This window comes from Anopheles funestus, chromosome 3RL (genome assembly GCF_943734845.2).
Source record: "Anopheles funestus chromosome 3RL, idAnoFuneDA-416_04, whole genome shotgun sequence".
Taxonomy (NCBI): domain Eukaryota; kingdom Metazoa; phylum Arthropoda; class Insecta; order Diptera; family Culicidae; genus Anopheles; species Anopheles funestus.
Genome location: NC_064599.1, coordinates 78,379,636 through 78,523,814, shown reverse-complemented (window position 1 = coordinate 78,523,814; position 144,179 = coordinate 78,379,636). Strand labels below are relative to the sequence as shown.

Sequence of the window (144,179 nt, the reverse complement as noted above, 5' to 3'; positions counted from 1 at the left end):
TAACACACGCTCGCGCTACTCCATTACGCAAAAGCAAACAAAAGAAACAAAAAGGGTTCCGCTGCCACCCTAAAAAGGTTTTTTTCTTCTTTTTGTTCGGTTTGTTTGTTCTGCTGCTCAGCAACACTGTGCGCATCATATGATGCTGGGTTATTTATATTTTTTTTTCTATTGATGCTTTTTTTATGCTCCAATCGACGATATTCAAATGAGCGGCTGTGTTGCGCGTGTAACCCAAAATAAAAAGGGGTGAACTAAAACGGGGCGGAGTTGCCCACCCCAAACAAAAAAGGGTTTTTTTCGGGAGATGAAGCGGCGTAGTGCCGTTGTGTGATTTTAGAGCGCATCGAAAGGGTTCCTCTTTCGGGTGGGAAACGAACGCCATTGAAGCGTTGAAGAATGTTCCGTGCGTGCGTGTTTGTGTACGCTTTTAATGCGCGAATGGAAAAGGGGTTGAATTTTTTTTTGACGACATGATGTGTGGTTCATTCACCAATGGGATGGCGTGCTTGATTGAATGACGGAACATGGGTTGGGGAAGTGTTTGATTCGATAAAATGGCTTCTCTTATGATGGAGAGATGTAAAGAGAAAAGATATATACTCATAAGAAAGAACAGTGAAAAGTTTCTATACTTGGTTAAAGATTGTGCGTCTAGTAAAATGTTTTACTATCATGAAATAAAAATATATAAAATTAGAGCAAAAAAGAAATACTACCAAAATGGTCAAAAAATAGATTTTTTTCCTTCAGATGTTCTTAGTATAATGCATTAGTTCTTGTTGAGAATTTTTTGTTTCTTATTTTCCGTTTTTTGTCAAAAATCACTCTACCAAAAAACAAACCACCGCCATTTTACAATCAATTGAAATACACGAAAATCATGATCCAGAGCGAGATCCGGATGTATTTTGTTGGTCTTTGAGAATTCGCTTATGGATACTACAAACCCTTTTTTTTATAAAGCAGCTCTCTGAAGAAAGGCCTGAAAAATAATAATAATAATTTTGAGTATGACAAAAATTACGTACAACATAACAAATTAATGTAAAATATTTGTAACCTATTTAGAAAATACCCATTTCGGTACGAGAAACTTCAGGCTGCGGTCTTTTATTTCTGAAAGAGTATTAGTTTGATTGCCCTTATGATACTTTTAGCTCAACAACGAACTCCGTGAATATCCGACATTAATTAGAATACAATCAATGGATCACCCAAACCAGAATGCCAATATCAATTCCCAACCTCACACCCAACAATGGACAATGTGTTTAGTTAAATTGCTTGTAACACACGATTGCAAACAAACCAACGCAAACGCAATGCGCAAGATGCTGGTGCGCTCTCTAACAAACCACAACGAATTCGAACCGCAACGACACCGGAAATGCTTCCCGACAGGCAGGAACCGCTCTGGAGGCTGCTGGCTGATTAACACCCGGTTCCGGTGAATTATTTCCAGATGGACCGCGATTATCGTGGCCACCCCCTTAATCATCCCGGCACCCGTAAAACGCTTGACCGCTTGTAACGAGATGTATAAGTGGTTTGTTCACAAATTAAAACACAAATGCCCTCCCATGGGAGGCCGTTGGTGGTTGTAGCCATTTTTATTAATATCATAAAGCAAACGTCGCTTGTAGTGGCGGGTGTACATATAAATTTTGCCTTCGATTGGAGGACCAAGTGCATAGTGCGAGGGAAGCGTAACCTTACCAGTTCCAGCATATGGGAGCATTATCAAATTAAGCACTACACGGTGTCGTAAATAATGATCTCGTTTGTTTTTCTCTCGCGTGCTGCGGGTTTGCTCGATCATCATCGACATTCCGGAATTCTGGCGGTGAGGGGTGATGAAAACGAATTAAAATCAGCAAACCACAGCCGTTGATGCTTTATGCGAATGTGACAAGGCACACGGTGCCGTACACTGGCCATACCTGTCGGGTGGTTTTGGCTGATGGAAGAACGATGTTTCTATTTCCAGCCGCGACGTAATCCGGCCACCGTTTGCGATGGCACGTTGGGGACGGCCTATTTTTGGGACGGTCCGTTGCATGCACACGTTGTGCGGAAAGCTTCTTTTCTCACCAGCTGACACCGATCCGATTATTTCCGTTTTGTGTTGCGCGCCGTTACGCACCCCCGGGTGTGGGTGTCTTTGCAGTTTGCAACTATTTTGCGCTCGTCCGGGAAGGCGGCAAGGTAGGCTAAAAATAGAGCACGTGCTCTTGGCACTCGGTATTTCTCCCTGCTAGGACTCACATTCATGTTTTACATCATAATTAGCGCACTCTGATACCGGACCACCTTGAGGATCTCCTCTTTGAGCTTTTCATCGCAATGGGAAAGGTGTGAGAAGGTGAAACCATTTATCATGGGATTATGTAAGTGGGACACCACAGACAAAACCAAACCAAAAGTTTGTTGCGAAAAACTAGAATTCGTCCAGTGCTTGTGTGTTCGAATCATATCCAATTGATAATGATGTTAAGCGTGAGGTAACCTATCCGTGCCACTGCATAAGTTTTTGTAGTTAAAATGGAAAAAAGGGTATGAAGAAAAGTATCACATTTAGCTCACAATGAAGGTGCTGAAGACTAAAACGTGGTAATTCTGCCATTCTGTCCAATTCTGGAGTTCTGAATTGAGTTCGTGAAAAGGAGGATTTACACTGCGATCTCCAACAAGAATATTGTGACAAAAGTGAGCAGTTCTGGTAACTATTACGAGGTCCTTCAGAAATCCTAGGAGAATTGAGTACAGGGCTACAGTACTGCTATTACAAATTTACAACTCCAACTATGAATTCTGAAGCAATCTTTTATTCCAAGGATTTTGCCCTAGTATTATTGGAAAGTTAGTGGAAGATTGGTTAGTAATCAGTAATTCAGAGTTCTATTCTTCAAGAAAACTTCATGCTTCTATTGCCGAGGATTAGTAATTTCAGTAGAATTTCCCAACCAAATTGTGTAAATCTAATTCTTTACTTCTAGAGCTAAACTACAACTAGAACTAAGAAACAGAAACGCACCGAATGTCCTAATCCTTCTCCAGAAATCCTAAAGACCGTCCACCTCTGGACGTAACCTGAAAGATTGCCTCAAAATTTAAGATATAAAACTTCGTTTAAAGCAAAAATTACACAACCTTTAGCCCATTTCACGAATCCCCGAAAACCTGATCACCACAAACCGCTTTTCCAATAAATAACATGCCCTTCACACTCCATAAAGTGTTACACCATCGATTGAGTGGTCCACAGCAAGGCGACAGAGAATTTCGCCAAAATGTGAGGCGTTTCGAAGTCAATAAAAATGATTTACCATCCGTACAGTGATGCCGGCGCAAAAAGGACACCGGCGTTGGTGGGTGACTGGTCGCTATCGGGTATATTTATCAAACATCCGCCAAAGGTGATAAAGGCGTAACCCGTGGGCTATTCCCATTTCGGTTTCGATGGCCCAAAAGTATCGATTGTTGGGTTTGGTGTTGGCTTGGCGTTGGCTTTCTTTCGCATCGGTAATCGACACGCTGTGGTACCTTTGCTAAAGCGAAACGTTCCAACCTCTTGTACAGACGATCGAATCGAGCTACAGGTCGTTTTATTTATCGTGTCTCGAAGGTAGGAAGAAAGGATAATCATAAATCGGCAACAACAGCTTCAAAACGGTGACTTCAAAGCGGTTTCAAAGGCGAAGAAACACAAATGCTTCGCTAAAAAGGACACAATCAAACACCTTCCACACCGAATGACGTAGCCTTTCGATCGTGTAACCTTCGTGGATTTACAATCAATTTCTTTCGGTACACAATCCCAATCGAGCAGATCCCACCATTGATACACAAAGGGAAAGAAACGATCAAAATTCTCCAAATCATCTCCTCATCCGGATAAGGAACACCTCCGCCGTCGTTTCTTTTGTCGTCATTGCAAAAGGGCAATAAAAAATTGCGTGTTGCCACTTTCGCACCATCCGACTACCCTTCCACGATCGCAAACTTATGAGAGCGCAATACGAACCAGTTCGCTCGGGAAGGATGAAAGGACCAAAAAGGAAAGGGATAGTAATCCTTTCCTGTGGGATATGGAAACCTGCGCAAAATGGATTGGGTAAGCACCTTGCACAACATACGTACATCATCGACCCATAATCGACCGCACTAGCTAGCGTCCCAAACCGTCGTAGCCCCGAGCTTCTAAAAATGGCAACTTGATTTACGTTTTTTCACACGCATCCCTTCGCTACCTGCCTGTGTGCATCCTTTTTTTGTACTTCTGAAGGGAGATTTACCCTTTTAAAATCATTCCCTTTTAGTATCCTTTTTAAACCTTCTCTTCTTTTTTTTTTTGGCACAATGAAGCAAACATTCCTAAAGCCATTTTGGCTCCAGCATCTTCCATCAGTGAGTCTCTTTTTTTTCATCATTATAAAACCGAGAATTGATGGGTTAAAAATCTTACCCTATCCGAGCAATTTATCTTCCCGTCGCTGCTGCAAAAAAGGACCTTTTGCGATCGGTTTTGCTCTGTTTGCTTCTTAGCGATCATCGATTGATTTCCTGGGGAACGTTTTTTGGGATGTGCCTTTGTGTGCCTTTGATTGCCGAACCTGTGGAATGTGTGTGTGTCGCAGGTTACGAAGGTGTTACATTCACGTGTCCGCTTATTTGCTCGTGTGAAACGAGCCTCGAAACGAAGGTGTTCCTCGTAGATAAAGAGACTGTTTGCGAGGAATGGGTAAAGAAAAAAGGCATAACGTAAAGTGAATTGAATGTGTGAGATAAATTGTGATCAGGTTTTGTTCATGTTTGGCAAGATATGGATTGTCATCATGAAAGCGAAAAAGCCCCGAGATCTCGTTTGCAGGTATGTCACAACAAATAATAGTGTCAGGAAAACAAACTGTTTGAGTTGTTTTGTTCGTTTTGGAAGAGCAAATATCTTTAGAACTGACTGATTTTTTAAAATTATTTCATTCCGTTTTGATTTTAAGAACTTCTTTGTGTTATTATACTTCAACCATGTAGTTGGATAAATATTCCTTTAGTTATATAAATTCTATTTCATTTATTATTTAGTTTTGTTAAAAAAAATCCCTAATTCAATCATGCTAAATCACAGTCCATCTTTACACGCCACGTTCTTCCGGTTTTGTGTCCCGCAAACCGTTTAGGGTGGGTTGTAAAACAAACTACACGAACCCGATATGTTTTCACTGCACTCTTCCCCGCATTTTATACCATAAACCACCTAACCCGAGATACGACATTCTTAAATTTCAACAAAAACCCCGTGATTGCCTACACTTTACCCAGCGAGGAGATCTCGCTTTTATGCTTCACTTTCTGCGTTCTGTGGTTTCACTTTCGCGTCACCGATGGTCTGTAATGGACTGTGCAGCAGTGCTACCGTTTTGGCCCGATTCGGCCCAATTTCCGGTCGAGTGCATAGATGCATTTCCTGCCCGGCCCCTCGTCCCACACGGTGAGCTTGATGCAAAAAAGGGAAGGAAATCGCCATCAAATAACACTACACACAAAACAAAAAAGCCCCCTGAATGGAGATACTCAAACATGCACTTCGATTGCGGTGTTGCATTCTAAAGTGCATAGCACAGCACGAGGTCCCTCTGGTATCGGCCAAACCCGGAAGGAATTTGGTCGCTTTGCGATATGTTGCATTCCAAAATGTGAGTAACATTATGAAGTTTCCCTTTCATGAAGCTGCGGCGTTTGGTGCGGGCAAACGCTCCCGTTTGACTCATACAATGTTTTGAGTTATTTCGTACCGATAATGTTATATTTGTAACCGTTTTAGAAGCTGTGTGTGTGTGTGTTTTTTATGGTTCCTTTATCGCCACTTAATGTCTCGGCGACCACAAAATGAAACCAAAAAACTCTCTCCGATCAATGGTAGGACGGACAACATGCTGAGTAACTTGAATGAGTCTAGCGATTGAACACCTTTTCGTGGATGGATTGGGAATAGTTTGAGTGTAGCTCAAAAGCAAAAGCTTTTATTGTAAAGAGAAGCTGGACTGCCAAAATAAAAAAGCAGAAATTTTAAAATATAAAACAATTTGAAAATCGAAATGACACAAATTTCTGAAAATAAATTTAATTTATAGTAATTTAATTAAACCTGGGATGCTTTATTTATTTTTGTTTTAAATTTTATCTTCAAATTTGTTCTCCTTCTCTAAAGCTATCACAGAAAACTATCGTGAGAAAATTATTTATTATTGATCTTTTCATCTCATTACAACCCTGAAATTGAACAAGAGCCTTTTCAACACTGTTGCACTACGTCCTGGGATCGAACTTCCATCTTTGAACGCTTATCCGATCATTTAGATTTAATTATCGTTCGTATTACATCGCCAAAGCCTTTCTCACTGAAGGTTTTTCCTAGAACCAGCAAGGATCTAATACATCTCATTGATGAAAACAGCACTCGTAAAACGATCCAAACTTCATTCATCCGACCGTTGCCCACGTGAAAATTTTGTAATCGAACACGCAAAATAAAACCACACGTAATACGACCCGGCCAGTCCGGTTTGTCGTTGCCCAGAATGAAAGGACACGGTGTGTCCTGTGCGAGTGAGTTGCATCCGCTCCTTTATGGTACCTTTCCCTTTCCTTTCCCAGCCTTTCCCACTGGATCGTTGCTTCGGGAGCGTGGGTGATCGAAACCGAACATTGTCCATTTGTTGATTGTTTTTTTTTTAGTATTTGTCCTAAGCAACAAAAAAATCAAGTTCAAATATCCTTTTTTGCAAAAGGCTGGTCGAACGAGGATCACGATCACAAAAAAGGACACCCTACCGAAGACCGAATGGTTTGATTCCGTTTAAATAAAAACCACAATCGACGGGCACGGGAGCGGGGTTGTAAATTGAGTTCCAATTTCCTGCAGCATCGCACTGCAACTCGGTTTCACTTTTGTTTGGGAATAAAGTTTTGTCGTGTCCTGTAAAACGCCTCTACGGCCGGAAACGAAATCTGAAGGTTGGGCATTCGATTTCACTTTCGTTCGAGATGGAAAGTTTCAACTACACGCCCCGGCTGTGGTTTGCATGATGCAGTCCTTTCCGGGTTGTGATACGATTTGTTTTTTGCTTCTTTGTCAAACAATAAAAAAAAGTACAGAAAAATATGAGAAGCATTAAAAACGCGCCAAAATATGCGTTGAACAAGTTTCAGCATCCAAAAAAAATTAAAATAAATGTTTCCATTTTATTTCACAAGAAGCTGTAGAAGTTTCGGATAGGAAACAACAAAAGCAGATAAATTTTATCCCATTTTCATTTACTTATTTATTTTAAACAACTCGCGATTATTTCCTTTCTAATATGCATTGATGTCTATTAATTATCTCAAAGACTTTAAAAAATTCTTTCAAACATGAACTTATGCTCTGAACTAAAATGATGGCCTTATTTTCCTTCTCTTTTGTAAAAAAATACTCCAACACTCACCATAACTTAACAGGAAGGCAAATCGTTGGAAGGCGCTAATACTCAGCATCATTTTTCAACCATTCGATCTGGTCCGAAAACTTCCTCACGATCACGCTTATCATCACCAGGGATCGTCGATCGAGAACAGGATGAAAAATTGTGTGAAAAAAATGAAAATCCCATTTGGCGGCGCTTTCCCTGTTCGCGAAACGGTAGCCAGTGGAAGGAATCGCCCGTGAAAGGGCTCCCGGAGTGTGAGAGAATCACCCAATCGATGTTCGTACTCCGACTCGGCCTGGTCATGGAAGAATATTAATGATGCTAACCATCCAAAGATCCATAGTGAGGGCTATCTGTTTTTTTATTTGCCCCTATCCTTAGAACCTTATGGCCAGTTGGGTCAGTTTGAGAAAGTTTTTTTGTTCTGTAATTTAATTTACAAACTGCAGGTCATAACCGAATGTTGAATAACCTTGCAACTGGCGTCTGATAGGAGGTATGCGTTCCGGGAATTCATTCGCACCATCTTGCCCTAGCTTGGTGCTATCCCAAAAAAAGCACCGATGTACCTGCCAAACCCCGGGCTTAGGACAAAAGGTTGCGGATATATTGGCTTCCGCCTCCTGCCGACTAGCCAAAAAACTCTCGATGCGTTACTTCTAATGATCTTGGGCCAGGTTAATTAATCGAGATCAGAATAGCGCCGCAATGTAGCATACATTTTCCTAACCAAAAACCGTGTCGGAAGGATCCTCAACACCTCGACACTGAAGACCGGCTTCCTTTGAACACCTTCCGAAACCTGCCAATCAAACTCGCCAGTGGCTTATTGGAGGATACGCTTTTGGAGGATTTTTTAGACCAAAAAAACGGGTTTTCGCATTAATCTCACAATCCCCTGTAGAGGAACTCCTTCAACCCAATAATGAGAGCGGTTACAATGGAAATCGTAACAAAACATACGCAACAGCACAGCGGAAGCAAATTCCCAGCAAAGCTATGGAACTTGTAAACCTTTCAACTTCAAGTCTTTGCAACTTAGCAGGTACTGGACATAACATTCGCTGCTCCTGATCTTGCTTCGGCCATTTTTTTCTCACAAAATGCAACCAGTCAAGCGTGCCGTTGACCATGGGAACCGACCATACACGCAATAGTAGTCTTACCGATCCTCACTCCATCCGACCGAAGAGTCAAGCTGAACGGTCGGTGCACCATCGTTGACCAAGTGTTTTCCGGCCATCCTGGGATTTTGGAGTGTTTATTATTACTGAGACACTTTTCACAGGCCGGCCCAGAGAAATGCTTCCGATGAAATTTGAAGCGAAGGGATAACGTTTTTTTTTATTTTATTTTCGAGAGGCTAAAGGATCGCGAACCAACCAGTTTTGTCCAAACATCCTTTGGATCGCCTTCCCGAGGCCGGGATGCAAACAACTCTGGCAACTTGCCGTTTCTTGTTTTTTCATCCCATCCTAAAAGATGGTAAACGAGACACGAGATCGAGTGGTGCTTCAGATTTAACGAGTTTAGCAAACTGTCATCCTACTACACTCTCCGTTTTTCAATACACTGACAAGTAATGCGAGAACAGTGCGAACCCAACGTCCGCCAAGTTGGAAGGAATGTGTGTTTGTCGGGTTAAATGTTTCCGGTTCAATCGATTCACTTTCGGGTAACATTGCACCACTCTGCATCTGCATATGAATATTTTGTGTGAAAGGAGCAACAGTTTGACAGCTTAAAGCACTTATTTAAGTCACTGTCACTTGGATCGGGTTACTGTAAATAGACATGTTCAGGATATCAAATAATCTATTGGAGTCAGTGAGCAGCAAGTGTTCCAGTTTAAATTTAAATTAATTTATCAAATAACTGTCAAAGTAATGATAAAAATGAGCCTAGTTAATACGAATCCACAAAACGTGGCAAGAAGACAAATGAACCCGTGAAGTTCAACTGCACGATCAAATGACACCTGGATCAATCCATACACCACGATTTTTCACGTTTTTATACCTAACAACTAACACATTTTAAAAAAAGATCAAATGCTCAAACACGTTCCATTCCTTTCGTCCAGTTCCAAGAGAAATTGTCCTTATCTTCTACCAAAAGTGTTCCAGTTACACAGCACGGCACCGGTACAGTGTTGCGAAAGTGCACCTTTTTCCAATGCCTCAAAACCTTCACCGAAAGGGGATATCTAAGCCTGAACAGCACCAGGGTTCCTATTCTTCAGTACTCATGTTATGCATGTCAGATTCTACATAATTGCAAAACTCACTAGCAATCTGCCAAAAACTGTCTTTGTCTCAATCCGATCCGATCCAGGTCTAGGTTCTTAGGTAGGCAAAGCACACTTCGGTAAGGTTATGCACGCCGCCTTTCGCCGATGACATCCGATGACGGGTGTCTTGCATCTGCAAACTATCCTTCGCTCTAAAGAAAACACAGAAAAAGGTTTCAACTTTCTTGCCTTTGACCAAAAACGGCAATCAAAGAAAACCCGTACCGTTACCTGTTCCGGAAAAGCTCGAATCGGTGGCTTCCGTCTCGTTCCGTACTCGTTGCAAGATCGTTTGTTTGGTAGATGGCGTAAATTGCAAACTTAAATTACTCCTTTTCGACCATCGACACCGACCGTAAAGGGAAGCGATTTCAATCAACCTTTACTGCAAGCGAAGAAAATGAAAACCAAACCCGTATCTTGGCCGATGCAGATGGAAAGGTGTTCCGGTAGGTGTACTCGTTTGAATACCAAAGCGAAGTCGGCAAGGCGATTAAGTTCGCACCCGGCGCAAAATCTTCGTCCTTTTACAGGGGTTTTTGGGTTTTTGGAAAGTGAATGATGCTTCTTTTTGGCAAACGAACGATACAATCTACCAAGATGTTCTGCCGGCACGCTCAGTTCCAATGGGTTTTTGGAAGCAATTAAGTCCTACACATTTGGTTTCGTGCACGCACACAATCGGTCGGTACGGAGCTGAACGGGCGTATAGAAGGTACACCTTCATTAGACGTTCGTTTGTGGCAACGGCTGCATCATTGTTTGAAAGGCTTGTCTTAAGAGGATTAGGCAAATGGAACCTTTGGAAACGGGGAAAGGATGTGTGTCTGGCGAAGGATCTTCACGATCGCCACGATCCCGAGCTTATGGAGTCATGTTTGCGAAAGAAATTGCTTTTTTGCTCTTCTTTTCGAACGTTTCGAAATATTCTGAGACGTTTCAGCAAGATCGATTCCTACAGGATGATGCTGAAAATTTTTGTTTAAAGACTAATTTATTTATCTCCACAATTAAACTCAACTCTGCATCACAAACTGCACATCCGTTCCGTTGACTGATGACTACCGATTCTGGAGTGTCGATTCTGGAAGAGCTCTTCAGATGCTTTCACTCTCCAGTCCAGACAGCATCACTTCACTTACGTCTTCATGTAAACGGCCAAATGGCCCCCATCTCAAGCGAACCGAATATCTTCCAGGAAACCAGCTTCCAGTCCAATCCATAAAAGATCAAATCATCATCACCACGTTGCAAAACAACTCGATTGCGTTTCGTACGAACTAGTGTGGAAGCTGCAACCGGTGTAATACGAACCGCCCGGATCGTACTGTCCATTTTTCATCCCACACCGGGTTCAGGAAATTGCATCCCACAAGTGGTATCGAACCCCGACGACGACGACGACGACCGTACGGGACGGGAGGATTGCTGTTTCTTTTGTTTCGCTGCACTCCTTTCCATTGTTCCAGCATCTTCCATTACGGGGACGAGGCTGAGAAATCCTTTTGTTGTGCCTTAGTTTTGTTTGGTCTTATTTTTTTTTTGCTTAGTTTAGTTTTCCCTTTTTTTGCGCCATTGTAAAACTGCATCTCAGCATCCCTTCAACCCGCTCGTGTAGCTGTGTTTGTGAAACGCTTCCATTCGCACGCTAGTGTTGGTGATCGACTACACACTTTATTGCATGGTCAGCTTACGATCGATCTCCTTTCGCCACAGGTTTCAGGTTGCGTTTCTAATCTATAATTTGTCGAGAGTGAAACGAAAACCAACCGAAAGAAAGAAAAAAAACACACTGACCCAACTCGTCAACGTAAAACTAGTTGTCTCCGATCGCATCCTTTCCGTCCGGACGGTTGTCTGCTTGGAAGCCTCTTCAGGGCGACGGCGAGTGTGCACAGTGCAAAAGCAGGCTCGGAGAAGGACCTTTGTCCGCCTCAGGATGATTTATATTTTGCCTGTACATCCGTCGTTTACGTCGTTGATTATCTCGGTTCTTTGGTACTGGTGCCGTAAATGAAGGATCGTTTCGTCTTTTTCTGCAATTCCCGTCGTTGCAGCTCTGTGTCAGGTAATCTCAAGAAAAGCGCATCCCGATTATTAACACTGCGTTACGTCCACCCTTTTTGTCCAAGAAATGATCGTACACTGTTTTGTTGAAAGTGTTTGCGTTTCCCATAGGATCGTAATGCGTAAGCAAAAATGTTATGGGAATGTACAGGGAAAGGATAATCGATCGACAAAAGGTTCAATAAGAATAGTGTCGATCATCCACCATGGGAATTGAGCAGCTATTGCAGGGTCTCCGGATGCAATCAGGTAATGAGCGAAAGAGTTATTAATCATCTTGGACCAACTTGAACCCTCAACTGGCTTGTCTAGACTTCAAGTTGAAAAAATATCATTTGAAGTTCTAGATGTCGTTGAGTAATGGTTTGGAAAGAATGTCAAAATATTACAAAAGTTATTAGGTCTTCAAATACATAAAAAAAACCTTTTGCAATTTTTATGTTTGCAAATATTTTGAATGATGTACAGAGTCACACTGTGTGGATTAAATATTTTTGTTGTTGGTATATTAGCTTTAAACATATTTTAAATTGATTTATTTACTTGTGTTCCAATATTTCTTCTATGATGAAGCTGCGTCAGATGTGAACTATTTGACCAGTTCTTTTGTTTCGAAATTGTTGATGCCTCTCCCTTACAATAGCTGATGATTTATATGGAACTTTTCCTACTATTCAGCACACACCAAACGCTTGTTGGCCATGGTCACCCGTGCTATCCTTTCGTTTAAATCCACCATATCACTCCATTGAACCTATCCCTTCCTTGGATGGGCATATATCGTGATGTTGTCGTTGCTTTTGCTTCGATCAAAACGACCGTTTCGTAAGGTTTTATTGTGCTGGTCGAAGGACACCCTACTAGCACATTTGCTTGTCGTTTACCCAGGCCACGCCGTCGACATTTGCAACACGCAACATGGCTGCTGCAATACCGATTCACTTTCAAAAACCCATGTGGCCAGTCAGCGAAACGCGAAAGAAAGTGAACCGTGCCCGCTTTTAAAGCCATCGTTCCGGCTGGCGCTGACCATTTTCCCCTTTTTTTCGTCTTTCGACCAAAACTCGCTTCAAGTGATGGTCCAGGTAGGGTAGAGGGACCCTTGTTAAACATATGTTTCGGCTCGATTCTGCGCGCGCTTTTTTTTGTTTTGTTTCATCTCTCCCTTCTCGTTATTTCACTCGATCCCTTTCAATTATCCTTTTTCGATCCCTTCAGCCCTCGGTCAGCTTGGTCCAGCTAGTACTAGAGGAAGCCAAAAAAAAACTTGGCTCGAGTTTAGGAAAATAGAGGAAAATGAACGCATCATACAAACAAAAAAAAATACGAAACACAACGCAGCCGTCATAAGGATTCGTTTTGCGCAAAAGGATGCAAAGGAAAAATGGACACAAAAATACAGAAAAAAACTCAAACCAAACGGAATGGGCGAAAGCAACTGACCACCGGGTGTCATTCTGGGTTTTCTTCTTTCTATCTCTCTCTTGCTTTACTGCCAAACTGACCACCGAGAATTTTTGTTCGGTTGTTCGGCATCGATCAGTCGGCGCGCTCTGTTTCGTACATCGGCTTCTTCGAAATTAGGATCGAAGCTAATTTATCGCTGCCAGCAAACAACATCGGAAAGGGTCGCGCAGATCCGGACGCCAAGATAAGGTTGGCAATCACCGCCATAGCTGGCTATGCGCCACGTTCCACGGTACCGAGCGACAACACCTTGCGTCTGACATGTGGCCATGCCGAACCTGATTACGTCCAAGCGGTACAACGCGTCGTGAAGGATCGTTCATATGATGCCGTTTTCTAAGCGTTCCTTTAAGATTGAACGAACAAGGTACAGGTGAAGGTTTAAGGCAAGAAGGAGATTGTAGGTGGAAAGTGTTTTGTTTCTGATGGAAGATTGAAAAAACTCCTCACCATTGCTATCAGAAAACGACGGACAGACAGCTGGCTGTAAAGGTCCTTGTTTTCTAAAGTTGATAATGATTTACAAATTTGTCAAAGCTTAATAGGGCGCAATTACCTGGTTATGTTATCTAATGTCAGAATCGGTGTCGGGAGCTGTTTAATTTAGTTAGAATTAATTTACTTATTGAGTTATACGTCAAATAACAATATTTTCTCTTTGAAACATCGAACTTTAATACCATTTTTTCAAGTTTAAAGTTGAATTCTTCAAGCTTTAGCATGCTATTATCTGTTACAATAATATTCTTTAGTAAAAGCCGGAAGACTTGTTTGAGAAATGAAAAGCATCAGAGTGATATAACTTAAATTTTAAAAACTTAAAGAACTTTACTTTATAAAAAGGTTTAAATGGTGTTTATTTCCTGAAGATCCAATACATTGCAGTGCTATCTAGAGTACCTTAGAACCGTCATTCAACTTTAATCCTGTTCTAACCCTCAATTGTTGCAGACTTTAACCAAGGGAAATGTTCGAATAATAGCTGGAAAGGTTGTTGCACATCCTCCACTTCACATGCGATAGCATAGATCCAAAGACCATTCTCCTGTGCTATAATTCATCTGCCTCAAAACTAGCACATCGATGACTTTGCGGAATTCCACCTACCCAAAATCCCTAGCCAAAAACAGATCTTGATCCAAACCGATAGTAATACACAATTTTTCATATCCAATCGAAACATCGAGAGGAAATGTTTTTTTATTTATCCTTAGCTACAAAATCATACCATAGTGCGTATGTGTTTGCAGCTAAAGCACAAAAAAACGAACCCTCAAACCACCCCCGAAGAAAGACCTCATCATCATCATCGTCACACCATCACCATTTCGACCGGTTGCGATTGATGGAATCATCTTCAATCACACATATTCGCTTCTGGGCCACTTGAAACCATTCCTCCCGTTTTTGCACATCCCACATTGCCACATTAAGGGAAACCGAAAATCGATCCGCCACGCCACCACGGTAATGGTGACAATTTCTTTGAAAGATTTCTTCCTCCGAAACGGAAAACGATGAGAAGCCGTGTCGGAGGATGTTTTGGGTGTCTCTGTAGTGAAAATATACAAAAAAAGGAACCATCACCAAGTAAACCAACATACTCCACTGTCCGATGGAAAGTGAAAATGTGGTTTTGTCGCAGAAGGTGCAAAAAAATGCAAAAAACGATTGTCATCAGTTCAGGTTCAGGAGTACAAGTTCGTCCTAGTCGGTCCTTTCCCGGTGGATAACAGGCAGGAGCGTGGGATGTTGAATGGTGGACGGTGGACAAAAAGACGACAGTCAAACAGCGACCCGGTAGATGATTTATTGCTTATGCTGCACAGCATGTGCCCGAACTGTTAGAGTGTATGAGTATGTGCGTGTGTGTGGTCAGCTCGCAAATCGATCATTTTGCACTGTAGTTTTTGGGGGTTTTTCCTTTCTTTTTGTGCTCAGAAAGCGAAATCTCAAGTGCTCAAGTCTAATTTGTTTGTCACCAAATTGAGCCGTTCGAGGCTTCGTGTGCAGGCTAGGTGAAAGTATTGTCACCGGGAAGGGGGTTACCAATGATCTTTTGCTTTTCATTCAACCTCAAGCAACTCCTTAAAAGGTTGTCAGTCGACAGTGCTCAATGAATTCGTCGCGATTCGGTACGCTGCTCGAGATCATTCAAAGTTCCAAAGAAGCACTCCATAGCGCTCGAACAACTTGAATGGACGTCCTGGTAGATATTCGCACACGGGACGTTGCGTTGCGAATTGCTGATTTACTTCACCCACTGATTAAGCCATCATCGATCATTTCGGAACACACGCGAAGGATGCATCCATTGAGAGATTGCATTGGGACAAGGGATCACCAAGACACGGTACACCACCGTCACTGGCAACCTCGTGCCATACATCGCAAACAAGGTACCGATTACCGCCGAGAACACCCCAACGCCTAGACCTAGAGCTGATAAGCAAAAACTTCAAAATTTGGACATCGAAGTCTTTATCGCGCGTGAGTGCGCTGTTTGCCAACCGAAATACGAAACCACGATCGAGATGGCCAAGCACGTTGGGTACATTGTAAACGTGGCGTAACGATAATCAAAACGGACGACGCAACCAAAACCGTTTACGGTGCCGAGTTCGCTGAGACATGACATTACTGACCAACTTAACATTTGACCGACGTGGTAAAAGGGAGCCCTTTATGGGCGCTTATCAGAACGCCAGCTGATAGTTGGCACCTTATTGAACGGTTATTGGCAGATTGCTTTGTCCGTTTTGATTGTTTTAATTGGAAGCGATTGGAGCTGACGCCCTTCGGTGGTGGAAGTGAGCTGATCCCATTACGGGAAAGGCTATCAGTGGCGCTACTGGAGTGCGGGAAAATGTTTGAAGGTGTAGTAACGATTGGCCCAAAAGGTCCTTCATTCATCTGTGTCTTTCCATATGGTTGTGGATGATATAATTCAATCTCAGTGAAATCTATTATGAACATTTGGTAAAGGTAACGTTGCCTGTAGTCTATTCCGGTTGTAGTTCTCGGAGGAATAGGTACCAATTAGTCATTGATGCTCATGGAATTAATAAAAAAGTTATGGAGTTTTATCAACTGCCTCCATTTATTACATCTTATTCAATTTCAGTTTTGAGTTCGTTTAAATCTCTCTTAGTTCTTGTGTTTAGAATTGGAGTTTCTTCTAACAAAGAGATATCTTTCGCTTACTTAAATTGTATACGAGATTCTAAATCATCCTATCTTTTTATAAAAAAAATTGCCCTTAACATCTTCCAAGAGCCTCCAAACTTTTCGGATGGCGGGCCGCTTTGAGTGGAATAGCCACACCTGTGGGCCAATCTCTGGATATCTCGGGAGGGCCTAGCTTGGAGACCTCTGGTCTAGTCGGAAAAGACTCTTCACACAAACTCCTGACAAGACTCTTCACATAGACTCCTAACATGTAACATTAACATTGTCCATGCGATCTCTTCATACTGAACATCCGTCCAAGTCGTGGTCAAAACCTTTCACGTCTTTAAAATTAAGTACATCCGCTTACATTTCGTCACGTTAATCAGTTCGCGTCTTTGGAAAGAACTGCCCGTAAAGGGAGAAGTGCACCGGAATCGATTATCGACCCAGCCGTCAAAAACTCGTCAACAGCCAAACTGCGAAGGCAAAACAAAACACTTTTTTCCATCTTCAAACGAAAAAAAAAAAAATAAAACCAACCACCGTCTGCAAAAGGCGAAAGTGCATTGTCCGACCCCACTGATAGCAAAGCAAGGAGCAGATCATCTTGTAAAATTGTGGTGCACTTGCGCAAACACCATACCGAGAGGATTGCAAAATTCGTTGCCCAAAAACCGTGCCCAAAATGGACGAGTTGTGCCCCCTTTACGAGACGATTATGAGCATACAGCGCATAAATCGCATCGCGCCGTTTTGCAAACACACACACAATCCGCCACAAGTGATAAGGTACGGATGCAGCAATGCATTGACCCTGTTTTTTTGAGTTGCTAATTTCGTCTAAATAAGCCGCGATAAGTGAGTCCGGTGGGGTTTCGACCTTTTTTTGCCGATCTTCCTCCCAAATGGGTTTGGACGGACAAGACATCTTGCGATGGGTTTGTTTGTGCTGCAAAAATAAGCAGCTCCATGCTGCATGCGGTTGGGTAAAGTTGGTGCCTGATGGGGTTTTCTTTTCTTTTTGGGAAATCATCGTGGATGGGGATTGTTGGAATCATTTTGGTGGATGCTCTAATCAGATGATCGTGAAAGTGTTACCAACCACCATGAATTGTGTTGCATCATGGGATGGGTTTTTGAGTTGGTAATTAAAAGCAAGGTCAAATGGGGGCAGGTTAAAGGCACTTTAGACAATAAATTTTCAGAAATGAATGATGCAAACAAGCTCCTATCAGTTCAGCTTGTTTTATTTCATTCGTTGCGAAGTTTTTTTTACCGATTAGACGCAGTAACAAAACAACGTCGTAACCCTTTGTATATGCTGGACGTTTTTTTCCAAAGCAAATACTTCAAAGTATAGTCCTGTATCAGTGGCTGAACAATAAGTCTTCAGACTTACACTATCTGTTAGTTCCATCACTACTGCTTCCTCTTCAACCACATCCCAAGAACATGAATTTGCGCATTGGAGTTGCTTTTGGAGAGATCTTACAGGCATCTATAACTAGAGGACATATCTTGATGGGTTAAGAACTTCCTACTGAGATATTTTTTTACCTTCTCACTATCCGTCATAAAAAGACTCTGCTCTATCTTCAGCCAAAAGAACTCTTGGGTCGATTAAAAATCGATAGCTCTTCCTCAGCATAGACCTCAACCAGCCCACAATGATATCGATTTGATGTAGCCATTCGATAGACTCCCGTGTCTCTTACCACCTCCCTTGGTCCATATTAGTTCCATATTGTTTCTTTTGGGTCTCCCTGTACATTTTGTTGTTCCCTTCCAAACACACAGCATGCAATGGGAGATAAAAATAAAACGGAAAATAAACGCTACCCACCACTTTCGGTTGGCGTACGCCAAATTTTCGAGGTGTTACGCGAAACCCTTCGCTCTCGAGGACTTTTCATCCCGGAAACTGGGGTCTCTCCCTAACGGGGTAGCACAAAAAAAACCGACCCCGAAAATGAAAACATTCGACAGCGAAGCGAGGTGATTTGTCGTTAATCCGTTGGTCCAATTGTCCACGGTTGTGAGCCATCAGATCTTTTTTTTTGGTATTGTGTCTATGTGTATTTATTTGGCAAACGAAGGGATTGAGTTAACAAACGTGCCCAGTGGTAAATATGCAACCCTTCGATTTCGTGTTTCGTGTTGTGTCAATTTTTCCTCAACGCAATCATTCGTCGATTGCGCCATTATGTATTGGCTGTTAATTCTGTTTTAGAACATTTTGCCACTTTTTTTTTCAAGTACACACACAAGAGAAAAAAATATCATTATAGGAAGAGGAAGAGTTGAGAGTAAGGGGTATTGGGCATATTTCCCCCTTTTTTTGTCACGGGGATGTTCGCTTAAGGGGTTGTCAATACTTTTTTTTCGGAAGGGGTGTTTCCCTTTTTTTCTAGTCCGTCCACAACAATAGTGATGGTTCTTTGTATTTTGTTGTAGAAATAAAAAAAAATGTACAAAACTGGTGATTTTATCCCAAAAACGTACGAATTTCGAAATACACGTTGGGATAATTAGTTCAGGGCACGCGCCACATTTACCCGTCCATCTGGTACCATGGTGAGATTGTGGAAAAATAAAACGCAAAAAAGGGGAAAAAAACTTAAAATTGCAACGAAAAAAAAACCCAATCCGTTCGGTAGCATAATTCGCATCTTGTGCGCCGGCGATCTGATCTGATGTGATCCGGTTTAGTTATTTTTTTATTTTCTATTTTAGGGTGTTTTTTACAATTTTTTAAAACATTTTTTGTTGCGTTTGCTATGTGTCTGTGTGTATGAACAAATGATGGCGTGGGGTATAGTGTGGAAAATTGATGAAAAATTGACACCATGCACGGGGTAACGACATTACATTACGGTTGCCGCATAGACTGAAGGGAACGGACAATGAAACAAGAACAAAAAAACAACTGGAACATTGTCAAATCCATTCGCAAGTAACGGTTTTCTACTAATGTTATCCATTCTTAACACACAGAAAAGGTTTCAACGGAAATATTACGAAACATCAAAAGAATTCAGTGTTTTTTCATTTCTTTTCTTTCGTTTAAATCACTTTAATTAATCAGTTTTGCACTGAGTGTTTTCGTTTTATTTTGTCTATCATTGTTTTTATATTTTTATACTATTTCTTTATTAGAACTCGTTCTTATTTTGTTTCCTTTTAGTTGATTTCTTTATTAATTCTCTTTTGTAAAAATGTCAACAATTCACTTTTCTACTTCATTTTCTATTTTGTAAATTTACATTGATTTCTCAGCACATATATCTTCTTCTAGATGAACAAGATGTTTTACATACACTTTCTGATGCATGTTTGCAAACATTATTGTTCGCTCGATTGCATTTTCGAGTGTATTCCTTGTTAAGTACGGGTCAAATCGATCTAAATGCTTCTCCAAAAGCTTTACTTTCTTTGCCTCGGTCACATCAAAACAGCTGCTACAGATAAGAAGGAACGGAACGGAATGCTTTGTTCGTGTATGAAAAGAGTCGTTGGTAAGATTGTTTTTTTGGAACGTGCTACAACCAACAACAAAAAACCCCAACCTTCAAGAAGCTCAGAACCATCTTAACGAGTGCTCGCTTGAAAGCTTTTTAACACACACGGGAATTAAAACATCACGGACCTTTGTTCCGGTAGGTCAATCCGAGCAAATGGACAGGGACCGGTATCGGACCGTGCACTTTTTTCAATGCGTTTAATCTTTCCAACATGCTTCCGGGAACGGTGCAGCAAAAGGGAAACGCAACCGAAACCCACATCTTAAGCAGATCGAACCACTCGTTACGCAAGATGTCCGAGTCATTCGGAACCTCAAAGAATTCCGTCCAGCTGGCCGACTGCTGAAGGATCGGTCGTTCTATCGACAGGAACGTTCGGCACCCAAATCAGTGGACAATGATCGGGATTAACCACCGTACGGATACCTTTCTCGCGAGCTAGGAAATTCGTTTGGCCCCCTTGGCCAAGGTAACCTTTCAACATTCTGGTTTACGCAGATTTGGCTCGTCGTCATATTTTTGGCGCGTACTTTAATGCCCGTTGTTAACAAGCACTCGATGTCTACTGCATTACCGTAACAAGAGAAAAATCGAGAAATAGACCACCGTTGAAATAGACGCCGTAACGGGGAAAGGTTAGTTCATTTTTTTTCCTTCTCATTTCATACGCAAAACCGGTACCATGTTCTCACGCGACTGTCAACGGTTTTGATTAGGGGCCGAACGGGGCTCGTTCGCTAAATTTCGTCGTTCGATTTTAATTGCATACGGGTGCCCTTGCATACATTTTTTTCTCTTTCCTTTCTTTCCGCAAACATCTCACTTCAAATGGCAAAAACCGGAAACCGGACAGAAATGCTGTGCTGTAAAATGATACCGCACCGAGGTGACCAGCGAAAGTCCGAACAACGTTCGATGACGTGTGAACGCATCAGTTTAATCATCGCCTGGGAAAATGATTAACATGACGACATTGTGTGACAGTTTTTGATTCGTGGGCAAAAAGGGCGCAAGAGTGAAAGGGATTTTTTTCTTCCTAATTAAAAAGTTCCAAAAATGAGTTGAATTGTGCTGAGCATTTCCCAAAAATGCCCATCATCGACGGATTAGTGTCGCGCAAAGGTGAGACATGTTTTTTTCTATGAGCATCGAATATGATTGCCTATGTTCGACTAACGGAAATTTACATGAAAGTGTGTGACTTAAAGTTCATAAATTGAAAAGCATTTAAATTCCCATTAAAAGGGCTTTACTGACGAAACCCTCAGAAATTCAGATTGTTCATCACAATTAAATAAAATTACCGGTTTACACTTGGATTTATTTATTTATTTTGTAAGTAACATAACATCAGATATTGAATAGTATATAGTTTTATACAACCTATATAGTTCCAGTACTCACCAAAGGCTCTGAGACATGGACTTTGTCCAAAACCGACGAAACCTTCTTAGCTTCTTTCGAGAGGAAGATCCTCAGAAGAATATTTAGTCTCACAAGTGTGGAGAGAAAGGCGGATTAGACTCGTCAGGCTTTCGGTAAGTGGATGGGCATGTCATAAAAATAACACCTGACGACCTAGACCTTTAAGTATTTTAAGTCAATTTTAAGACTTAGGCGATTGCTGAATTTGTAGACGTCGGAGCTCAGAAACTGTGAAAGATTCGGAGGACTACTACAGCGGGTCAAGACCGCGAAGCCCTCTAGTATCATTCTTCGTAAAAGTTCCAATAAAAAAGAGCATTAGTAGCAACTCTTCATACAATTTCTATAGAATTCGCAAATAGTTTAATAACTTTCTCGTCTATTCTCACATCCATCACACATCCTTACAACTATCAAACTATCTTCATATCAATACACCTCCTCTACCATTCCAAATACATTCACCAACCGTCCAAATCAGACGACTTTCTGCAGCTCTTCCTACGCAACGGTAGCTCATCATGAACGGTAGCGGAAACATGACGTGCGTATGACGGGTTTGAAATTAATACACATCCGATCAACCACGCACCAACTTCCTTTTCCATCAAGGAGGAAAAAAGCCTTTCCTCCACGGGGTGCGTGAAAAGTGTATGTGGGCAAACATTTTTTCCAGGAAGTAGTAATACAAGGCACAAGCGCACGATTAAACTTTTTCCTCAACGCAAAAGAAAGAAAAACCCCCCACAAACGATGAAAGGGGCTGATGGATGAACGGATGAACACGGACAAACGAGTTCCATTTCCGGTTACAGTTTGCTTCCCTTTTGTCAACCCGGCCCAAAAACCGGACCGCTGGCCACGTTCGTAGAAATACGGTAAAGCCTCTTCACAGGAGTGCCGGACAGTACTCCGGATCAAAACGGTAGAAAAAAAGTCCATTTCACTTCCACCAAAGGCGAAGCTCCTTGGCGGAGAAAGTGTAGTAACCTTTTATTTTTTCTTTTTCGGTTAAACGAAAATATCAAAATCAATTGAGCAAAATGTCAACAACACTTTCTGCCGGGTTGCGTCGAGGTAAAAAAAAAGGGCGGACGGGGTATAACTTTTTGGGCAGAAACCCTTGACCCCTTGATCGTTTGCTCATCAAAATCAAGGAGAAAAAATGGAATCCTATCCGGTCCTCTAGCCGTTCCATAGCTCATATTTTCGGTGACATTTGAAATAATATTATCATTCACTTCCTATCGAGGAGTAAGAAAAACGCAAGAAAAAAGGTTGAGTTTTAAGTTGAACTGTATAGAAATGGCAAAAAAAAACTTTGAAGAAAAGATATCGATGTAGGAAGGTGCTCCCGATAAACGGGCACCTTGGAATGAGTATGAAAAGCCTTTTCCTTCCTTTATGCTCTTTGTGCACCGGAACTTGCTACGGACAGTAAAATTGTGTTCGTTTGTGTCGTAAGCTAAATTCCGGTCAGCTCACAATCCTTCGGGATATTCACTTCTTTCTCTCTCTCTCACTCTGTCTCTTTTGTCCGCATAAAGAAAACGGGAAGCTATTGGGAAAATTATCCGGTTTTGTCCTGCGAGAAGCGAAGAAGTAATATGAAGGTGTTGTGCAAAAATAAAGAAAGGGAAAAAACGCATAACTTGAAATCAATCAACAATAACAGGCACCCGGACACGGTGGATAGGTGGATGAGTTCCGAAGGTTAAAACCTTCCGGTTTTTCTTTCCTTAATCCCTCTTACACAATACCGTTTTTTTTTTTGCTTCGGTCAAATTTCGGAAATATCACAACATCTTTTTACTTCTATCGCACCTTCTGACCTGCTGGTGGATGTAATAATTGGTAAACGAGTTTCTCGGGGTGCATGTCCGCCAAGTCTTGCCAGGATAAAGAATCTGTCACCTTAGACCAAAGCATCGCTAGCTAGCCGTGTTTCGCTAGTGGTGGTGGAAGTAATCTAAGTTGGCACTGACGCACATGCTGCTGCCGTTGTCAGCTCCGTTGCTATGCGTTTCCTTTCAGGGTTTTTGACACTTGTCCACCAGCAAGTTTGAAGCTGAAAGGACATCATCGCGGCAGGCAGGGAAGGATGGACGGGACGAAAGGCCTACTGTCAACTGCAACAGCTTCAGTATGATAAGATGTTGAATGGTTCCAACGAGGAAGGAGAACCGTAGCATTGTGTTCAGATTTCGGAACTGAATCATCGTCCAAGCATTCTAGCGTCCGCGTTCGAGGTTTTACCATTCCCGCAGCTTGAGGATGTTTATGTACACGCCCGCGAACGCACTTCTATAAATGGTAAGTATTTGTAATCTCTTCCGCAAGTGTCTCATCTAAAAGAAAGATCATTCCAGGGAAAGCGTTTTTTGGGGGTGGAATGGGGAAAAAATGGGCGAAAGAACGATTATTCCACTAGAATTGTGACAAGTCCAACGTTATTTTTTAGGTAAAAATAGCTACACTAAACATAGCAGAAGGTGCTTTCTTTAGCAATGTTATTCAAGAATGGTTTGTCAACTCCAACCCATCTCACCCCTTGCACCACCCCTCCCAAAGAGACAATCAATGTGAGCCTTTGGACATCAGCACCAGCTTATGATCACCCTTTCTGAATGTCATCTTCATGCAATCTTCAAACCGTCTAACTTTCAAAAACCACCAACCTGATAAGGCTCTAGTCCGAAACATTCCGAAACGCCCTTTGCCCCCTTGGCCGCTGGCACTGTGCGAGCATCGGTAAACGACTGCAAATATTGCGCCCACCAAAGTAAAAGACCCACCCGGCAGTCAAACAGGGAACTCCACTATCAACCGGTTTTCGGACCTGTGTTCAAGTTCACGAGTGTATTCGCTTATCAGTGCGCCAGTTCCGAAATGCATCGGCAAAAATCCACTCCACAAGCAGTACGGTTGAGCAGAACGACTTTCAGCGCCCCCGGGTTGTACCATTATCATCGTGCCTGTATGTGTGTATACTCCGGCCGGAACACACAGCCGAGCAGGTTCTATGCGTTACGGTTATGTAAATGCACCATCGCACAGCATGCACAAAACGCTTTTATCACTGTGACACTGTGGCAGGCGAAGACACAGCGAAGGGCGGAAAATTGGTTTTACGTTTGCTGTGTCGGGAACAATACGTCTTTTGTAGCGCACCTTGTATAGATGATTAAGAGCAATTTGGATGCTATAAGGGTGGGGAAATCAAAACTTCTAGCCATTGACATTGACCTGTTGGCATTTAGAGGAGTTCAAGCAACTTGTGGAATTTGCTACTCTCTTTAGTGTGGTCTAAATTTTGTTTAATTATTTACGATATTTAAATTTAAAATTACTTAAAAATTTATTCCACTCAGTTAACAATCTTTCAGTAACGTACAGCAATTTTCATGCCATTCTATGATCATCCGTTCGCTACAAACAACCAAAAAAATCCCCGAACCATCTGCCACTCCGGTACGGCTCGTGTTCGAACTCTGTGAGCACCCGACAATCATTAAAAGCTGTCGATCGTTTTCCTGCCACATCGAGTGCTAACCGCTGACAAAAACCGTTCCTCTCCGGAATTGTCATTTTAAAAACTGCATTTTTTTACATCATTTTTCCCCGTTTTTCGCTACGTAATCAAATGGAAACAACTCGTAGGTCCGAAAGGGAAGGAACCGCACCGTAACCGTGTAATGTTACGGGGAGTTTTGTGCGTGTGGTAGAGTTACAAGTAGAACACCAGCAACATAAAACTACAGAAAGAGATGTTTCTATAGGGAAAACCCCCTGCAAAGTGATGCAACCAGAAACATGCACTTCAATCTAGCGAGAGAGGTGGCGATTGTTTGTCGATTGAAGATGAACTGAATGATTGCAAGATAAAAATGCAATTTTGTTAATGAGAAGTTTAAAACAAGCAATTTATGTTTTTCATGAAATGAGTGCTATTTCTTTAACTCTTACTTAATTTATTTGGACTAAAAGTAACTTTAGGCATCAATAATTTCTTTCTCGAAAATATACAAACAATCAATCTTTTTAATGATTTAAATCAACTCTATAAATAATATAAAATTAATACATAATTCAATTCATTTTGTAAACCATATCGAATATAACCTCCCTCAAATTTTACCCCCGAAAATAAGCCCACAAAACGCAAGGCCGATTAAACTTCAAACGACACACATGGAAAAGCTTAAAACGAAAAATAAAACACAAAATCAGCGTCGAGTTACAATTTCCGTGTTTTTTTTTTTTTGGTTCTCTCTGCTGTCTTCAAAACTGCATCACTCGGTTGCCATTGCACTGTGCATCATGGGCACAACAACACCCAACAGCAGTAGCACGGATGGATATTTGGCTCTTCCGTCATTCATTCTGTTTTTTTGCTTTTCGTTATTTTTTTTTGTTTTGAATAGTTCATCCCTATTTTTTAATACGCACGGGAGCACATTTTTTTATCTCCCTTCTGGTGATATCTTTTCTTTTTTTTTTTTGACCTACCAAAGAGTGATCCCACCTGCTCGCTATTTGTCGTCTGCAACGTTTCACCGGTGCATCGAGGAGGACACGCGCTCGTGTACACGTTTGTTGCATATATTCACCAACAACACGGCGAACGGTGATTCGAAGATCTTCGTCCTCAAGCCATCGGGCGCAAAGGATCAACAAAGATAAACAGACACAAGACACAGTCAATCAATGCGAAGAAACACTGCTGCCGTAGGCCGCATGGATCCCGTTGCTTGTGTCGAAACAGAATCGGAAGGAAAAAAACAGGGCGACATTCAAAGGTTGCATTTAAAAACGATCTCCCGTTCTTCGTCCGTTGCTTTGGGCTTTTGGGAAGGGCACGAGGACAACCCGGCAGACACCTCGAAATAATTCGAGAAGATGAACATACACACACACAAACCAGCACGATTAAAAAATAAAGAAGGGGAACCTAGTCGATCGAAAGAGGACGATCAAAGCGTATCTTCAGCGTGTGCGCGCGCGCGATGATCGCGTGCGCGTGTTCCTTTTTTTTATGATCAGCTTCTTCTCTTAATAGGGGTATGTTTTTTTTTTTGCTTTTATTTTTAAGACATCCGCGCATTGTCCCGTCTTTGCTTTCGGGTGTCTTCTCACCAGGAAAAGAAAAGAACGCTGCTGCTGCGCACGTGTTCGAACATGATTTTTGTGTTTTTTCTTCTGTTCTGCTCTCTAATTCGGTTCCCTCTTTCTTTTATGGTGCGTTTTTTTTTAAAGAAGGATCTTTTTGATACTCTTCTTTACATCACTTCTAGATCGCGATGGCGCGAGCCACCTTGATTGGAAAAGATCGGGGAACGGTTTAATTTTGGATTTGGTTTGGTTTGTTTGCCTTCTGCGGTGACAAATGCCGATCAATAATAGTTTGACACCTTGGCAGAGTGGAGTGCACTTTAAGGTTGGAATCTGATCGCATTATTACCCTTCCTAATGAGCGAGATTTTAATCTCATAAATTAAAGGTGAGGTGTGGCTTTACAACCCATTTTAGTTATAGCCTGTCATGTTAGAATAATTCACCTATTGAAGTAGCTGAGAAATCATTAATAAATTAGTGAAATTCTTTTAACATTTTCAATCTCAATCTTAAGATATTAAGACCCTTCCAATAAGAATAATTAAGATATTTCTAATAATTCAGATAACAACCTCACGAAATCGAACCTCAAATGAGTTTCACTTTCTGGAACGTCCGGTTGTACTCTATGGCCAGGAATCTTGGACATTGCTGGCGGAAGACGCCAACGATCTCGCTATTTTCGAGAGGCGAGTACTATGGACTATTTTTGGCAATTTTCGTAAGGAAGGCCGTATGGAGCAGGAGAACGTATAACTACGAACAGAATCCGTTCGATAGAGCAGACATCCTGACGGTGGCCAATAGCCGAAAGGACACGATAATTGAGGCACATATTGAGAGTGCTGGACTTATGTCCTACAGAGAAGGTGCTCGTCAGCGACTTGTTCGCATCGTAGCTTAACATGTCGGAGATTGGAAGTAGTCGCGGAAGGAACTCCATCCGAATCCAAGTTTCCATGAAACGGATTAGTGACCTGGTAATGCTAGCACGACGAGCTCAACCGTGAGTAGACCAAAGTAGACTAGGCAATTAGAACCTTAACCACTTCATTCAACATCCTTTCAAATTTCAACTTATTATTCCATTTATCTCTTTCCACATTAGTACCATGACTCTGCAATTAGAACACTACACAATCCTTTTAAAATTACATTCTTGCTGGTCCAATTTAAAGTTTTCCTTTGTGAGTCTTCACGCCCTCAATGTGTTAGTTGCACGCTGTATAAGGAAATCCTGTTTCTCTGCTACAGCTGTCCATCGAAGTCAAGACACCGGGGTGTTCCAAATGAAGAACACATTGTCCAACGAGCAAACATTCTTCCAATAAAAAAACCAACGGAACAAACAAACCTGTCCCGAGGACAACAGCTAGAGATCTCCTGTCCCGGGAAACACAGCTAGAGATGTCGCTTCCTGGACGTTAGTTGTTGTTGTATTTTTTATACCAACAAATAAAACACAAGATGGAAATTGCTTTGAAAACTATTACGTTTTACGATATTTGTTTAAATTACCGCACCGTTACGTACCATTCTCTGCCTCTCGCACATACGCTTGAAAAAAACTGCCGACCTCTGTTTGCATGTCGGCGGTCTGTTTGCAATGCTAAAACGACCCACCACCGTTCACCATTTGTGGCAGGACGTGCGTGCGTGGGGAAAATATTCCACCGAGAAAGGACACCGAGCGCCCCGGTACGGGCGCGCTGTTTGCAACCGGAATCGTAGGGTACGGCAATCGGCCATCGGTACGAGGAGCTTAAAAACCGAAAATCACCGGATTGGACCTGGTCGTAAAAGCGCGTTTGCCATTTTTGGGTGATTTTCGGTTTATTGTTTGTTGACCCATGGTCGCATTGTTTCCAAATTTTAATCCTAATTGTAGGCCCTTTGTGAAACACCCGTGCGTACCGGCCCCTGTTCCGATGCTGATGGAGACGGTCCAATTATGGACCGTTCACATCCCAATAGCTGGGTGTTGTTCTGTGTATGGGACATTTCGAATTGCCGAAATGTTTTCTACCTTCTACCTCAAAAAGCAACACCACTGTTTGTTTTTATCTTGTATTATTGGACGGGTCCTCCTACGTCACCTCCCTGTATTAGAAGTTTGCCGGCTAGGCTTGTACCTTGCCGCCTCTCAAGGGGTTGTTGTCGGACGTCTCTGTCTGGGTGTGAGTGTGTGTGTTTGTGTATGCGTAAATGGCCGTAATTCACTGACCAAATTGCTCCCATTTGCCTACCCAACAATCTCGCTTCTTCTGGCGATCAACGGCGATCGCTACCTTCCTTCCGTACCCAAAAGACCCGTTCAGAAAATAATCATAAAAAGTTTTCCACCCACCCACAAAGGTACGACGGGGAAGGTGTTTTGGGTAAGGACTTCACCTAGATTTTATCCATAAAGCAAGGAAAAAAAGAAGGAAAGCAAACCATCCGAATGCCGAAATGTCCGTAACAGCCTACGAGACCCCATTAAAAATCAAACGTCAAATTTGCAAACGTCAAAAAAGCATTAGAGCATTTAGAGGAACCGGTGGAATGGTGTCGCCGAGAGGGGAAAGGGCGATGGCCAATTCGTACCAAGAGCTGGAGGGAGTGCTATATGGATTAGGGTTTTCCACCATAAAGCACTACGACTGGGATCATAAAAAAAGAGCGCACAATTTTGTCACTACAGTTTAAGACCAATAAAAAAAATGACCAACTGGAAACGCTATTGGCGAAAACCTTCCAGTCACTGAGAGCTCAGCAAAGGTAAACTATTTTCACAAAGCAATTCCTTTGCAAAACTGTCCAATGTAGCTTGTCAAAGACACTCACTTTTAGCAGCTTTTGACTTCGTTTGGCCTGCCAATAGCTCGGAAAACAAACAAATGCACTCAATTAATAGAATGTACGCAGTATATGCTTGCCTAACTTTAAATGACGTGTGCAAACATTCATGTAATGGACGTTGGTAGTAATAATGATACATATACCTGCCATCAGACTGAGCCCTTAATATTCAGCGACTGCTCAGGTGATAGATCGCCGCCATTGCTACCTTGCCTGTCTCTTCCCGGGGGGCGTACACCAGGTCAACTCCTTCACACAACGTACGGGCAAAACATCATTACGAACTTTGCAAACAAACTCCTCTCCGTGTCGCGATTCAGCGCCATAAAATTAAATTAGCAAGAAAGGCAAACATACAGAGCAAAATGAAGAAAAAAAAATTGCCAAATCTAGATGACCGAAATCGAAACCTCGTAAAAGGGTCAACGGGTACCAAGAGGAACGGTACGTCGGGGTAAGCAATCCTCGCCGTTTTGCATGCCGATTCCCAGCCATCAGCTAATGAAGGGAGGGAGGATCAAGCAATGTTCTGTCTTGAAGACGGGCAGGAAGATGAGTTCTCTGTACCATTCGGTCTTTGACCGGCGAAATAAGGCTTAATGTGTCGGACCTGGGTGCTGGGAGATTATGTTTGTTTTGCCAAAACAAAACACCCTTTCGTTTCAATCCGGGCCACAAAAACCATCCCCGAAGGAACGGTGCTAAGGGGCTTTGCTTAAAGATCGCGGGTATCGTTGTCGGTGGTTTTGTCACAGCAGGGAAGTGTACCATTACGGTGATCCTTTCCCAGGAGGGTAGAAGTTTTGAAGATTTAAGTAGTTTAAGTCTCTCCAAAGGGTTAGACGAATCCAAAAAAAAACGGCATCATCTTAAGGTGAGAGATATCTCCATGGTTACGTATCCGACGATCACTTCCTCAATGTGAACTTGGTATTGCGAAAATAGAAACCTGATCGATGTGTAAAGTTCCAGAACGTTTTTCCGAAAGTTCGCCCAAAAATCTGGTTGGTGAGGTTACGAGACAAACTGACCCGCTCCGGTGCCTGCAAGGGGCTTTGCAGTTTAATTACCAAACCTCGAACCAGTTTCGACCATGATTTCCCTTTGTTCGTTTGAGGGCCATCTGATGCCGCTGGGTACGGGGAGTAGGGTCTTTGTATCGGCAAAAGGTAACTTGCATAAACCCACCATCCGTTATCGAACGCGGCCAAACCTAAGGCGATCTTTACCGATGTTGGGTAAACACCGTCCAGTTCCAGATGTATGGTGACAATTAAAACGCCCAAAAGTACGCACTGTTACGATACGTCCAAGATCGGTTTTTGATAGCGAGTTATTGTGACCTCTGCGACCGTATGCATTATACAAGGCGCGGCAAAGCAAACATGATTGATCGGGAACTTCGGTCATTCCGGTTTTCGAAATTGATTGCTTACGCTTCTTCCCTCGGGTACAGTTTGACCGTTGACGTAACATTTCTAACCTGCCGATGCGTTATCGTTTCTTTCTTGCTTCTGCAAGAAGTAGCTCAATCGTCAAAAAGGCACAAATCTTGCCCAAAAACCCCCGGTAAAGCGTCTCAAAAACGATGCGATGAGATGCGGTACGTGTCCAGGTAACTGGTCAGTATTTCAGGTTCCCTTTTTTGCTCTGCCTATGTGTGTGTGCTCTAGTGAAGCGATTTGGAAGGATGTCCTTCTCCCGCCAGATGATTTGCAAGGATGAACGTGAGCAATTAAAAATTTGAATACCAGCGATTAGGAACGAGGTGATCCATTCCCTGTCTCCTTCGGACAACTTGAAGATTTCCCACCAAGCAAGAGCGAAGATCCTTACCAGCCAAGGACTTTTGAAATCGGGTGAAAGTGAAGCGAAAATTAAAATATGATTTTTTCCTCTTTTTTCCCACCTTGTTAAAGAGAGTGGGGATAAAGTGCGTGAATGCTTACGCATCCTAACCAGGCACCGTTCGAAACAGTACGCCGAAACGAGACAACCGGTCTCGTTGGAATCGCTTTTTTTATGCAACCTTTTTTCCACCCTGCTGCAGGATATCCAATATTATATGTTGCCTTTATTTTTCCTTTCATGTTTGCAAGGGGGTATTTCAAAGTGTTAGTGAACCGTCGTTATAGGGGAAGAAAAGATTTTTCGGGGAAAAAAACCCGATTTTCCGAAAGGATCACCCTACCAGTAGAAGGATACCTTAAGAGAAACTTACCTCGCTAAAAGGGAAAGATGAAGCGATAAAAAAAATGGAAAAGCCTCTCTTCGTTTTTCACCGAGCAAGCAGGCTCTCTCCGAACGCACACCACCACACGAAGGGTCCCGCATTGTTGTGCTAGGTCAGCAAAACACAAAAAAGGGGAAAATGATCAAGCAAACAAACAATTCCCGAAATTGACAGTAAAGGAGAGTGAGAGAGAACGAGCAAATAAATTACGTAAAAAAACACCCTTAGTTAGGGGAAAGAGAGCATTGTAAACACGCACACATTGAAAGGTATACCTTGTTTGGAAAAACGCAAGAAAGGGAAAGCAAGAAACAAAGGGAAGAGAGTACGCATTACTGTTCGCCGAAGAAAAGAAAGAGATCAATGCTTACTTCGGTGCGGTTGAAGCTGTTGCACTCCCAAGGGTGGAAACGAGAGAGAATGATGCGAACTGTCAAATTCGGTGCGTGCTACGGATGTGTGCGTATGCTGTTGCTGCTGCTGCTGCTAGCACGGTACACTTTTCTAACGAACTGATTTCTATTATTTTTCAAAGATCACTCGCGTGCCGCCACTCAAAGCCGACGGTTGCTGTGTGCCGTTTGTGCTTCGATCTTCGTCAGGAAAAACAAGGCGCCTTTCGCTACCTTCGCATCCTTTTTTTAATACATCCGCGGCGTAGCCTTTTTCCATTACCCTCTCGCGGTGGACAATTGTGTCACATTCCGGCGTGCTCCCAGAGCGTGCAACTCCAGCAGCGTCGTCAGTCGTTCGGTGTCCATTCACGAATTCGGTCGCAAACCAGCGGCAGCCGCCAACAATCCAGGAAGTTTCTACCAAAACAGCCAAGCAAGTGTGCAAAGTGCATTCGAAAGTGTGACATCGCTTTTCTTTAGTGGCTGATTTAGTGAATAAGGGTAGTGAATTATGCGAACAAATCCAGATTTATGTGAAAAGCAAAGAGCACCCGTCAACATTTGCTGAATTCAAGCATTGAAGTTTAAGCTTTTATCTGTATTTTCCTGCCGAATGTGTCAATACTACTGCAAACATTTCTAACCTCGATTCCTGCCGAAAGTGACTCAGTGACAGCGGGTGTGTGCAGTGCATTAACGTGGAAGGATACTTTTTAAAAAATAGTGTGAAATTGATTACGACCCTTCCGCTCAAAAAAGCAGTGGCGTGTGTTAGGGCTTCGTGAGAAGTTTTATGTGCGGGAAGAAGTGAAAATTATAAACCATCCAACACATCTTGTGGTACAGTTCATCAGGAAACCAGCAGTATTCGACCACGGATCATTCACCGGCAACGGTAAACTACGGAACCAGCAAGTGACAAGGCAGTTATGGCTTTGTCGCTTCTGCAGGACGCTCAAACAGCAAGAGGTAAGGATCACCGAACGCACCCCTTACTACTACTTCCAGCACTCCACATCATCACGTGTCCATCTCGAGTTGGATGGAACCAAGTTAATGTTTGAAGCACAAAAGCACGCGAAGGGTTAGATTGCTTTAATTGATTCAATTTAAACACTAACGACGGACTGCGTCTTTGAGATCAACGCCGAACAGTGAATGAAAGTGAAACTTCACCGCCCTGGCGCAGAAGGCTATAACACTCGCTGCCACACATCCACACAGCTGATGCCCCAAACGAATCCCGTTTTCCGTCCTTTGGCGTCCTTATCGTAACACAAACACCGTGTCGCCGTGTCTGCATGCGCAGTACAAGGTCTCTTTCGTATTACTCTTATGTACTACATAAAGGACACGGTTAAGGCCAGACCAGATCCTTTCACTTTCCATTCACACTCCGGGCGGGCTTCACTTTTTTTCGGGCGAGTTAAATTACACGCCATGAGGAGATCGCTTTCATGTTTTAATTTTTCATCGGCCGAACAAAAACATTCTGCTTCGGAGAATGAAATTTAGTTTAATAAAAAGTTTCTTTAGAGAATAACTTTTAAAACAATATGTCCTTCAATAAATATTGGGCGAAAGAGATATTTAAAATTATTTTGACTAAATGTAAGAATAGTTCTTATATTGTAATAATCATTGTAAAAAAAACGTTTACAAGAACTATTTTTCTTACCCTTTCCCATATGCGGACAAGAGGATATTCTTCTTGGTTTTATATATTTTTAAATTTATTATTACAATTTCGATAATTTCTGACGAAATTCCCTTCGAAATCTCTTGCCAAAAACTACCGACGGCATTTTCGACAAGAGCAAAATTTAATCAAGCACACAGCATTCACCCCCGAAATGAAAAGACAAATAAATAAAACCACCCCCAACACTCTTGCTCACGTGTGTTAGAACAGGCGTAATGTAAACAAGAATTAATTTCACTTCCTGATCCAGGATAAACGAACAACAAAAAAAAACAAACGGCAGGAAACTCAATCAACCTCCGGCTCACGTGAATACGGTCGAGAAAAAGCGGAAAGTAAAGAAATAAATATGTAATATAAAGAACAGTCACAGCCATCCAATGAAAGGGGTTTTGCTGGGAGAACTCTTTCACCTTTTGCTTTACTAAACACCCTAAACATGCTCATTTGGCCACCCTTCCTTACAGCGGGGCCGGGGGAAGGAATGGGCAAATGGGGAGTTCTAATTTTGACGAATGCGAGCGAAACAAAACAAACAAAAAAAACGAACGTAAACAATCAATAGGAGTTTCCATTGATAAGCGATGGAGGAAAAGAGAGAGAAGGAGAGAGAAGAAAAAAGAAAAAAAAACGAGAGTAGAGTAAGAGAGTGACGTTAAATAAAGGATTAAGTTCACCACGGATGAAAAACGTGTGGCACAAACGAGCGCGCCAAAAACGCCCCAAAATACACACGCACACATACGTGGTGAAAAATAACGGTAATAATAATAATCAAAACCTCCAACGCCTACTGTAAGGATATCGCTTTCCCGACCGTACGTTCGCGTGTGTGTATGTATATGTGAGCTGAAGCTTGTTGTTGCCGGAGCAACAGCCACATACTCGTGCCACCCTTTACTTGGGTCGAGTACGGGTGTGGAAAAATGGGTCGTGTTGGGTGGGAAAACCCATTCAATCCGTCTCGCCGCGAGCTCGACGGTAGACGATAACGGCAGGGACACGGGAAACACGGGCTGTGGGTTCGTACCGGCGGGGCTTTGTTTTGTTGCTCGGCTGCTCAGCTTGCCGTACACACATGAGACGGTGTTATCCTGTTTCCGTTTTTTCCCCCCATCGACTACGATGTGTGCAGATTTTCCGACATTCGCGCGTTAGTGTGTGCGTTTGATACGTTTCGTTCGGTTCGCAAAGAGAGCGAGAGCCGAAGGGTTTGTTTGCACGACGAAAGGATACGTGACATGGTTTTTGTTGCTCACATGGAGCCGGCTTTCGCTTTCATTTGCCGGCATTTGTTGAACGTCGTACATACGTAGCATTGCCTGGCACCGAGAAATAGTACTATGTACAGCGTAGGAAAGCAGCTATAAAATCTAATTTTAGAACATTTTCCAATTTTGGACGTCCAAAAATACACTTTTTCGTTATATCCTTAGAGCGATTGTTTTGTTTCGTTTTATTTATGGAATTCTTTTTCCTTTTCCCTTCTCTCCTGTAGGATTAGCCGCCGTCCGTACGTTGCAAGGTATGAACCGTGACGAAGAGCGTAGCCTGTCGGTTTCGCCACCCCTTACTGGCCAGCGCCAGCAGCACCATCTCGGCATGAGCTTCCAGCACACGCCTTCCCTTTACGGTGGATTCCATCCGGCCACTGCTTCCGCCATGGGTATGCTTGCCCCACAACTGTTGGCCGCCAATCAGACGGCCGCAGCCGCCCTGATGGCCGCCGGACTTCCAATGTCGCTGAGGGCATCGCTCGCTACCGGTCTCTTCCCGCCGCATGCTGCCCTGTTCGGGGCTTGGGCACCTCCAACACCCACCAGCAATAACAGCAGTCCTCCACCGCCCCAAAGTCCGATCTCACCCGCCCTCAGCCATAAGAGCTCCAAGTCGCTTAAGATGAGTGCCGCTGCCGCCAACAACAACAACAACAGCAGTAGCACGAACAACAATCACATCGTGTCCACCACGTCCGAGATACTGCCACAGACGAAGAAGCTAACCAAGCGGAAGCATCAGGCAGCGTCCCGTAAGGAATCGGCCGCCTCACACCATCACCATCATCTGCATCATCTGATGCGTTCGCCGAGCCATTCGCATCCGCACCATCTGACGATCCCGGTCGACATACCGGTAAGTCCGGGACCAATCTCACCGCCGACCTCCGGTTCATCGCCCCAATCGAACGGTAGCGTCGAACTGCCAACCACGATCACTACCACGACCACCTCGAACAACAACAACACCTCCTCCTCGACGTCCTGCTCGTCGGTGACGTCGCGCGATCCTTCCCGCGACAAGGTGTTCACGTGCAAGATCTGTAGCCGCTCGTTCGGGTACAAGCACGTCCTGCAGAACCACGAGCGGACGCACACGGGCGAGAAACCGTTCGAGTGTCCCGAGTGTCACAAGCGATTTACGCGCGATCATCACCTCAAGACGCACATGCGACTGCACACGGGCGAGAAGCCGTACTCCTGCACGCACTGCGATCGTCAGTTCGTGCAGGTGGCTAACCTGCGTCGGCATCTGCGGGTGCACACGGGCGAAAAGCCGTACGAGTGTGAGATGTGCGACCAGAAGTTTAGCGACTCGAATCAGCTGAAGGCCCACATGCTCAGCCACAGCGGTCAGAAACCGTTCCACTGTGATAGGTGCAACTCGAGCTATCGGCGACGGCACCATCTACTGCACCACAAATGTGGTCTGTCGAGTCCGCCAACACCTGCTGTAAGTCCCGCCGCCAGTGGTGATCATCTCTCCGACCATGCCAAATCCGTATGCGGTGGTTCCGAATCGAGTGATCTATCGCTGGACGGACTGTCCAAGATTCCGACCACTCCGGGCATGCTGTTGCACCAGAAGTTCCCCGGTTTGACACTACCGCTTAACTTTGGTCCACTGCCAGAGGTGAAGACGGAATCGAGTACCGCCGCGATGGATCTGCGTGCTTCTAGTCGGTCTCGTACACCGCAACAGATTGCGCACATCAAAAGTGAACTGCCGGAGCAGACGGAACCGGAAGATCTTAGTATGCATTCGCCCCGATCGCCGGTCTCCATGGAGGAGCTGGACGAGCTGGACGATGCGGCCACACTCTACCTCAAGCAGCGTCAACAGCTGCTCCAACAGCAGCACGGAATGGAGCTGTAAGCGAACAGGGAAGATGAACAAGAAAACACAAACCAAAAAGAAACTCCTCGACACACAGACAAACACACACACACGAACTCACCTCAAGATGCCAATCTATTAATTAACTAAAGAATTACTGTTAAGAGTCACTCCTGCTGCTAGAGCGTATTGATGGTGACGTCCTCTATACAACAAGGTTAATATAGGAGAATTTATATACACCTGCACAGTGTAGTGTGTACTTCCCGATTCGGGGAAGAAGACCTGTACGTGTGTATGTGAACCATAAGCGAAGAGAGAAGAGAAAGAGGGATAGAGGGACAGAGATAAGAGGACCTCTTCCTGGATCCTGCATCCTCTTGCCCGTGTATATATAAATGTATGAGCCTTTAAAATCTCGATGTACAAAGTAATTTTAAAACGTTATCCTTTTGCCGATCAACCCCCAAAAAGGTGATCTTCTCTTTCTTCTATCTCTCTCCCTCTCTCCTTCTTGCTCTCTCTCTCTCTCTCTCTCGTGTTCGTATGGAAAAGTTTTACGAGGAGCATCACCTTTTCAAGTCACAATGGTTCAGGGAGCTTAAATTAGATCTGCTCTTTTTAAGCGAATGTTTTTTTATGTTAATGTTTGATGAGGCGTACAACACACATTGAACCATTCACTGTCGCACAACGCGTACATACACACGAAAAAAAAACAAACACATTTGCTCATTAGTTTCGTTTCTCGTCAAGCTGAACCTCATTCCTTAATCGCAAGATGAGGATTGCACAGGTACGGTTTGTTTTGGTATACAAGTTCCTCCTCAATAGTCGCGCTGAAGAAAACAGAAACGCAGAAGAAGACGATACACAAATGGAAAAAATCAAACACGAATTGTAAAGGATCAACAACGGCAACCGGTCCTGTCCTGCGTATGTCCCAACCGTTACCTCACTTTTCTTGCCCCTGTTTCCTTTCCACGTCTTCCCATCATTTCCACTCGTTTTAAAATCATCATTCCCTTCCTTTCCATTTTTGCATACCATCTTCATGGTGAGGGTGAGATCGCGAGGATCGATCTGGGATCGTTTCGTTTTTGGGTGATTTGAACAAGCAAACAAGGAAACAAACAAGGTGCTTCTGCGTCCCCGTAGGCAAAACGTTAGCAAGTAGTGCCAAAAACCTGTTCGCCTTTATCCGCAAGGAAAGGAGACATCTTTTTATGTTTATGTGGGTAATTGTAAAGCATAAGTCAAACCGTTTACAAGGCAGCAAAATCAAAATTCGTTTTTTTAGTTGAAATATTTTAGTTATACAATTTCGGGAGCGAAGGTCTGTTTAGGTTTTAGGTAAGCAATGCGTTTTTATTTTAAGGTGGGTTTATCGGTCTCCAAAGGTGGAAACTCCAGCAAAATGGTGCGGTTATCTATTAATATTATTTTTCTTTATTTTGAAAATAAAAAACATATTTAAACGTTTTTTTTTCTAAACCAAGAAAGCGCAAAATGAACATCAAAATTATCTTGTGTTGTTTTAGTTTATTTGTAGGAAAAAAAAACTTTCATATTATATTATCATTTATTTTTCGTAAGTATGAAGAGATTTGGGAAGCATCAACAGTTGTCTTCGATATGGCTAGACCTAATATTTTTCACCCCTTGAGTCCGTTTCATTGTTTATCCCTACGGTTAAGAACGCTTCTGCTTTTCCTCCAGCCGGAAGTTCTTTCCCGGAACGGTGACTTAATCGTTACATGGTTGAACTTCCGCTGCCGAGCCAAAAAAAAAAGAATTTCACTTTCTCTATCTGCCGGACATTATAAACAAACCCACCTCCAACTCGATACCGAACCCTTTCCGAAAAAAGGGGTTGTTTTTTTGTGTCAAGGAGTCATGCAAAAAAAAGAGCCCATAAATTCCTTTCACCCACCCATCATGGGTCAGGGGTCGATTAGGGACATGTTTTACATACATGCTTGACCTAAACCGATCCTTGCCTCGGGGGATTTTTTTTTCTTGTTCCTTCCTCTCTCTCTCTCTCCAAGTGGTAGATTTTCAACTTATAAGACAGCACAATAAATCCCACACACTGAGCTGGACTTTGTGCAGCGAAAAGGGATAGCTGTGATTTTCATTCAATAAAATAACAATTTGCAATGGATTGGGGGGTGGATTTTGGGATGTCCAAAAGCGTAGCAAACGGGTTGTTCCCGTTTGGTGCAAATATTTCGGCAATCTTGCACCGAATGAAAAGGGTTTTTTGATGATTTCTTGATAAGGGTGTGAATTAGGGACCGAATGCGCCGTAATTTACACCCTTTTGAATACTTTTTTCTTTGTTTTGCTGAACGACGGACACTGACACATGCTACAGCATGCTTTTGAACCGATTGAATGCAATTAAGGAATGGCAGCGGAATGTTTACTCACTTGAGGAAATTTATCATAAAAAGGTTTCTACAGCCTCTCTAGTACGAGGTTGATAAAGGTTAATAATCGTTCGATAGAAGATAACTTCCCCTTCTGGGACGATAAGACACAGGAACACATCTGAACGCTCGTTTCAGGGACAAGGCAGTTCTCTCTGTAACAAGGAAACATTTGCAAATATTCTATTGTAAAGCAAAAAAAAATGTAAAAACCTCCACAAAAACTGTACCTCTGTCCTTGCAAAATTATTGCAAACCAAGGCCATTGTTGCCGCCAGCAGCCGGACCTTCCACCCCGTACAATCGGGATCGACCAAACTGAACTTTTATTTGCAACAACTGGAACTGTCTCACCCGAACCTTCGAACAACGTATGCTTACGATCCAATTGTGGCCATAAATATCGACAAAATAAACCATAAACCAATCCGTCTCGTTTCACGCCGGGGGAAATCTGGTATTCATTTACCGACCCGGTAAGGTCTTTTGCCAATTTTTCTTTTTTTTTTACAATCCCACCTCAGTATCCCATGGTGGTGGCCATGTCCTTGAATATGGTTCCGTTTTGCTTGTTCATGTGGTGTCCTTTTCGGTGTGTAAATAATTACAAGCATTTAAACTGGACCAGAAGATCGCACAACTGGTTGACATTATGTTGGTTGGGTGCTCTTTAAGGGCTGTTGTGTCATCCCACACAAGGGTTGCTGTTGGCAGGTAAACCACTAGCCGTAGAGAGAGCAGTTGCAGAAAACAAAAAGGCAAATTTCTACTTCGCAAACGTTCACCCATCGAAACCCAAATCCCATCGATCGATTTGTGCGGTTCAAAACACCAAACCGAATGGTTGCGACAATTCCTGTAACGCGCTGTAAATAGTCACGACGCCAAAGAAATTTCAACTCCTCATATACGTGTCACGTGGTATTTTAGTCAAAGAAAAATATAACTCAGAAGTATGAAAAAAACACACAGAACGGTGGTACAATTTAAGCTAGATGTTTTGTCAGTTTCAGTGATTGGAACGGATTATAATTGTTAATGTTAATATGTACGCTCTAATACAGTGGTCCCCAACCTATGGTCCGCGGACCACTTGTGGTCCGTGGGTTAAGTAGAAGTGGTCCGCGGAAGAAATTTTCGGTCGTTGGACCAATCATTTTAACACTTTTCGTTTACCATTTCACGCGTTTTTTTACGTGACGAAATCATTCTACGCTTCTCGATGTGTCAAATTGGGGACAATTACAATTTTTGCTAATGTTTTATTTAAAAATTCGCCTTAACAGCGGTAAACATGCATTACGAGTCCGTTCATAGACGACACATGTGGGCCGCGACATACTTATGTCGAACAAAAAGTGGTCCGCCGTACTAAAAAGGTTGGGGAGCACTGCTCTAATACACCTAGACCACAGCTAGATAATGTAATGGACTAATGCCAAAAGAAAAACCGAGAGAAAACAAACAAAACTGTGTCCCTCCTGATAAGAATACACTTAAGCAACATTAAAAGAAACGGTGAAGAATTTGTGAAGCAAGGTCCTTACAAGGAATAGGATAATAATGTGCAATGTGGAACGGACGCATTTTTCGGTAAGTGTTCATTTTTTACAACCCCTTTTTTACTAAACAATCAAAAGATCAAAAGTGCTTTGTTTTAATTTATCTTAGTTGTTGTTGACGATTAAAATAATATTTAGTCAAAATTAATTTATTAAAAAGTGGGATAACTTCGATTTTTATGAACTGTATTGTTCCGGAACATAAACAGCTTATCAAGATCTCTCTTAAAGCACAAACACAAAATAAAAAAGGGAAGAAAACAGGAGTAAACAAATTAAAATCATATATAAATGTGTATCGTCTTGTATGATTAGGTGTTGGTTAGCAATGTTCAATATGGATGAGTCAAAACTGTTACATACACACACACAAATGAACGAACTTGTCCTCGGTAACGATAAAAAAAGGAACAGAACATAAAATTATGAGATATGCAAAAACACTCCTACGACCATAGTACAAATTTTTGCTCTAGAACAAAAAGGAAGAAAAAAAACGAGATAAACCAATAAATCTCACCGTCTCATTGTATTATCTCATAAGCCAATTAAATACCTTTATGCACTTGATGCTGCAAAACTGATGAAGAAATTGTAACTACCTCAAAAAACCTGCTGAAACCAGATGAAAATGGGGCGGCAGAAAGCAAGTGAAGAAAGAACAAAAAAACACTCAAACCCACGTGTAAAACTATGCAACCAAAATGTTGAGATATGCGAACAATATGCGAAATTAAATGAATTTTAAAACGTGAAGAACAAAATAAAACTGTACTCTATAACATACGCGCAATGGTTAGAAGAAAATTATTACATTATTTAAGGAAAGAAGAACAAACACATGAAAAGTGCTCGAAAATTGGTTTATTTTATTTTTTTGAGAAGCAAAAGGAAGTAGTAAAAGCAGCAGATAAATTTAAAATATTTTAAATTACCTTTTCACTCACTTTCTTTGCGATACTTTACCAGCTCAGCTCGTGCTTCGTTAACAATCAAAGACTCCTTCATCATTATCTAAGACACGCTGCTTCACGCTGCTGAAACGCTGGAAAGGAAAAGTGTATGTAAATGCGCTCGAAAGGATAAAGGCGAACGGGAAACCCTATCACAAGCTCACCGTAAGTGAAGAAGAACCAACCCGGATCGTAAAATGAGCATGATTAAATGAAGGAAAAAAAACAAAGAGCGAGAAAGGATGTGACGCAATAAGAAGAACGCCAGCAGAAAAGAAGAAAACAAAACAAACAAAAATGCGCGAGCGCGCATTCCATCCGAGTGGCAGCCATTTAATTTTAATGACTGCTCACGCACACCACTGCGCCACCGCGCGCTTACCTGCGCTGTGTATGTGTGTGGGTGTGTATGTATGTTGAAATAAAAGAAAAGGGTCCTTCTTTGCATTATCCTTTTTTCCGCGTGGGGGAGCCAAACGCTTCTTTTTTTTATGTGGCTTTGTATACTTTACTTTTCAAATTTCCCTTTGTTTGCCTCGGTTCATTCTTGTCGTCGACTCTCTTCATTAGTGTGGTTGGCTAGGACGACCAAAAACACTCACACAATCGCATGAGTGCGAAAAAAATAAAACACGATCCAAGCAGGCATTTGCGTGAGCAAGTGAAAGTGAAACGAAGAGCAGCGGGCCCGTTAATGAGATTAATGTTAAGGGGTTTCTGCCTTCTTGCAAGTTCTTGCTCAACCTTTCCTGTTCACACTCGCACGTGGGATGTATCGGTCGCTATCGTTCCCTCCCATTACGTTCATGTTTATCATCACTCTTTGATTATCCTTACCGGGGTAGCGCGAGATTCTTCGCGCCTTTGCCAAGTGTCATCCGAGAGGAAGGCAGAGGAAGGCAACAGAATGTGGCGGGGGTGGGTTTCTCCCTTTTTTCCCCATTTCCATTTCCCCGGCAACCGGTTGTTGTACATAAAGGGAAAAAACAAGCCACCAACGACCACTGGTCGGCATAAAACTGGTTAGCACAACAAGTACACAAACACAGCGAGGGAAATTTATCAATTTTGCACACACACCCGCACACAGTACACAACGAACGCACTTAAGTGAAGGAATTAAAATTGGGCAATCTGTTACGTCTTGTTTTTAACTTCTCTCGTTACGTGCTTCCACAATGTGCGCCTTTATCGTGATTGTGTTGGTATTTTATTCTCGTCTTTTTATGCTTTTAAATAAAAAGCCTCTTTCTTTTTTCACTCGTCTTATATTCATTTTGCCATTTCCCCTTTTTTCATAATATTTCATAACATGATAAAATGGTCCCCTCCGACAAGAAAAAACGGCACAGTATTTCGTGGCTAATGAAAAGTAAATACACCCCTTTTCAGCTATCACTCTTGTGGCACAATAAGCGGTACGAGCGGCTTGTTGGTATGGCTCAATTTCCGCGAATATTTGCCGCCATAAAAAAACCCTTCCCCACCAACAACCCCCAGCACACAAACGCACGCTTTTTTGTTTCGTACGTACATAAAAAGCATTTTTGTGCAAAGAGACAACAACAGACAACAAAAGGACGAAAACACCGACGCAAAGTGTTACTACTACTCGCGCAATTACGTCGACGTGCTACTTCGCGCGCTACTTTTGCTATTGCGGCCCGCGAAGATGTAAATGAGATGAAAACTCTTTCCCGCATCCCTTACCCCTTGCCTCGTTCGATCACAGAAACATTCCACCCGCCCTCCAAGGAAACGATGATTCTCAGTCGACCATCTTTCTTTCTTCATTCCGAGGTTTTTCCTGTTTTTCTTTCATCCTCCTTTTTGCGTGAGTGTGTTGCCAACGGTATCCTTTTGATTTTCCAACCACTTTTTTTCGCCAACTCGCTGGATGCTGCCCAAGGCCCAAGTTTTAAGTCGTTCGTCTTTCGTCTCCACTTTCGGGTAGCGTTCGGGAATGGAATTAAGAAAACGGTTTTGCTTCTCTACGCTTGCTTTTTAGCCCGCGCTTTCAGTTTTTATGCTATTTCGTGTTCCGCGATACAGACGAGCACACCTTTCCTCATTACGCTGTGCGAACCTTGGTTTCCTCGCCTACTGTTCTTTCGCTATCGTTGGAACACTAACTCCCTTCATCCTTGCGATGGTGTGTCTGTGCGTGTGTTTGTGTGTGTGTGTCATTGAAACAGCCGGCCGTTTTTTTTCTGCTTGAGTCTGCTGCATACTGTTCAAGCTGGATAGCGCTGAAAATGAACCAAAAGCAAACGACAAGAGATAGCAGGCAGGATATTCAAATTTTTTCATCCCCTTTCTTTACTTTGTGCAACCCCCAACCCACCCCCTTCTTATCCTTTCCCACCCAATGGGATTCCTCGTTCTAGCTTTTTCGGCGGCTCATTTATACTCCTTTTCTTCGTTGCACGTTTGTAACGGTGCGTTTCTTCGGTACCGTGAGAGGCTTTCACTGGGGAATCACTAGAAATTACACTCATTAAAACCTACGCTGCACATTGGCCGTAGCACCCACAGACCGTCGACCAAGATGAGCCTTTGCTACAAACCCCCGTCCCTTCGCGCCACAGCACTCGGCTATGTACAAAGTAACGGATTCCCTCCATTTCTCCAGTATCGTTTTGTTTGCGGATCGGCCTCCCCGTGTTTGAAGCGTCTGGGAAATCGATTGCCTTGGAAACGCAGCCACACAGCGCGTGTAAAAACGGGTAAAGCCGCCATTAAATGAAGAAAGCTGCGCCCCGGCAGGAAGGATAATCCCCGGTCGGAACGGGGGATATTCAATCGTAATGCGAAACGTGCAAATGGAACGGTTCAGGTGGAATGGTGGAAATTAATCAAACACGAACGTTGTGTGGTTGAATCCGTGCACGAAAAATCGAGATTAAAGTGAATCAACCAGGTAAAAGATGCAAAAATAATTATAATTTTAGTAAAACAAACTGCATTTCGACATAAAAATCGATTAATGTCTTATGCGTTGCATACATTTAGGCGTTTAGAGTAGTTATCTTTAAATCCACAATTAGACTTAAAGAATCATTTCGGTTCTTCTGCGCATCTTAAAAACTCATTCAATGTAAACATTTTTCCTTTTTGTTTTCACACCGTCGCCGGATACGGCACTCATTCCCCCTTTGATACTAAAATCCCTCGACACAAACGACAACGTCGGTGCAGGCAGCCCGAAGGCACCGAAATCTAATCACGCATTCACGTGGAAGCATTAAAAATTTAAATTAAACAAGTGTGGGAGCCGTTCGGTACTGAAAACAGGAGAGAGAGGAAAAAAAATCTTCCCGAAAAATTACCGCCCCTACGGCATATCATTTCGCTATGTCTGTATTAGTGTACGGGGGGTGGCCACCACCCGTACATACAGGCGCCGCATAATTGGATGCTGTCAAAGTGTTGCGGGCTACCAAAAGGAACAGGAAGCTACCGAAAGGGATGAACGACGTTTGATGTGCGACGAGCACGGTTCTACAACCCATTCCCGTGTTTTATAGCTCCGTGTGTTCCGTGCAGGAAGACGCACCCAGTGCCGTTCCCTTTTCCCGGGGAATACGGGTTTTTGGCCATCACGTGCGGGTTTCCCCGGTTTCTCGCATTCGATTCCCTATTCCATTAGCATCCTTCCAGTGCCTGCTTGAGGCGGATATCTACCGAGGGAAGGTTTGGTAAAGCGCAAATGGGGAACCCACTCAGAACTCTTTGTGGCTCTCCTTTCTCTTTCTTTTAATTCGTCTTATCGCGTTTCATTTTTATTAGAATTTTTAATGTATCCCAACATAAATTAAGGATAACAAAACCGAACCAACGCGGATGCGTCATTCCCGGGTGCGCTCCTGAAGTGTGTCCTTCTTCTTTATTTTTTTTTTGTTCTTTGGTTCGTTCATCTCCCAACTACGAAGCGATTATGTACTTGCACGTTTTTTAAACCTTCTACTGGTGCCCTTTTTCCCGCCACAACACAAGACTGCACATAAAGTAGCTAGCGAAGAGGAAAAGCGAGAGAGAGAGAGCAAGAGAGTAAAAAGCAGAATGAGAGAAAAACGCGCGAACATCTAAATTGGAGCTACGCATACCGACGCAACTCCCCTTTTTGCCGGCGAGGTGGATGGCTTTTAACTCCGGTTAAAAGCAAAGTACATAAGCCTCATCTAAAACGGTGGGTTGAAATGGTGGGGGGGGGGGTGAGGGAACCGGTACAGGAATCGTACGGAACTTAAAAATAACTGCAGAAGAGGTAAGCATCAAACGCAAGGGTGCCAGGGTGGTGAAATATAAGAAAAAAGGGGAAAAAGACAGAAAATTAAGCACCCTCAAGGACGGTAGATGTTGGCGAAGCCTTTTCGCGTGTTGCGTCCGCTCTAAGTGTATTGGTCGAACATTTTTCCCGTCTTAGTAATGGGATCTTTTCTCATTCTTTGTTGCGTTAACCGTTTGTGCGTTTGTGTGCGTTTTTTGGACGTCATATAAAAGAGCATCGTTATATTTTGCTAAAGTAATATAAACCGGATTTAATTTGAGGTTTAATTCATTAATTAATTAGAAATTCATGACACAATTTAATAAATTTAATACTTAGTATAGATTTTTTTAAAAATTGTTTTTTTTTGTTCTTGTTTAACTGCTTAATTTTCCCCTTTAATTATGTGCTATAAATTCGAATATTAAAACTTTTTTTCCCTTTTTATTTTCTTTCATGTTTTTAAGCCTTTTAAGTTGAAATAGTGTTTTTAAATAAAAAAATTGTTATATGTTTCACTTTATTATTTAAATTAGAAATACGCGGAAATTTTCAATAAAAAAGCGCCATCATCAAGAAAAGCGTCGTGTTCATCCTTTCGCCCTAGTCAAGGACTTTTGTACCACACCCCGTACCACCACCCTATCATCAGTGTCCATCTTCTGGGCAGTGCTTCACCGAACACTTCGAAAGAAAGAAACAACATTCCGTAACGTTAAAAACATAACAATTTCCACGCAAAGAAAAAAACGTCCATTCGCCATTCAGTTGTGTGCGTGCGTACTACTACTCCCGGACAGTTTAAAAAACTGCCGAAAAATAAAAGAAAAACACACTTTCAACATGGAATTACGCGAAAAACATGCCCAAAACCAAACCCAGCAAACAACCCCTTATTTGTCCGTGTTTTGCTTTCGTTCCCAACCACACAACGCCAGGCCAGCAGCTCACAGCCATCGCCGTAGGGTTGTAGACGCGAGTTGAAAGTGCGCAGCATCCGCGAAAATGAAAGCGAAGTGACTGAAATTAAAAGCAAAAACTCACCCCACCCCCCTCCCACCCAAAACCGTGGCGAAGGAAAAGATAAGTTGGGCCTTCCGTTTCATTCGCGCACTGAAAGAAGAATAAAAAAGGGATGAAAGGGGTGGTAAACCAGGGTATGCAAATGAGAGACACATAGAAAGGCTGGCCAAATTTTTTTTCCTCTCTTTTTGTACCAGAGATAGCGAACTTGGAGAAGTTGGAGAAGGTGGACCGTTTGACGTTTAGAGGACACGCCGAGCATGCCTTTAAAAATAATTTCATTAAACAAAGCTAAACGTCCACAGCCTACTAATACCACTACTCTCACTGCTACTCTTCCACACACAGATGCAAGTTGTGAGAACTTTTCAACTCACCTATTTTAGTGTTCTTTCGCTTCTTTCAAATTTTGCAGCAGCTCGCTTCGATGTCGTCCGAACGCCAAAACGCAACGCATTCGGAAGAGTGCTGGCCATTTCCGTTTCCTATTGTCTGCCTCCACCCCCATTACCCTCCACCTCCTCCCCCCAAAACTCCATTCTCAACATGTTTTCCCTATCGCCTCACGATCACGAACGAAAACAACTCTCGGAAACCAATTTCGTGTTTTCATTGCTTTTTATTGCTCTCTTAGAATTGGTGTGAATCTTTTGCCATTTTTTTTTTTTGTTTTGTTCCGTTGTTTTTTTGGTTGTCTTACGCTTACGCCAAAAGTGGACCCAAAGAAACGGAAGTGGACGAACGATACGGCAGCTTCACATGCAACAGCGTCATTAAATTGGAAGAAGACAATCGAACGCAACCGTCCGACCGGGAGTAAGGCATGCATTGTCGTTTTGATTTTGCAACTTGAAAGGAATTTTGTGTTCCTGAAGGCGCACCAAGGCGCTTAAAAAAATAGAAAAAACAAGTTACTTTTTATGATAGTTAAGCAAGAAAACAATACAATTGTACGCAAGGCAAAGAAATAAAAAACGAACATCATTACAGGAAGCATTTAATGTCGCATTTTGTTGTGCGGATTGCATACTTTCGGGATGTGTTTGACAGCAGAGTTTTAAAAAACAACTAATTTTATAGCAAAGTCGCAGTTTTAAGGGAAAGTCTAAGGCTACATATTACTTTTAAAGGCTCCCCAAAACCAAGATGTGAGCTGATTGAATTTCCAAACGTTTAGCTGGATCTTAATCTTTAAAATCTCGTCGTATCGCACCTCAATTCCTTTTCCCACTTTCCTGTCCCGCAATAAGTTTACACCAAACAACCTGTCGGTGGGGGATATTATAGCACACGGGATGGGCGATGTTTCATTTTGTCTAAATAAACATCGATTTATGCTGCCACTGTGCCATGTCACCCGTTAGCCCCAATCCTTCAATCCCTTGCCATCCTTCTTCTTGTTGTGTTACTCAGTCTGTACTGCTTCCTGCTGGGCGCCCAAAACCATGAGCCACGACTGTCTTCTCTTTGTGAGTTTTTTTGTCTTCCCTCCCTCTCTCTCTCTCTCCCTCTCTTCAAAGTATAGTATCTTCTATCGTTACAGACGTTTGTAACGGGTTTTCTTGTATCCTTAACACGAGAGTTTTTTCCGTTCGCGGCCACAGATAGGCGCAATGGCAAATAACAACTTCCCGCCACACTGTGCTGTGTGCTTGCGTGAGTGCATGGGTAAGTCTGGACGGATGTGTTTTCCTGTGTGTGTGTGTGGGTTTTTTTTTATTTAACTGGCAAAATTAATAACCATAAATCTTACTTTTGAAACATTTCAGCGTTGCTCCCATGGGGGGCAGGGTAGTAGTAGTAGTAGCGCACTCAAGTCAACCCGTCCTGTCCTCCAAGAGAAGAAAAAAAAACTCCCCACCAGAGGGAAATTGGAATGCTCGCGTGTATGCAAAGTATCACCAACGATGAACCTTCATAACATATTACAAAAAACCCCTTTTTTGCCTTACAAAGAAACGTTTTTGGTGGAGAGTAAGGATATTTTCATTTCCTTCCATTTCGCTAGTTTTCTCTCGCTCTAGCTCACTGTTGCCAAAACACTTTTGGCATCATTTAAACGTAAACGTAATCATTTCCCGGCTGGAACCATCACTCGGTACACCACGGAATTGGTAACAGCTTGGAATGCGAGTGTGTGTTTGTGTGTGTGTTAAAAATGTTTGCCTTTCTTTCTATTCCCCATCTGGTGTTCTTCATCATCATCGTTATCCTGGCCATCATTTATACCCCTTTTTTGATGTTGGTCCAATCGTGGTAACTGAGCGCCCAAGAACCCATATTTACAATAATATTATGAACAACTTATGATACTGTTGCAGATTTTTATTATCCTTTAACTATTACAAATATGCTTGAAAGAACTTAAAACAAATTTAGAAAATAAAACAAATTGTTAAAATAAATAATTTCATGTAAAAATATATGAACTTCACACAAGAAAATAACTTAAACAGAAAAAAGACCTAAATTTTGTAACACTAAACTCTGTCATTTATAATAAAAATACTTTAAAATATTTTTGCCAAAAATTGTAATTACTTAAAAACATTCTAAAGCTCTTTTTTATGACATCAAACGATCCCAACCAGTTACCGTTAGAAGCAAGGTGTTAATCTTACACTTTCTTCTACCTAACGGAATGCATTCGACCATCATTTCCAGTTTATTCATTCATATCTTACATTCAAGTTTAATTTTTTTTATAATAAAAACCCTCCTAAACCGCAAGAAAAGGAAATGTTTGTTCCAATCTTCCTTCGCTCCTTCGCTAATCCTTCATATCCTGCAACGGTGTTGAGGAATATTTTTTCTATTACCAATTGACCCGTTACATCCCGCTAGTTCGGATTGCACACAGAAGGATTAATGTTACACCGGTCGTGGATCGTTTGGCCGTGCAACAGACGTATGAATTTGTTTTAAGATGTTCATTTTTTTCTTTCTCTCTTTCGAAAGAATTCACTCAGTTTTGTTAAACCCAATCGTGCAATGTTTTTATTTGCTGGGTAACAACAGTTTCTGTTCCCTCTTCTCAAACAGTTTCTTTCGCAAAAGAGAAAAAAAAGGATCGAACAGATTCCCGTTCACTTTTGCATCATTCCTTTCAACAAAAAAAAACGGACAAGAAGAAAAGGATGTTTACAGCAACGTTTCACATTCGCCCTCGAACATGTGTTGCATTGGGTAACGGGTCCATCATGCTGCTGAAGCTTCTGAGCCCGTCCGGGAAAAAGGTGTCTGTTTGATTTGTGGTTGATTGATTGTCTATCAATAGGAGAAGGAATAAATGAAGGATGCAACCTTTCCCATTCAATGTCGTGGCGAAGGATTTGGCGAGGAATAAGGACACGAAACCTAGAAAGTGCAAAAGTATGATGGCAAAAAAAAGAAAACGGTTTCCAATGATAATATTGGGAAAAATCATTACCAAGAAAAACAACTAAAAACATGATAAAATTTTTTTATCACTGCTAATATTAATACTGCAACTACTGCTAATATTAATAAAACTATTTAAATGATTCAACCAACAATCACGTACAAGATAGTAAAGTAAATAAATTCCCAAAGTGTCGACTTGGCTCTCACATCGTAAAATGATCGTAAATCAATCATGCCAGAGGATTCCGATAAAGTTGTTAACCAACCATCAACCCTTCTTTAACCTTTTTTAAACCAAATAAACACCTTAAAACGCACCCAAAACACGCACCTTTAATTGCTTGTACAGGAAGCAGAAAAAACACATACACAATTTTAAATATTCAACAATAAACCTAATCCTGACGCGTCGATAACTCTTGGCGCGTGGCAAACTCGTTCTACTTAAAGAAGCAAAGGAAGGAACGAAAAAAAACCATCCGATGGCGCCTCAAAAATTGAAGTTCTTGAGGAAAAAAATCTATTACACACGTAAGTGAACTTTATACCGGACCCCTTTCGCTTGGAAGAAGGGTGAAAATAGGAAACATATCTTAAGATGCATCCATTCAAAGGGAAACATAAAAACGAAACCTACTCGCTTTATAGCGAACGTGTAGTTAACCCGACACGAGCATCGGGTTAAGGATACCTTCCGGGGTGAAATAAAAAAACCAACCTCCCGACTCTTAATTTATAAAAAAGGAACGCAGCAAAAGGCATCATCAAAAGCAGAAAAGGGGTCCCAATAAGGGAATCCGACATCTCCGACCCCTGGAAGCGTAAGAAAGGTAACATAATATCTGTGTAAAGTAACCGCTTAAGTGGCTTTTAAGATGTGGTTATATACGACCCGGAATAATCAACCCGGCGTGCAACGAGCAAAACAATAAACATAACTCCCGTGGCATGGTTTCGTTTGCATCATGCCACGCTAGAAGAAGAGTTGCATCCAACTCAACTCAACCCCGCTTGGTTCGGAACCAATCGGAAACGGCACGCGACAACGCCGCGAGACAACATTCTTCCGAACCGGTGCACCCTTGATCGGATGATCTTCGCATCGGGAGAACCCTTCGGTGTCGATACTGTACCCAGATGTGTGATTTGCTGTTCGGCGTCGTGTGTGAGTGATGCGGTTAATTTTACGGCTCACAAGACGCTCCGGAACTTTCCCGAGGGTTAGTTAGTACAATTTTTCATTCCGACATGCGCTATGGTTAATTAGACGTCACCGGGTTTCGCCTGAAGGGTGGCTTAGTCCATCTGGTGGTGGATTGGATCGTAACGCGATCACAACTGTTAACATTGTCAGATTGTCAGTTCTAGGGAGGGAGGTTCAAACAGTTTGTCGATGTCAAATGGTTTGTTGAGACAATGTTTGTGTCTTTCTGTCAAACGTCTAAATAGACTAACGGTTTTTCCCTTAAGTGGATGGGAACCGAAGTCGATCTTGTCGATCAATCGAAAGACGTATTGTTAGAGAATTGAGTGAAAGAATTTTTACCACTCTTTCCCTTATCTCATATCACAAATCTCCCTGCCTTAAGTCGTCACAGGTACTCCATTCCAAAACATTCTGAATATCTCTAACAAGATTTCCTTCAAGACAATTTAAACTACAAATTTTTAATAAAATATACGAACGACATGCCTAATATATTTTCCAATGAAAAGGTATTAAGATTTTGTTTAATGTTACAAACAAGACTATATTCTTCAAAATATATTAAACTTAATAACCTTACCTGTAATGTTTGTACTTCAATTTCAAACTCTCGAATGTCGGTCCAGGAAAAATCAGAGATAAAATTCCATTCACTTCTTCTCTTCGTTTTCTAGGCATATTTTCTCGACCTCATCAAAAGTTCCTCTATTTGTTGTCTCATCTTTACCGATACCACCCAGGACGGTGGTTTAGAAAGCGCTGCTGTAGCTAATTAGCAAAAGGATTAAGCCTCTTAAATCCCGGTCATGCGAAGTTAACCCTGTCCAGGATTACGTTACCTGCACACTGCCACACTGTCCGTTGTTTCTTGAGCAATGCATCAAGCAGAGAAAGAATATCCAAAAAAAGGATATGTATAACATTCTTTTGCAAAGATTTTTTGTGAAAGCTATAACGGGTTTCTTCTGTATTCATTCTTTAGCAAAAGTTTGAGGATTTTTTTTACTTTTTCAAGAAAAAAAATCCCAGCTTCTATTCTTTTCAACCAAACAGAAACACCTGAAAATGTTCTCTTTCGGAACTGTCTTCACAAGTTGAAGATGCTGTTACTTGCATCCTGTTACACGATCCCTTCCAGGTAAACGCGGTAAAGCAGTGCTGATCTCGTTTCATTTACGCCCAGAATGCACAACTTTTCTGGTGATATTTTCTACATAAGAGCGAACTTGTTACAACACCTGTCGCTATTTCAGTTAGTTCACTCATTAGACTAGTTTTGTGATTCAATAATAAATTCAAATAAATAAAAACCCCCAAGAGAATGTCTGAAAGTTTGCAATGTACGTACAATTTCGTTGTCTAACTCCCCGAAATGCACACTAATGGACTCGTAATGGACCGTCATAAACAAGACAACGATGCTACACGACCTGACGCTTTAAAATGGCGCTCTATCAACGTCACCATTTGTAAGCTCAAAGCTCAGTGACCTCACGGAAAATGTCCACCTTCCCCCAAAAAATGGACATTTAAATCGTTCACCCTCCTTAGGTACTGCAGGTTGGCGACGAAAAATCACAAATACTCATCGCTTTTACGGATGCTTAACTCAACCATACTTAGTGTCATTTCATGTCGGAAAAGCGTGTTAACAACCCCTGGTAAGACATTCATTTTTACAACCCATTTAAGCGATCGTTTGGTTCACACATTCCACAGCGCTGTAGCGGCGGTACCTTTGAGCAGTTGCGGCAAATACAAATCGTCTGGGAACGAGTTACACATTTTACCTTTAACTCTTCCGAACGACCATTCGGGGACACAGCTGATCAGGCGAAACACCTCTTCCAAATATCTATCGAATGCCTTCCACCGAATGGGCCACCAATCTATAAGTTATTGTTGCTCAATTGTGGCCAATCCCTACGGTGGTTTTGCCAAGATGCTGTGTGACATCGTGTAACCGATATGTGGGCAACATTTCAGGGTGACGACGTCGTATGTGGCTTCCATCCATCGTGTGGTCGATCATAACCGTAACGAGCGATTCCAGGACTTATATTTTGCATTCGACCTCGATCCACCTAGAGAAAATGCTTCTTTTGGCATGTTTTTCACAAAGAAAAATGTCCAACGATACCCATCAAAAGTACATACGATACTGCTTCTCGCAACCGATCACATCACTTTTCTTCAAAACCGTAACGAACCTTCATTCACATAAGCATCTTTAACACATCATTACGGCAACACACCCTCGACATCAATTCAAATAAAGCCACCGAAGGTACCGAGGACGAAACCACATTTCCACCCCCCCAAAAAAACCACTCACATCCATAGCGAGATAACGTATGGTATCGGTGGAAAAACAGAACCAACCTCACACGGTGTTAGAATGTGTTAGAAAATAACCAAATTCGTTTTCCCCTTCGACGCTTTTTTTCTTTCCTTACTCTTTTTGACTCTCCTCCTGCTCTCCATCCTTCTGGACACCTTTTTGTGTTCCAGCCACCAACAGGGCCGTACGGTAACGACGCATCCCGTATCAGCATCAAATTTTACGATATCGCTATATAATTTCATCATTCTTGTTTTCCGCCTCGTATGAAGATATGTGCGTTGTCGTTCCTTCTTTCTTTATCGCTTTGTCTCTTTACCGGTCGAACAAAACTGTTTGTGTTTTGTGTCTGTGTGTGTATGGTAAGGTAACGAAATTTGTCCACTTGAATAAACACTGGCATTGAATTGCATTGAATGACTTGAAAACAAAACAAAAAAATAACAGATTAAGTAAATAAAAAATAAAATAATATAAAATAACATTCTCTCTGCCTTAATTGTTCATTCGCCTCAACTATCCTTTTGGCTTATCCTTTCAATGGATTTGCTTCCGGGTTTTGTTTCTTTTTGCTAAAAGCTATCAATGGCTTACGCTTCTTTTCACCTAAATAGCTACCACATATGTCCTTCTTTGTAAGGCTTTAGAATGGAGCAACGTCTTCTTTCGACTTGCTTCACTAGAAATGTGGTCTATTGTATGCTATTTTACCAGCTGCTAATGATTATGATGGCCTGCTCGTGTGCTGTACGCCTGAAAGTAGGCAATTAATTACACCTGGCTGTTATTTGGCCATTTAAACGGTTTTATATGGTGTTTAGTTCAACATATTAAACCATTTTAGAAAGAACATACTATTCAAAAATATTTTTTAAAAACACTATGCTTTTCTATAACTCACAAATCACAAATAACCGGTATCATTTTCCCTTCCGTTGTTCCAAAACAAAAGCTTCCCACAATCGCTATCAGCTTACGGTTCCGGTGCTGCTAAAAATTGTCAACAGCTGCTCTGACTTAATCCAATTTAACCGTTGAACCGCCACGCTTCTATAATTTCCTCACCGGAAAAATCGTTTAATTCTCATCACATACAAAAAATACTGTTTTTATGAAGAAAAAAAAACTATCATTAAAAAATATACAAACTCGCACACACGTCGTTCCAAATCTTCACGCAGGTCATTTTCCCATCCCAAAATCAACACACAACCAAGAGAAAAAAAACCCAAAACGAGTTGAACATGACTCCGGAAGCCAAAGAAGGCAAAAAATCCCCCCTTTTTTGGGAAACTTCACCCATTTAACCGGATTCGTGAATTACACAAAAAAACCAGCATCCAAACAAAGCTAATACAATATTCAAACTGAGCTCTCGCTGCATGATTCATTTGTAAAAAAACGGTTTGGTCACAGGTCTGGGCTCAACTGCACTTAATTAAGCGAAAGCTAACCAAACTCGGATCATCTGAGCTAACAGTGAGCAGGAATGAAAACAAAAAAAAAACAAATCAAACATATAAAAAATATCTAAACAAAAAAATTATTTGCCACTCGCCTCCGTTTGCTTTATTCCGCCTAATAATTCTTATCTCACTCCTAATGGAGCGTTTGGTCGTTTTCTTGGCTGTGAATAGCTTTCAAGCTTTTCCTGTTACAACTAAAATTAAAAAAAAAAAAAAAATCAAAAATAAAATATTAAGTGAGTTTTTTTACGCAAGAGAAAACCGTTTTTTTGCGTATCACCCTTTCATTTCACCCTCCCAGAAATGGAAACGTGAGACTAACCAAAGTAGGCACCGAGAAAACGGGTTAAAAAACGTCACTAAACTACCCTCGGCATTTTTTATTCTCGCTCAACATAGCAACCGGTCGGTGTTCCACGTGCTATGAAATGAAAGAAAAAAAATCGTCACCCCTTTCGATGGTGCAAGTTGACGGTCGACAAGATGCATTAAGGACACAAACGGCAGTGAGCGGATGAAAAAAAAATCCTCACCATCCTTTACGCTAGGGGTGATTTTTTTTCATTTCATTTTCAAGGCCTACCACGTTACTCATTGTTGTGTGTACCGTTGAAACCCTGACGGTATCGTGTTTGTGTGTATTTGAATATTTGAGCAAGATGGATTAGAGTGAACGAGCAGAAGAAGCAATATACTCCAAAAAGGCTCGAAAAAAACGAACGTAAAATGCATCCAGTGGTGACACAATGCGTCAAGCGTTTTGTTTGCGAACGAGATACGCAAGCGAATGCCGGAAAGGATAAAATATGATATCGTTCTGTGTGGAAAAATATTTGTTCAAAAGATGCACTTGTTTGCTGGCTGGCCGAAGCATAAAGAAGAGAACTGTTTACTTTGCTAAAATGGTATCGAATGATTATGCAAACGTGAAATAAAGGGTCCAATGAGGATTAAGAGAATTTGTATTACAGAGAAGTATTTTGTTTCACCGAAAAAAATATCTGTAAAATTTCATTTTACGTAGCATAAAACTTTGACTCTGAAAATGACAAAACTGTATCCTGACAGCTTGTAACACCTTGCGTTAATACTGAAAGTCATTGCATACTTTCAGGCGTAAATCTTTCCGAATAGAACTTTGATCCTTATACAGTGCGTAATATAACAATAAGTCCGTTTGTTTTCTTATGCTTCTATACAATATTCTTTCTTCTTTCTATTCGTAGCTTTACAATCTTAAGAGATCTTTGCCTCAAATAAGCGATTTTTAATTTTTAAATATTTTAGTAGTTTACAAAACTTGTGATAAAAAAATAATTTGAATAAAATATAAACCAATACAAAAATCTTTTAATTTTGTTCTGAATAAGTTCGTAGAATTGTTCTATTTTGTTCTATTTTTTCAACTTTTTCATTCATATTCAAATAGTCTTATAAATATTTTGCCCACTGTATTTCTTATAGTTAAGCTCAGTATTAAAGCTTTGCAAATTTTTGACAGATTAAAGCGGTGTAAGAACACATTGTTAATTGATAATAAGATATCTCGCATGCAAAAGCTCCCCCGAAAAAGTGATATAAATATACACTAATTAAAAAGGTGCAACAAATCGCTCATCACCACCCAGTTTCACCGATCGGATAACATTCGGCGAACCAATTAAACGCAAAACGCTTGCCAATCTTCTTGTGACTTTTCCGGGGGCCAACTCTTCGCCACCTGCAAGTAGGATTTTTGCGTTTTAATTAGCCATTCGTTTCCCTGTTTGCTTTTCAGTCCGTATAAACAAAGCCAAAGCAACAACACACAAAAAAAACATCACAAGAACCATCCAATCAGTCCGAATCGTCCGAATGTGAATGGTTGAAAGCGGAAAAAACTTCTTTAGCAGCTTTGTACATTTGCTTTTCGCGCAAAAAAATCACACACTAAACGCCACTAGAAAATCGGAATCGGAGCATAGCTGAAGAAGTCGAAACAAAATAAACACCACCCGCCCCAAAAAGGTGAAATCCTCTCAAGTAGGATGTTATTATGCCGAATCGGCACTCTGTAAGGTGGGCGCAACCAACGCACACAACTGCAGCGCAAGAAACGTAACTGATGAACAACAAACAGCCAACGGAACGAACAGCACAAAAAAAGGGCAACAGATAAAATAAACCGGGCAAGCTTTTCGACGAGTGCTTGGTCGAAAAATTCCGTTTTAATTTTCCACGATTTCATTTCAACTTTGTATTAAATGGCTGGCGAAACGCATGGCCAGCGGGCAACTCGGTGTCCATGGAGGGAGGACACAGCGAAGATGGCGCAGTTTCCAAGTGATTTCGAGTTAACTCCAGGGTTGTGACCTTTACTGTCAGTGAAAAACAACTTCAATGAATTTTACCCACCCAGGCAATCGGCTTTTTCCTCCATTTACCGTCTGTAGTATCATTTGAATCAGGGGCATTATAATACTTTTCCTCTAATGTAAAATCCTGCTTAGTTGTTTTCAGTTCAGCTTACAGCTTTTGAGGCCCAGCCAGTATCGAACATTTCACCAACAAACCGGCCGACGTACACATTATCGTTCGCCAATGCGTTCGCGAATGGATGTGCACTTGCGTTTTGTAGCGGCTTTCGTACGCACCGGCACAGCTCCTGGCAACGGGTGACTTCCGGTGTCCGATTCCAATGCCGCTACACAAAACCCAAACCCCAAAAACCCCTCTCTTCCCCCGGAAACGAACTGTAAAAGCAAAACCAACACAAGCGGCTGAGACAAAGTTAAATTACAAAAGTTTTTTAATAGCCAATCAAAGCCCAGTGTGCCGGTGGTTCGATTTTCCTTTGAAATATTTTTATTTTTCCAACCCATTCCTTACGCTTGCCGCGAGGCTCTGTACGTTACCGGACACAGTAGCCTCCTTCCAGCCGGCATTTTAAACGACGCACAGTGTTTTTGTCGTCGATTCCGCTGTCAAAACACTTTGATATTTTTCGCCTCCTTACTTAGCAAATTTGTTCTTTGCTTTTCGTCGTCGCATTCGAGTCTCTTGATTTGCTTATACTGCACAGCAACCGTTTCCCCACCGGGGGGACGGGTAGCTGGGAGCGGAAGAGCTGAGATTTGCAGGACTTCTCGCTTTCCGCTTAAGGGCCGCAAGCAAAAACGGAAATCGAAACGCCAGAAAAATGAACGATTCTGCAGGCGCCTTCTTTATCCCTAGCAACAGTAGAAACAGTGCCAGGACGTAGAAGAAAACCATCCGGGTAATGTGATACGGGAAAGAATATTTTGAAAACTATCATCATGTTCGATAGCGAGCAGCATGAAACATATCATTACTCGGATCGAAGCAGTTGATTGAAATGTGACAATTTTCGCTGCGTAAATGGAGACGCCCAGTGTTTCATAAAAAAATGTACGCAGCACAACCCTTTATGGAATATTTTTGGTATTTTTACTTACTTTTTTATATTGTGATTTTTAACTCATAGATTATTTATGTAATTATGGTTTTTTTGCAGTAAGTTTCTTTTCATTCCATATTAGTTATAGTCTTTTAAAGTTGCCCGCTATGTTTTGGTTTGAGCACATGGCGCCTGAAAGTATGCAAAATGGAATTTTTGATACTATTTACAACAGACACAATATATATTTTTTAAATGTTAATAAGTGTAATATAAATGTAAAACCTTCCATATCCAACACAACACAATTGAAAGGTAAATGTTTCATTTCCCATCCAATCCACCTTTCCATGCAAAACTGCTGCAGAACTTCCATCAGACAGCAGTGCATTATAAAAGTAATAAATCACATCCTCTACCAACCGCAGTGCCGTGAATCATCCGAAGGTACCCGGAATGTATGCGATAAATTGCTAAATCCCACTCATCGCCCGGCAAAAAGCTCAACCCTTTTCATCTAGCAGAGCGCGCACTCAATCTCTTTTCCCTTCTCGGTTCAACATAATCTCATTATCTGTCACCTTACCATGGGGAGTTGAGCACGAGCAGGAGAAGAAGAAGATCAACAACAAAAAAATCTAAATTTACCATCCCGTGGCACGCATACCAAAAAAAACCACTCTTAGGGTCAGACAGATGTGCACGAAGAATCCTGACAGTCCTGACGCATTATACAGGAGCAACCAACAAAAAAAACTACCCCTTTCGTTTTTTTTGTTTCGTTGTAGACATTCATCTGCCTTACGGTCAGATGTGAAGCGTGCCGTGTTGTTTATCTGCCCGGAAACTTTCTTCCAATGTGTCCTCTTCCGATCTGTTTTTTTTTCTTCTTCATCAAATCCTTTCCCCCTCACACTACTACCCTTCCCTCTCTTGGATAGAAATTTAATTGCAATTATTGTAATTTATAACATCACAGCAGTGAAATTTCAATTCCAAACGGCTGGCTTTTTCCAAAGCTTGTGGATGACGGCGAGGAGTAACAAAGAGGAAGATGTAAAGCGGGGCAAGTGAAGCTGGAATTCGAAACCCAAGTACGCACACACACACACACCAGCACATACCCATACCAGATTCCCGAGTGGCACGGATGCAAATAAACCTTCAGGCAATCGTCGAGTACCGAAAGGCATCATGGTTTTAAATTCGTTCGAATTCATTCGAATGTTTTTACCATTCTTTTTTTTTGCCTCTCGCTCTTTACATCCTTGCCGGTTTTTTACTTCTATAATTTATTTTTTTCATCCCCATTCGCAAAACCTTTCCGTGATAACGAAACGTTCGCTTTGTAGTACTGCAAGGATGTTACACGGTGAAAAACCGAAAAAAAAAATATCGCTTCATCCGCGAGGGTAAGCACGATTTGTGTGGATGAGAGAACCGGTGAATAGGGCACAACAGCAGCAACAGCGAAAAAAAAGCCGGAATCTGCCCGACTTCACCCTGTCATTTGCATATCGTTTTTATCGAATCCTTTCCCTAACTTCCACCACCACCCTCCAACACGTCGATTCCCTTCCCATGGGGATTGCTGTAGAAAGAAGAAAAAACAGACTTTAAAACTTCCCAGTACTATAACGATATAGAAATAGAAGAATAGTCAAACGAGGGAAAAAAACCCGTACCATCAAGCATCCAGTGTCTGGGTTGCTATCGTTACCCCTATCGTTTTTTTTATTGCGTGTACGGTTAAAGGGTTGAAAAGGGGTTGAAAGAAAGAAAAAAAACCGCACCCCTCTCATTTTTTTTCTGGCGCACACCAAATGCATTGATTCAGTCAGACACACGTTGGAAAGGAAATATCTTCTTTTGGTTTTTAGAGTTCTAAATCAGACTGTTCTCCTTTAGTCAAAAAAAACATGTTTGAAAAATTCAAATTATTCTTTCAAAGAACCGATACCGGGGAAGTTTGAACGAGCATATGGTAATGCTGTTGATGCTACGGCACTTAATTCAGGAAGTAGTTATATTTTAAAGCAAGCCGAAAATATAATTTTACGTCTGCTTTGGCGAATCTACAGTACCTACAATAATTTATGTCTAATCCAAAAAGGAGGAATATAATAACAATTTTTATAAAGAGAAAGTTGAAAAATTTCTTTCCCTAAAATTTTAGGATTTCTGGTAACAAAACTCACAGTTTATTACAGTTTTTCTTCAAAAGATAGTGCATCAAGAACTACGGCTTCGAAGCCAAAACATATTCGCAATTAGAATCCAAGAACGAATCGAGCCAGTTTATGATTTGAGGGTTTTGGCATGGATCTAATTAAGTGGTCTAGGCTATCCACTATTCACCGTTTTTCATTCAATGATTGTAATGTTGGATACCGTACCAATTGCTCGTAATATATGACGTGATTTTGATCCCACCATATGATCATATGAGCCATATTTTGCTTTGGAGTTGTTTAACCTTTAACACATGTTTTTTTGCACTTAATGTTATCGTACATCGTACAGTGTAATAATAAATGAAAAAATAAATAGTAATAAGCACACTAAAGAAAAATATTTATTTACGAATGTCACAAATACATAACAAACATAAACAAAGGTAAAGAATTTTAAAATTAATTACATGTTATATACTACCCAGTAGATTCAACATAAAATGTTAAATTATCTTCCACTTTGGTACCATTTTCAAAAAACTTCTCCTCTATTGGTAACATCGCGCAACCAACGCACAGCAAAAGAGTTAATATTGATCCGCGGGCTCACGAAATTTTTCGCTCATCCCGTGAGGTTTTATTTTACATTTTAGCCTCACTTCATATCACCCACCCACTCGTGGGGGACTCCTTGTTTTTTTTTATTACACCATCTTACTTTGCATCTTGTTCGATTTTAAGAGGGTGAATTATGTACATAAGAACCAAGTCCAACCCATCCCCGATATTTGGTGCGTGGCAAGGCGAGGGAATCCGGTCGGGAAGCCGAACATACCAAACTCAAAAGCCAAAAAGACAAGAACGGCAAAACAGAGAGTGGATGAGAGCAAAAAAAACACACGACACGATGTCGGGTGCTTCCGGTTTTTGGCTCTTATTATGTACAGCTGCACACCCATTCCCGCCCATTACCATCCCTGTGTTAACCGCTCCAACAAGAAGAAAAAAAACACACACCCGTGATGATGAAGAATGTTTGCGTACACTTTTGCGCGTAGTCAAAAATACGCAAAAGAATCCCCGTGCCGTTCGCAGGATGCATGGGAAGCTGGGAGTGTGTGTGTGTGTGCGGACGGGCGCGGAGACGCAAAGGAAGCCCTGGGTAATTTATCCTTAAGAATAATGAGTTACCATGGTAACCTGGTGTAGAGCGTGCGGTGGTGGCATCGGGTGCGTTTCATTCGTTCCACCGCGTTGCGCTTAACTAGCTGTTTATTACTCACGGTTGCTTTCTTGGCTCGTGTTTTCCTTTCTTTCCTTCTTCAAGTTTTACCTTCTTTGGCAAAGAGTGTCAGGTGAAGGATTGATCCATTTCCTTCCCCCCTAAGCTTTAACTTTCGCTCCTCCCTGGTTTACCTTTACCACTGCGTTCAAACAGATTTCAAAGAATCCTTTCGGCACCGAATTTCGGAGCTCAAATTTCGACAGAAGAGTTTCTGTTTTTTTGATGCCAAAAGAGTAAATTTGAGATGTTTTTTTTTCTTGTTTTGGCCTGCATAGTAAAAACTTTAGCAAATGCTGCAAAGTAAAGTGGTGTAAAGCAGAATCATTTAAAATGTTTACGCCATCCAGCGAATATCGATCCGGTGCTGTGGTTTCGGTTTTCGTTGTGGATAACTTCTAAGCGTTTCAATTCTTTTATTGCTGATGTTGACAAGGTTTTAGTGTATCTTTTTATAAACTTCATGCTGCATGCTGCATATTATTAATAGCCTCTGAAGGTATATTAAACCAACAGCATTAGATCTATTTTAAACCTAAGCCTAAGAAGACAAATTTAAAATCATTCAATATGCAACAAAAATATTCTTCCCCAGCAAGTGTTTTATATTTGCAACTGCTTCCAACAAACTGTCCCAAATCCGATTTTACAAACGCCGTTGAAAGGATTTTCATTAATATTCAAAAATATGCACACGAACGTGTTCGATTCCTCACATCATCACCATCATTATCGTACTCCACAAGAGACACAGAAAAAATAAAGCAAGGACTCATGACTTCACAAGAATACAAAAAAAAAGAATCTCGGCAAGTATTGGGAAACATACAAAAAAACGTCTCCCGTCCGGATGCACCAACCACACACCCTACATTTCAGTTCGAAAAAAACCATTCATCTAGTAGCTTGTGCAGAAGAAGCATAGAAAAAAACAACCCAAAATACAGTCATCTCTCAAAATCAAAAAAACAAAATCTTCCACCTAGCAACCCCCGTCGTTAAACCCTTTTTTTATATTTTTGAGCTCTCGTTTTAAATATTATTCGGTCTATGCGTGATGATTTCGATTCCGAGCCAAGGTTTCGTATTTTTTTTTTTATTTTTCAACCCCTTCGTTTCAGCAAAAAAACTCCTTTTTCCTGGGTACGGTGTCGTGGTTGGAAATGAGAAAAAAATCACCCCTACAGCATGCTGCGGGACAGAATTTTGAGGCATGAAACAGGATCATAGCAAGCATTGAAAAAAACCCTTTCCATTTCGCGTGTGTGCGCGTGTGTGTGTTAGTAGGAATTTATTTCATGCATATTAAAGAACCTTCACCGACAAACGGCACGTGCTCGATCTCGGCCGATCAAGCAAAGGCGTCACGCATGAATGTACGCGTACACGACCGTACACCCGGAAGTTCGAGATCTCTCGCGCAACGTACTGCTGCGGTGAAAGCAGAGGAAGAAAGAATGTAAACATTCCAAAAGCATATCATCAGACCACGTGGTGTGCTGCGTCGGCACATACGATACGCTACATCTGCGTTGCTTCTCTCGCGCTCTCCTCTCAAGAAAGCTCATGCAACAAGCTTACACTCCTTACTACTACAAGCACATGGGAAAATCCTTTCATGCCCCAAAACGGGTACACCCGAAGTGAAAGCCTTTTCGTCATGTAACGGTGCACGTGCAGGGCGGACGAAAGCCTTCGTCACATATGGTGGCGTGTAGTAGCCAGCCAGAGACGACGAACCTTCATTTCGTCGCGAAAGCGTTGATATGAGTATGTTTTCCCACCGCGTAACCGGTGAGTGTATTGGTCTCGAAAAGAAAAGGAGAAGAAAATCGATGAAAACAAGCTCTCCGGTAAACAGCTGATCGTTTGTTTACACCACGGGACTGGTTGCCAGCTGGGAGGGTTAAATAAAAACCGGAACGCAACAACACATGTGTGCAATCCTTCCAATCCTATACGCACACACACGCGCGGGAGCGTTATGTTGCGTTCGCTCGCGTACATTCATTCAACTTCCGCGAGTAGTGCGTAGCTGGAAGATGAATATTTTACCGAAGGAGAAAACGTTGGAATTCTAATAAAAGAACTTATTAAAAAATTGATCTATATAACAATGTACAGCAATTAGTGCATTAGACAAAAATATTTAAAAATTTTATTATTTCTTAGATACTTTCTCTTCGATATTACTCTTACATTTTGGAAAGAATTTTCTCTTCTCACTACATAAAATGTGTAATTTAAGGCTTATCGTTCAATCCATTCTAGCATATTTTGGATTAATTGACCCTTGCACTAAGGGTGGTCCAACGCATGCAATAAATATCAACGCACCCCATATCGATACGGTGAGATCTGTGTCCTTCCGTACGTTCGATTCTATTCTATTTCACCCTTTTTTTCCTCACTTCCCATCCTAACAGATCAATCGAACAAACAACAGCTTTCATTCGGACACAATATTAATGGCTTTATTATTTATCGATTGGTTTTTAAGAATGGACCGAAAGTAGGAAAAAAAGAAAAAAAGGAAACAGTTAAAACCCTTTTTTGAGGTTTTTTTTTATGGCTTAGTTCCATTGGAAAAAGAAACGTATAAAAGAGTAAAAAAAAGGATCGATTTGATTGCAATTGGGCAATAGGCAGGGGTTCTGGGGCGCTGAACCGCAAAGGCGATTGTTTGATTAACGCTCGGTTTGATGGATAATTAATTGGAAAATTTATTTGCTATGGACATTTTTTTATTTATTGCTTTCATTGCAGTTTAGTAGAAAAAAGTATTTTATTTTTTTCGACACACAAACGAAGGCAACGAATGCACATGGATAAAGCATCCTTTCTTTTGTTGTTAGAAGTAGGTACATATCAATAACTTAATAAACACCTCCATTAAAAGGTTCCTTTTTTTTCACACACTTCCCAACAGTACCATATCACCTTTCAAAACATCGTGAATACAGCATGAACAGTGTGCAGTGTTGTTGCCAAATGTCACCTAACCGAAAGGATGAAACAGAACACGCAACACACGCCATAAAAGTGAAGATCAAACGGCAAACCAGCAAAATTGGTTGAATTAGGAAACCTTTTTACCCTTTATCAAACCCAAACCCCCAAGAAAGAGACCGTTGGCTGTAAGTGTGCATGAGTGTGTGTTTTTATGCGCTTTTGGCACTGGCTTCATAAACGCGTCCTGTTACACGCCCACCGCATTAAGGACAGCTACACCTTCTCGGAGCGGTTATCGACCCAAAACGCCCAAATTGATCTCCCCACACTGTGGCCCGGTGGTGGGCGGAAAACGATATTACCTCTTCTTGATGGTTTTGTATCGATATATCAAAGGATTGCCCCCTTTTTTGGCGTTGTGGCAAAGTGTGGCAAAGATTGGTTTAACTGTTGACATTGAAACAAGCGACGGGTAGGGCGCTGTTGTTTTTTTGTATCTTGCTTCAAAGAAAGGCAACTCTCTGAAAAACACATTTGTTTAGACATCAGATTATGCTGCAGAATGTATGTTCGTGGTATTAAACACGATATCGGTCTTGGAAACACGTAAACAATCATAACAATCAACCAATGTTGCTCGAACTACGCTTTTTAAAAATATTTCTTTGTAGCCATAAGGTATGCAATTCGCATAACAAATTGGTTTATTAGCTGATTTCGACGTAGTTATTTTTTTAATTATCCTTCAGAGTGTTTTTAGCTGCCTCTACACGATCCTTACTACATTTTTCACTTGCAAAAATAAAATAAATTGTAGAACTTGTAATTGAAAGTAACAAATCAAGTGTACTTGACACTTGACAAATAAATAAATACACCTTTCTCATTTTGTTGCGCCTAAATGAATGCAATTTTCGATGCAACTCCTTCCTTCTTATTGCTTCTCAACAAATCTTTTCTCTATCTCCAAAAAAACACCTTCGAATTTGTTTAAAGATTTATCATATTAAAAAAGGCCGTTTGGTACCGATTATCTTCCATCTCAGAGTTAGAAGCAATCAACCTTGAACCAGAACCATATTGCACTTGGTGCGTGTGCAAATGCCGGACAAGGTTTCAGTGAGCAATTAATTTCTGTCAATGACAAATTTCCCTTTTTTCCATTCGAATGAGCTTTCTTCATTCCAATCGGATGGTAAATGGCGCGATTGGTAAAAATGTGCTGGTTTTTTTTTCGTACGACATTTTCCTATCTTGTGCAGATACACAACAATGTATAGCTTGGCTTAAGGCATGTCACAAGAGAGAGAGAAGCAAAAAAAACGTCCCCATCCCACCCAATCCAACCGGCTAACCAATTAAAGCGAGGATGAAAGGAAAGGGAAGAGAAAAAAATATAAATCGTGTAAATAGATAGCAAAAATTCATCGTGAAGCAATCGTGGACATTGTGGGACGGCACTCTAGGTAGGCATCCCACCCGGCAATACACCCGGTGCGTGTGCTGTCATGTGCGTCGATTGAATGCCGATAGTGACAAGGACAGTGGCATGAATTCATTAATTTCCCTCATCGTAACGCGCCTCATCGTCTCATTATCAGGTTTGTCAGGAGCAGATTGTTGCGGTGACCGGACGTTTATCCTTTTTTTTCTTGTTTTTTGTTACTTGCTTCACTCCACCCGACAGACACTGACAGTTTTGCTGAAGAGTGTTTTAATTAATGTAAATTTCTCGATACATTGTTTCACTACATTCTGCTGTCCTGCTGCCAGAGGGAGAGAGAAAAAAGATTGAAATTATACTATGATTAACTCAGTTTTTTTGTTGTTGCTACACTTTTTTGTAAATGGTTCACTTTCGTAAAAGTGGTTAAAAATGATCCTCAAATATGAAGCACCGTTAGTCGCATCGCATCGACTCGGTTGTCTTCATTCGAGCGGCCACAGCCAACCTTACTTCCAATTGGTTCAACTCAGCTGCCTGCGGCCACTCATTTCATCCATTTTCGCGGAAACTTTGACGCTTATCTCTTTCGTTTTCGGTGTATATTATGTTCTTTCTCGTTTTGTTGCTTATTTTTCTTTTTTTGGTACCGCTTGTACGGTTTGCTGAAGATGTAAAAGATGAAGATTTGCTCTTCAAAAACAAAAAACATTGATAAACACCTTCGGGCTACCGATGCCAAGCGCACGAAATTACTTCATCGTCGGCTTCCTGCCAAAGTTCAGGCACTCGCTGTTTGGTTTTGGCGTTCCCCCAAACCAATCCTATCGTTCCTTTGCTTCGCCTCGTGGGTAACCACGCACCAAGTTGGGGAAATTTTAATTTTATTCATCTCTGAATTTTAAACAGCTCTCCATCCAGCAGCAACCTCTCCTCGGTCAAATGTCGACCAAATATTGAGCTTCAGTTCAGCTAACTGATAAGCTGGTTGGTTGGTTGGTTGGTTGGTTGGTGGGACAGTGTCCTCCCAGTTCCATTCCCCCCGGGATGAGTCTGATGGAATTTTTGGACAAATTTTTGGAAAGGTGTAAGAAGAACAGCAGTTGTGCTTATTTATCCAGGAGATGCATAATTCATATTCAAAAATTGACTGTTTATTTCTTTCTTAAAAATGAAACCATTTTCTTATTTATTTCTGTAAAATAAAAAATTAACTCATCATCTTACCAATACCAAACTAACCCACAATTCGTATTCCCTACTTTAACTGGTGGAAACAAAATGAAAAACTTTCACTTTAGAAGAGTAAAAATGATAAACTTCAAAAGCAAAAAAAGAAACTCCCACAAACGCATATCTACTCCCCATCCACCGAGCGATAACAGCAGTCGAAATGAATTAGAAATTTATGATTGCTGGAAGAAAAATTGTAAGATTAAATATTTCGCCCCCCACCCCAAAAAAAACCTCGGAAGCTTGGAAGCAGATAGGCTTTCCGATAAAATAATGGAACGACCCTTACGTTTCGGGAACCGTTCGGACACGCTGCTCCGTTGCGAATCCGATGAAGGATGGCCATGCGGTTGCTGATGCAAAACCAAACCGAAATGTGAATTCACTTCCATTCCTTGCGGCCTACCGTTATGATCCTGTACCGTTTCTCTCTCTCTCTCTTTGTGTACACCCGGGAAGGGAAGTTACTGAAACAAACAACGAATTTACATTTTTGCAGTTGAAATTTCTTTATGGTTTGGTTTTTTTTATTTCTTTACAGAAAAGAGCTGCCAACCAACCAACTCATTCCTTTTTGGCATGACTCTGGTCCAAAGAAAGAGAAAAAAAAGAAAGCAAAGCCTCAAACATTCTTGCTCCCAAAGCCAAAATTCCACGCGGCCAAAAGTGAACTTGAAGTTACTTTACCTTTCACCCGAGGCTTGCCAAACACTCCCAACCCCCAGTATCCAGCAGCCCAACTGACCGACCAAACGCACAGAGCACTTTACGTTCGCGTGTCCTTTCGGTTCTGATTAAAATGGATAATGTCTGTTTTTCTCCCCCGTTTTTTTTCTTTTTCTTCACCCAAAAAAACCGACCTCTCCCATCTCGTTGGGGACGGGGAAAGCAAAACCCCAAAGCAAGATGACAAAAAATCCGTTCGGTCTAAAATCCTTCGCTTTGGGTTAAGCGCAACGAAATGTCCCGGACCACCCCCCAATGGATGCCTGGGATTAAACAAAGTCCACACCGAACTGCCTAAAACAATGCTAGAACCATACGGAGAAGCCCGTTTTATGTAAAATCCCTTTTTTTAAATGTTTCTTCTACCACGTGGGGTTTTGCTTTATGGGGTTTCTATATCTGTTTCCTCTTATGTTGATCTTTTTCCACCACACACACACACATACACATCGAACCTGATACCTGATTACCAGCCTAACTAATGGGACAAGGTATGCAGAAAATGTGCCGACTGAAATGCAAATTTTTAGTACCATTCCCTTTTGCCATAAATATCTGCAAAAATCGTGGCCCTATTCGCCGGAGGGTCTTCACCTTCCGCAGGAATTATTTGTGTGGATTTATAAAAAAAACCGAAATTTCCCTAACTCAACGGATTAAACACAAATTTTATGTGACCTTGTTGGCGGGTTTATAAATCACACAATTTATCTCCAACTAGTGTATAAAATTTGCATACTTTTAAGACAAATATGGCAAAATAAAATGGGAAAACCCTAGGCATGAAGTGTGCCAAAAATGGTACGATCTGGCTAATATTAAACAAAATGTCGCTAATAAACCATCCCGCCCGGGATCGGATGTGACGTAAACCGGGGTTGATGGTTGTTAGAAGCTTGATTTTACATTCCTCCATTAAGCATTAAGCTGAAGGTGCGAAACAATGCACTCATCATTCGCCGTTTTTTTTTCTTCAGCAACGCCACATCCTTACAAGCAAAACATAAAACGGTGCTGGAATGTGATGTTTCGTAAAGGGAGTGGAAAAAAAGTTTTTCCCGTGAAAAGATATGATAAACTTTTTCTTCCAATGCATCCTTTCCCAAACCAAAAAAAACAGATAAATCCCTCACATTGTGGATCGAGCGGTGTGAAAAGCAGCAATAAAAACTTTCACTTTTACCGCACAAAGGAAAGTTTGTGCGCCTGAAACGTATGCAACCGGTCTGACATATAAAGCAAACACAGTAGGCACGTGAATCCGTTCCAATGCCTTCTGTGATACGTTTCGGTTGAACGTCATTCAAAAAGGACACATTTGAGTTCAGTGTGAGCGAAGTGAGAAGGTTCGTACTGTCTCGTTTCACTTTCCCATCTATTAAGTCATAGAAAGCACTGAACGTTGGTTTATTAGCATACAAATGTGAAAAATTTGTACGTCCTTCACCAGTGCTTGTCACCTTCTTTTACTTTTTTACACACTACTCCGACCTCACTCACAAGTCTTCACGAAACTGTTTCCGGTAGAACGTGTCCGGGTGCAAGGATTTCTCCTTCCGTCACCGTACTGCTCCTGCTATAGGCTTATCAGAAAGCGACACTATGCGTTCATGCGGCACTGATTATGACAACGCGAACGTGGGGAAATGCGGTTGCATCGATGTAAGCCACCGTCTATCGAAGGTGTCACAGTACCACGGCCCAAAAGCCCAAAACCATGTTCCTTTCGTTTCGGAGCAGCAACAAAAAAGGCAGAAAAACAAAACATGAGATCATAAAATATTTACTACTCGAATCTGGCCGCACACTGGAAAGGTACAGGGCGTTTTGTACCTTGTAGCGGCATCCCCCTCCTGCCACTGCGCTAATGTAATAATAAAGTTGAGTTCGCGCTGGATGGAGGCATTATGTTTCGCGTGCTCTCTCATGTTGTGTCTTACCGCCAAAAAGTCACCCCGTAAACGCGTAATGGTTCAACCGTTCCACTCACGCATCCCACTAGTAAGCGGACGCTCATTGGTAATTCCGTGCTCGCTAACACTTTGTCACATTTGGCTCATTTTCCATCCATTTTCAAACACACACACCGATATGGTGCTCGTGGAAAAGGGAGTTGGTTGTTCAGTTGTTTTTATGTCCTCTTTTGGGGGGAATGGGGGAGGGGGTCCTCCGTACAGTGTCATTAAATTTTTAAAAACCCACCTACCTCCCGGGCAGTGAAACAAAAACGTGACACCGTTCCGAAAGCGGCCTATGTGCATTTTGACCGGTTCTGGTGCTGTGGTATGTGGAAAAAGGCCCACAGGCTAGTCTAATGACGTGACTGCAATACTGAGTCTGGTAGTGACTCGTTACTGTGTTCGTTCCGGTACTTCATGTGAGAAGTTTAAAATGGGTCCTCCCCATTCTTGTTTTTGAACGACCCGCAACCGATAAGTGGGCCGGTTGAAGTTTTTTCTCCTTATACGCGCCTAGAAGGTAGGCTACCCGCATGACACGATTGTGGTTTTTAGCCCTATTGCGGCTGATTAGCGTCATCATTGAATTGGTTTTTCATACTTGTTCCAATCCTTATTGAACCCTTCGGCAATGATCTACATGTTTTCTACTAGATAACAGTGAAAATTTGCATCGATTTTTAATGGGAATTCATGGGTTTTGGTTTAAAATATATGATGAAAGCATTTACAGCAGCTGTCGTAGCTAAACGTGACCCATTCGCCTTTAAGTTACCGTTTCCTTTTACCTCATTTACTACTGCCGTTAGATTTTAAATCCCTCCAGGAAGGACTCAGCTACGCACCAGTGAGGAAACCAATTTTTGAGTTGAAATTAAAAAACAAAGATAAAGGTAGACGTACCTACCCAGCAGTACGGCCACTGAACGGGACTGCCCGCAGGATGTGTACCATTTCTACGCTTCATGTCCGACATTTGAATACGAAAGTTCCGCGATATCGTGAAGGAACGAACAAACCGATAGATTTACAAGCGCGACAAGAAAAGAACCTACATAGAACCTTGGTGCTTGGTTTCGCATCCTGTCCATGGTTCATGTACAATCGGTTCGGGGCATATACTTTTACTTTTGCTCCCTTTTCCGGTTCTTCCATTGAGGAAGGGTACTACTATCTTTAAATTTTAGCACCGTCCATCGTCCGTTCAGCAGAAGGGCGAAGATGGACAAAATTCATAAAGAAACCGCCCGCGCAACGGGGTTGATGTACGCGAGGACACAAGGGCTTAGAAAGTGGTATATCGGCCTATGTACGGCGCATTTTGGGAAACGATTTTCTTTACAGCAAGCTTTTCCGTGCCTCGACAAACGCAACGCGTCTCGCGGGACGCGGGTAAAGACTTTCCCTTTTTCCCTTTCTTCCGGGCCAAAGAAAAGGTGAAAAGCAACAGCAGAAAAGAATACTCCCACCCTTTTGCCATTGAGAGAAGAAAAGAAAAAAAGCAGAACTCAACAGAGAAAATGAGCGTCATCTTGTCGGTATGAAGGAAAAAGAAAAGTATCCGGGACTTTAGATCGGGTAGGGTTTGGGGTTGGGCCAGTTGGGCTCTAGCCCAGTGATTGTGAAAGGAAATAAGCGGAAAGAACAACAGTTGCTTTGCGAGAAACAGGAGAATGATTTTACCAGAAAACCGTCGTTGGTGATGATGATGAAAAGGGGTGCAGCGGGAAGTAATTTGCTTTTGAAACAGCAAAACGAAGTAAATTAAGATTTTTAAAGTAGGGTAAGAAAAATGTGAAAATTTTGCACTGTAAATTATGAAAACCGATAGACAAAATATAAAACTTACAGAAAAATATCAAAAAAGGAAAAACAACAGGACAATTAAAAAAGAAAACTTAGCAAAATATTAACATAAAACACAATAGACAAAAAACATATAAAAAAATAGCAAAAAATGAGCAAAAAAACATACTAATTATGATAAACATTTTAAAATCTCCTCCAATTCTCTTGGTGGATCGCTTTCCTTCACCGTCACTGCCACGTTAGCTCCATACCGAAAAGGGAAGCATTCATTTCTAATGGCTTCAGTTTAGAGCAACAACCCTTAGTGTATTCGCGGATTCTTTTCCTTCTTGCAAACACAGACACACACACACACACGTACACACAAGTTATCGAAGAAAGTTAAATTTTATGTACAATCAACCAACAAAAAAAAGGGTGGGCTTCGCTAATGGAATCGCTACGCACCGCTTCTCTTACACGCTGCATCCCCCCCGGCCCATCCACCCCCTCCCACGGGTCCTTCATCCCCTACTTCACACGACAACCTTTTCATTTAAACCATCGTGTCTTCGGTGTGGTACCCCCCCGGTTTTGCATAGTCCCGGCAACTCATTTACGATCAGGACAGGACGGAAGTAATCTTAGCAGTCTAACCGAATCGACTAAAATCCGATCCCCCGTACAGGATAGCCGCTTGGGGAACGGCCGACTGCTTAGTTTCCGTTTTTTTTGGGGTTTTTGTGCGTTTCGGGTTATTTCCTAAAATTCGTTTAAAAAGAAAACCCCTCTCCCTCCCCCCTCCCACCCGAATGGCCGCGTGAACTGAACAAAAGAAGCGAGCAAAAAAGCAGCCTCCGTTCCAGTAGCGAGATAAGCAAGCGCCCATTTACTGCAAGGCGAAAACAAATAGAAAGCCATCTTCCATCAACCTTACCCCGTTTTCCCTCCACCCATCCTGGGGTGGGTGGTAAAGTGGAGGAAGGAAAAAAAGGGGGAAGAGATGGAGAAAGCAACGGTGCGTATTTATACATAAAGAAGAAACGGCTTTTTTTCGAGAGCGAAAGGAAGGCTTCAAAATCTAAATAAACGCCCGATGGCCCACCTTTTGCCTTGGTTTGCTTGCTGCTGCATTGGGAGGTGGTCAGCAATGAGATGAGATCGTTTCAAACCATCCCAGCTTCCTAGCCCAGGATCCACAGCAGCAGCAGCAGCAACCGTGGTTCGGTGCGCCCGAAAGGTAGGCAACACGCACCACACCAGCCCAAAAAAAGCCACCGAAAATAAAAATCGATTACGCTGGGAATGCGCGCACCGTACCGCACACAACCCATTAATGAGAATCTTGCGTATTTAACAACGAGCAAATGAAGAAAAAAAACTAAAGGGTGGGATTGGGCGGGGAGGAGGTGGAGGAAGGTGTGGGAGGAAACAAGAGAAAAATTACCCAACGGTTTGCTCTTGCACGAGGAAGCAACGCGCTGCTGCCTATCCTTATCCTTTTTTTTTGCAATTCCAACATGCCTAACCCCTCGTTTAACCCATCCCGAAACGGTCGTTTGTTTCTTTTACTCCAAGTCCGCGGTTCCCCGCCGAACTCACCCACCAAACCCGCCCCCACCTTGCGAGGTTTTTAATGGCCAAAAAGGGAGTGAAGAAGAAGAAGAACGGAAGCTTAAACGAAAACCTCTTCTTGCCCCTTTTCTTTCTTTAACCACCCTCTCAACACCTCCCCTTCCTCCCTACAGACCAAACAAGCAAGAAATATCCACCTAGGCGGACATGCGCTCTCCGAAACCGAGAGACCAACCAGCAGCAGCAGCAGCCGGTGCGTTAATGTCGCTCCTTTTTCTCTTCTGATTAAAAAACAACGCACAAGTGAAGGGGGTACCTTTCGCTTTTAAAAACGAACATGAAATAAAATCCCCTAAAAACGCACACCAGCTCACGCACCGTTCACACAGCTACGCTGTACGCAGCTGGGGTTTTCTTGATTCATCTCATTTGCATACGCACGCGTCACCCTATCTGTTTTAGAGCCTTGTGCCATACAGAAGCGTACACGAACATTCCGTGGATGGCTGTATGTGTGTGTTAATCCTTTCGTCATTTCCAAAAACGGCAGTGAAAGGGTTAAACAGGTTTTGTTTGGAGTTTTTTTTTTGTTTGTTTCTGTCTCCAACCAATTAATGAAGCAGCAGAAGGTTTCTGACGGCCATCTTTTGAACAGGTTTTTTCTTAATAATATTCTAAGCGTTCCTATAGGTGCTCATCCCATATTAAAAAGGGTTATTCTTTTTTTTTTGCTCGATTGTCTCGTTTTAACCCTTTTCCTTCGTTTTATGACGGTCAAGCGCAGTACGGTCCTAAAGCGCCGTTTGGAAGAAAATGGCTGTTTTTAATTAATGACTTGAAACGGTTACTTCTACAAAATGGTAGCAAACTGTTCTTTCTTGCGATGAATGGGGTGGAAATATTTTATAAAAAATAATTTATTTGCTAAAATTAATAATAAAATATTCATAATATTCATTTGAGATGGGAGGAAAAATATCATTAAAATGATTCTTCAGCCCCCTAAAGTAATCCATCAGAACTCTTATTCAGATATGATTTTTCTACTCTATTTGCTTCTCTTTTTAGCAATTTAATAATAACAAAAAACAAGAAAATACTAGAAACTTCAGTGGCAGCGCGGGAGTGTTTCCTTAATCCTTCCAATTAAGGCCGAATTACAGAAGTGCATAACAAATCGCTATATACCTCCCTTCTACTATTGTTTCCAACGCGCCTAGTGCTTGTGCTACTACGATGTAATTTCTTTAACAACCATCCATCTTTTCCTTCTTGTTTTTATTTTTTTCCATAGAAAGACTTGTTGGTTTTTGTTTTTTTTTTCTTCTACTTTTGATTCGTTCGTAGCGTTGGATTTAGGGTTTTTTTTCTCTCGCAGGGGTTGCTTTTAATCTTCCACAGAATGCAAAATGCGGGGTTGTTGCGCTGTGCGTTATTTTAAAGTTATGTTTTTCTTGTTGTGAACGGGAAAGAAAATTCGAAAAAGTGTACGAGAAAGATGTAAGTGTAAATTAAAAATTTTAAGAAAAATCTACCATGATAAAGCAAGAAGGGTGAAAAAGTGAATCCCCCACAAATACAAAAATAAAACCCAACCACAAAGGCAACCAAACGAAAGGAGAAAAGTGAAATGAAATTTTTTTTCCCCATCGACAACAGGAAAACGTGATGTGCGCTATCTACTCGGGTGAAAAATCACAAAGCACGCAATAAATCCTAGGCACAAAAATTACATTACACTGCCAGTTTCGATGCGGCCGGAACCGTTTGGACTGGCAGCCTCACAATTACAAGGGGTTAATGCAAAGAGCGCACCCGGAGAGAAGAAAACCCAGCGCGTCATCTCGCGTGTCACGCTTAAAAGGGCCCGATATGGATCGTTCAGTACGTAACGCCTAACACTCGGCAAAGGAAAAACACGAGCAAATGACAAAACGCGGCCGCACCCGCTGGCACAAAACTGGAGCCGGCAGAATGAGGGTATAAAAAATTTGCATAATGTAACCCCCTCATTTTTTTTTCTTTTTCGTTTTGTCTCGTAGCTTACCGGATCCCTTCACCCAGCTGCGCCTTGCCGTGTGCGCTTCATTGCCTCGCGAATTGCCTCGGTTGTGCTATTACGTTCCCATTACTGGAACTCTCCCCTCTCCCGCAGGCCGAGGGTTGAGTTATTTTTTCATTGCTCTGGTTCTTTTATTTCTCATTTGTGTCCGTGCCAGGGAGATAGTCCTTTCGGTGCCCTAGATGAGATGCAAATAAATTTTTAAAAGATCACTTTTAAAACACCGAAACGGTCTTATTATTCCTGAATGGGTTAGTGCAAGAGAGGAACATGGGTAAGCTTCCGTTGACGATGCTACAGCGTCTTGTAAACTTCTAATCATACAGAATAATTGTAGTATAAAACGTTATTAAAGTTCGCTTATTTATACATTAGATTAAAAAATCAGTATTTGCCAAAAAATTGCATACATTCAGGCGGTTTCTTTGAAATTATTTGAGAATAAAAAACGTTTACCCCAAAAAGTGTTCATACATCTTTATGCTCTCTCGAACCACGCAATGATAACCGATTTATTTTTCCTGCAGTTTATCACACAATTGTTTCAACCACTTCAAATTTGCAAATCAGTTTTATGCTTCCATTTTAAGATCTGTTGCGCCCATGAAACGTCCGGTACGTTTCGTTACTTTTGCTTAAAATGCCCATCAACGCAGAAACTCTGCTCACGTACGTGGGGTGAAACATGTCCATATATCCACTTGCTGCTGCATTCAAAAAACCTAAGCCGCGAAGTTCACAATTTTTATACGCGTGTCATTTAAATATTTTACGACACGCACAAACATCTCGCCGCCACGAGGACGTTCCAAGCGGTGTGAATTCCGATTTATTTCCTACCTGTCCTGTGTGCTGTGCTGTGCCACACACACAAGAAGTGTGCTCACTGGAAACATTGCAAACGCATCAAAAATATCTTTATCGACAACCGAAGTAGGTCGTCCGATCGAAACATTCATGACTGGTGTATATGGCTTCCGAATAATCAACAGGAAAAGCTCACACAGCTATTGGAATTGAGAGCGATTTAGACCGCTTTTTTGGGCCATTTTGGACAGTCTAAAGTAGATAAAAACATGCGAGCATAACACGTGGTGGTGCTCACATCCGCAAATTGCACTTCAATGTCACCATGGTTTCCATCCATACTCCAAAACGTCAAAATGACTCGTTTCGTTGGTTTATTCGCATGGAAAATGTATGAAAATAGTATGATATAAGCGCCAAATTTCACATACTTTCACTTTCACGCGGGATGATTTCCCCAAGGAACCTAACCGAATGGAAAAGTGTAAACATTAAGTACGTTATTGGTGGAAGTGACAAAATAAAAGAATCCTTCACGTGATGGTGAAACTCCTTCAAAACTTCCGAGGGTCCAACATTGTCCCAAAATCATTTCGCTATAATGCGTCCGTCGCTTACAGGTCCGGCGGGAACCATTCAAAAACCGGACGAACCGACATATCCAACATATACAGCGGGTGACAGCAAGCTCTCGCGAGAAATCCTCCTTCCCAGGCTCCACAGCTTTCACCGTAGTTTGGCCATTGATGCTGCCTGTCAATAAGTCAGAATTAACGCCTTCTTTATATGCATACATTTCGGGTGCACGTGTAAGAGCAACAACAAAAAACGGGAAACCAACGGCCAATTGCTGACGCCTAACGAAAAGGAGCGAAGTTACTATGTTCGTCGACACACATGGCCTTTGCGGTATCCCCTACGAGCGATTTGAGCTGAATGGTGGAAATTGAGCTAATATTGCGGTTACGATTGCCACCATCATCACGTGTAAGTATGCGAACACTGTTGATGTGTTCTTGTTGAGAAATGGGATTTTTTTTCTTTCCCTTCATTTACAAACCTTTGTTTTCATTCCCTACCTTATTTTTTTTTCAATCTAGTTAGCATTACTTGATCTGTCAACGAAAATTCGCGAAAAGTGAAAGGTGACCATAAAGACCCTTTTATCAAACATTTAAAAACCTGAGAAAGGAAAGTTTTTTGGGAAAATGTTTGAAATTTGGAAGTGCTAGGCAAAGGGAAGTGGTAGAAACGTTACAGATTGAAACAATTTTTTTGTTATTTTTTTTTTTGTAGAACAAAAAAAGCACAAAAGGAAAACCTGTCAAACTTTATCGGTTTCCATATATAAATGACACCATTGTTTCTAGTCAAAAGTGGTCCCATAGAAATCACACACAAAAAAAACCTGTCACCATCGACACATCCGATCGACGATGACGGTGTTGCCCACATTCAGTCCCATCGGGCAGTTTCATTAACCATCAATTGATGCGTGTTCGATGGGATCGTGCCTGGAAGAGGAGGGTCACTTATCGCGCAATGGCCGAAATTACCATTGTTGGCAACAACTCGCTGACAGGCATTTCGAGCCTTCATCAAACACAGTTACCGCTTAAATGGCACACAAAAACAACACCCATCACCCCTAAGATGGATACGGATTTGCCAGGGTGTTTACTTTGACGCCCGTTGGCAACGGGAATTATAATAAATTCGCTCCACTCAACAATTTCACTTGCCTTAAACGGCTCACAGTGCCATCCCTGAAATGGTACCTATTTTTTTTTTTTTTTTTTTTTGGTTAGCTAGCCCCTGGTCACACAACCACCTGGCGGGGCCGATATGCGGTGTAGAAAGCATGAATGATAAAAAGCAAATTTCCCAAACCCCGCTTCCGCACTTTTCTCATACGTGTGGCGTTGGTAAGGGAAGAGATATTAAAATTTAAATTTTCATTAAAATATCCTCCCTCCCCCATTCCTCCTTCCTTACACCTTACCATCCCACCATGCGGCCGGATCCATTTGATACCTTTCCGGGTGAACCGACCAAACGATTAGAAATGACTGGCCTCCATCCGCCCACTTGCGGAAGGCGATTATCCTTGACAAAGCAAAGCGGACCAAAAATGGCGACGTTTGAGATGTTTGATCTAGAATGAGTATATCCTGTCAGGACCGGCCAGAACGTCAAAGTGTACTTACGCGTGTAGTAAAATAAAATGAAACAAAAAACCTACCCAAAAAAAATAAATTTTTGGACCATTTAAGCGAATGACTCCACTTCAATATTCAACGCTGGAACGATGGTTTGCCGGTACTCGGCAAAGTCCTCACCTTTTGTTGTCCGTCAGACAAGAAGAAAAAAAACGTTAAAAAGCAACAATTAATATCGTTAAATTTCTCAAATTACGTACGCACCTTACGCAAACACATTTCCACCCTTGTGTGGTACAGAGAGAGAGAGAGAGAGCGGGAAGCAGATTTTGGTGTGTGATTTCCTCGTGCCACTCGAGCCCTGAGTGGCACGCCAGGGCTTGGGCGGCAAATTGTTTGCATTTTTATAGATAGTCTAATATCGTTTTGAGCATTAAAGGAATGTGCTCCTGGCACCTGGCCCGGAAGGGAAAGATTTCAACGTTTTAGTTCTTCTCATTTTTTGTGCCCATTTGCTCGTTTGGTCACTTTGTTTTTATTTTACGAATACTTATTAAATTACACTCATTAATTATGTTGTTTTCCGGGGCCGGCCGGCTTACGGGCATTATGGGTGGATTTTGTTTGTGTATCTTGAGAGAATGTTTTTTTTTGGTTTTTTTTTTGGATTGGCAAATGGGGAAAAGCTTTCAAAACGCTTTACGTCACGTGAATTCAATAACATTTGGATGATAAACATCTTTAGTGGATTATAAAAAGATGTAATATTTTGTTATTGCCTAGGTATACTCTTTTTAATATATATTTTATTACATAGCTGAATTAAACATTCCGATTCCATGGATATGTTAAGAAAACTGAACTAAAAAATGCAAAAAAAAACATATACTCTGGAAGTCTCCGGGAATCTCGATTTCTCGCCTGTGTCCCGAAATCCCGTAGAGTCATATTAACGTATGTTTCCTTTCTTCATAATCCTGTACAATATGCTTTACCTCAGCTTCCAAATTCTAAAGTATTTAACGCATATCTTGAAGATTATTTGCCAAATTGCCAAGATTGTAGGGATTTCAAATGAAAAATTAGAAATTATTCAAAAAATTCTTAAATCTTCTTAAAATTCTTTATTTTTTATTATTTTGAAAGCTTCAAATCAACTATTCCTTTTTTATATAACCAACAAAATACAGGACAATTCTTATCAAGGAAACGGGCAACATTTTTCCCTACCCCCAACTAAATGATTTGTCTTATCCAGTTGACCGATGGAAGTGACAGCTTAAAGCAGTGAACCTTGCTACGAAACCAACTTTCCATTTTTCCTCCTTTTTTTCTCTCTTCCCTCTAAACGCCACAAGCGCACAAAATGGCCTTAAAACATGTTTCAAGAAAACAAATTCAAATTCAAATGTTTCCCGCATCGGAAAAGGTTAAAAAGGTGAGACATACCGGATCCTTCCATTCAAATACAAAGTGTGTCATCATCGTCAAAAAATGGACACGGACACACCGTCACCAATCGCCGGCATCGGTCTGGTCGTGATGTCCAAAGAGGACGCAATTCGCACGGTTTTGACAACTACAGCGTACACGCAACAGAAGGACAATTCACATCCAATTTCGCTCGAAAGGATACGTGCAAGGAACAGGAAAGCAAAGGCCACAAAGCAGGGAAAATATTAACCCAAGAGGAATATATTAACCAGCAATCGAACCAAAAAAATGCCGGCCGATTTCCATTCCGTCCGATGTCCGTTTACAAAGATCAATTGTCGTTTCTTTCGAGTTTCGAGTGATAAGCGACAACGGGGAACGGCAGGGGAAAGGAGCCTATTCTGGACCGGATTATCCTTCGACCCGAGTGGATGTTTTACTCCCAAAAAAGAAAACCCAATGCTTACCCATCATGTGTGGAAGCAATCGAACCAACCCCTGAGAAGGATTTCAATGACCGAATGAAAAGGACACGGCACCCGTTTCTACTTTTTGAATAGGCCCGATTTGCCTGTCGTCCTTTTTGGTCGAGAAAAAAAAAACTTCAAACCCGAAGGGGGGTTTAAGTTCTGCCGTTTCGGCAACCGGAAGCAAGCGAGAGAAAGGGATTCACATACGGGCAGTAGGTGAGAAATTGATGTTCTTCCTTGCGGCGGTTTAGAACGACAAAAAAGCTTCACAACGAAACAAGGACAACAAGGATCAAGAGGATGACTCTCCTTGTATGTCAGGAGAAAAATTGAATTTGATTTCGTTTTGATTTGATGACAATCGATTCAGTGATTTAGCCGCCTGTTCATGCAAACATCTGTTTGTCAAGCGGCAACGAATCCCTTTTTGCCTGGCTTAGCTTTCCCCAGCACCGGAAACATTACGGTCAGTTGATCGGTGCCAAACGATAAGCATCAAGTGGCACATTATAGTGTGGTTTACCGTTCCGTTTACGAATTTATTTACGTACCTCTTCTTAGGTTTTTTTGAGAACGGAATGTTGTCGTTGGTGCGAATTGTTGCCGGTAGTTTGCATATCCTCACGTCAGAGGACTTGGCTTAAGTCTACTTAAGGTTAATTGTGTTGGCAGCATTGCGGAACGGACAACGATCCGAATTTCATTTTGCATCCATATTTTCTGGACGTGTGACACGAGAAAAAAACTAACAAACTTCGTAACCATAAATTCAATTTAGTATTTTCTGTTCAATAAAGGAAGTCATTGAAAATCCTTGAAGTCCATTTTTGAATGCTATCTAATGACAAAATCATCAAAGGAAAATATTCTTGCTAAAACAAGTGCTTTGGGTGGGAGACATTAATCACTATCACTTCCGAACTTTGTATTCATATCACAGAAAAGAAAGAAAAAACGTGGGAAAATTTGTTAATAACTTCCAATTGATTGACACCAATTTACCATTCCAACGGGCAATTCCATTTCTGCCAACAATTCCAACACTCCCATTATCAAACCGTCCCGATCAGAAGGATCGTTTCGGATGGAACTCATTAAAAATTGTTTAACGTTTTTTTCTTTCTCTCAATCTCATACCACATCACCAATATCCAACATCATTAAAAAGGTTGGGAAAATAAACCGAAATAAACACATTTCCTGTCCGCAAATTTTATCTTCCTCTCCATATTCAAAAATCCAAACTGCGGACAAATAAAATTACGTCTGGCTCTGGTGGACGACAGGCAGAACGCTACGTGCAATGTTTAAAAGTGATGGGAAATTAATAAACAAAACAAAAACATAATTTACATACCTTTTTTTTACTTCCTATACTCATGACAAGTACCTTCACAGCCTGGCGCTATAATTGTTCAGACATTGGCGAACACAAACACCCAACCGTGGCTAACGGTTTCGTTTAGAGAATGTTTTTCGATATTTCATAAACATGTTTTCCTGAAACAGAAAAAAACGGAATTTAGAAAAGTACAAACAAATGCCCACTTTTACCTTTCGCTGTAATGTTTTCGATCGGAATGCTGCATATTCATTATCTTACGCACGTTGGCGCGTCCAATGGTGGATGGCCCAAATTGCGTTCGACGGTTTAATGGGATGATAATTAACACTCCGCCACCCACCGCGTCGGATGATCGTCGGCGAAACAGATTGGTGTGGCCAGGCAATGAATTTTATTAATTTCGAATAAATAATTTCATCCTAGTGGTGCAAATTTGGTTCTAAAATGGTCCTTATGCAATGTCGGCAAACGGGGCTGTAATAGGACGGAAGGGACACGATTAAAATACCAACCATCTTGACATGCGGAACGTGACCCCGTGGAATGGTGGTTCGACGATGAATTAAACATTTTCATAATTATGTCACAGTGAATTTGTACCTCAAACGAAGTGGGCTGTCAATTTGAAATTTAGTACACTTCCTGGCGCGCTAATATGATTCGAGGGAAAACATTTACTTCGAGTTTGATAAGTTTAGTCTACTGGAAAAAAGTTGAATGTGTGTCTGAATTTGAATGTTTTTTGCTTAGATTTTCATTAAAACAATCATACTTTAGTTTTACTAGATCACTTAATTGATAGCAAAGTATTTTTTTTTAATATATTTGCTAAATTTCAATTTTACACTCCGTTGATGACTTAAATACAAAGGCTCTTTATATAGAATATAACCTCGAAGAAATGCAATAAAATTTCTTATTCCTTATTCTAATATTTTGAGAACAAAAGACACTTTTTCTTGTTCAGGTGAGCGCCACTCAATCTGTGACGTCCGAGAAGTATGGAAAGTCTGTTCAAATTATAGCTTGGGTTGGAAAAGATAATGTAGAAACTCCCCAGAATGGCCAGTGTTTGAGAGTTCCCATATACACTGGGTGTACTCATACTCAAAATTCCGTCTCTAACTCTTCTATAAAGAATAAGGCACTTAAGTAAAACTGTGTTTAATAACATTAAATTAGCTTCTCACTTCCATTTTCAACTTTATTTTTCACCTACTATTGGACAAAGCACTCATTATTATTAAAAGTTTCTTAAGTATTTCAAACTGCGCCATGTGCTACTTTGATGATACGCAAGCAATTGACCAATGCGGTTATTTGTTAGCGTGTCCTGTTTGCCTATGCTTTTCGTTAGGTCGTAAAATCACCCTTCTGCCAGAACATCGGGGAGTACGCACGTACTCTAACGGACACTGGAAAGGAAAACCACTCGGTGGGAATCCAATTTCCCTTCAACCAAGTAAAACATGCACAAGACAGCGTTTGAAATGAAAAAAAACGGAAGTAGTTGCCTTCATGCGGCTTCCCACGTCTACAGGAAATCTTTTGGACCACCCAGAAAAGAGAACTCCATCAAATTCATCTTGTTTTTTAAAGTACCTTCATATAAAAAAGAAAGAAAATCGAAATATCTTGCTACAAAAGATGTAAAGATGTAAAAAAATGTAACTCGAAAATAGCGCACGCATCTCCTTTTATAACGGCTTTCAAAGACATTCAAAATAAATGTCAGTCGCATAAATGTCAGTTTGACAACTAAAGAAGTCGTTTGTTTACATTTTATACTCGCAGAGCATACTAATTTTTTGCAGAGGATTCAATTTAGTAATCTGTATAATATCGTTTCAATAAAATAAGCTGGTTTATCTTAAAAGTCCACGATGAACCAGCAAATCCCCAAAAATAAATCGTCGCGATTACTCCAGTTGTCATCTTACGACCCTCCTGCATGATCGTACCTGCTTTTGCAATTCAACCCGCGAGACTAGAATTTGACATCTTTCTCAAGCAAATTTTTAGTTCATCTGTTTTCGTCCGGCTGTGTGTAAAAATTGAGCCAGATTCCGATGAAGTGAATAAAATCGCTTCACAGTTACATTATATTTTGACGCGCGCGCGCCTGCTTCTCTGACAATCTGCACGTGTTAACTCTTCACGCAAATGTAAAGATCTTTGGCAATTTTACATCCTTTACGCTAAAAAAAGCGAGAAACTTCTAGTCAGAAGTCACATTCAATCGGTAAGTCACGTGGAAGTATCTGTGTATAGGTGCCCTTGTGTATTTGTGTTTGTGTTTCTGGGTATAGGTATCACATCTAGCGCCGGAATAGTCGTGCGTGTTTCAGTAAATCAAACTCTTTGACTCCACAATGGAGAACTGGAACGTGCCAGCTTCAGCATCAGATACTGGAGCCAACGAAAAGATCGAGAGTAAACAGTGTTTGAATGATACGTGCTTATTCGCCTGTTCTTCCCATCAACCTGTGACTTCGAATGTGACCGAAACGCTAGACATCATCGGCAATGTTGGGAAAAACAGCAATGAAACGGAAAAGAAGATGCCAGACACAAACTCGCCAGTGTTCGAACTCTCCTTCATGATCGATTCCCTTCCTCCCGTACCCCATCAATCCGATCAGCGAATTCTTGAAGAAGAGATTAAGATGAATACGGAAGCAGAAGAAGAGTTAAACGACGCGGAAGACGAGGAGCACCATGAAGACGATGCCATAGACGACCGATCCTCAGTTTCGTCCGTCAGTGTATCCAATGACACAGACTCTGATGAAGAACTGGATCAAGAAGAAGTTCATTTGCTTCCCTGCAGGTACACCGACAAAAATTGCCCTTTTGCCGAGTGTAACGTACACAAGGAGCTGTGTGATATATGCCATAAATATTGTCTAGTTCCGGGTGACAGTGAGGAACAACGATCCCACGCCATTCAATGTACCAAGGCGCACATCGCCGAGTCACAGTATGCAAACGCGCTGCAACAGTCGTATGACAAGATGTGCAACATCTGCATAGAACTCGTGTTGAACAAACGTACCCGCGAGCAGCGCTTTGGCATATTGCCGAAATGTCCGCATGTATTTTGCATCAAATGTATACGCAATTGGCGTAAGGCGGAAGGCATCCCCATAAACATTCGTAACGGTTGTCCGGTGTGTCGTAAAATTTCCAACTTCGTTTGTCCGAGCTTTGTATGGGTGGAGAAATACGCAGCGAAAGCGAAGCTAATAACTGACTTTAAAAAAGGCTGCAAAAAGATTACCTGTAAACACTTCCAGCCAGGCAAAAACGAGTGTCCTTTTGGTAGCAGATGTTTTTACCGACACGAATATATAATTACAAGTGATGTAAGTAATTCTGTTTTATCATCTTTTATCGTACGATATCCCACACGGTGTCCAATGGTTTCTATATTAATTTTTCAGAAGACGAATTGATGGTAGCGATTTACAAGAGCTTGACGATCAAGATATTCAGTTACAAACGTCCATCATCACCATTATTCTCATCATTTCAACTCTTTCATGAATTCCTGCTATTGTCCAGCTAGCATTCCAACGTCCAACTAACTCTCAAGATTAAGCCTTCCGTTTTTAAGATCAAGTTTTATTTTCTAATCCGCTTAAAAAACGCCTAAAGTTATGCAATTGGCACAGCAAAATTTAAATTTTTATTTTCGCCAAAATGCGCCATTTATAGTTACTTAACATTTAACCACATTTCAATGAAGAAATAAACATGTGTTTAAGATTACACACTTTCCCACTAACCATAAAACAGAAACAGATACATTTTATTGTACCAGTTTCCCATTTCGCATTGATAAAAAAAATAGATTAAAATTCATAATTCGTTGCAAATAAATCATCCCGCAAGCTGTATCCCTTTGGCTATTCTTCGTTGTTGTTTTTTTGCTGTGGAATGTTTTTTTGCCATTCTTTCCCCCTTTTGCTTACGCGATTGCGCGAAGAAAAGAATTATTCAAAAGTTAATTACAATCAATTAAAGCAAGTGGCAATAAACATTCCAACATTAATTAAAGACATTTCCATCTGCAGTATTTCTACTTGAAAGAACTGGCAGGTTGTTGTCTTCTTTTTTTTTCATCTAACTTTTTCAACTTTTCCAGTGAGGGATAAGGTTTTTTTTTCTTTCTTCTTCCCCAACTGGGCCCCGTTGTCCTGTAGTGTTTTGTCTACTTTGATTGTCATTCCGTTCAGAGTGTTACATTTTTTTGCTGTTGTTGGTTTGCCCCCTTATTAATTTTGCCCTTTTTTATCCATCTTCGACAGCCTGCTTCAATCGGGCTTGGCGCGTTAGCGTTCTTCTCTCTCTCTCTTTTTCTTCAGATTCAGCACTTCGCCCTCAGACCAAAAATCCTTCCAAACAAACTACCGTCATTAAAAATGAACGTAAATTTATGCTATCTTAGCGGCAACTCTTCGACCTTAACCGCTCGCCGGTACAGCGGGTACAGCCAAATACTCGAAAACTTTCCTTTAAAATGCAAATTTCATTTCCACCCCATTCTCTGCTGTTTCTCAGCGTACTGTGTTCCCTTCGCCCGCATCCTCGGGATCCTTTCGATCAGTTCTGCCCAAAAAATCCTGTTGCCGGGCGCTTCTTTTCCCAGTATTTTTTATTTAAGCCAAAGGCAACAACTCTTAGAAAGAAGGATACGATCCAACAAACCAAAAAGAAAGTAACAGAAAAAAAGCCGTCCCATCTCCTGATGAAGAGTCCTGAAGCAAAAGACAACAACACTAACACAGGGCCAAAGATAAGCAGTAGCAAGAAAAAAAAACACTGTGTAAGAGACACTAGGTACACGGTAGCCTTCTAGAAGTGAAAAATTAAAAAAAAAGAACTCAAAACACCACAGCAAGAAAAAAGCGAAATGGGGAGAAAGTAAACGAGTGTGTGTGGGGTTTGGGGGGTTAAAAGACAGTACAAGGCGTAAAGTACAAAAAATCAACCCCCTCACGGTTAAATATTCTGGAAATTATTTTTCACGTTCCCTCCCTTCGTTCCATTTGCCTCCCTCTTCATCGCTAGTGTCCTTTCCTTCGCAGCATCTCTTACGCTTACTTTCGATTCCATCGTCCCTTCCGGTTGTTATCCTTTTTTGCTTTGCCCCTTCCATTTCACCCCACCACCACCACACTTCCCACCATCGTTTCGGTTCTTTGGAAAATTTGCCACTTTCCTACCTACTGCCGGAGGCCCAGTTTGCCATTTAATCGCCGACACACGCACCAATACAAGGGCAACACTTTTCCGACGTTGCGATGTCCACCCTTCACCCTACCCCCCACATCCGCTCCTCCCCACCATTTAGATTCTCCCCTTTTTTCCACCTTCTTCTGCGCATCGTTTGTTTCTGTGTCGCCTTTTTTACTTCATTCTCTCTATCGCTCTCTCTCTTTTTATCTTCCCCCAGTTCAATGGCAGCAGCATTTGGCGCTTCGGTTTTAATGTCCCGCCGGCCATGGAGAGTTTTTAAGTGAGAGTGCTTAAAAGCGGGCGCCCCAAATGACAGGATGGGCAGTGTGTGGGTGGGTGAGCTCGCGGAAGGAACAGGAACTAACAACGGGCCCTCTAAAATGAAAGCCCAAAAATGGCTGAAAGGCTTCGCTTCTTTGAAATGGGACGGTTTCGCGAACTGGCGAGTGAAAGTTGTCAGGGCGGCAGGAAAATCTACCCCTAATTTATCAGGCCTCCCTTTCTCCCTTTTTTTTTTGTCATGCGAACCTTGGTGGGATGGTGGGGTTGGACGCGTACATACACACACAGAGAGTTCCGCGCCAACGGGGCTTCCTTTTTTCGGTTTGGTGTGAGCGAGAGATAGCAATTTGGTATTAAAATGAAATGAAAATCGTTCCCTTGCTTTCCCGTTTCTTTTCCTTCCCCTTCACGGTTTCGTCTGGCCCTCCCGGGTGCTATGTACTGAGAGAAAGGATGTTTTGCAGCATGGCAGCTTTGGCGATGAAGAGAAAAAAAGTGGGCAACACCAGAAAGCCTTTCGGTGAATGAGTTCTCATTTAAAAAGACCAAAAGCCACCTGAGCATATCTTTCGCTGGATAATGGTTAAATTTGGGCCCGTAATACGGAGAGTAAGGGAAGCTATTTAAAAGATTTGTTGCATGCAGAACAGAATAACGATCGAAAGCTGAGCTAACGCGGATTGTAAGTAAGAGTGATTTAAATTTTGGATAATTTATTATAAACAAATCTAATTTTTTATTATATTTTACTATCAAGAAATCATCTTTAATAGTTATTTAAAATTCTTTTGCTGTACGTTTGTTTACTAAGCTATCGATTCGCCTTTCTTTTCTTACAAAACAAGTAAAAAATGAACCTTAAAATTTGTTGTAAGTAGCTTTCTCCTTCATCAAGCTTCTTCTTCTCGCAATAGCCTCAGCAGCAAATGTAGCGTGAAATTAAGTGGTGACCGACTAGCGATTGGTTAAAACCAATGCTACTGTTAACATTGGGTTTATAAGAAAGTTTCTGGCATTTAGCACAGCAAAAATGTAAAAACTGTTTAAAACTAGGTATAAATGATATTCACTCACAGAAAGCCATGGTGGGATCAAAAACGTGTCATATATTACGAGCTACTACCTTGTGGTCAGCCGATCAGTGGGGAACGGTTTCAAACCAAGCTAATTCGTTAGAAAATGGAATCCAATCAGGAGTTGTTGGACAGTTCTTTGAATAATTTTTTTTAAACATTTTTACTGGATAAATTGTACTTATTTTTGTACACCCAATACAAAACAAAAAATCCTCCCTTTCGATCGACAACCGACACCGATCGGGCGATGTTGGCCTACAAATCGGGTACGCATCGGGTGCGAAGTAAGATCTTTAAACCATTTTATCGGTCTAGCCTACCAAACGGTGACAAACACCGTGCGACAGAACGGCCCACCATAAGAAAAATGTCACCGCAAACCGCTAAAGTTCACTTGCGGCCACTCCCAGCGATGGCCACCATTTAATGAATCGCGAACGGGAAATGTGCCGTAACGGGAACGTCGTTGCCACACCGGCGACAATAGGGACCCACGCGGCACGCGGTGTAATAAATTTGAAGATTTTTCATCAGTCGCTGGTTTGCTGTTGTCCCCTTTGATTTTGCGGAAGGCTAAAGGTTCGAGAAGCTTTTCGGAATTAAACACAGAAAAAAAACGAGAAAAAAAGATTTCATGGCGACCTAAGCATTAGCCGAGATGACATAAATTATTGAATCCTCCCTTTTTGCCGCGGCCCTCCCAGGCTCCTCCCAAGCGAATTCCACACAAACACACTCATTACAACTACAGCAAAAAAAAGTTAACGAAAACTCTTGCAAGCGAGCATTTTCTTATCACTTTGCTCTTTTTATTTGCTACTTCTAAGTATCCTTCAGAAGACCAAACAAAAAAACTCACACTCATACACACTTTACATTTCAAAAAGGGACCAGAAAAAGGTCAACCCCGTTACAAGGGGCGACTAGAGGGTATTGCGCGACCACCCCCACGCCACACTGCTGCGTTTTTTTGCGTAATTTTATAATTTTTTAATCCCAAAGTAAATAAAAACCCGGTCGGTCGAGGTTAAAAAAATGGGATTTTTATTCATTCGCATTTCGCGCGTTTTGCCCCCGACGGATGCGGCTCGTTTCAGTATCCGCTTGATATCCGATGGGTTTAAGACGAAACGTAAAGATTTGCTCCTTGGTTGCTTGGATGCGTTCTGTGCCCCACGGCGTTCAGTGTGCATTAAGGGGAAAAAGGATAAATACATAATGCAGGTGGGGTTTTTGGGGGGATGGGGGGAGCGTTGCACGCAGTAGGCTGGTTGGCAACGGTGTATATACTAAGGTTGCACAAAGGAAGACAGCAGTTGAAATTAAACCAAAGTAGGCCGAATTGGAATGAGTTTTAAATGAAGAAGAAAAAAAACAACGGGAAACGGTTCCATTCGATATTGGGGATGTACTAATTACATGCTAAATTCTATCGTAACTTAGTACGATAGTATATTTTTTGTGGAAAATTTGTTACTTTTCCTTTCTTTTTTTAATTTTACTAATTAATCCATCCTTTGACTATTAATTTATAAGAAAAATTGGTTTTAAGTTGAACATTTTAACATGTTTAATCGATTTTGCTACAATTTGCCATTTATAAAGTGGTCATAAATTCATGAAAAGACAGAACCACACATCTCGTACAAAAAAAAACCTTTTGCTAACTTTGCAACCAGCATCGAACATTTCCATTTTTATCACTCCCAACTAAAAGCCCTTTAATGCACGGTCAGCAGCTTTTTTTAATGGTTGTAACAAATTTTAAGAAAGGATGTTTTTATTACCAAAAATTTTCACTTTACCAATTTCCATACAAACACACACGCACACACACCCACACACTTTCCAACGTTAATGGTGGAATCTTTTTTTTGCTCCCTTCTGTTGCGCGGGAAAACCAACCATTCGCGAGGAGCCACGCGGCTTGTCCGTTCTTCCGAAACTCCTTCCCATTTCCCGTAGTAGTGAAAGCGCACGCAGCACGTGAGATCAGCCGCTCGAAAAAAAAAGAATAAAATAAAACTCGCCCCGACTGCTGGCGAGGGCGAGTTAAAACGATAATGGAACCGAAATGATGCCGGTCTCTTGCCAGCTGAGCCACTTCTCGCCAGTGCGCGCGCTGTGGACTAATTTTTGTAATTTTCCTATCCGCAGCACCGGTCATATGATGCCGCTTTTAATGTTCCATTTGCTTTTATGATCGGATTCTTTTCTTTCCTTTCTTTTTTTTTTGGCTTGTCCCCACTCGAAAGTCTCTGTTTCAGTGCAAAAATAAATAGACAAAACTGACGACAAAGAAGAAAACAAAATGTCGAACAAATAATGCCATCATTATTATCCTTCGCCTGGCCTGGTGGATCGGGTGGATCGGTCAGCGTTTGGAACGATAATGCCATCGAAAACTCCCGGAAGCTGCACGCTTACAAGCACCCAGGTGTGGAGTGTTCCATAGGCTGTACATTTGTTTTTAACAAAATTCATCTACTACCAGAAAAAGTATTCTTTTAATAATTTCAATTGAACTCAAATGAAGGTACCTCACCAAAGGTAAAATGTCCTCCTCTTGATCGAGGTGAATTAATCTTAAAAATTATATATCTTACTATACACCAACTTTAAGCCACTTTAATTCGTGGACTTAAACAACATGAATCATAAAACAGCCTCGCGTTGCTGTTGGCAACGGTTGGGCAGAAGAATTACGAAGCAATCGTTTGCTTGCTTGCTGAGATTTACTTTTCTCTACCATCCGTGGTCCACCCCCCCTCCCCGGGGCCCCAATGGCGTGTACCGCTGAGTGGATAATTTGCATTTAAGATTTTTGATTTGTTTATTTCATTATTATCTCGAGAGACAGGTGCATCGATGGGTCCATCCATTCCATTCTAAGCTCCAAGTTGAAAAGATAAGCTAAGCAAATTAACGAAAAGAATGTTTTGACGAAATGGTCAGGTGAACAACAGCAGCAGCAAAACAAAAAAACACTGGACATGTCAATACGCGTACTACATAGTAAAGCAATCGCATGAAATCGTTTAACGATGGACGCAAAACACGCCATCATCACTTGAGCGGTATGGCTGTTTCGGTTGATAGCTAACTGGCACACGAAATATAGACGAGTTCACTGATTGGACAGAATCAACGGTTGCCACTTGTATGCGTATCTTGTGGGCTTTAGTTTTACCCAGAAAATCGTTTCACTCGTCCGAAGAAGGGGCGTCGAGATGCTAAGGAGAAGAAAATTTTAATTTTTGATTACAATCAAAACAAACCGTTAGCAGAGAGGGACTCCGCCCTGAAGTCATGCGTTTAACCGATAGAAATGGAGCCCCCGGAAGCCCGATCCCGGTAGGGATGGTAGTTTGTGGCTCTGAATCGAATTATTCAAATCAGTACAACGATGATTCCTGGACGCGGGATAAGTGATCGACAAACACGCGATGGGAGCCATGGTTACGTGGCTTTGTGCATGAAAAACTTTCCCTGACTGCTTAGACTGGGATAAAAAAACGTTAGACTTCAGGAAAATGATTCTTGATGAAAACGAAGCTTAAACATTTAGTTTGTTATGCGAATTGCATACATTTAGGCGTTATCCTGTAACCTTCAATATTTGAACCATTTAGCAGCGGTCGTTGTAACATTAACGTAACATGAGTAAACAAGAGACTAGGTGGAACTCTTATAAACGCAATAATGTTGAAGATCACCTACTCAATAAAATGGTGCGAATACTCTAACAAACCTTTTTGGAGTTTTGTTGGGTACAATACCGAAAATACTACAAAAACATAAAACAGCTTAATTTGTCTTCATCAGAACGAATCTTTGCGCACAATTATCGCTTACCTCAAGCACAACACCTTCTGCCCAAGACACAAACATTAACCTTCAGTTTGCATATCAATCAAACGATTTCCCGCGAATTCGTAAACAACGCTCTTCACGCTTCGAAACACTTCAATGGAAAACTCAACTGATTTCTGAAGCTGATTTCTCAAAAAAAAACTTTTGCTCCAAGAATTTTACTGTTATGCACCGCTGATTAGGAAGGGAACTAAAATTTTTCGCCACCGGCTCCTTGTCCTTACCGCTTACTGCCGCCGTTCGACGAGTGTTTTGTAGTAGAAGAATGGAGGCGAAAAGTTTAAAGCTTGTCGTCCATTTTGATGCCACCGCCACCAAAAAACAACCCCGAAACCGTCACTAGCAGACGCACAAGGCACACACGACGGACACAAGGTGAGGGTGGAAACAAAATCGAACGATCTTTGCATGTGCGCACCACCGCGACCGGCCAGTGGCCCGTTTCCGGTTGGATGCACCCATCAAAAACTTCCCACTTGCCGTGGTTGTCTGGTTGCCGCTGCTTCTTGACCCCATGCGTTGTAAAATAACCTTTGGGTAACGTTTTCTTTTTTTTCCATCCTTTACAGCAATGAGATGTCAGCTCCATCTAAAATGCCCTTCGGAAGGATCCACCGAAGGAGCAACCCATGAGGACGGTTTCGCAGCAACCATCGCTTTGCACCTTGGCAGGACAAATAAAAAAAAACACAAAATTGGTCGAGCGATCGAAGCAACCAGCAATGGCGGTGGGAGTGAACACACAAAATTGGCCGGTGTAAATAAATTTGTTGTTTACCGAAATCAATTCAAACAGAAATTTTTTCCACTGCCAAGGCAAAACTTTTGCACCCGAAGCTCTTTTAATTTTCCGTTTCCTCGCCCTACCATCCCTGCCTTGAAGGGATCGCTTCCCATCTGTGGATGGTTCGCTTTACCATTGCGGGTAAGTTTTATTTTTCTGTTATTGCCCCCCCGCCGAACAAGGGAAGGAAACGAAAACAGTCCCTCTTCCCGCGTACGACCATTCAGCAATGGCATGGTCAGGTTGGTTGTCCGACGCTCCGGTTTAGCACAAGAAAAAAAACATCTCCCCGGCCCAGTGGCCAGTGGCAACGGTGAAAAACTTTTCCATTTTCTACCCGTCATTTTAACAACGGCGTACATCACAGCCTACTACTGCAAGCTACGGGTGTGTGTGAAAGTACGACTCCTCTGTACTACCGAACAGCTTTTATCCACTCTCTTTTTCTCTCCAGTTGGCAAATGTTTCCTTCGTTGTTTTCTTTTCTACTCTCCCTTTACATCCCCTCTGTATGTTTTCTTTTTCTTTTTACTAGTACTTTCGCATTTTGTTGCTTACTTTCAACTTTTCGTTGTGCCTGACGTGCTTTACCTTTTCTTTTTTTTTGTACAGTTCTATTGCTTTTTTTCATTTTTTTCCTCTTTCAAACCCCACAAACTCATCAATCTGCGCAAAGGCAAGCACGTCGTGTCTCACTTTTCCCATGCACTCACAAAGATCACATTCAGTCTTCGTTTACATTTTTTTTATCTTTCGCTTCAGTTCATAAATCAAATATTTTGATAAGAACTCATTAATTTCTGCTTGCGCAAACTTTCAAGTTTGTTCCTGCAATTGCCAACTCCGTGGCACCGTGGTTTGCTTCACCATTCCATTCCGCCACTGATTACTGGATGATTACTGAAGGAACTTTCAGAAAGCGCTATTTATTTAAAACATTTCGAACATTTTCTATGATCGTATCGATCGGTTTGATCGATATTTTTTAAAACTTTTTGATTTTATTTTAACTGTGTTAACAGTAATATTAAAGGCATTAAAATGTTTCCTTTTAAACGTTTCCTTTCATTTTACATCTTTTGCTAATTCCATTGCAATATGCTTTTCTCAATATCTGTATTCCACTTTTCAATGATTTAGGTATAACAATCAATATATTTTTACTTCTTCTTCGATACATGATTTATTTTTTCTTCTTTCAGTCTCAAAAATACATCTTCTCCTACTTAGTTCGTTCTGTTTTGTTCGACTTTTCACTAGTATCACTTTGTACTATCCCAATACATAATACGATCGGATAGGAAATATCGAAGAGCATCCATCAACGAAGGTACTACACGCAAGCACTTAAATAAGGCGAAAAATCAAAATGTATATCGAGTAGCTTACGAAGAAAACAAAAGTTATCAACAGTTCGATTATGTACATTATGCAGCGCTTCCGACACACGCGCTTGTATGAAACACAACGACCCAAAAACATGTGTAAAAGTGATAGTCAACGATAGATCTACAGGAAATGCTCACTTTTGAAAGAGCTCTAATATAAAGTTATGTAAATGATACATAGAAGAAGAGCAAAAAAAACAGTGAATTAATAAAACAACAGTTTCATTGAACACACGCACACAAACAAATTAAATGAGCAAGTACACACGCACGCACAAACACACGTTTGAGTTTGCAGAAGTGAATTCAAGCTTTCAAAGGCTTTCAAATGTTTAATTCGAACTGGTTTTAAAGTAAAGAGAAACGAAAAAAAAAACAAAAGTATCTAACAATCTAAAAAACAAACAGTTTTTCGACAGAAAACCAATATTAGTTTGTAATAAAAGTAATTTAACATTGCATTCGAAACACGCGCCGTTTCAAATGCGTTTCAAGATCAACACACATCCGGTTCGATCGTATGTAGTGTAAGCACACACTGAGTGCGTGTGTGCTTTCTGAAACCAGAAGGCTGGGTCGCTACACCTGCTCGTAGTAAGTGAGAACCTACACTAAGTTAACCATTCGTGATACAGATGGAAGTTTGTACTCTTCCCTGCTGCCGGATGTTTATTACCGGCTCACCAACCATCGGAAGGATGTGTGGCAAACGCCAACTTCGACGATGGCCGAATCACTCTCGATCCGAACCGCAGGAGCAGGAACTGGATAACATTTCATCGTCTCGTCGCTACATCTGTGTGGCACTCGGTGAACTTTTTTTGTTTTGCATCACTAAACATAACCTCTTCCTATTGCTACAAATAGTGTGCTCCGGCACGGTAGCACACACCCGAAGACAGCCAGAGCATTGGGGAGGTACAGCTGATTTCCACTTATCCACTCACTAAACCGTACGCTTCCCGATCGCTTCACTAGCTTCACTAGCTTCACCAGCCGGTGATGGTTGAAAATGAACAACGAAACAGAATATCGGAGGGATATCTGATTAACAAACTTACCCAGTACAACGACTTCAAAACGCCCGGACATTGTCGCATCGTGTCCACCATTTTGCATCTTCGTACCCAGCAGCTTTGGGAGTTCCACTGCCGATGAGTATAAGCTTCATGCGATGAATTCCTTCTTGTCGAACATATGTAAAACACACTTTTAAACAATAACTTAAAGGTAAGGTGAACCTACACAGAATGATTGATAGGCAGCAGGCTAACTAAACTAACCTGCTAGCTTCACTATAGTGTGCAACGAGAGAGGAAGAAAATCAGCACGAAATCTAAAAAACAGCGATGGCACACCTTTTTTGCAACACGGCAAACCATCTCCTAAACGATATGCATCGCGGCTTTAAGCCGTACGTTGGCTAAAGTGCTCATACTTGCAGTCCCGATCAACGCATTGACCTCCGAGTTCAAAAGGACAAAGGATACCGGTGGGAATGTTCTGTGCACTGTGGAAAGTAAAGAAGAAAGAAAAAGAATTGTGGAAGGGAGAGCAAGGGGGGGGAACAACGTACGTGGGAACGGTGAGTGATATTGGGCCATCATTTGACCATTTGGAACGGTATCATCATCGATGATGGGTGAAAGATTAATAGTATAATAATAATTATAATAATTCGAAAAAAAAGTGTGTAGCAAAACATCGAACCGCGTTGAAAAGGGAAAAAGAAATGGCTCATTACGTAAAGAAAATCATTTAAAACCACGGTTCGAATACGTACAGGTGTAAAAAAACAATCAAAATAAAGATGAATTAAAGCACGCACAAACACACACAAGGAATGATAGGAAACGAACAAAGGAAAGGAAAAGTGTGGAAAAGGGACATTGATTTAATTTTATCGTAGCTGATCAAATAGAACCGTTCTTGTTGTTGTTTGTCTTTGTTCCGATCACTCAAGATCGCACATTAACTTACCCTTGTTTCAAGGACATCAGCGGTGACGTATACTTTTCAATTCGGAACGTTTCACCAGGAACGATTGCTTCGTGTTCTATCATAGTGTCTTCTTCGCTTGGCTTTAAATCCGGTGTAATGCACGGGACGGGCTTTTCCTCTTGCGGTAATACCTCAACATTTAGCATCTCCTTTTCCTCTTCGATAGTCTCAACTGCAACGGCATCTGCTTGTGTTGTGTTTTGTTCAACCACTGGTTCAGCAGCCTCTACACTCTTTTCATCGTTCGCTTCATCCTTCGATGGCACTTCTACTTCCACAGCTTGTTCTAATGGCTCTTTTGTACATGATTCATCATCACGGACGGGAGAAAATGTCTGCGAAGGTGGATCGCATGGTTCTTCACCCGGAATAATCGAATCAGCAGGATTGATCTCCGCTGGCTCCGCGGCAGTTTCATCTTCCCGGTTGTTTGCCACCTCTATCGATCGTCCTTCATCGCACTCATTATCGTACGTGCTCGTCTTCCACGAAGGGGCCGGATCACCCGCGTCCGCCAGTCGTCGCTTGTGGTTGGCAATCATCTCTTCCTTAAATTCTTGCAACGTAGGCTTGCGGATCATTCGCAATTGCTGCGTTTCGGCTATCAAAATGCGCAACTGCTGCTGCACCACGGCTCCCTTCGACGATGTTGGCAGTCTGGAAGAGAGTGTTAGCAGTAAGACCAAATTCCATCCCATTTTGTAACCCCAGTTCCAAAAAGTTCAGTTCCCTCGTATGTTTTTTTTCTCTTGTTTTTTTTTTGTCTACAAACTGTCCAATCCAACTTACTGATACGATTCCCCCTTTATGAAACGCCCAATCTGGCTACACATTCGTTCCAGTTCACCTGACCGTTTGCGGCTGAAAAGAATCTTCTTGCGCGTCGTTTGAAGGCTGGAGAACGTATCGAACGAACGATGGCGTCGCTTCTCGTACACATTCTCGAGCAGGGACAGCTTTTCCTTGAGCAGCTCGATTCGATTCTCGAGATGGTACAGTTCGCGCCGTGCCTGCTGCGCTTCTAGTATCGTCGCATTATGGCGCTCCATCTCGCTTAAAAAGCTGCCGCTGAAGTTTGACCGTTTCCGGATGACAAGAGGAAGGATATGGTGAAACAGGCGTCGCTAGGTACAGGGAATAATGACAAGGAACACGTTCGTGGCATTACCTGTGCTTTTCGAGATGCTTTTCGGCGGTGAGAAGCAATCGGTTACGGGATGCCTCCGAAAGGTTCGGCAAACTCGAGCGTATTTGTTGCAGCTTTCTTTCGACCGGATCCTGAATGGTCGCTTGTTCTTCGCTTGGTGATTCGGCAGCTACCGTTGTAGGTTGGGAAGCACTAGTAAACGATTGTTTCCGTCGTCCAGGACTCTTCCCGTGCTTTGGTTCCAACGATTTCTGCTCAACAGCTGGACCATTGTTGGCGGGCCGGGTGTCTTGCTTAGGAACTGCGTTATCCTTTAAAACGGTGCTAGAACTGTGCGCCGAATTTTGTCGTGCAAGTTTGTAGCGTTCTAGTTGTGCCTTGCGGGCGACCAGTCTCATATACTCCATCTGTGCCGCTTTTGATAGATGTCTTACAGCCTGCAGAGCGAGTAGTGCATTAATGCAAGGAAGTAAAACATGAAAGAAAGTTCTTTTGACCAACATAAATAAATAGCTGAAACTGAATGACTCGAAAGGGAAGAATAGTTTACACCGGAGCTTAATATATGATTACAATGACAACTGACAGCAAAATAGCATTAGGAACTATACGCTCATTACCCCTCAAAAATCAAATTAAAATAAAATAAAATGCAATCATCTCACCGTCGGCGTTGCCATGGAGTTACTACTCGTTGGAAGTTTCTTCGCCGCATTCCTTAACTGTTGCTGCTGCTGCTGCTTGGTAGACGGTAAGCTCTTCTCACTGGAAGAAATGGCACGCTCGGAATGTTCCATCTGCTCTTTGGTACCATCGTCCTTGGTCGTCAGGGTTGTACTTTTACTTCGGACACTTTTCAAAAATTTATCTAACTGTTCTTCAAACCGTACCGTCGTCGTTGCGGGTGCTCCGGCCGTAATGGCAACTGATATCGAAACCGAACCATCATCCGCCTTATCACCTTTCTCGGGTGATGATGTACTGAAATCGACTTCCGAATCGGAATCGGAATTCCCCAGCTGTATGACAAGCTTCGCAACTGGTCGCGAAACAAACGTTTCAACCATGGTCAATTCCTTGGGCGAGTCTGTCCGTGGTCCCGCAACGATCGTCGGAGGCGATGGTGCAGCAGTGCGATTGAGGTTGATTAATTTGTTTGGATTGTTGACGAGCTTTTGCGTGTGCACTATGGAAGACGCTTTGGTCAACTGCGGACGGGGCTCGGATGGTAAACTGGTGGCCGGGGAAGAAGGTTTGGTACTTTCTGCTTCCACCACTGGAACACTAGCACTGCTCGAAAGTGTTTTCTTCCTTCGCTTTCGTTGAGGTTTCCGATCGACAACGGTGATTACATTAGAAGTGTTTGTCGTTGGGCCTAGGGTAGTCGATTCTTGATTAGGTTCTTCTTCGCACGGCGATAACTCTTTCTCGTCCTGCACTACAGGAATACTTTCGTTCGGGGCAGTATCCATCGTTTCATTCTCCAGGGAAGATGTTTGTTCATCATTCTCTGGTAGTTTCTCCTGAGTTGGTTCCACCGTTTCCTTCTTCTTGGTTTGTTTCTGACGCATCTTTGTTAGTAGCAAATGTCTTAAAGCTTCCGCTTCCGCTTCCTCCATTGAATCGGGCGTTGCGGATGGACTTTCCTGCAGTATTTCACCCCTTCGATGGAACAGTGTCGAATCACAAGAATCAGTTCCCGCTAGTAACAGTCTTTGCTCCATCGCAGTACCACTATACGCGGGAGACGGAGCACTGCTAATACTGTCGCTGCTTGCCAGATCCATATCGATGGGTTGATGTGAATTTTCCTCCATATCGTGCTCAGTGTCCACCCTACCGATCGGACTGCCAAGCGGACTAATCTCCATATCGTTCCCGTTATCGTCCGAATCGACGAGATCGATTTGTTCGTAGTGTGGCTCCACTATCTGCACATCATCATCTTCGATCATCTCCACCGAATCCCGTCCATCGCTGTACAGTTCATTATCAAACAGTGGAGCTATCTCCCGTACAGGGGAAAGAACAATATCATCGCTCGGGGAGTACGGTTGCTCATTGTCCAGTTCCTTGCGCTTTTTTCTCGATTCATGCTTCTTCAATACGGCCGTTTTTAGCGCGATCAGGCGCAGCTCATGCTCTTCTGCCGACACCGCATCGGACATGTTGTCCTCCGCTAGGTTTATTGTTGGCGGTGGCGGTGGTGAAGGTATCTGAAACTCTGAAATAATGTCACTGAGGCCCGCTTCCCGCACGATCGGTTTCGTGCTGAGGGCCAGCAAACGAAGCTGCAACTCTTCCTCTTCTTCCTCCTCTTCCTCATCTTCTTCGTCTACCACGATTGCATCATTGTCGGAGTTGCTTGAAGAAGCGGATTGCAACATTTCCACGACAGGTTTATGTTTTCCTTCCGCTTTTCTTTTCCGTTTAGATGTTTGCAAGAAAAGCTTCTTTTTAAGCGGATTCCTACTGCTAGAAAGGCGTTGGTTCTTTCCATTACCAATGCCGCAAGCAATCTTCAGATATTCCCGATCCACCACCGTCTCCGGTTCGGAATCGGTCGACAGTGCACGTCGTTCGGAAGGTGTAGGAGACCGAGAAGCATATCGTCGACGCTTGTGTCGACGGTGCGACGACCTTTTGGAGCTCTTTTCCTTTGCCTTATCAGCGCTCCGTTTCGTCGCAACTGTGCGCGCATGTTTACCCACGCTGTAGCGATTGTCTTCTTTGTTCGTGGCCGAAGGTTTGTATGGCTTGTGACTTCGATACAATGGGTTCGGATGTTGCGGGTAGTAATAATAATTTTCCTTTCCGTTCATAACCTCCTCGAAGTCCAGGTAGTCTGTGAGTAGAAGAAAAAAAAATCCCCAACGTAAGCAATCGCAACTGTACCAAATATCTAGAACACCCCATTCGTACCGTATTTGCTGTGGTTTGCATATTTTCGCTTCATCATGCCAACCTTCTTGTCCATTGCTTCCAAAGCCGCCATGCGCTCACGGATGGTCGATTCCTCTTCCGAGCTGATGTCCTCCAGCTCCTGAGGGTGCTGCGCGTCCTCCTCATCTTCGTCCTGTATTTCACCCTCCTCATGGTCCTCATCCTCGTCCGGACCTTCACTGCCACTGCTCACAAATACTAAACCCTCCGGAAGGTCACCGCTTGTTGGCGATGGCAATTGTTGCTTCTCGTCGTCCGGAGTCTCCATGGCGCATGGGAAAAGCGTACACTCTACCAACGATGTAGGCATGAACGGCGGAGCGCATTCGGGGCTGCTATCTAATGCTATCGACAATCGTACCTAAAACTCTGTTAAAATACTCCAAACACTTGCTTCACGCACAATAAACTCGTTGTAAAACACAGCAACAAATTGCCATTTCATAACTTGCTGTTCTCGCGTAAACTACGACGAAAAAGTCATCTGACAGCTGCCTAGCAGTGGAAGATTTGCAAGGTCGCTACATGTATAGAAGCAAGGTGTGACATCGCTACTTGATGTTTGGTAGATTACAAAATGACTGCTTGATTTCGGTTTTGATTCCATTCGCATAATGAAAGAATGGTAGCGATTTTTACCTGAGATGGATGCTTCAACTGCATCGGGTTTGAGCAGCATGAAGTAAATAAGTCCTTCAAAATCATACCCTGTAAAGACTGCAATTTCTTTGCTGTGGAACTTGGAGTACAACTTGGTTAGCTTATTTTACGCTATTTTTTTCGATCTTCATTCGTTGAGCACAAGTGGAAAAAATACTGTCTCGAAACATAATAAAGTAATGAAGACAAATATTATAACAATTATTGGCTAAAGTCTGAAACACGACCCCCCCCACTCACGGGCACTCATTTGAGTGACTTTTTTTCGTGCAGGGTGGTTCGAAATCGGTTGCGTGTTTTTTAATTATGTTTCGAGACACAGACACCTGAGGGCATGGCCGTCGAAGAAGAAAATGTAGCAATTGGTGCCATCTATCGACCACAGGTCAAAGATTGGCGATCCGTTGAAGCTTTCGCGAATAGCTCCGGCCACAGACATGGTAGCGATTAGTGGTGCATGGACGAAATCTAGCCACAAGTGCCATCTAGCCATGGCCAGAAGAAAGTGTGGCGATATCTTGGATACCGGAGGAGCTATGGGGCAAAGTTGGGCCAAAAATGAGGAAAATTTTACGGTTGCACAAACAGCGTATGGAACTTGGTTCCTCGATGAATAAATCACTTTTCACTATGCGAAAACCTCCTTACAATTTAATAGTAATTGTAAAAAAAATCAAATTCAGGCCACATTGCATAGTCTCTGAACCACCCTGTACGAAAAATTGACACGCAGATGAGTGACCGTGAGTGGGGGGGTCGTGTTTCAGACTTTAGCCCAATTATTATTATTATTAGAAAAATAGATAGTCTCACATTTTTCGTGCACGTCTAACCGCAGCTTATAACCGAAGTGCTATCAAATGTGTGCATTGGGCGTTGCGTGTTTTTCCAAACAAATCGGCAGCTGTCAACTCCAAACCGAAAAAAGGAGAACAAACAGTTTTTCTGCTTGCATCAAATTGAAAAAAAGCTTTATTCTCCCTCCCTGATGACCCTTCAGTGACCTGCCGAAGAAATCTTTATAATTTAAGAAGCAACTTTTGCTTATAGAAAAGAGTTACACATTAGGTATAAGAAAACGGAAAGGGAAGCAGGAACAGCCCATATCCCGGGTGTTTTAGTGATAAGGTCCAAAAAATGGTGCCATAGCGCGAAAGTGGTGGATCGAATCCTAGGACTAGGACATGAACGGTACGACAGTTGCAGAACAAACACGGGACGATTCCGGTACGGCCATGGATGCAGTCGAAACGGTAACGCTAATAAGCGACGATTCGGATGTGGAAATGACGGACATTTCCGTGAAGCGTCCGAGTAAGTCCGAATCCGACGAAGGACGACGTACGAGCCGACGGAAAAAGGTAAAGGTGGGATACGGTGATAATGGTGCGAAAACAAACACCGCGACGCGTCCTGGCAGTGCTTGCGAGAGTGGCGACCCATCCGGTACCGGTGATCGTAAGGGCGAAGGAGGAACAAAGCCTGATCCTCCCACTCCAAAATCGAAAAAACGAGAAACGGAAGAAAAATCTACCACCGGACCGGATCCGAACCCATATCAGGAGCTAATGACGGGATTGGAAGGGGCAGCCTTTCAATCGAGACTTCCGGTGGATAAAATGACCGCGGCAGAAGCCGTCTGCTTTCCGCATATCATCAAGCACGGGCTGGTTACGCAGCGCATGTTTCTGAACGTACGCAACCGCATCCTGCAGATGTGGATCGAGGAACCGACGGTGCAGCTGACGTTTGAGAACGCTTTGAAAAAGATGGAATCGCCTTTCGATAGTGACCCAACGCTTGTACGGAAGGTGCACGCGTTTCTCGAACGTCATGGTTTTATTAATTTCGGAATCTTCGAACGGTTGAAACCGCTTCCGGTGAAAAAGCATGCTAAGGTGATCGTTATTGGGGCCGGCATTTCGGGTCTTGCTGCCGCACGACAGTTACAGCAGTTCGGGTTCGATGTGATCGTACTGGAGGCGCGCGATCGCGTTGGTGGTCGTATTGCGACCTTCCGCAAGAATGCGTACACGGCCGATCTCGGGGCGATGGTAGTGACCGGTATCTGGGGCAACCCGCTAACGATTTTGAGCAAACAAACCGGCATGGAGATGTGTCCGATAAAGAGCACCTGTCCGCTGTATGGTGCCGGGGGAAAGCCGGTCCCGAAGCATAAGGATGATATGGTGGAACGGGAGTTCAATCGATTGCTCGAAGCCACCAGCTACCTTTCGCATCAGCTAGATTTCAATTACGCTGGCAATCATCCGGTTTCGCTCGGACAAGCGCTCGAGTGGATCATCAAGCTGCAGGAGAAGCACGTGAAAGAGAAACAAGTCCAGCATCTTGCCGGGATCATTGGTTGGCAGCAGAAATTGCTAACGAACCAACACCAACTGGTAGAAACGCTGGCCCGGATAAAGGATTTGAAGATGAAAGCGCAGCATTTGATCGATACAAAGCCACCGAAACCGCCACCATCGACCAAGGAAGGCGGTGGTAGTGGAGGAGCAACACACGATGCCACAGGAGGTAATTCCGCAGCCAACTTGAGTGGTTGATTAGCCAAATAAACAGCATTGGATAAAAAAGTTAACTAACTTTGTTTCATTCTTTTCTTCAGGTGATTCCACAGGTAGTGGGAAGTATTACGAGCATGAGTTTCAGCTGCGTGTGAACGCACGGGAAGAGCAACTGGCCTGGAAGGAGGTCGAACGGTTACAAACCTATCAGACCGAGCTGGAGACGAAAGTGCGCGAGCTAGAAAATGAACAAGTGTCCGAGGTGTATCTTTCCTCCAAAGATCGACAAATCCTGGACTGGCACTTTGCTAATCTAGAGTTTGCGAATGCGACACCGCTCAGTAACCTTTCGCTGAAGCACTGGGACCAGGACGATGATTTCGAGTTCATCGGTAGCCACACGACGGTTAAGAACGGTTACTCGTGCGTACCGATCGCGCTAACCGAGAACTTGGATGTGCGAGTTAACACGGCCGTCACCTGCATCCGGTATCGGCCCGGCGGTGTTGAGGTGACGGCAGATCTCAAATCAAACAACTCATCCGTCTGCTATCGGGCGGATCTGGTCCTGTGCACGCTCACCCTCGGTATACTGAAGCTTGCCATCGCTGACGAGTCGAAGCAGCTGAACACGGTTCGCTTCGATCCGCCGCTGCCGGAATGGAAACAGTCCGCCATCCGGCGACTGGGCTTCGGCAACCTCAACAAGGTCGTGCTCTGTTTCGACCGCATCTTCTGGGATCCGAACACGAACCTGTTCGGGCACGTGGGCAGCACGACGGCCAGCCGGGGCGAGCTGTTCCTCTTCTGGAACATCTCCCAGTCGCCGGTGCTGCTTGCTCTAGTCGCGGGCCAATCGGCCGCCATCATGGAGAACGTATCGGACGACGTGATCGTGGGCCGCTGCATCGCCGTCCTGAAGGGTATCTTTGGCAATTCGGCCGTCCCGCAGCCGAAGGAAACGGTCGTCACGCGATGGCGTGCCGATCCTTGGGCACGCGGGTCCTACAGCTTCGTGTCGGTCGGTTCATCCGGAAGTGATTACGATCTTCTGGCGGCACCGGTCACACCGAAGGCACCGGATGGAGAACCACAGGCAACCAAACCACCCGCACCGCAACAAAATCCACAGCAACGCCATGACAAAAACGGGGAAAAGAACGAGAACGAGGACGATGGCGGTGACGACGGCAGTCCAATCGACATTCCGCGGCTATTCTTTGCCGGTGAGCATACGATCCGCAACTATCCGGCGACGGTGCACGGTGCGCTGCTGAGCGGACTGCGCGAAGCGGGCCGAATTGCCGATTACTATCTCGGGTTTCCCAACTGCTACCCGGAAGCGCCCAAGGAAGAAACGAAAAAGTGATCCTCGTTGCAGTAGGACTCTCTTGCCGCACAAAACGCAATACAGCTACACAAACACACGGATAGAAGCGAAAAAAGACCTTTGAACCGAGATGGGTTCGCTGAGTTGGGTGTAGGGTGTGGAGTTGGGTATTTGGAAGTTGATCGTTCATATTCTTTACTCACTGCACCGTCAAAACACACTCACATTTTACACACATACACACACTCAAAACGCGTACACATCCACCACACATACGGTTCGTGTTCCAATTCCCAGCTCCAGCAGCACCTCTAACGGGTCCTCGCAAAGTCCTTCAACGATTGTAGACATTGACACAGCAGCAATTAATAATGTAGCAAATATTGATAAATGATCACAAACCTCCGATTGGTGTTTGTTGTGCATTTGCGTGTTTTCGCGTGTGTAATGTGTGCCCGCATTCTTCAGTGCACTCCGGAGTACAATGGTATTACTATGTTCATTTTTTTCCGTCTGCCATGTTCAATAATGTAGATAAATAAAAAAAATCAATGAGTCGTAAAATACATACAAAACACTACTAGTTCTTGTATACCTTTTTCCGGGTCAGAGTAGAAGACATGATTTAGAATACTTGAGAAACGATCACTATCTGAGAATGCCTTCAACGTCCTTCAAGAACTTTTCACTTCCATTAGATCCTGGTACTAGGTTCATTGAAAGTCCTGCAGATGCGTAGGTGATATTGTTCTCTTCATTTCCGCGTTACAAGTATAGCGAGCCCGACACGAAACCATCATTCATATGTTATATTATAATTATATCGCGTTTTTTTTTCATCTTTATTATTTCCGTACTTATTCGTCGTCATTCGTTTACTTCCCTTTACATCCACGTTCACTGCCCTTGTGTCTTCGAGTTTCGACAGTTTTTGAGACTGAATTTTGCTTCCCCTTGTTCGCGTTTTCCAATATAATACATATTCAACTCAAGCGTTCCAAATGCCAATATTTGTGGCTCCTATCTCCGATGCTACAGAGAAAGAGAGCCTACTTTCGAGTGCCGTTCGTATCGAAATCTCGTCTGCGTTATGTATCTGCCCACTACATATAATAATATTTCCTATTTAACTATACTTTCTAGTTCACCTTCATTATTTTTTTTATTCACCCGTGCCAAAGGTGACCGATCACTGTTTTCGTTTTCCCCTTTTTATAGCTTGCATTCCATCTCTCGCGCCTCTCATCACCATCAACGTTCGCCGAGCATTGATCGTACACAGTTAGCATCCGTATGCTGTGGCTGCGGCGACTATTCATTTATTGCATTTCATCTGTCCCCTGCCTTTTGCTCTGTTCGATACTATCGATCTTGGACAAGGAAATGGATTTCCATCTCGTCTAAAGCGTGTTGCATTCGCTCGTACCAACTGCTGCTGTTGATAGCTTTCCACACATATGCTATGCTCACATTCTTACTGCATTTTTGTTTTCTTTTGTACTTTGCATTCCCAATGGCCATAGCAAACAGTGAGTAGAGCGTTTTGTTTTTGTGTTGCGGCCACAATGTTTCATATGTCTGCGGCGTAGAGTGATACTCAATGTAAAATGCCAGTGTCTCCAAGGTTCATCTGTTCTTGCAGTAGTATGTATTAGTAGTAGTGGTAGCATTAAACGTACTGTTAGGGTTTATATAGATTCTTACAAAAGCTAGCCTATTCCGATCGATCGTACGTTAATAGAAGACAAGTAGATGTTCCGATCTCGTTTAAAGAAGTATTTAGAGCAACCCCCTAGCCTCCAGTCGTCTCTCAACGCCGCCAACACTAATGCACTCAACGTATTACCTGCCACTACACTAGCTTGATGCACTGACTACATACTAACACGCGGAAAAGTGATAAATTTGGCCTTGAGGACTTCGCATTCAACGGGGAACAAGGAATAATGAAGCCCATGCAAGAGAGCGCCACTACTCACTTAACCATCTTGTCTACCATTCATTAGCTGTCTTCCGCCCATTCGTTGAACCGGGAAACGGATTCATTCAAGCAAGCGCATACATCTAATATGCAATCATACAGGCATCCTTGCACACACGCATCTCCATTACACACCTATTGCTCATCATAACGGATACCACCCAATTCGGACTCCTAACGATCATTAGATCTTGCTGAAACTGCGCACTTAAACCGTTGTATAATGCTACTGATATTCCATTCGCACCAAGAGCTGACGCTTCTGGTGCATTAACCTTATTATTATAATTATTGATTCGCTTGGCTTTGAACTATACGCCAGCCCGATTCTTCAGTATTTTTGTTTAGGCGTTGTCGATAAAATTAGCATCGGATTAATGGTTAATAAATACAGAGTACTGTTGATTATATGAATGTACAGAGAACATGTTGAAGGTGAGTGGATGTTGTAATTTGTGAGATTGTTTTTTTTTTCGTTCCTACTTTTGGATCGAAGGAACAGATGATCAGCAACACCGGTATTCCACAAAAAACAGTTCGATAAAGCTACACACGCTTTGCGGGGGGAGGGCTTTCGTACACTATTCGTCAGATATTCACAACTGTTCGCGTTCTTTTGCTCGCAGACACTCAAAGCACACGGCTGGTGGACGATTTGCAAGTTAATAATAAATAATATCCATAAACAACAGAAGTGAAATAAACAAGTATGCCTTCATTTCTTGCAGCTAGGTACAGATAACGAGATAATTTTGTGTCCCTTTTTTTTTCGCTTCGCCTTTCAGACTCTGGTTGCACATCAACAAAACATAGTAAACAAAAAATTTAACATTAATAAACAGCACTTCCCATCCTGGCTGCACTTCCATTTCGCTACAGTACACACTCTGTTGCTGCCTGTGGCAAGGTTGTAAGCGGAGCGCTTTCGGAGCTAATGCCCTGTTTTTTTTCTCTCTAATCTAGGAATAGCATTGTCCCCAAAACGAGTTCTATTACGAGCGACCAGTCAGCATATAGCAGAAGATGGCCATAACCGGCACAATGCAGGCCACTATCTGGAGCGCAAACCACTGCCGCGATTGGCTCATGTCGTGTGTCAATTGCTGCAATTTCTGATTTAGCCGAACATTTTCCTCACTCAGATGGGAGTACTTTTCCTTGAAGGCAATCAGTTCCTCCTCACGCTGCACATCCGGATGATTAATCATGGCCAGCTCGTAATCGATTGAGGTTGTTCCGGATAGGATGGCCCCATTACCGGTGGCATCGTCCATTGTACACGGCAGTAGGTGTGAACTTGCACCATTGTTGCTACTCTCACAGGGCGGTTCCACCACGCTCACGACGTTTGGTGCAAATGGATTGCTAAACGCATCCAACCCAGGCGCCGTGTACATCGTGGCCATTTCGATCGTTTCCGTCTTCTCGTCGTCGTCTTCCTCCAAATCGTCCAGATTGGAGCAGATGGAAGCATCGCCACCATCGCTCGTATCGGACGCGTTCGGATCGCTGCCGGACGTTGCTACTGCTAGAGGTAGAACTGGTACTGGCATACTCGCTACTGGAGGCACATCTGGAAGTGCATCGGTTTGCGTTTCCACGTCTACCATCGGTACCGTGGGAATAAGAACCGGCGAGGGCATTTCCGCCACTGGAGCATTTTCCGTCACAACCAGCAACGTTGTCGGCATCATCATTAGCTCCTGCTGTGTTTGAGTTTCTCCCTCGTCCTTTGCCGTCGTTTCCGTTTCCGGTGTTGACGATGCTTTTTCCGTTTTTCGTTTTTCCTTTGCCGTCTCGCTCGTCTCCTCCGTCAGTAGTTCCTGCTCTTCCTTTACAACAACCGGTACGTTTTCGACGGACGTGTGGTTAATGGAGGCCGCTGCTGCTGCTGCTGCTGCTGCCGCAGCCATTGCACTGATCTTTTCGTTTTCGATGTTTTTCTGCTTCAGCAGCTCAACCTCCATGCGTTCCATCTCCAACTGACAGTGATCGTTTAGCGTGCGCAACTCCTCTATCTCGTTTCGTAGCGTCGAAAGACTTTCGGTGAGGCTATCACAAAGCTGTTGCTTTTGCTCCAGTTCATCCTGCTTCGGTCGGTTTTCAAGTTCCGCCTTAAATGCCAGCAGCTGTGTAAGATAATAGGCGAATAAAATTTCTATGTAGCATAACTAGCCACTAGGGGAAATTGAAAAAGCAAAAACTCACCTCCGTCTCCAGCTCATCATACTTGGCTTTCTGAATAATCTGTTCCGATTGCTTCTGTGCCATCGTACGCTCTACTTGCCGCAACAGCGCCGTACAGTCGTTCTTGATCGATCGAATATTGCGCTTTAGGACGTTCTGGTTAATTTCATCGGTACCCTGAGCGCCGTACGGAGGAACCACCGCCGAAGCCATCGTTGCGTTGTCTCCTTCTAGCTCCTGCGGTTCCTGATCAACACCTACGCGTATTTGTGCCACCTGACCCGTCTGCGTTGCATCTTCACTACCATCACCGCTACCGTTGCGGTTAATGGCCGTAGTGGTACTGTTCACATCGTTCTGATTGCCGTCGCATTCTACCTGCAGCGTTGGTGGTCCATTTTCGTCTCCCTGCGCAACACTTGCATCACCAACGAGATCATCCGTTTTGGGCCTACCGGTCGGTATCGTTGCCACATTTGCCGTACCCGTCAATACAATTGGTTCCGTTGCATCGTTATCTAGATCGTCCGTTTCTGCAAAATGGAAAAGTGGAACAAATATGTTAGATACCGTGGATCGCTCCAACAGTTCCTGTTTATCGGTCCTGTACTAAATCATTGAGTAAATAAATAAATTTTTATACCATTTTCCGACTTCAGATCTGCTCCGAACAGCAGGGTGAAATTTTTCTCAAACGTATTGATGCGTCGCTGAAGTTTCGTCAGTCCTTCCGTGTAATCACTACTGGTAATCTCGTGTTCCTGTTGCACAAAACAATACAAAACCAAGCAATTAGAATTGTCCCTAAAATACGCCGCAATGCTTCCCGTGTGCGTTACTTACAGTATCATTACAAATGGCCTTAATTATGTCTTCAGATCCTTCCAGTTTCTTTATATCGGAGTTCTTTAGCCAGTTCGACATGGCCGAGCTGTGTATCTGATGCTGTTGATGCTGCTGTTGCTGTTCGTCGTCTGACGATCCAATCTGCAAAGTCAAACACAGCCATCGTTAAATTAGCTGAATATGAATATTAACTCCAAAAAGAACACTTACCGCGTAAACATCAACGAAATGATCTAACTTGTGCGTGAGGCTGGTAATTTCGGACTCTTTCGCCTTGAGTTGCTCCTCGCTGGAAGCTACCTTTTCATCATACTGACTTTTCAGCGTATCCATACAGATGGTCATTTCCTGTTGTAAAATGGTTTTCATTTAAAAAGCCCTAATTGTTTCACTCCCTTCTACAAGCTTACCTGCACTTGTTGCTTTGTTTTGTTCAGCTGCTCGCTTAACAAGGAACACTCGTCCTCACTGGTACGGAGCAACTTCTCGAGCGATATTTGCTTGTGCACAGCTTGGTGCCGCTCCTGGTGTAGTTTGAACATAGCCTCTTTGGCCGCATTCTGGTACTCCTCCTTTTCGTCCACCAGTTTTATAAGTTCCTCGCGCAACTTGTCCTCCGTGATGTTCTTCTGGCAGTACTGGAGCTTTTTTTCAAGCATGTCAATTCGGCTCAGCAATCGATCCTCGTCGATCATCGCCTGCCAGCCAGTTATGAAATTTTTTCTAGAAACAGAACAGAGCGAAAATAAAACAAACCCCGGGTACAGAGCTTTCTTGCCAAACGTTTGACCATCTCGCATGCAACTCACTTCGTTAACTCAACCATCTTCTGTAGGCTAACCAACTTTGTTTCGAGTATCTGCTCACGCTGGTTTGCCTCCTGGATGTACTGATTTAATCTGTACAGATCGACCGGCGGTATAATGGCGCTTTGACCCCCGATTCCAACCTTCTGGCTCGCCTTCGTTTCCCGTCCGTCCGGTAGGAAGAGCTTGAGTGTGGCCGTAATGCAACCGTGCGTTTCACGCCGCGTATTCTCCATAACGTCCACGCCAAACTGCACGATGTCGCCCGAGCTGATCTCGTACGGTTCCGATTCGGAGCACGTTTGGCTGAGGCGAAAATTGTTAATGAACGTGCCATTGCTGCTGCCCGTATCCTACAACGAACGATTTAAATGTCAATTAATTTTGCCAAAGCAATTCGCCATCGGTGTATCACCCGTTACCTTGATAAAGAAACGACCGTCCTTGTACCACAGCACGGCATGGTTCCGGGACAGCACCTTACAGTCGAAGATTGCATTGTTTTCTGATACTCGAATCCTCGCAACCGACCGTCCTACCTTAGCTTGGGCTCCCGGCTCAAGGTAAAGTGTTCGATTCTAAAGCGAAACAAAATGGTAAAATTAGTATTATCATGTCAATTTCTAAATCTGGTGCATTACTACTTACATTGAAGGGATGCGAATTTGGCCGGCAGATGAGCAGTGCCCGGGCAACCTGCGGCTGTCCATTGTTGTTTATGCTGTTTATGTTATTGTTATTGTTCAGTGTCCCGCAGGAGCCGCTCACGCTGATGCTGTTATTGTTTATGAGCGTGTTATTATTGTTGATGGTGGTATTTGTGTTGTTATTAAAGTTGCCGAGTTGCTGCTGCTGCTGTTGTTGCTGCTGTTGTTGTTGCTGTTGTTGCTGCACCTGCTGTTGTTGTTGTTGTTGCTGCTGCTGCTGTTGTTGTTGCACCTGTGCTGCAACGTCTCGATTCAGTGTCGTAGTGGTCGTCGTCACGTTGTTAACCAAAGGAGTTTGCATTCTTACTCCTGGCGCTTTCAGGAATGGTAAATACTCATCTCTGTTATTTATAAAAACCATGACCTGTGTGCAGAAGAAAGAAAGCGGAAAGCAAAGAACGCTACATTAACAAACGATCGTAATAAGCCGCCCCTTTCATCGCTTTCCGCCGTTCTGGCGGTGTAGATGTGTTTGGCAATAAAGCGGATAAATTGTAACATAAATTAAGAACAACGAACAGGTTTGCCAAGGTTGCTATACACACCCTCGGCCGCATCCATTCGGTAACTCATCCCTCTACTCTTTCTCGAGTGGGTTCATCAACATTTAAAACACGTTTTACATTGGATGTCTTGCAAACGCGATTTCTCTACTAATCTCACTTCTATGCGTACCTTTGAAGAGGTAGCGAATATAGGCTAAGCCAACGTGGCTAAAACACGAAGGTAGTACCTACATTTCCGCCATGGAAGAAACTCGATGGAACTTGCCCTTAACCCAGTGAGCGTTTGAGTCATAACGACGCTAATGCGCAACGGGATCATTAAAACGGCACCGAAACTCATTACGGAAAGTGAGTTGCATACATTAAGTAGTGAACGTGTAGGTAACTGGGGTCTGAAGGTAAGTTTTCTCTGGTCAAACACCAATTATAAAGCTAAGAATATTAACCAAAACATGATTATATGTATGTAGAGTTTCACAACTTGCAGTTCCAAAACAGGAAACTCTAGAACATGAAATTTGAACACAATGTCGTGTGCTACATGGTTGCATTGGCTAGGTAATATAGGTAGCTGCAAGACAGGTGCACGCACCGATGCATTCACACACGTAAGAACTTCCCTAAACTAACGGATCATGCAGGTTCCAACTCGGTAGCTACACCACGTGTCTTCTCTATCGGTTGCCTGGGCGAAGAATTAACACATGGAAACTCTAGCTCCGAATGTGCTCGTGGAATACGATATGAAGCGTACCAATGACCCCACCTCAACTTTCGGACCAAAGTTCTGAATTACAAGCAGGAAGGGGTTGGTAGAATTCTCAGAATTTCTTGGAACGACCGTCTACATAAGAACCAATCCGTTTCGTCGGTAAGACCAACATGGCACACAACTGCAGCTCTAACTTTAAACGCGTGTACACACCCTTCCGCCGTAAAGAAGCTTTAAGTTGATCGCATTTTGATTAGTATGTTCCATGTGCTGTCCAGAAATAGAGATACACCTTCTGGATGAAAGCGGTAAAGACTATTGAAGAGATCTGCGTGCGGTAGATTATCCCAAAAACAGAGCCTAAATGTTTCCGCATGGATATGCTTCACCACTTTACCGATGCCGCACCGCTCAATGAAGCCGAGACAACAGGGTCTTATGCTTGAAGATACACAGTCAACGACGGTTCCGTTTTGAATTTTTTTACGGACTTACGGGGTGTGGATAATAATAATATAAGCATCTCGATTCAACGACAACCTCTTGCTGTGTGTGTGGCACCCTTCTTTCGATGTCATCTCTTCTTCAAGTTATCATTGTCTTTCAGACCACCTCGTTCGGTTATGTTCCGCTTGAGAGCACTACCCGCTATCGAACGCGGCAGAACAGAGCAGAGGACATGAAATATCACGAAACAAAAAGTAGCTTAAAGTTAATAAACGGTAACAGCCCATACTTGGTAAAGGCGAGGTCTGGAGACGAAAAAGCAATGTTTTTTTGTTACGTTATCGACGGAACCATAACCAAGTTCATTCGCCACGGCGGGAACCGGTGATCAACCGGATAATGATGGCTGCTACAGCGCTATGGCGTTGAAGTTGTTGCCCGGTAGAGTTCCAACATACAAAAAGTACAATGTTCCAATTTTGCCAAAGACAATCAAAACTCTGTAATCACAAACAATACGCTAATAATTAGCGATGTACCGTTTTAGAGCGCGAAAACTGATTAATTTGAGTAGTACGCATCATCATCTTGGGGGCGCTGCTGCTTATCAGAGATACCTACCAAACTTTGACCACATTAATTAGCGTGTTATGGCACACCCTTATTAAACGCTTTTTTCCTCACTGCTGCCGATGATTGTTTTGCAAAACAGTGTAGCTTAAACTTAGTGTCTATATCACTGGCAATTTGTAAAAAAAGTTATGAAATAATTCATGATATAACGTTTGGCGCATTAACGACCTAATGCTCACCAAATTCTGAATTCCCAGACAATGAGGTTAGGCAGCAAGAAACATATCAATAATAAAATAAGCACAGATGTACCCACATTCTGCATACTGCAGTGTCATAATTTAATGGTGGTTCAGCAAATGAAAAGCGAGAAAAAATACCACCGTTGGCTTCGACTTGGGTTTGGGGTAAAGGAAGGTTAACGTACGCGTTCGTACGTTCGCTTGGTCCTACCACCGCAGCAAAACTTCTTGAACCGTGTCGACAGTCAGCTGGTAATGTGTTGAAAACGAGCATTAGTATAACAAAGTCACATGAAGCAGAAGGAGAAATCTATGCTAACAAAAAGGCAGGGGAAAAAGAAACGTTATGGAAAAACAAGGTTTTCAATGCGTATACGCGGGTTCTTGCCTTTTGGAGAACGGTAATGGTTTGGTTTCAGGGGTTTTTTTCATCGGTCGATCATCGATCCTTGTAGTCGGAAGCAGTAACTTAAATCAATAACGTCTTTGCACGCTAAGTAATGCGTTTTGTTATTGGCTTATCAGCTGGAATCGAAGCTGGGAAGGATCTTTGCCGTGAGTGTTGGAAATGAGCGCCTGAGTGGTATGCAAACAGAATACACAACCAATTCAACAAAGATGGCGTACCGATAGAAAAGGATAAAGAAGCTGTAATTCGATACGCTGGGCACAGTGTCAGGTGTCAAATTGGACGAAATTGACGTTTTCCAAATTTAATGCGTCACATCAATATTGCACACTGCTCCATAAATGAAGTGATTACGAATTATTTAAGTACGTTTAATTCATGTACATTATGGCATTATGGCCGGAATGAGGAAATGGATGCAAAATGCCAGGGTGCTAATGGTGCTGATGCTGGCTACTGTCTGCCGTTGGCAGTGAGAGACCCCTGCGTGACATGCAACGACTGTGTCAGGTGCCAAGAGTTCGCTTGCGCTCAGTTTGCTATTATTAGCCATAATACACACGATGCGCGATGCGAAAGCCGTAATCGTAAAAATTTTTGATTGATAAATCCGCACCACACCCGAGGTTTCTTTTGGTTGGGTTTATATGCAAAGCGGGGCAGGGTGATAGGGTGATGAGGTGGGGTCTACCAATAGACGACATCGTACAACAACTCGGTTACCCGGTTATGGAAGTACGGGCCATGGATGCTCGTTTGGAAACGGATGGCAGGACCTGAGAAATGACTGACGGACGGACTGGATGTATATATGGCCATGAACAGCTGAGTGGCGGTTTCGTCGTGCGTTGGAATGCCTTTACAAGTGCGGTTTGTTGGCTAATGTGGTTCGCGATATGATGATGTTTTTTTACACAGCACTTTCGTGTCGAGTGTAAAACCCCCGGAGACCTCAGTCGGTTTGTGTGTGTTCAATACCGCACGAGGGGAGGGATTGTTACTTGATTGCGTTCAAATCGAACGAACCCTTTAGCGCGTCAAAAACGATGCATAATTTTAATATCCGGGCGGCATGGAGGATATTGGTGATATATTTTTGGAAAATATCGACCATTAAACCAAATGACAGATGGGGCGCGAAATGGTACCAGAGAAGGATGTGAAGAATTAAGGATTATTATTAGGTCGGCTTTTATAAATTTATTAAATAACTTCATGGTTGCTCTTTCTAAAACGTTGCACTCAAAAAAAAAGCTGCTAGACCAAGAGAACATACATTAATTAATAAAATTAATTTAAGTTTAACAAGGGCAGAAAGTTTGTGATGTCTTCAGTAATTAGGCACGATATGCTATTTCCAACAAACAAAACCTATCATCAGCAGATTTCTACTACCTACACGAACATACAATGTTAGTTGTGACAGGCAGGAGACATCGTCGAAGTTCCCATACAAACGTAGCTCGTGACTCAACCGTCCAGAAGTCGATAATAACTACACAAAGACGATACGGTCGATACATCTCCTCGCTGCTAAAAAACGACCATTTAAGCCTTCGCCTTCTATTATCTCGTACGTTCTGCCACTTGCGCATTTAATTATATGGAGATGAGCTGAAAGTACAGCGCGTCAGACGGAAACGTTTTGAGCAATGTGGTTTTGTATTTTTTTTTGTTTTGCAATCCGACCAAACGCACAACGTCAGTTGCATCGCGAGTTTTGTGTTACAGCAAAACGTAACACACAGCAACTTCACGCGCATTCCACCGGTGAACACGAAACCGACTTACTTCCCCCATTCAGATGTGTTGATACGTGTGATGCCGCGTCCACTGTGTAGTGATGGGAATTCCGGAGTGGATTCACGAATTTACTCCGATTCCGACGTATAAAAACTGGAGTATACTCCGAAGTAATTACTTTGGATTAATTTGGATTTAACTCCGGAGTTACTCCGGAGTTACTAAGAAGTTTACTCCGGGGTTATTACTCCGGAGTTACTCCGGAGTAATCTACGTTATTAACTACAGATTCAACTCCGGAGTGCACTGCGGAATCAATTTGAATTTGAGTTGAATCTGGAGTAGTTACTCCGGAGTAAACTTCAGATTAACTCCAGATTAATTACTCCGGGTTTGCTCCGGAGTAACTCTGAAGTTTACTCCGGAGTTACTCCGGAATGTCTCGGAGTAGGATTACTCCGACTCCGGGAAAATTGAAGATTTACCCATCACTACTACTGTGCCGCCAGGTGCCGATCGTGTACATGGGAATGTGTACCACGATGGAGTGCAGCAATTGCCGCGATGCAACTTGTGCTTGTGGACGCGGGGCACGATATGTTGCGACCGTCATCAACTATCGCGTGAACGCTGTTTTCTGTCTTGGTATAGAATTTTTGCTGATCTTTGCCTAATTTCATTTTCACAATTGATCCAAACTCGACCACGAAATTGAATTTCAAAGGAACTATGGGAAGGGTTGAAGAAACCAATTTCGAAACGATGTATGCGCGTTTACCCAGCGTCTGGTGAGGCAAAATAATAATTACATCAACAAAAAGTGAGGGGGAGTTGTGTTTCTCTTCTCGCTCCACGATCAGTGGAGGTTGGAAAACAAGAATGTTTAGATCAATTTATGCAAATTGAACGATTGCAACACACTCACACACAAACACAGTGAACTTGTGGGCCAATTACACCCAATTGCGCGCGCTATACAAGCTCCTGTACATCTCGAAGCTAACAAAAACCCCATACCCGCGAACATAAGACTGCAACTGCAACGCCTTGCACTTTGTGATTCATGCTACGTGCGCGTTGCTTTTCTTGGGCCACGATCGAATCCATTCGAGTGCGACACAAACCAGATCGTACCCTTTCTGTAACGCATTGTAGAGCAGGAAGTACACGGCTGTAGCGCCGTTCTACGTTCTGGCTAGTTGATTATCCACCCATTCGCCTTCAGAGTGCCCCCCCTCAAAGCACAAGGAAGCCTAACAAAATGTGAACCAACACTTTTCTTGCCGGCTGCTTAGAGGTTTGTGGATAAAAATCCGAAACGAAATGGATTCTGATTCCCCACGCTATACCGCGTAATCAACCACCAAAACCAAAGTAGCTTGATGATGATGATGATGCTGCTGCTCTGCTAAATCCATTTAAACGGTTTTCTAAATAAAGTTAGTCATTCTACCGTTCCCTTCAACCGGAAAAGCGTACATGCAGTGGGGAAAGAGGCAAGCCGCACGCGCATTAAAACGACTTGATTTACTAACGATCATTACATTCTAGCGATCGCGAGTCGTGCGCGAGTCTGAGAACAACACTACACGATGATCATCTTGACTAGATGTGTGTAGTTTTTTTTTCTGTGCTTCGCTGTATTCCATCTCAACTACGCACTAATGAATCGAGCAAATACCAGACACAGCTGGGCTTTGATTCATGCGAGTTTGCTTCGCTTAAAGGCTTGTTGATTTCATATTTATTGACGAAAAAGTCTACAGACATGGCGTCACCGCAAAAAGTCGCAGCAACGCAGCTGTGCTGGAACAGGTTAAGGTGAGGGTGGTGTTGTACGGAGGGATTACACATTAGCAAATGACGTGTTGAAATCAATAAAGCACCGTCAGCAGGTTGCTTGGGAAGTAAGAACAAAAGCAAAATATTGTTTTTCACACCGTCACATAATCAGGCATGAAATCGTTGAAATGTTCCAAATAGAAGACAAACGGTTCTTTTTTAGAAAAAACTGTATATATCACCATCGACAAATACATGAAACATTTGAAAGTTGAGAAAAAAAAGAAATAAATCCAAATAAACCTTGGTGGGACCATTACTAAGTTTTCTACATTGAGCTGAGTAATAATTTCTGAAATAAAAAAATGAAAAAAATTGAAACATTTCACATTCAAATGAGATATTTATGCCAATTAACCTACTCAAACCCCAAACCCCTACAAAAAGATCATTTTTAATTGAGATAAAGCATAAATTATGTTTTATCTCAAAACAAAATGCGTTTTGGTTTGAACACGATTTTTTCTTTCTTTTTTACGAAACACAGTACCACTTCACAATTTGTCATTTCCAAGTTCCATCATTAGATAGGTAGAAGGACGGCAAAAAACAACCGCCAATGAAGGAATTGACCCTGCCCCGAACCGGAGGGATGAAATTTGAAAAACAAAGTGTCATCGAAACGGGAATACTCGAAGCCAAACAAAAGCAACGACACACTTATATCTGTCCACGGTGAGGTTGATGGTCACTTTCACTCCAATTTCCACCTGCCACACAGTGCACGATCTTTACATCCCCTTGCAGCCCCCGGGGTGGCATTTGGGGAATTGTGGGGGACCGTTGGTCGGTCAATGGCCCGATAATGAAGCATCCATCCAGATAATAATGCAACGAGAAACCCCACTACCAACCCCCACTTGGAGCCGCTGAAACAATCTTCTGTTGGTAGGGTCTTCGGTGGGGAGCCTAATTTAATCCACAATTAACATTGTTCGCATCGGTGGTGTGTTGTTGTGTGTTTTCCTTCCGATGACCATCAGAGGTTCGATTGGCTTCCTTTTTGGCGTTTTTTTTTTCGGTAGCTAAAGTAACGCTAGATCCCATTTCATTAGACTCTTTCCCCACGGCACACATACACAGAGAAATACCCAGGCGAATGGTCGATGTATCAATTTCCGCTACGTTTTCATCAGGAAAATTGGGAAAAACCACGAAAAACAACAAACTATCCATTCAGAAATGACATCATCTGTTCCGTTGAAAGTAATTATACATGGTACGGTTGTTTTAGATCTCGTTGTTTGCAAGTGGTAGTTATATGAAAACTAAACATTAGCGGAATTTAATTGAAGAATGAAAAAAAAAAATTTAACTGTCTTTCAATTCTTGCTCATTTTCATTGGTTTGGGAACAAATTCCAGTATCGATCGCATTATTACTCCATGATCATAAGGAGCTTTTTTCTCTTGGACATTATTCCCTTTTAAGCCCACCAAAAAAAATAACACCCGGAAAAGAAAGCGTTTTCTGTCGATACCAAAAATCAACCACTATCGGAGCGTTAGCAACATAAAAAAATACCCTAAATGCAACACGTCGGTTTGGTTTCGGTGTGTTTCTTTCGCTTTTTTTTGTATTTGAGTGAAAATTCGGTAATGGAGGAGGATAATTTTAGGCATCGCCGAGACACGGTGGTCCTTCGTTCATCCATCGTTTCTCACACATACCTTTGTGGAAAGCAGGGAGGCAGCTGCGGGGTTGGGAGGGGAGCTGATACAGCGAGGGAAAACTGAAAGGCAAAAGCGCGGGGAAAATGAACCTGGCGCTGACGCTAGCAGAAAGCTGGCCTAGAGACGTGTAGTGGCCGGCCGTTGCTGCGCGATAAATTTAGAATCCGATTTGCCTTCCTGTTGCCACAATTGTGGCCACGTGTGTGTACGTGTTTCAGTCTGTGCACTCATGCCACTGTACATGCTTTACTACAGTTTTTGGTGAGTTTTGACGATGTTTTTTCATTCTCTTTCTATTTCACCCATTTAATGCTACACGCTTTCCTCACGCTTTGCTTCCTAAAAAAGAAACTCTTTTGTGTTTTTTGCCTCGTCTTTTACGTATTTGTTTCCTTATCTTCTTTTAATTTTTTTTGTAACAATTTCCATTTCTATTTGTACGCTTTTCCACCCAGGAGACACATTCTCTGAAACACATGTTCTTTTTATCTCTGTGCTGATAACACACCAATTATCATTATACAGCATTAAAAGTACAAATGTTCTGCACGCGAAAGAGCACGTGCAAGGGTGGCTGCAGTAGTAGCATGCGCTACCGGAATCATCATTTTACAATGCAATCCCAGATAAGAATATGAAGTTGCGATGAAGCGCCTTGGATCGTGTGTTGCCTTGCTCTTGAACGATCTTGTGACTGTGCTCTTAGGAATGGCGCTTGAAACACTCAGCCAAGTGTGTGGCCTGATGGCGGCAGCATCTGTAATCAGTTCGATCAGTGGTCGGCACACGTTTCACGAAAGAAGCCCAATAATAGAAATAAAAATATTGAAGTAATGGAATAGACACTCAAAACGAATTTTCAAGATGTGTACTTGATACAATAAATCCATAATAAAAATGTGCTTTGTTCAATCTAATAAATCTTTCCAAAATCTGCATCCAGGAATTTCTCTGGAAAAACTTTAGATTTTCCTGGAATTCTGGACATGAGATGTTGAAACCTCTTAGCCCTGTTACATGTTATCAGTAATTGCTACGATGTCGATTTAGGAATGGAACAACGACTTTTCAACATCAACTCCTCAAACACAAGTGACTTCATTGCCACTTGTGTTCTGTACTTTCATCTTATAGAAGTCAGCTCCAGTGAGTTATATTTGACTGGTGTGAAAATCTAAACAAATAAATATTGCAAAATAAAGGCAAACGAAAGCAAAGTAAAGTAAAATAAAAACCACAAATCCAACAAATCGGAAAACAAAACGTGACATTAATAGAAGTGTAAGCAATACATAAAAGAGCATAAACAAAAACACACTGCACAGCGTCCCGCAAGTCTTGATGGGTGCTTTTTATTTGTTGTTTTGTCTGTGTTTTTCAAACTCTGCCGGTAAGTTATTGCTTTATGGTATAATGTTTTACAATAAGCAATCATTCCACCACTAATAACAGGTGTTTTCGGTTTCAAATTAATCACTTCAAATTCCTGCTTGGTTTGAAAGCCCCATAACGAGAGGAAGCTGAACAATAAATCACGCTCGCGCATGGGAGTTAAAAGCCGTCTTGTCGGGGTTTGGAGCCAATTTTGTTGAACATTATGCACGTGAAATAAGCCCACAGGTTCAGACGCCGGTGTGAGGTGGGAAACGCATCTGGATCATCGCTTACCGCTTTGATAATGATAATGTTTCCGTGGAGCGTAATTGTGCACCCGAAATCTTTGCAGCATCTCGCGCCACACCTTCGGTTTCTTTCGCTCATGATGTGCGCGCCCCCAATTAAATGATCCATTAGCGGAAAAATTCACTAATTTGACGGCGAATTCCCAAACGTCGCCATCTACAAAACACGCGAATTGCAGATTTATTTCCGGAGAAAGTAAACTAAGCGCTAAGCTGCAGCAAACGTTCTTCTCGGCTGGAGTTGTTACTTAACAACAGGGTTGTATCATGCAATCGTAAACAGTTTTGCACATAATTTCCAACCTTAACCACCCCCCTTCGTTATGGTATGGTAGCTAAAGTAACATTTATTACCACCTGAACCATTCCATTCCAAGGTTTATCCCATTCATAGCTCAATTAAATCCACTTATATATTAAATTCCAAATGACACACGGCGGCTGCATTAGCTTAGGTGGATGGTGAGCAAACTGAACATTTGAAAAGCGACATTGGCAGTGGGCTATTTCGCAAAGCTACGCTCCAGTAAGCTGCCTGACAGTACGTTAATTTCGAGATAGATGGTACAAAATAAAACCCCGCTATCAATTAGCTGCAAGCTGTTAAATTCAACACCTGGTACTGTTGTTTCACTGTACACCGGTGTTTTAGTAGATTATCGCACGTCTAATTAGTTTGCCCAGGGGCAGTGGGTTAATTTTGCAATCCCAGAAATTAGCCGAACTTGCTTCCCAATGCACAGCAACACGTTCGTCAAACAAGCATGAAAAGTAAGCCAACACTGTTTTGAATGTTTTGAGTGAGATTTCAAAGACTCATTGGTGCGGATGCTAAGGACTCAATATTCATAAAGGGGAGTACAAGAGGGTATGAAGAGACTAGCCCATTTTTTTGTCGAAAAGTCCTACAGAGTTGCTTAGGATTACTTTGACACTCAAAAACCATTGTAAGACCAGAATAACATACAAGAAGCCTATCGAAAGCCTCACGATTTTCAAAGTCATCCAACCGAAAACCTTGAAGTCTACAAGATATTCAAAAATCTTCCAAATAGTTAATAAACAACAATTAATTATGTAAAGAATATCATTTCCTTGGGTCCAAGAGCACAAAGAGACAACTTACATGTCTGTAAGTATATAATCTCCTTAGATTCTAATGATGATAATGCGATCAACTATTATTATTTCATCATAACATCGAGATCTCTTTGACTGATCGTTTCGAACAAAATTCCATCATACGGATGCAATCATAATACAGAAACACACCAACGCAAACAAGAAACTGGGACAGAAAAATGCAATCTAAACAAACATCAGCACGTAGATAGACAAATTAAAACCCCTCACCAGACAAGTTCATCACTTCCGGATGGCATTGCGCCAGAAACTCTCTTCCAGCTTCTGTTCATGTGTTCGCCCTCACTCTCATCTACTCGTCACATCAATCAACCACATTTATTTATTCCGACAAACCAAAAAAAGGAAAAGAAAACGCCAACACGGAACCACTCAACACCGGACGCCCTCCGGAACGAAAACAGCTGCAGCAAATTCTTCATCATTCGACACAACGCGAAGGAATGTACCACCGGGAGGAATTTTTGAGGCTTTCTGTGCGTTTGGTCTATTCGCACGAATGCATCAATCTCGCATAAATTTAGTCAAATGTTAGGAAGAATATCAAGCGACTTCATATCGTTTCGCCATTGAGTTGTTCTTTTATTTCTAAGGCATTGCTCAACATACGAAAGAGTCGTGCATGCGTGAATGCGTACGAGTTTCACTGGATTAGTTTTCCACCGGTTGGAAAAGAGTGAAAATTGCAACATGACCTGTTGATTCAGTGCCCCTGCATACGGACAAGGTATGCGCATATGAAAGTGTCACTAATACCCGGACGTCACTCGACATCAGTTTGGTGAGTTTGACGACGGGAAATTGAATTTTCTCATTTACCACATTTACGTTTTCGCGGACACCAGGTTTGGAGACAGCCCGAGCTGATTGACAAGCTATATCGTAACAACTATTGGCAAACTAATTTTCATGGAAAATTGAATTTTTAAATAAAGCAAAAACTGTGTCCGGAAAATTAAGTTTAAACAGTATGTCCTGAGCATGATGAAACAAAAAGGTAAAATAATCTACTTACAGCATTAACAACATTTCCAAAAAGGCATACGCGTATTCATTTTAAACCCTAACAAGCTTTTGCTTTCCACATCAAGACGTTCCATGTGACCACGGTAGATTGAATAAAATATGTATCCCCACCCGGAGCATCCCAATTCTGCTGCAAATGGAGAATTAACTTGACACTGGCAAAGTTCCACCAAAGAAACGGTACACACGAAAAGACACCAACCGGACGGGATTAAATGAGTTTTGCAGACGTAGCCCTTGCCGTTCAGCTGAGTGGACGAAATGTGGTGACCCAGTGTGTGTGGTGTTTTTATGCTAACCCTGAGCGTACGTGCCCGGAAAGTTAACCTAATATCCCTGTCCGAAATACGAAACACATAAAGGCGGGAAGAACCGGATGGACTTGCATCGCGCTTGTGCGCTGTGCCAATCCTTCCTGCAGACTAATGTTACAGCTGACAGGAAGGAACAGTGTTGGATGTTCATCATCCAAAATTCTCGTAACACATTCGGCTATGCTTTAACGATATGTTCGCCCCAAACCACGTATTACCAAAAAGACCAGAAGATGAGTACTTCAAAACCGACCAGTAGCTGTTGATACAATTCGTGCCATGAATTCTTACAAATATCTGCAAACAACAGCAGCAAACCACATGTGCTACATGTTCTAAGTTGGAACTTTTTGATTCTTATCAATCGAAAGCATTATCAAGGAACACGTCATTACGCTCTAAAAAAAACAAACATCTCTCTATTGAAATGATTCGAACGATTAGTCATCGTTTCATCCTGTTCTAAGAGAAGACAACAAAAAAATCTCTTCGGAGTTAAAGTAGTGAAGGCGCATGAGTTGGACACTTTAAACTCCCGAGGTCAATTAGCTCAATTGCATGTGTGAGTCGCTTCATTCGATTCATGGTGACCTTATGGCTCTTTTCTTCGCGACGATCAATTGACGGTTTGAACATAATAATCTTGTGCTGTGGAGCATGTGAATCTCTCTTGACATATTTGAACGAGTACAAGCATTGAAGGTTCGTCATTGGCCACGTAGATGCATTTGCAATGCATGTTTAGGGTATAAAAATGAGGATATCTTTCCCTTTAAAAACGATTAAACATTCAAGAACCTATTGCCCACATAATCTTTCAACCATTAAAATTATTAAACTTTTTTTAGAGGTGATCCTTACTCGAAATTACCTTGAGAATTCGAGTATCTTAAATTTCTGCATCTCTCAAATAAGGCTGCAACATCTTTTATGCTATAGAGTTGAAGAGTTTAGGCCGTAACGTAGTTCTCAGGATTCCAGATTATCTTGAAAATTTGCGTTTCTAAATTTCCCGCATGTGTCAAATAAGATTGCAATTTCTTTTATGCTATAAAGTTATAGAGTAATATAAATTGTTTCACTTCCTCGCCAAACTAGCTGTAACTCTTTGTTTACACAAAAGATATATGACAAGTATTGACAGCACCCACGTTGGTCTTGACACAAGATGTCAAATATGTCAAAATTTGAGAGTATTGAAATTTTGATTTAAAACTTATGTGTCTTAAAAAATGTCTTTTACCCTAAATCATAGACTGATTGATTTAATCCATTTACCACATTCGCACGGAGGGGATTCAACAGCTTTGATTGAAATGAAAAACAAAATCAAAAACACACAACCTTAAAGTTCTAGGTCAAACTGGAATGTGCAAAACAGAAAAACACGCTAAAACTTGCTTCTCCTGCTTTGCTCGTCGGCTTCCGTACCTAATTTGATTTAAAACCATAAACCATAACGGATGGAAACTAGTTCTTTCTAACGGTCACGACCTTGCCCACGAGGAGGGAGACCATCACAAGAGCCTGCGCTCGTTAGGTTTCGTTCGCACCGCGGGAATTAGAGATTTAAAGTCGTCGTCATGCAAAAATACCAAACACTACATTATTAGTATCTCGCACCATTTTCGTTCCGGTACGGTAGTAAAGCGACATGATATCACACGCGAAAGTTACATTTACCCCGTCGCCAGAATGTAAAAGTAAAGATAAAATGAATTAATTCAAACATTTATAACGACTCGAAAACTGAACGAATGTATAATAACAAGCTCCATTTAAGAAATCAACAGACATCAAATTCCAAAACACACACACACACACATTCCATCGACCGGAAAAGGCCCATGGAATGTGTTGGAGAAGGTGACAAAAAGAGAAGCGAATTAAATAGGCAAAAAGAAAAGTCTCTGACAGTGGAAAAAAACTCCATCAGGATGGAAAGTGCACAAAATCCAAGTGTGTGAGTGGCTTGGAATGTTTCTCCAAATTTTCTTCTGTACGCTTTCCACCCGTAACACGAAATCATCCGATCTGGTTCGATTTCCACAAGCATTTGGTCGTTTTAGCGTGCTGTGTTTCAAATTTGACGCGTTTTATGGATATTTAATGTAACAATTCATCAAAAACAGCAATCACCGCTCACTAATAATGTGAAACTAGTCGATAGTTTTCCACTTTTTGGGGAAATGGGAGGTGAGTTTTTGCACACAAAGATTGAAACACTTTAGGTCGGCATTTCGCGAGCTGTAGCAAATGAAGCCGAAAGGTGACCAACGCAATAAATAAGTATGAACAGAGGGAATAAACAAACAGACATTGTGACATGTGTGATAATTGGAGCAAGAAATATTGATTTAATTAACAACTTTATAAGACATCCGACTATTGCGACATACAGGGTTGGATGCTGTATCCTCCATACTAGAGATGAGAATACTCAGTCTTTTCAGAGAGTTGAAAAAGAGCGAAAGAGTGGTTATACGGATTTGAAACTGTTACTCAGTCTTTTGAGAGTCATGAAAATATTACTCTAAACTAATCCTTTAGACCAGGGGCCTCCAAACTTTTTATATGGCGGGCTGCTTTGAGTGGAGGGCCACACTCGGGATCTCTCGTTGGGGCGTAATTTGAAGACCCCTACTTTAGAGGATGGTTGGGGGGGGGGGGGGGGGTGAAGATACCCTGGAGTTAAATCCGGATGAATCCGAAGTAGTTTCTTCTGAGTACGTTCCGTTTCGGAGTCGGAGCGGATTCATATATCCACTCCGGAGTTCCCACGACTAATCTCAACTCCATACCCTGATTTCTGATGTTGCATCGATCAGACTCAAATCATCGATCGACTTCAAGGTGAGTAGAATTTGTAGCGACTCCATGTCTAAAATCTTCAATAGTTTATGCTTCTAATAAATAAATAAACGGACTTGGTATTAATCACAACAACTTTGTAAAACCCTTTACTCAATGATACTTCCTGTACGACCATTATCATCGTTTGTCGCAGTCTTCCCTATTACATAAACACCTCCTCCAACCGGGAAGAAGAGGAAACTTTGGGGGGACGTCTTAAATACCCGCTCTTCCCATAGCAAGTAATGCTCGTTTTAGAGATCAAAATTAGTCTACGGCACCTGAACTCTTCAACGTAAGAAGGGAGAGAGAAAAAATAAGACCAACGCGTACTAAGCAACGAGACCCGGCACCAAACATCATGGCCTTGCGCAAATTTTTGACTCACGAAAAATAAACCACGGAATCTGTTCGTTCCGTTGGGGTGTTGGGAAGCGGCCATGGGATTGAAGCTTAAGGTATGAGGGGGGCCATAGCCGTCCTTGCCGGTACATTGGTTTACTGCTGCAAAACAGGGAACGCTTGCGGTTTGACTTCCCCTTATAGACTAACCAAAACTTTTCTCAACCATTTTCATCATCGCGCGTACAAGCGCGTGCGAGATTGTTTATAGAGGGGTTGTGCTATTTTAGCGCATAATTGAAGGCAGCGCACAAAACATGGATCGCAAAATAATAAATGTTTCAGCCGATCAAATCGGAGGAAAATTTGCCAAGTGGAAATTTTTTTAATTTCCTCAAAGCCCGATTCAAACATATCTCTTTCTAGTGGTAGGTTTCATATTGAAACAACAAAAAAAAAGGGAAAAAATAAATAGGAATACGATCCTAAACCAGAATCTTTAATTAAAAATTTATTAACATGTTCAGTGTGAGTTTAAATCTCTTCTGAACTAAGAATCCACCTCGTAGAAGTTGACTAATAAATTATGAAATTTTCAAAAAAGAAATGGTTGAAATAAAAAAGTCTATTAAATTTGTTGTTTAAACATTATTTTAAAATGCATATTTATAAATAGATATGATAGAGAAACAAAACTATCAAACCATATAAAAATTCAACTTATTAAAAGGATTAATGGAATCCATCTTCAAAAAGCCACATCTTTCAATCTAAGATAAGAAAAAATAAATAAATAAAGCAAGAGACTGTGCAAGTCAATGCCCAGCTGCAATTCTTCAACCGTTTGTCGATCGTACGAGATAAGGGACTGCAACACCCAACACACAACAAACTGCACCATTCAAGAGAAACCCTCCATTGGAACTGCAATGGACAAGCATTCAACAACAACAAAAAAAACTTCAAAAAAGTGTCTGACCCATAAGACAAATTGCTACATTAATCGATCCTTCATTGGCCGGTTTTTTTTTCACCCAAATTTGCTTTGCTTAAACCACTTCGAATAATCAATTGCACACTGATAAGACCCCCTACAGCGAGGTGAAATGCACAGTGTGTACATGTGTTAGCCCTGTTGCTGCAAGAAAAAAAACGCACGAAAAACACAAACACGATGTTCGATGTAAACAGGCGGAGGAATTGGATTTTGGTTTGATGAATTATTTTCATTCATAAATCAGTTGTCATACAGGAGGGAAAGGAAAAATGTGATACAGCTTGTTGATTGTGTAACGAGTGGTTTTGTTAATTGATTTCTTTTTTTTCGTTCCACAACAATTAAAAGATAGAAAATGTTTGATTACAGTGCCTGCGTTTTACAGCCGAAGCAAATATTTGCCACTTTTTTTTGTTTGACCCACTTGCAAATTGACCTACTTTAGGGCAAGACGAATGACATTATCGTACCGCAAATAAGATGATCAATCGATTCGCTTGGTAGGTATGGCAAACATAGCGACACATCGGGTGCAAACAAAATTTTAAATAATGTTTTATGAACTACTAAAGAGCAGTACTACGTGCAGAAAGAGCAAATACGAAACAAGCATTACACGGATAATGTTCGACAAACAATGTTGTATAACAAAAACAAACAAATCATTTTGTATGCGCACGTTTTGTTTATCGAACATTTTGCTGTGATTAGCTTAATGATATAATAATTTCTATGAATAATATTTAATGTTCATCGAACATTTGTGACATTTGTGCGAATCGCAAAATTACGCAATGTTCACAATTACCTGAACTGATCACTGCGTAGAGCCGTTATGCTGATTCGGTGGGTGATGGGATAAAATTGAAACTTTTTGTTCGAAGATTCACAAACAAAACAGTAGACAATCCTGTGGAAGATGGTCGTGTGCGGCACGTTGTTTAATGATCCCTCTGGCAGATCATTCGCGTCAACTCGTTGCTCACACGTTGGCGTGTATTCAAATCTTCCGATGAGGGAAAATATAACAACTTGTCGTTGTCATTAATTTGCAACACTTTTCGTTATCATTTGTCGTACAACACTTAGGCGCACACCTTCGCACACACATTCACATTTGTTATTGCTATTGCTTATACTTTACTCGATCGATTGAATTTTTGTATCACTTTTCCACCACTAGCGCACAAACACACACGCACACAACACGCCGGGCAAAAGGAAGGAAATTTTCGATGTCGATTCTTTTTTTTTGCACCACAGCGTAACCAAGGCAACTGGGTTATGTTCCGCTGGTTCCACTTTGATTTTCGTTTAAAATCTCTTTCCGAACTTCACAACGTCACACTGATGATGGTTATGGCACGACTGGCCTTTTAGAAGCACAAAAAAAACTCACTGTATTTATATGAAGGGGTTTGGAATCCTTAACAAAAGGTGATAATTAAAATGTGATTAATTCGACAATTTTAGCAGAAATATTAAAAACATGAAGAGAATCCAGTGGCATGAGAAATCATTCATGAACCAACATGAAACTTTGGAACGTTTTGAGACGTTTGACAGTTTTGCTATCACCAACACCAAGCAATCGATTAAATCTTAAGCAAGGGGTTTCTCCTGTTCTTTTTATAGTTGCATTTCCAATACAAAACAAAACTTTCTTATCGAACAAATATGTCCAATGTCCATATCATTTCATTTCAAAAGCATACCTTAAGGATAAATTGTCAATAAAAAAGCCATCAAGCACGTGAGAAAATTCAACAAAACATTGTCCCTTTTAACCATTCATTGAACTAAATTTTCTTACGATGGAGAAAATAATTAACGTAATTATCAATATGTAATATAAACCATATTATGTAACCATATGTGGAACAACATATCTTGGCAGCATTTTGACGTTAAAAACGAGATTAAATGACACAAAAGGTTTAGAATTAGACTTGAAGTATTGGAATTGGAGTCATTATTTACAATTTTTTCTAATAAAACCACTAAACAGGTATTATTCACAAAAGACATACAAATTAACCGGATCGTTTAAACTTTTTTAAATTGGCCAAAAGACAATTCTTTCCAAATTTATCTTAAAATTTGATCTTACATATATTACGACGAACAAAGTAGCATTTTTTTTTCTTAATCACTTTTAAAGTAAAAATTAATCAATAATACAATAAAAAGTGGTCAATTTTGCTCTTTTCTGACAATTTCTTCAAATAAAGAATTAAAAATTTTGGATACTGAAGATTAAGCAAGGTAGCTGCTTATTTGCCAAGCCTACTGTGCAGAACTGCAAGAGACGGATGCGTTCGAATGCATTCGCGTAGGGACGAATAATAATACCAATGCAAGATTGTGTGTTTTATGTGCGGTCTCGGCCAACCCCCGTTTCTGCTTAACCATCCTTTCGTTTGCTCCATCTACACCTGTCCAGTGTTTCCTTTTTCCGGTTACGATGACACTAAAGCACACACACACACACTACTCACACACATACAAACGCGTGAACGGGCACCTACACATACACTTTACGGGTTTTTGGTAGTGGCAGAAGAAAAAAAACATTCCTCTTGGCGGAGAAGACCTCGCCCCTCCTTAGCCTCTAACACTGCAGCTCCCATTTAGCAGGGATGGGATGGGAACAAATGAGTATGTGTGCGCAAGTGTGTGGCTCCACTATCGTAAGAACCGTTCATTACATACCGACCACTTCCTGCATTAATGCTCCTTACGATTGGAGACTTTTTTCTGCCTCGTCTGGTGGCGAAAGTGGGAGCAGATTTTTCACGCACAAAAATATTTTAAATACACACACACACTCACATTACGAACACATACGTACGGCCGCCCGCAGAAGAAAAGGAGTGAAGGGATACCTTTTGTGCAAAACCAGTGTCGAAGTTCTGCCCCGGAACGTGTTCGAGCTCTACTTTTTCTGAACAACCAAGAAAGAAAAACTCTTGGTTTGCTTATTCCCAACTGGGTTGCTTCGATGGACTGGCAAGTAGGAAGTTTTGTTCTCACACATCGCCTTCCTTTCTTGGCGAATATATACCTAACTATAATTTTGTTTTTGTTCACACTTTTACCCAAACGTGAGGAAATCCGGTTTTCCTATTACGAACCATTCGATGTATTTCGCGAGTTTATTCACACGGAGCTCCGAATCGACCAGTGAACCTACGTTTTCCAAAAATGCGAACAGTCGCGAGTGATTTCAGTGGAAAACAACAGAAAGCAGTTTTCTTCTTCGCCGTCTCAAGGAACTGTGGGCGGTGGTACGTCCAAATGTATTAACGTGCAGTGCAATCAAAATTCGTTCAACGAATTATTTCAAGAAGAAAAGATACTGTACAATGCCAAATTGATCCAATGTTTCTATTTCTGATACCAATCACAGCGCAATAAACTTTTAAAACCACAAATCTGCTCACAAATTGATGAAAGTACAGTACGATACCCCAGGTTCTAAACGTAACTGACATGTCGAAAAACTTTTTAGAACAAAGGATTATGTTCTAAAATATAATATTAGTACCGTTTCAGAAATGCGAACCAAATTAATAAAATTTTAAAGAACATATTCATATTAAATGAGCGTGTAAACTCTTTAGGGCCGGGTCTATGAAAATGTTGCGGCAACATTTGTTCCCAAATCGTATGGACGAAATGTCTAATTCTTGCTGCGGGAACAGTTTTGTGGCAAAAGAAACAAATCGATGTGTTTCAGGTTCGAATGTTGCCGCAACAAATCCAAATACATTGGTATTGCGTTGGCTTACCTCAATACTGTATTTGCAAGCTGAAGATCCTTCTTCGAGCGACCAAAATCACCTATAGTGAATAATGCACTTCCCATTTCGATAAATTTCTTTGAATAAGTATATTCAAAATTATCTCCCGATAATTTCATAAGAAAGGGGCGGCCCGGTGGTGCATGTGAAAAACGGCGCCCGTCCACACGGCAGGGACCGGGTTCAAATCCCATCCGGACCGCCCCCCCGTAGCATGGATTGACTATCCTGCTACGTGGTAAAATAAGTCTTGATACGGCCAGGCCGTTCTAAACGAGCAAAAAAAAAAAAATTCATAAGAAAAACTTCCAACAAATGTAATTTGCCGATTTGACATAAAAATGTGCCATGTTGCATGTTCCATTTCTAATATTCATAGACCATCTCATTTTGTTGCCATTGAACAAATGTTGCCGCAACATTTTCATGGACCCGGGCCTTAGAATAGCGTGAATTGTGCAGAAATGCTCAGAGATAATTGGAAAGAATGCAAGATTACTGAACCGCACTTTGCTCACGGATCAACATTCAAAATGTTGGGAAAAAAAACTTTAATTATAAAACATATTTTCTAGTGCCAAGCTAGATTTGTGGGCTCAGCTAATAATATTTAAAATACTTCTCGATGAATAATTGTTTACTAATTTCTCATTTCCCAGCATAAAAGAATATGGAAAGTTTTAAAATTGATGAAGAATGACAGCAGAAATTCGATTTCGAAACTGTGTCAGAACTTTAGCTGTCAACACAACTTCCCACTTCGGATCGCCATTGGTAAAACGCCGTACCGTCGTTCTTTCTGTACGCGCTTTCCAAGTGACCGGACGTCCTGTGATAAAACTAATAAAAGATTCTAAACGTGTAATGGAGAACTCGATTGAAGAAGCATTTAGCTTATATATCAAACCAGATTGATTTTCTATTTCCTGAAGTGGTTAATGATGGATTCATTATTCCTGTTAAAATTCACATTTTGCACCGATGGTTGTATCGCGTGATTCGCTGCTATGTAGTTCGCTGAACGGGTAAGTTTCAAGTTTCTTTATCCTTCGTGCTAATTTAATTGTAATTAACAACTTATAAGTTTGCTAGAGTAGTGATAAAATATGTAGTAATAGTTAGAGATTATTGTAAACATTAAAACACATTACGCGACGCTGTTGTAAGCATTGCCATTCTGTTAGGTTATGTTTCTATACCATGTGGTTACGGTGCTGTACTTGAGCTTCACTTGGATGCAGCACCGTGAACCTTCTTGGTTTCTTGGTTCCATTAAACATCATTCTTTAGTTCAGATACTATAATTGCTAAGCTTCGTTGCCACTAACCCTCAACATGTGTGCAATATATGTTTTCTGACATTAACCACATACATTCACAAATGTTTTATGTTTTCACTCATTTCAGATGCTTTGGAGGTACGGTAGACGCTTATCATTTGAACCACCGACTCCTGCCCTACAAAGGTGAGGCTACTAGTACAAATTTGCGTATTAGAAGAAAAATGTTCCGTATTGTTTCAATGATGAGAACTTCTTAATTTATCAATGAAATAATCATGATTATCATTATCATGCACCACTAGCTGAAACGTTCAAGATTACGCTCGACGGAGCTTCGTAGAGAAAAACGAAAGCAACAAAGGTTTTAATTGTATTTTATTTCCTTTTGCAGGATGTTCCTCTTCTTCGGATTTGTCGTTCACAAAAAGCCGTACTACGATTGCAAATGTACAGCCTTCGTGTTTTGTTGTCTTGAGAGAGGTACGTAAATCTTATGGAAATGTAATTAAACCTTCGAGAAAAGATTAACTGTGTGATCTTTCACCAATTAATATGATGATTATGCTCCTTTAAATATGATAATATTATGATTCAATTTCGCATGCACCACTCTGACAAAACATAAATTTAATGCTCACGCACAATTTCAGAGGATTTTTTTCACTAATTTATTGGTATGTTTTCACTCATTTTAGATGCTTGAGGTACGGTAGACGCTTATCAGTTGAACCACCGACTCCTGCCATACAAAGGTGAGGCTACTAGTACAAATTTGCGTATTAGAAGAAAAATGTTCCGTATTGTTTCAATGATGAGAACTTCTTAATTTATCAATGAAATAATCATGATTATCATTATCATGCACCACTAGCTGAAACGTTCAAGATTACGCTCGACGGAGCTTCGTAGAGAAAAACGAAAGCAACAAAGGTTTTAATTGTATTTTATTTCCTTTTGCAGGATGTTCCTCTTCTTCGGATTTGTCGTTCACAAAAAGCCGTACTACGATTGGAAATGTACAGCCTTCGTGTTTTGTTGTCTTGAGAGAGGTACGTAAATCTTATGGAAATATAATTAAACCTTCGAGAAAAGATTAACTGTGTGATCTTTCACCAATTAATATGATGATTATGCTCCTTTAAATATGATAATATTATGATTCAATTTCGCATGCACCACTCTGACAACACATCTATTCAATGCTCACGCACAATTTCAGAGGATTTTTTTCACTAATTTATTGGTATGTTTTCACTCATTTTAGATGCTTGAGGTACGGTAGACGCTTATCAGTTGAACCACCGACTCCTGCCATACAAAGGTGAGGCTACTAGTACAAATTTGCGTATCAAAAGAAAAGTGTTCCGTATTGTTTCAATGATGAGAACTTCTTAATTTATCAATGAAATAATCATGATTATCATTATCATGCACCACTAGCTGAAACGTTCAAGATTACGCTCGACGGAGCTTCGTAGAGAAAAACGAAAGCAACAAAGGTTTTAATTGTATTTTATTTCCTTTTGCAGGATGTTCCTCTTCTTCGGATTTGTCGTTCACAAAAAGCCGTACTACGATTGGAAATGTACAGCCTTCGTGTTTTGTTGTCTTGAGAGAGGTACGTAAATCTTATGGAAATATAATTAAACCTTCGAGAAAAGATTAACTGTGTGATCTTTCACCAATTAATATGATGATTATGCTCCTTTAAATATGATAATATTATGATTCAATTTCGCATGCACCACTCTGACAACACATCTATTCAATGCTCACGCACAATTTCAGAGGATTTTTTTCACTAATTTATTGGTATGTTTTCACTCATTTTAGATGCTTGAGGTACGGTAGACGCTTATCAGTTGAACCACCGACTCCTGCCATACAAAGGTGAGGCTACTAGTACAAATTTGCGTATCAAAAGAAGTGTTCCGTATTGTTTCAATGATGAGAACTTCTTAATTTATCAATGAAATAATCATGATTATCATTATCATGCACCACTAGCTGAAACGTTCAAGATTACGCTCGACGGAGCTTCGTAGAGAAAAACGAAAGCAACAAAGGTTTTAATTGTATTTTATTTCCTTTTGCAGGATGTTCCTCTTCTTCGGATTTGTCGTTCACAAAAAGCCGTACTACGATTGCAAATGTACAGCCTTCGTGTTTTGTTGTCTTGAGAGAGGTACGTAAATCTTATGGAAATGTAATTAAACCTTCGAGAAAAGATTAACTGTGTGATCTTTCACCAATTAATATGATGATTATGCTCCTTTAAATATGATAATATTATGATTCAATTTCGCATGCACCACTCTGACAAAACATAAATTTAATGCTCACGCACAATTTCAGAGGATTTTTTTCACTAATTTATTGGTATGTTTTCACTCATTTTAGATGCTTGAGGTACGGTAGACGCTTATCAGTTGAACCACCGACTCCTGCCATACAAAGGTGAGGCTACTAGTACAAATTTGCGTATCAAAAGAAAAGTGTTCCGTATTGTTTCAATGATGAGAACTTCTTAATTTATCAATGAAATAATCATGATTATCATTATCATGCACCACTAGCTGAAACGTTCAAGATTACGCTCGACGGAGCTTCGTAGAGAAAAACGAAAGCAACAAAGGTTTTAATTGTATTTTATTTCCTTTTGCAGGATGTTCCTCTTCTTCGGATTTGTCGTTCACAAAAAGCCGTACTACGATTGGAAATGTACAGCCTTCGTGTTTTGTTGTCTTGAGAGAGGTACGTAAATCTTATGGAAATATAATTAAACCTTCGAGAAAAGATTAACTGTGTGATCTTTCACCAATTAATATGATGATTATGCTCCTTTAAATATGATAATATTATGATTCAATTTCGCATGCACCACTCTGACAACACATCTATTCAATGCTCACGCACAATTTCAGAGGATTTTTTTCACTAATTTATTGGTATGTTTTCACTCATTTTAGATGCTTGAGGTACGGTAGACGCTTATCAGTTGAACCACCGACTCCTGCCATACAAAGGTGAGGCTACTAGTACAAATTTGCGTATCAAAAGAAAAGTGTTCCGTATTGTTTCAATGATGAGAACTTCTTAATTTATCAATGAAATAATCATGATTATCATTATCATGCACCACTAGCTGAAACGTTCAAGATTACGCTCGACGGAGCTTCGTAGAGAAAAACGAAAGCAACAAAGGTTTTAATTGTATTTTATTTCCTTTTGCAGGATGTTCCTCTTCTTCGGATTTGTCGTTCACAAAAAGCCGTACTACGATTGGAAATGTACAGCCTTCGTGTTTTGTTGTCTTGAGAGAGGTACGTAAATCTTATGGAAATATAATTAAACCTTCGAGAAAAGATTAACTGTGTGATCTTTCACCAATTAATATGATGATTATGCTCCTTTAAATATGATAATATTATGATTCAATTTCGCATGCACCACTCTGACAACACATCTATTCAATGCTCACGCACAATTTCAGAGGATTTTTTTCACTAATTTATTGGTATGTTTTCACTCATTTTAGATGCTTGAGGTACGGTAGACGCTTATCAGTTGAACCACCGACTCCTGCCATACAAAGGTGAGGCTACTAGTACAAATTTGCGTATCAAAAGAAAAGTGTTCCGTATTGTTTCAATGATGAGAACTTCTTAATTTATCAATGAAATAATCATGATTATCATTATCATGCACCACTAGCTGAAACGTTCAAGATTACGCTCGACGGAGCTTCGTAGAGAAAAACGAAAGCAACAAAGGTTTTAATTGTATTTTATTTCCTTTTGCAGGATGTTCCTCTTCTTCGGATTTGTCGTTCACAAAAAGCCGTACTACGATTGGAAATGTACAGCCTTCGTGTTTTGTTGTCTTGAGAGAGGTACGTAAATCTTATGGAAATGTAATTAAACCTTCGAGAAAAGATTAACTGTGTGATCTTTCACCAATTAATATGATGATTATGCTCCTTTAAATATGATAATATTATGATTCAATTTCGCATGCACCACTCTGACAAAACATAAATTTAATGCTCACGCACAATTTCAGAGGATTTTTTTTTCACTAATTTATTGGTATGTTTTAACTCATTTTAGATGCTTGAGGTACGGTAAACGCTTATCATTTGAACCACCGACTCCTGCCCTACCAAGGTGGGTACACATTTGCGAATCATGAGGCGCTTCCTTAAAAATCAACTACCCGGAATCAAAGCCAAATTGGAGTCCTGCCTCTGGTTGGCGATTGTCAGGAATCACGCAGCGTAATGTGATGGTAAGTTTTTTTTACAACAGTATCTGTATTTATGAATAATTTAGCAAACGCATATTGTGTGATGAATAAAACAATTTCTCCTCTTCTTATTAGATGAATCTTCTTGATTATAATCCAAAATGCTTAACTCTGAAGCAATGTAGTTGCATCAGAAACAATCATACTTCACATGACGTACTCCAACCTAAAGGAAACGATTTGCTTGTATCGTTACAGAATTTTGGGACCGCCGATGCAGGCTATCAGATGCAGCTTGTTGCGAGACTCACTCTACAGTCTTGACATGCAGCAGGAATCTTTGAAACAGCTCATGATCGAGTGTCATTGTCCGCCAATCGTTAATGCTCCAAGAAAGTTTCCTGGTTGAATGAATCTAGCAAAATCGAGGCATTTGAAAGGTAAATATTTTCAAAAATTTCTTCTTACGGGGCACTACAACCCCAAGAGGTCTTGAGCTGTCTTTTCTAGTTTACTTGATTTTACTTTAACCATAGCCGAGATAGTCAGTCATGCGTACGGGAGTGCCGCGAACCAAAACGTTTAATTTTTGACAAGATTTTTAATCTTCATCGTCGGTATAACGTAATGGAATGTTCAGAGGGTGAATCAGTGAATCGAATGAATCAGTCAAAGGATCTTGCGAGTTTTTTTAATTGTAGACGAATAGAATCCTTTCAAAATTTGTTGTAACTGTTCATATACCTCATAGCTTTTAAAAAATCTTTCTCACATCATTAAATCGTTTTGGTTAGCTTTGAAATTGAATGAAATTAGCCAATTTGAAAATGGATTTAAGTTTTTAAAAATAAACTATTCTGACTCAAATTCAAACTAATTTCATTGAGCATCCACTTCTCTATCGGTTCTAAAATTTAATTAATGTTGAAATAATCAACAATTGATTACATCTATCAGGAAATTAATTTGCGTAAAACGTTCAGCAGACTAAAGTTCAGGTTTAAATTGAATACTAACGAAGCATTTTTTTCTTTTCGTTGTTTCAGTCACCACATTAGCCGCCCTTTTTTTGTCATGCGATGGAGTTCGTTCGTTTTTGCAATTGATGTCTTGCAGGTAACTATAAACATACTTCCAAAATACTCATCCTTTTCTCTTTGTGATGAATTCGTGCACCTAAATACTGGAGATATAATGAAGGAAATTCATAAATGTCCATAACTATGAATTTTACCGACCCTGAAATATCTATTGCATTTTTTATTTTACTCTGAAATATTTGTTTGTATTAATAGTTTTTTATCTTCTCTTTCTAGGATGCTACATGGAAAAGACGGCAACAAGGAAGGCTCTCCTAGCTTTATACATAAATCGGATGTTGGAACGTGTGTGTGCATGTATTGCTTGAATAAAAAAGCATTATTTATTGTGAGAGGAAACCTTTTTTATTCATTTATTGTAAAAAAAAGTCATTGTAATCCTTAAGGCGCAGCCTGCGAAAAAAGGTCTACAGAATGTGTGCAACCATCGACCCAAGTACCGCAGTACGGCTGACGACAGGCTGTTGTTGGTTTTGTACTGTAACGTATCACTTGATTGTAGAGATTGATATTCGCCTCTATTCCGAAAAATATTTCTCGTCCTCCAACCCTTCCGGCATGTAAGTCAACCCGGACTGATCCTTGTGCAGCATATTGTACCCCACACCGTACTGCAGATCGCGCATTAGCTTGGTCGGAGCATTGCGCAGATGCAGCGGTACACCCGGCATCGGGCCCTTCCACTCATCGATCGATGCCCGGCAGCGTTTGTACGCTTCGTATACCTCGCGACTCTTGGGTGCACGGGCCAGATAGACGGCACAGTGTGCGATAATACAGTCCGCTTCCGGCATGCCGACCGATTGGACGGCCGCCAGTGTAGCGGTCGCTACTTGCAGCGCGTTCGTGTCCGCTAGACCAATGTCCTCGCTCGCCATGCGTATCATCCGGCGGCAGATGTAGCGAGGATCTTCGCCGGATGCGACCATACGGGTGGCCCAGTACAGAGCAGCGTTATCATCCGAACCACGGATGGATTTGTGCAGAGCGGATATCGTATCGTAGTGTTGGTCCCCCTTGCGATCGTAAAGAAGATGGGATTTTTTAATACCCTCACGGACGTCCTGTAGCGTGACGGTCTTCAGTGTCTCGTAAATACTGTCCGACGTAGAAACGGCACCGCCCAACGCTAGCTGCAGACCGTTCAACCCGATACGTGCATCTCCGTCACAGGTTTCCGCGAGCCAGCGGACGGTTTCCTCATGGATAATCGTGCTGATGGAGTAGAAAGGGATGGTATTAATCGAATTTAACGGCTAGATTGATAAACATCATCTTTTTAAACTACTTGCAACGTATCAACTTACCGTGGAATGAACGACAATTGGCTGAAATCGGGCAACTTAGCCTCGTTGTTGTTAACGCTTTCCGGTACCATAAACGTTTCATACTCTGGCAGCGCACGCACCAGTATTTGCATCATGCTCTCCACGGAATGCTTCTCCAGCACGATCACCCGGCACCGGCTGAGCAGGGCAGAGTTTAGGCTGAACGATGGGTTCTCTGTCGTAGCACCGATAAGCGTTATCGTGCCGGATTCTACATGCGGAAGAAAGATATCCTGCTGCAGCTTGTTAAACCGATGTATCTCGTCCATGAACAGCAATGTCCGGCGCTTGTATTTGACATCGTTTTTAGCGACCTTTATCACCTCCTTCACTTCCGCCACCCCGGCCATCGTGGCAGAAAGTTTCACGAACCGCAACGTAGCGGATTGGGTCTTGCAGCGATTGGCAATAATGTTGGCAAGTGTCGTTTTTCCACAACCCGGTGGTCCCCACAGAATCAAGCTCGGAATGTTACCGCTGTCGAGTAATTTACGCAGTATTGCGTTCTGTCCGACAATTGCATCCTGTCCAACGTAGTCTTCGATTTTCGATGGCCGCATCAGTTCGGCGAGCGGTATCTTTGGCAATTCTTTTGCGGCCTTTTTCTCTGGCGGATATTCCATTTTAGATTTCTTTCGCTGCTCATTCGCTTCGTCGTCCTCAGTGTCCGATTTGATGAACATTACACCTTCATCCTCTCGGTTAACGCTGGACATATCGATCGGCGCTTCCTCGTTGCGTGGTCGCTTGACTGTCGTCTTCGGACTACGTTCAAAGATGCTAAAGTTCCTCTTCGGTACTTGTGGCGTTCCGTCACAAGCCTGCTCCGGTTGTTCTTCCGCGCAGGGCGTTATTGACCGTGTACTTTCGCTTATACTGTCCGGCATTAGACGTTCTTCGACTACTTCGCTCAGCCTCAGACACTCATCCACGTGCAGCTCTATTCCGTTTACGGGAAACCATTTGTGGCATATCGGACATTCCGTTTTTGGCATGCTGGTCGATGGTTGTGCATCGTCTACACCATTTACGTGTGCCATCGTTCATCTAAAACGTGTGAAATGTAGTAATTTTTCAATTCTTCTTGTATTTGCAATAGTTGATCAACACCGTTTAGCAGAAATACCTACCGACCCGTCCAACGCTATTCACTCTTGTTTTCACATGAATTGCCGGTATGCAAGAAAGAACGCTATTGATCATGTTTGGCGCAAAAACAGCCACAAAGTTGGCCCTTCCCGGAAAATGTCAAACGCTTGGTACCCAATCAACAATCCTGAACCAGGCACGATAGAAATGAAACGCCAACAAGCTGCAAACGAAACCATAAACTTTAGAAGAAACCAGTTGTAGCATTCTAGAAAACTTAATCTTTATGATAACTTACAAAAAGCTAAAATTTTCATAAAAATAAACGCTTTGACAAAATTAGTTGAACTCTGTCAAGTAGACGCTTCATTTGCTGTTTCTCTTTCTAAACAGCTTTGAAGCTCCATAACGGTAGTCAATGCTCTTAATCAGCTTTCGAGCTCCAGCGAGTAAAATGCACACCATAAAGCCACAACTAGAAAGTCGTTAACGTTAATTCTTGAAATAATGCGTTATTTTCTGCAACAAAAAAGACGATTTGTGATGAGCTGTTTTAATGAAACTTATTTATTTACTGTATACCTAACCATATATGCACAATTTCTGGTGTGTTCGGATGAACGCCAGTTTTTGTGTTATTTCATTAACTAAGTTAATGAAGTTAACTAAGTTAATGAAGTACGAATATTAGTACATATATAGTTCTTTTAGCGATTTATTGACTCTTTTTACAATGTTTTTCCCTATATAGTTTTACTAACTGCCATTCAAACTCGAGTAAAATAAAACGAACATTTTCATTGTTCTCCCCTCATGCGCCCGGCTTGCCTTTCAACAGCTTAATAATGAAGAAAGAAATAGATAACATAACGCCAATGGTTACCACCTTTTTGCCATGCCAAACATACGCGAGGAGTGGGATTTCAGGTTGTCGTAGGTTGTCACTCGTTCCTACAATGCAATTCACAAACAGAGTCCTCCACACAGTGGGGAGCTGGAGGGCGAAACTATCTATTCATCGCCTGCCTACCGGCAACACGACTAGTTCCTACCCTAATAGACCTTTGTTTGATTGGCAATAAACGAGCACCTAAGGCGCAACACAAATGAGCAACTGGATGCGTGCAAACTTGCTGAAAAGTAGTGCAAGGGGAATGTCAAGTTTATCATTTCGCGATGCTTCAGGAATTCGGAACAGTTCCCCGCGGGCTCAACGATGCTTATCGATCCAACAACGTGCAGGTAAGCAGAGCAGAGAAATTGGGTCCAGCAACCGGCATCTCGTGTGGTGTCAAACGTACGGCTGCAGTGCACCGGAATGGACGCTTATCCGATCACGAGCGAAGATCCGGATGTACGCCAACAGTTTGCGGAAAACATCTTCCAAATATTACGTCCCTTGACCGCTTCGGAGATGCCGCGAGCCAACCGACCCGAGGACGAGGAATCATCCGAGTGTAGTGCCCTTTCCGATCCGTTCTCCGATCTGGATGAATCGTACGTACTGTTGGATCAGCGTAAAAAGGTTTGTTCGGGTGTGAATGCGACATTCGATGGGTCGGACAGTTCTTAGCATCTTCTTACCACTTGCAGAAACCCGGAGTGGACGAGAGCGATGAGCTGCTGCTGATGAATCAATTTACACCCGAGTTCCGGAGCGCTTACGACGAGCTGATGGGTGCGAACCATCTCCGGAAGTCAGACGAAGCGGCAGTCGAACCGGTGTCGAGCGATTCCTGTGCCGGCTGTCCGGATTTGCAAACGGCCACCGATTTCAGTCCCAAGTTCCGGTCGTTTATTGACGAGATGGTGCGCAAGTGTGACCTGCAACATCACCAGGAGGAGAAGAAGCGCCGTGAGCAGCAACAATTGCTTCAGCAGCGCAAGAAAGGTCGTGTTCGGGCGATCGTGTCGGAAGAATCGTTCTGCGGGCTGGAAACGGACTCCATGTCCGGGATGTGGCGTATGCTGGACGCGATGTCGGAAAATGAACGGGAACTTTTTCCAACGTCCGGACCACACTACGATCTGTACTACGATCGACGATTCAGCTGGATGACAAGGGATGAGATCCCGTGGGAGCAGATCGAAACATCCAAAAAGAAGTGCGAACAGTGGTTAAAGATTCCTTGCCAAACGGAGGTAACGGATAGCGCTAGACCGGTCAAACAAACGCTTTAATTCCGGTAGAGTTGCTGATGATGTTTTGGAACGATTTGAGTGCCTGTAGAATGAATAAAATTACTATGCGTTTTTATCTAACCAAAGAGAGTTCTGTCCTTGGCGTGTAATACCAGAAAATGCGTCTGAAAGTATGCAGTTTATTATTACATTCATCAAATCAAATTCATCAATCATCTCAAACCACAAAACCACAAAAATATGTGTAAAATCTCTCTCTCCTCTAGGCTCAACGACTTTAGAGATCATGCCGACCATTTCTGGCTTACTAGACTTATTTTACCACGTAGCCGTAGTCACCGACTACTAGAGTTGGTAATACACAACTCAGTAACAGGCCCTGGCTTCAAACTTTAGTCCGATCGTATGTGTCTACTATTCGGTTATGCGTAAATCAAGTTACAGAAGACTAGTCGCAAGGAATTACAGACGAAGGATTGGCATAGATTGTAGATCCAAAGAAAAGAACCATACTACATTCCATCTAAGGACCCGTCGGTCAGAGGGCCTCAAAGAACGGAAATGCTAATGAATGTTGGTAGCAGAAGAAAATCTTTCTTCTAGCCTAATTCATTGGCATAAGATTGAACCAATGCTCCCTTAAAGCCTTTTGCT

General features: G+C 41.9%; 7 protein-coding genes across 15 annotated transcripts; 4 read left to right on the top strand and 3 right to left on the bottom strand.

The window, feature by feature from the left end:
• Positions 1–32,007: 32,007 nt before the first annotated feature.
• Positions 32,008–38,336, top strand: LOC125767402 (protein krueppel). Its single transcript, XM_049433941.1, has 2 exons — positions 32,008–32,963; positions 35,195–38,336. Exons 1-2 carry the CDS (start codon positions 32,924–32,926, stop codon positions 36,847–36,849), a joined length of 1,695 nt encoding a protein of 564 aa, XP_049289898.1. The 5' UTR covers positions 32,008–32,923; the 3' UTR covers positions 36,850–38,336.
• A 54,287-nt stretch (positions 38,337–92,623) lies between these two features.
• On the top strand, positions 92,624–94,562 carry LOC125767411 (uncharacterized). The gene is made up of 2 exons (XM_049433962.1): positions 92,624–93,101; positions 93,296–94,562. Exons 1-2 carry the CDS (start codon positions 93,029–93,031, stop codon positions 94,291–94,293), a joined length of 1,071 nt encoding a protein of 356 aa, XP_049289919.1. The 5' UTR covers positions 92,624–93,028; the 3' UTR covers positions 94,294–94,562.
• A 103-nt stretch (positions 94,563–94,665) lies between these two features.
• LOC125767390 (uncharacterized) lies at positions 94,666–101,507 on the bottom strand. The gene is made up of 6 exons (XM_049433915.1): positions 100,969–101,507; positions 98,712–100,891; positions 98,068–98,483; positions 97,689–97,967; positions 96,879–97,556; positions 94,666–96,408 (listed from the first exon to the last, which is right to left on the bottom strand). Exons 1-6 carry the CDS (start codon positions 101,297–101,299, stop codon positions 96,306–96,308), a joined length of 3,987 nt encoding a protein of 1,328 aa, XP_049289872.1. The 5' UTR covers positions 101,300–101,507; the 3' UTR covers positions 94,666–96,305.
• Positions 101,508–101,805: 298 nt separating this feature from the next.
• Positions 101,806–106,079, top strand: LOC125767394 (possible lysine-specific histone demethylase 1). The gene is made up of 2 exons (XM_049433928.1): positions 101,806–104,184; positions 104,276–106,079. Exons 1-2 carry the CDS (start codon positions 102,834–102,836, stop codon positions 105,541–105,543), a joined length of 2,619 nt encoding a protein of 872 aa, XP_049289885.1. The 5' UTR covers positions 101,806–102,833; the 3' UTR covers positions 105,544–106,079.
• Positions 106,080–106,307: 228 nt separating this feature from the next.
• Positions 106,308–131,835, bottom strand: LOC125767391 (sarcolemmal membrane-associated protein). 9 transcript variants are annotated; one of them, XM_049433920.1, is made up of 11 exons: positions 131,729–131,835; positions 129,344–129,961; positions 111,973–112,395; positions 111,747–111,902; positions 111,328–111,677; positions 110,929–111,241; positions 110,729–110,866; positions 110,516–110,659; positions 110,316–110,433; positions 109,694–110,205; positions 106,308–109,614 (listed from the first exon to the last, which is right to left on the bottom strand). In XM_049433920.1, exons 3-11 carry the CDS (start codon positions 112,390–112,392, stop codon positions 108,478–108,480), a joined length of 3,288 nt encoding a protein of 1,095 aa, XP_049289877.1. In that variant the 5' UTR covers positions 112,393–112,395; positions 129,344–129,961; positions 131,729–131,835; the 3' UTR covers positions 106,308–108,477. The 9 variants fall into 9 exon arrangements, with proteins under 9 accessions (XP_049289877.1, XP_049289873.1, XP_049289876.1 ...); XM_049433916.1 differs by having other exon boundaries at positions 131,421–131,807; XM_049433919.1 differs by having other exon boundaries at positions 131,600–131,807.
• Positions 131,836–139,432: 7,597 nt separating this feature from the next.
• On the bottom strand, positions 139,433–141,639 carry LOC125767400 (ATPase WRNIP1-like). The gene is made up of 3 exons (XM_049433939.1): positions 141,425–141,639; positions 140,274–141,341; positions 139,433–140,181 (listed from the first exon to the last, which is right to left on the bottom strand). Exons 2-3 carry the CDS (start codon positions 141,332–141,334, stop codon positions 139,485–139,487), a joined length of 1,758 nt encoding a protein of 585 aa, XP_049289896.1. The 5' UTR covers positions 141,335–141,341; positions 141,425–141,639; the 3' UTR covers positions 139,433–139,484.
• Positions 141,640–142,589: 950 nt separating this feature from the next.
• LOC125767413 (uncharacterized) lies at positions 142,590–143,650 on the top strand. The gene is made up of 2 exons (XM_049433965.1): positions 142,590–142,908; positions 142,977–143,650. Exons 1-2 carry the CDS (start codon positions 142,702–142,704, stop codon positions 143,562–143,564), a joined length of 795 nt encoding a protein of 264 aa, XP_049289922.1. The 5' UTR covers positions 142,590–142,701; the 3' UTR covers positions 143,565–143,650.
• The last annotated feature ends 529 nt before the right edge of the window (positions 143,651–144,179 follow it).

What these genes read in the sequence shown, in the direction of transcription:
- LOC125767402 (XM_049433941.1), top strand. Translation starts at nt 32,924, where the DNA reads ATGGCTTTGTCGCTTCTGCAGGACGCTCAAACAGCAAGAG. An exon ending in GGACGCTCAAACAGCAAGAG is followed by an intron (nt 32,964 to 35,194) that starts GTAAGGATCACC and finishes TCTCTCCTGTAG; the next exon opens with GATTAGCCGCCGTCCGTACG.
- LOC125767411 (XM_049433962.1), top strand. Translation starts at nt 93,029, where the DNA reads ATGCCACCGCCACCAAAAAACAACCCCGAAACCGTCACTAGCAGACGC. An exon ending in GCACACACGACGGACACAAG is followed by an intron (nt 93,102 to 93,295) that starts GTGAGGGTGGAA and finishes CATCCTTTACAG; the next exon opens with CAATGAGATGTCAGCTCCAT.
- LOC125767390 (XM_049433915.1), bottom strand. Translation starts at nt 101,299, where the DNA reads ATGCCTACATCGTTGGTAGAGTGTACGCTTTTCCCATGCGCCATGGAG. An exon ending in AAGCATCTCGAAAAGCACAG is followed by an intron (nt 97,968 to 98,067) that starts GTAATGCCACGA and finishes GTCAAACTTCAG; the next exon opens with CGGCAGCTTTTTAAGCGAGA. An exon ending in ATAAAGGGGGAATCGTATCA is followed by an intron (nt 97,557 to 97,688) that starts GTAAGTTGGATT and finishes ACTCTCTTCCAG; the next exon opens with ACTGCCAACATCGTCGAAGG.
- LOC125767394 (XM_049433928.1), top strand. Translation starts at nt 102,834, where the DNA reads ATGAACGGTACGACAGTTGCAGAACAAACACGGGACGATTCCGGTACG. An exon ending in AACACACGATGCCACAGGAG is followed by an intron (nt 104,185 to 104,275) that starts GTAATTCCGCAG and finishes TCTTTTCTTCAG; the next exon opens with GTGATTCCACAGGTAGTGGG.
- LOC125767391 (XM_049433920.1), bottom strand. Translation starts at nt 112,392, where the DNA reads ATGGTTTTTATAAATAACAGAGATGAGTATTTACCATTCCTGAAAGCG. An exon ending in AGGCCATTTGTAATGATACT is followed by an intron (nt 110,434 to 110,515) that starts GTAAGTAACGCA and finishes TTTGTGCAACAG; the next exon opens with GAACACGAGATTACCAGTAG. An exon ending in AGATCTGAAGTCGGAAAATG is followed by an intron (nt 110,206 to 110,315) that starts GTATAAAAATTT and finishes TCCATTTTGCAG; the next exon opens with AAACGGACGATCTAGATAAC.
- LOC125767400 (XM_049433939.1), bottom strand. Translation starts at nt 141,334, where the DNA reads ATGGCACACGTAAATGGTGTAGACGATGCACAACCATCGACCAGCATG. An exon ending in CAATTGTCGTTCATTCCACG is followed by an intron (nt 140,182 to 140,273) that starts GTAAGTTGATAC and finishes CTACTCCATCAG; the next exon opens with CACGATTATCCATGAGGAAA.
- LOC125767413 (XM_049433965.1), top strand. Translation starts at nt 142,702, where the DNA reads ATGGACGCTTATCCGATCACGAGCGAAGATCCGGATGTACGCCAACAG. An exon ending in TGTTGGATCAGCGTAAAAAG is followed by an intron (nt 142,909 to 142,976) that starts GTTTGTTCGGGT and finishes TACCACTTGCAG; the next exon opens with AAACCCGGAGTGGACGAGAG.